At 32.9% G+C, this 144,179-nt stretch overlaps 3 protein-coding genes and 1 non-coding gene across 4 annotated transcripts; 3 read left to right on the forward strand and 1 right to left on the reverse strand.

The window, feature by feature from the left end:
• Positions 1 to 5,952: 5,952 nt before the first annotated feature.
• LOC108912205 (trans-1,2-dihydrobenzene-1,2-diol dehydrogenase-like) lies at positions 5,953 to 10,219 on the forward strand. The gene is made up of 4 exons (XM_018717385.1): positions 5,953 to 6,208; positions 8,352 to 8,643; positions 9,052 to 9,449; positions 9,957 to 10,219. The coding sequence occupies exons 1-4, from the start codon at positions 6,007 to 6,009 to the stop codon at positions 10,070 to 10,072; spliced, it is 1,008 nt and encodes a 335-aa protein (XP_018572901.1). The 5' UTR covers positions 5,953 to 6,006; the 3' UTR covers positions 10,073 to 10,219.
• A 4,321-nt stretch (positions 10,220 to 14,540) lies between these two features.
• Positions 14,541 to 109,924, forward strand: LOC108912195 (midkine-A-like). The gene is made up of 6 exons (XM_018717375.1): positions 14,541 to 14,777; positions 45,081 to 45,166; positions 56,329 to 56,455; positions 87,488 to 87,625; positions 103,606 to 103,767; positions 109,682 to 109,924. The coding sequence occupies exons 3-6, from the start codon at positions 56,329 to 56,331 to the stop codon at positions 109,702 to 109,704; spliced, it is 450 nt and encodes a 149-aa protein (XP_018572891.1). The 5' UTR covers positions 14,541 to 14,777; positions 45,081 to 45,166; the 3' UTR covers positions 109,705 to 109,924.
• Positions 109,925 to 110,828: 904 nt separating this feature from the next.
• On the forward strand, positions 110,829 to 111,817 carry LOC108912202 (mitochondrial inner membrane protease ATP23 homolog). Its single transcript, XM_018717381.1, has 2 exons — positions 110,829 to 111,235; positions 111,294 to 111,817. Exons 1-2 carry the CDS (start codon positions 110,867 to 110,869, stop codon positions 111,717 to 111,719), a joined length of 795 nt encoding a protein of 264 aa, XP_018572897.1. The 5' UTR covers positions 110,829 to 110,866; the 3' UTR covers positions 111,720 to 111,817.
• Positions 111,818 to 143,815: 31,998 nt separating this feature from the next.
• On the reverse strand, positions 143,816 to 143,887 carry Trnac-gca. The gene has a single exon. It is a non-coding gene; the product is annotated as a tRNA-Cys (tRNA).
• Between the last annotated feature and the right edge of the window lie 292 nt (positions 143,888 to 144,179).

The following is a 144,179-nucleotide window of genomic DNA, read 5'->3' on the forward strand; positions in this document are numbered from 1 at the left end:
GATCACTTGCCAAATATTTGCCAATGTAAATAAATGCGTACATGCCGCATCGTGTAGATGGTGCATGTCGACACATTCAAAAGCAAGTCTTCACTTGCTAAATATTCGGGAAGTAAGCTTTAAGCAAATTCGATCTTGTATCTTCATCCGTTGACATGCAGAGAATTTGGGAAATATAATGGTCATGCGCTCCTATTTCATATTTGTATTCATTACCAATTTTATAGTCGTTATTTTCATAGTGTGCTTATGTATGCGCTTCCTATATTTCCCCTTCCTAATGATTTGCAAATATTTGACATGTTTACCTATGTTTGACGAATGTTTGGCGTGTGGCGGCTCCATCTGGAGTTGGCCTAAAACCGAACACTTATGCCACAGTCTTTTTTATATTTCTTACATCAAGCTGGTCTGCTATTTTTTACGAATACAAAAAGCACGATGGAACTTACTTGTGTGTAGATAGTGATGTTCATTGTTTCGAGCAGGTTTATTTATTTCGCTAACAGTTACTTGGTGTATACTTGGTAAGTTTAAGATTTTATCGATATGCACCATCCACACTATAAGGCATGTGTCTACTTTTACAAATATCTATGTATACTCTGGCAAATCTATGGTCATGTTCGTATTCAATCTTTATGAAATGTCTCATAAAGTTTGAGACAATATATTTTTTTATAAATTTGGGTTGTGAGAAGTACCTACTCCATATTATGATTTCGAGGTATGGGGAGTGACATTTGCAAAAAATTAAAAATTCAAGTACTTACTTGTGTATTAAGAACTGTCGTTGGTTCAGATTTATGGAAGTTTATTTTGGCCACGGTGTATTAAGATTTCCCCATCCACAAAAATGGATTAGTCGCTGAAAGTTGATATACAGTTGTTTTAAAAGACGAAGCAAAGTTTTTCACGTTTATTAAAATTAATCATTTTTGTCTTGTTTTGTAACGAGGGCAATTTGTGACTTGGCGCTTTTTCTGAAATTAATCATTATTTTCAGCTTCCGGGACAAAAAAAATTGCTTAGGGAGAATTCAAAACATATTTGGTGTTGTTAGATATTGGAATATGAAGTTTACTTCATACTGTGTGTGTGTAACAGCCAACTAACGAAAATGTTTATACAAATCGAAATACAGGGTATTAAAAATCTTGAAAAATATTCATATATTTTTTTATTAAAGAAAAACGACATTGAATTGAGCTATTTTATTCAAGTTTTGCCGGATTTTTTTGTCTTCTAGGTTCAAGTATATTAAACTTCAGATTCATTTAAGGAATTCGAACTCACTTGAATCAACTAAACATTTGTATACGTCATACGTAATTAAAAGTGAAATATGACATCTGTACGTGATTTCTATATTTTGAGTGCCGCTAAGCATTTTAAATTTACTTAGACTAACGAAAACGGCTTTCTAATTAATTTGTACAGAATGTTCTTAAGTTGAGTGCATGCTAAATCACTGCTTAAAATATATACATCCCGAGTACGCTCGAAGCAGTTTCGACCAGATTATTCTTAATGTACTAAAATTACTCCCAGAGGAAAAGCAGGAACTGTCTGAAATAAATTAAGGTGTTTTTGCTAGTTTTATAAAATTTAAACGCCGGTAAGAGGCGGTGTTTATCCAGGTGCACCGTAATTCGATCATGGCTGGGACCACATAGCTTGTTCTGCTCTATTTTTGAATTCCTATTATACAGGGGGTCCCTAAAAAGGATGGACAACGCTCGACCACAGTTTCATTGGATGAAAATACCACTATTTAGCCTAACTTATCTGTATCCATTACTAAAAAATAATTTATAACTGCAGCCTCAAAGCAGGGAACAATAATGAAAAAACTCACTTCATTTTAAAAAATAAAATAATAAAATTATCACAACGTTTTTAGTCTTAGTATCAATCAATAAAAAAAATTCAACAATAGTATTTTAAATAAACAATATCAACTAATAATGTAAGAAAGTCAACATTGATATTTTAAATAAACCTAAATTGATATTTGTAATCACAATAAAATAATATTACAGTAAATGCTCAAAGTGACTTCCTTGTTCTTTAATGCAAGCATTAATTCTTAGGAAATTAAAATGAATTTTATCCAATAAATATTGTGCATTACCTGTCATAACATTAATTTCATTTTGTGTTCTTTCCCATAATTCGTTTTCTGTATTTACTGAAAAGCTATAAACTGTGGCCCTCAACGCTCTCCTAAGGAAATAATTACATGGGTTTAGGTCCGGGGATCGAGGTGGCCATTTTAAGGGGGTATTATTTCCTCTACCTATCCACCTTTAATATTCATTTGTAGTGTTATCGGTAACTCTTCAGGCAGATAGGGTAATCTCGTTAGAAGAAATTCTAAATAATTTTCTGCGTTCAATGTAGCAGGTAAAATAACAGAACCAATTAGAATACTAATAATAATACCTGTCCAAACTTAATCTTAAATTCATGTTTAACCGACTTTTATTGATTCCATGTGGATTTTCATCACAATAAACATGTTTATTATGTGAATTAAAAATACCCCTTCTAGTAAAGGCGGTGTCGTCTGTAAACAGAACTTTCTTATGGATATTTTTGTCTCTATTTTTTAGTTCTTGAATACTTTGACTGAAAGCAAGACATGACGGAGGATCTACTGGTAGGTAAAAGTTCTTGAACTGATTGGAGGTGGAATGGATGAAATAACTGGTCTTTTAATACTCTATTAACGGAACTTTTTGAAAACCAACCTCTGCCGCTAAACGCCTTGTATTTACTTGAGGAATTTCTTCGACCCTTTCCAAAATTTGTTCCTCCAGCTGAATAGTTCTAGCCGTACGTTGTCACGATTTAATGTTACAGGTAAAAAACGTCCTGTTTCCCGAAGGCCTCTCTACATTAGCAAATGTTTTGTGATTTGGAATTCTTCGATTAGGAAATCTTTCAGTATATGTTCAAACATTAGCACAACAATTTCCTTCAAAATAACCCAAAACTAATATCAGTTTGTTCAGCGAAAGTATAAATTGCAATAAAAGACCAAGTAAGCTAAAATTAAATCACACCTAGCTTGACACTGAACCTTTTAATTATCGTTATGAATTTGTTTGTTGTTAATATGGCACCTCGTGCTAGACTGTTCTAATTATCTTAAACTGATTTTATATTATTTAATGTGTAAAAAATGCCAATTTTACTCGAAATCCATAAAAGGTATCAAAATGTTGTAAGGGACAAAAAATCTTCTAAAATAGTGCTTATTTTTAAAAATATAAATTCTGTCGTCACAGGCGTACACACAAAAAAAGTTACGGGATAGCCAGTGTCGCACAGGCACTAGAAAGAGAACATCCTGTATATGTATTGTCACCAAATTCTACATTTACATTGCCCTTATATAAAAAAATATGTGTACCAAATTTGAAGATTCTAAGAAAAGCAGTTTTCAAATTATTTGAAAACAACTAGGTTATCTCTTCAATATTTAGAAGGCTATATCTCAGTAGGCGTGTACTTTTGTATATAGGTAAGTTAGGTTAAATTGTCTTATTTTCATCCAAGGAACCTGTGGTCAAGCGTTGTCCATTCTTTTTAGAGACACCCTGTATAGGGATGTGAGGATGTTGCTATTACATGCATGTGTATGTGTATATTTTGTTAGAAAGGCTTCAAAGCATGGGTTTAAAAAATCTTTCACATAAAATTGCTTCTCTAAATTTATTTAATTATGTATTTTTTACTGTCAGGTTTCGTACGTACTTTTCCTTTACTTTCTTGGACAAGCGTTGAATAATAATCCGTAATCTTTTAGTGAATTATTGTCATGAATGATTGCATTTTACGGCCGTCGGATATGAATCCGACGGACTGTGTCAACAAGGAACAAGCTTGGTAGTAGCTATTAAAATAACTGCGGATGCGGTCTTTTATGTGAGTAAAAACCTTTGAATCACTCGTAAACATCTCACAGAACCTTCAAAATCAAATACGAGTGCCTATTGTAGTTTGCAAACTCCTTTTCCTGAAACCTAGAGTCTTATATTACCTAACCAAGCCTTCGTTGTTCAGGTAAGCGAGGTTTTAGAACCCCGCTTGTTCCTGTAAGACAAATAACCCCTACAAAAAATTGCGTGATGGAAAAATCTGTTATAATTTTCCTATATTTATGGAAGGAGAGTCGGGATTAAAAATAGACTGAACATATTTCTCAAACAAATCTCTCCTCTTTTTTATAGAGACTGATATAGATTGATGAATTGCTTTATAATGCTAAGCCGGTGGAGGTTTTCGTGTTGCAGCAGTGGCGGGCGAAGCTTCGTTTTAACGAACAAATTATTTGTCAGGTATTTTTAATGGAAATACTCCGATCTAGTTTACGTGCTTGTACAAGTGTTCATTTTGTTGCTCATGTTGCACAAGAGTTTAAGTAAAATTTAGTCCAAATTTGGCCTATCCTTCAAATAACGATTTACGTTGATGACAGTCCGAGATAGGATAAAAAGAGAACCGTATTGCTATTAAGCCAATATCTCGTTTATTTAACATGTACATCTTCAGGACACACAATGTGTACAAGTGAACACTCACTACCCAGACGGTAGGCAAAATTGTGGAGTGGGGAACGGAATTTATTTCGTTGAGAGCTTTCCAGCAAGAAAGACCGCCAAGTGTCTGAAGTATCTACTTAGAAAACAAATAATTAAGTTTAATAGTAAATAATGATTATACTAATTATATATTAATCAAATTAACGCCAATAATTTTATTTTTTTGGTTTCGAAATAGTCCCTGCGGAATTGGTACGCCGCTGCCTAACACCGGGCAATACAGCGCGAGCCCTGCAAGACAAACGGGTCGATAGATTCGACAAATGCGAAACATTTTTTAGCAGTTTACTACTGGAATTTCCGAAACGATTGTCTGGGCCACGAGGAATATTTACGAGGGGATGGGGGTTGATGCCTTTGCATCGATATACGTTATTGCTTCGATTATGGAAGGCATACATTATATCGGTAAAAATATGGGGCAGTCGTCTATCTCGATCCAGGTGAGATAAGCACCTAATACTAATGTTTTGTTGAAAGTGACGTGAAACCTTTATTTTTGGCTGATATGCGGCTGAAATAATTGTTTGAAAAAATGTAGTTTTATAGTTCGTTATAAAGGTAGAATAAAAAAGTGTAATAAATGGATTGAATAATAGGGACCAAGAATGGAACCTCGAGGAGCATTTGAAGTTGCTTTTGCTTGGAAATATTAATTAAATGACTGATATTTAACACACTTTCTAATTTAATTAAATATATCAAAACAGTGCAAAGTAGAAACATTTCCCATTTAACATCTTTTATTATTTTTCCATCAGCAACAACAACGATATGAATCTTATGCATAACTTTTGGTGCTCCCTGTGTATCCTACAATACAATTATTTATTGAACATCCAGGATATTCTGTGCTTGAGACGTTTAACAATAACTATGCACATTAATAACCTGACGTCAGATAAAAGACCTCTATAGCTCTCAAAAGCGGATAGCGATTAATCTCTGGGCCATTTTTTGCCTTTGTTCAGAATCAAAGGGATTTCTTAATCATTTATTTCATTAATTATATAGATTAAGTTACGTATTTATCTCTGCTGGCTTCGTGGTAATTTTGTTGTAGGGTGGTTTCTTTGAATCGGGAATTTCATTTCCCATTAAAAGAAAAAGATGTCGGTATTAGGACTGAGTTTGTTGGCTTTATCTGAGCGGGAGTTTCACCCGTCTTTCAGCCTCATTCATGTATTTGTATTTGCTCTTCATTAATATTTTTGCATGTCAGTTTAAATAAATTTATCAATTACGCAATAGATAGCGCTTAATTGTCAATAAAAATACATTCAAAAGGTTATCGCTCATTGTTTATTAAGTGGAATTAAACTCTGTTCACAAGCTAGGATATATTTCTAATTGTGCCTGGTAGATCGCCACAGTTACTCAAAAATAATCGTTAGAAATGATCCTCAAATGGGGAATTGTCGGCGCCGGTAGGATATCTCACGACTTCGTCGCCTCCCTGACGGTGTTTCCGATTTCGGATCATCAGGTTGTCGCGGTGGCGGGAGGTTCCAAGGATAGGGCCGATAAATTCGCTGCGGATCATGGAATTCCTAAGTCCTACGAAGGATACGAAGGCCTGGCTAAGGACGAGGATGTAGGTAAGTACAAATTCTGTCACTTTTCTTCTTTGAACTATGTTTATGCCTATGGACATTGAAACATTTATAATTTCCCTTTTAATATAATGAATTCCAAAAACGGGAAATTTTATTATATAACGAGCGTTCAAATAAAAATGTGGTCAAGTTGGTTCTGAAAATTTGGACGTAGGGCGTAGCGTATAGCAAATGAACTTAAACGTCATCTGTCAAAGCGCTGTATCGCCGCTTTGTTATTGAAACTGACAGCTGCTATACAGCTCGTTGAGAAATGAGGTTAAGTTGGTCGCTATAAGCTACGCCCTACGTCCAATGTGTCAGAGCCAACTTCGACCACGTTTTTATTTGAAAGCTCGTTATTTTACAACCACACACAGTGGACCGACATATGACGCGGCAATCCACCAAAATATGGATCAATAAATGTATAATGTCGGATACCAACGGTTGAACTGCAATTTCTTAAGAAAATTTTTACAAAATCAATTAATATCCTACATAGTGTATGAGTTAGTTATGTTCATTGATCATAATTCAATATTGCCTATTGCTTTGTCAGCTTATCGCCAGCTATTTTGTCTGTGGTTTACGTACTATTTTGTTATAGTTACTGACAATGTAAAATGGACAAAAAGGTAACAACAGTTGTACCTGAATAGAACTAGTTAAGTCAAACATGTATGTTATTATAAAATTAATGAAACAAGACCGAAAAGATGAAGGAAAAACACCTGAAAAAATGGGACATTCTGTACAAAGAAATACTATTTATGTTATGGAGAAATGGAACATATTATACATATTTATTTATTTATTTCACTACATATTCAACAGACAAATGCCCAGTTATATAATACAAAGTCAATGTAGTAATACAACACACAATGCATTCGAAAATGTATGTCAATGCATAGAATTAATAATAATAAATGAACATGGCAATATACCAGCACAAAATATAGTAGACATAATATAATATACATACATATACACAGAGAAAAATATATATTAGAGCAGCAAAACTATGGTAGATATAGAATATATAAAATCATTACACATAAATAAATACCTAAAAATATCGATACATATGCACGCACATTCACTTATACATATAGATAAACACGAATCAATAAAAAAGTAAAAACAAAAATGAAGTATTAAAACTATAAATTAACAGTAAAGAATCCGCTTTTTAATTTCATTAATAGAGCAAGAAAATATATCTAACCTGTCCTCAACATTGCAAATAACATATAAAAATTAAATCCGACAAATGTGAATGCTTTACACATATGGACTTTGATGCAGCTGTGGACAAGAAAAAAAGGTTTCCATTTAAAAAAATTGAAATGGATTTAGACAACGAAACTAATAAAACCTTGTTTTATAAAGGACCATAAGCAGTTTACGTCTGAAACTTTTTATTACCCATAGTTGTATAACATTTAACAGCGAAAAACCAGGATGTTTTTAAAGTTCATGTCATAACTTCAGGGAAGTGTTCCTTTGGGCTGAAGTATAAAGCCACTGGTTGACAGAAAGACACAGGGTGTTAAAATAATTTAAAAAATATTACACCCTTTTTTAGAAATTTCATCAGATCGTTTTATTCATAGGCAGTTAACACATCTTTTAGAAAATGAACTTCACCTGTTTTTACACCAAACTCTTCAGTTACTCTCTAGCTAATACCAGACGTTTTTAATTTAATGTAACGCCGCGATGCAAGGGTTAGCTGTCATCATTCAAAACAACGGGCATCGCTGGAGAGTGATTAGAGTTGTTGATACATCACCAGCTGACGTGTAAAGTCTGGCTAAATTCTCACCGAACTAATTATACCTTGCTGCTGGCTACATGTGATGCATTCGGGCGGGATCTGTGTCACACAAGTAATACTGCGAGAATTCTGTACTAACGGCGATTTTACAGCCATCCTCTACAGAGGGTTTGGAAGATAACGCAAAAAAATCGTATTAGCGGTGTGAGTTTTGAAAAATGAATATTTCACTAAAAACTTCTCAATGTAGTAGAAAGTAGGCAACATTTAATTTGTTATCGAAATGTGTTCTGAAAATTTCTTCATAGTCACCTAAAATTTACAGTTATTACAGTTAATTATACATTAATATTATTTTTGCAGACATCGTCTACGTCGGCAACCTCAACACTCAGCACTTCGATACAACCAAGCTGATGCTCGAACATGGAAAACACGTTTTGTGCGAGAAACCATTTACTCTGAATGAAAAACAAACGCGAAGACTAGTCCAAATAGCGAGGGAAAGGAAACTATTCCTAATGGAGGCGATCTGGTCCCGTTGCTTCCCGGCTTATAAGGAAATGAAAAGACTTATTGATAGCGGAGCTATTGGAGATGTGCTCTTCGCCTCTTTGCACTTTGGTCTCGCTCTGCAGCACGTTGATAGACTGACGTACGTGTAATTTGAAATACTGCGAAAATCTAGTTACTTTTCTTTCCTTTCATCTTTTGTTAGGACTAGAATCCAATCGTTTCTTGTGGGGTACATACGGTAGACACAGTGTTGTACCTTTCAAACTTGCTTTTGATTTATATAAACTAATGCAAAAAATTAAAGGGTCAAAAGAATTTCCGTGAAAAAATTTTTCCGTGATTGAAAGTTAATTTATAGTTTTTATATACCTATCACGTGTGTGTCTACCATAACTCATATATTCTATTTCTTCGCTGCTTTTCACCACCTTATCAGTTTAGTTTGAATGGTCTTTTATACTAAATACTTTTTCAATTGCCAGCTGAATCATAGCTGAAACTTAGTGGATAAAGATACACAACGAATTACCAAAAATTTTGATTTTAGCGAATTGAATATGGGAGGAGGCGCAATCCTCGATCTAGGAGTCTACATCCTCCAGTTCCAGCAGTACATCTTCAGAGGCTTGACCCCCGTCAAAATCGCCGTCAACGGCCATTTAAACAAAAGCGGCACCGACGAATCCTGCGGCGCCATCATCACATACCCTGGCGGAAAGATGGCGATGGTAAGCACTTCGGCTAGGGTTAGTTTGCCCAACGAGGGTATAGTTGTTGGAACTAAGGGCACTTTGAGACTGCCCGATTTTTGGTGTCCGGATAGACTTATTACGCCCGATGGGGTGTTGGAGTTTCCATTTCCGAAGACTACACAAAGTTTCCTGCACAAGAATAGCGTGGGGTTGTCTTACGAGGGGGAAGAGGCGAGGCAGTGCATTAAGGCGGGTTAGTATCCTTATCTGAAGGGTAAAATTCACTATGTTTGACTCTCAAAATGCAAGGTACTAAAAAATATTATTACATAAATTTTACACGGGCCAAAATAAAATAAATAAGATATAGTGCATCATTTTCCCGCGGCCGGTAGACCGTAGATTAGCTATGCTTGTACGGAGGATTGGCACCCTCTGTGCATGTATGGTAGGGTGGAAGAATGTTGGCTTGGGTCAATGTGAGAGATTGACACCGGTTGGCATTTGACCACCCCCCTAATTAATGAGGTTTTCCAGGTTTCCCTCATTCCTGCACTGAATGGTGGTTAGGGCTAGCATAAGTCGTTCCTGGGCGCAAATGCGGCCTGCTTTCGTGGTTAGGATGAGGAGTAGAGATATTATTATTATTTTCTATTTATTTGTTCAGAAACGATCAAAAGTTTATTTTACAACTCAAAAGTTCGTGATATCTTTTCTGAATTGACTGAATAGTTTGATTGTCTTTCATTAATTTTTTTAGGCAAACTAGAAAGCCCGTGTATTACTCATGAAGAATCTATTGAACTAGCCAGGCTAATGGACTATTTGAGAAAGGAAATGGGTGTAGCTTATCCTGAGGATTTCCAGGACATTTAAATGGCCTCGAGAACAAGCGTTAAGGGTTTGGCGAATCTGATGTTAGCATTTCCTTTTCCTTCACTTTAGTTGGCATAATTATGTATATATCTTGAAAATGTATATTACAATTTAGTGACTGGAAATAAATATAATGTTTCTGTTAAATTATTTGTTTGTAACTTAAGATGGATATTTATTGAAAACCCTTTACCTGGTGAATTACATTTAGAATTGAAAATCGATAGTCCTAGTAGTGATTTCTTTATCATATTTATTATAAGATTCTTTGGTTAATTATATACATGAATGCAAACAAAGGGTCAAAAGAATTTCCGAAATTTTTCCGTGACTTTTGACAGACTGTATTTAGGTGAAAAAATGCAGTGGCGTAGGTTTTTTTTATAAAAAATAGGGTGACCCTGTCCAGTTGTACACCACTGGTTGAACCTTTAGAGCTCATATTTTAGGAAATACAAGGCCTACTATCATACATTATCTGTACTAAATTTTATTAAAATCGATGAATCTATTCCGGAGATATATTACAAAAAATCAATTTTTTTTTAACAACTGCAACACCCTGTATCTCTAAAACGAGGCCATTCCAGACCTATGTTTATAAAGCAAACACCTCTACTATTTTAAAGAGATCTATGTGCCCTCGAAATTTACTGCATAAAATTCGGACCACCGTGTATACTTTTTCGCATATACGTGGAATGCTGTATGTCTTGGAGAAGACCGTTTTTAAGGTCCCTATCTTCCTTGAGGTCTTGTAGAAGCAAAATTAGCTCATAGAAGTTTTGTCATGTAAAATTCAAAATTTCACCCATGTTCCGAATCCGCAGCAAGAAGTCGCCTGTAGAGCCTGAACCAGAAAATAATAACGGACTATGCAAACAATATAAATTCAAAAATTTTCACTTTCGACAACGGTTTAAGACAACACCAGAGATGACCGACATCTAGAGAGATCAATGGCAAGAACGCCTTTAATATAAAACCATTTCCGCCACTGGTGCCCTCTAGCGGCGCTCATGTTCCCAACTAACTTAATTCTTTTCATACGACTCTTATGAAGTGGCCCAGCACATCTGGGAGATTTATGTCAATCGACAGCCTGCCGCCCCTAATACGCCCCAGCAGTTCCGCACCCATAAATCTTCAAGGTCATGCCGATGTCGATTATCGCAGCATAAATCTGCTGTGATTAGCCTAGGCGGGCGCTATTAGCGCCCATCAGCCGGCCGAGTCAGCACGACAGGGCGCCACTTCATCATGGAGAACCCCCTGCTGATGCTTAACAGGCCTACTTTCGGGATGCGGGCGGCGAGATTCAAAGATAACGTATTAAAAAGTCGCCTAAGGGTTGCTGCATCTTGAACCCCCGGTGAAGGGGCTTGGCCAGGCGCATAGTAAGCGGAATGGGGGGCAGGTTCCTCCAATATATCCTTCGAACCTTTTCCTAGAATGAAATTGAATGCATTTATTTAAAAATAATCGTTAGATGGTAGTATTAAGTTGATTCAAACAAATTCGAAACATTTTTCCAGAAAATCTTATCAAGCCAAGTCAGTTGTAGTCAAAACTTTGAAGATGTAATGTAATACTTTATAAACAGCAAATAAAAATGTTTTTACTTCATGTAATCTCTGCTGATGCGTTTGTGCCTATCCGGACAGGCAGCCTCTTAACTTAAGTTCCAGTGTAAAAAAGGGGTGTTGTCATGTGTGCCCTCGCCCGCATGCAGATGTTGCTTTCCAGGTTTTCCGCCCATTACACTAGTGACTGATTAGAGCGTTTCGTATTACACCCCACAGAGTGTGGGGTGGTTAGTGGGTGTCGATTTGGGCAAGGCAAATTAGGCGAGACGCTGTTCTATAAATATAAGGCAATGCTGTCTGCGGCAGTATTACGTGTCACATTTTGATTGGCGCTAATTAATTGGTGTTATATATACTATCCCAAATAATGCTATTAAAATTATGTTTGGCATTTGATGACTATATTCGACAATTCCTAGTAATTCCGTCATTGATGAGCTACTACTACTAAAATGGTGAGTCATTTGTGATATCAAGATCACCATAATTGATTTGAATATTACAAGATATCGCCTTTATAAATATATCTATTTATACAAGGAAGGAGAACAAAAAACAGGACGGTGCCGGTGGGTGGTTAGGTCCCTTGGATTTTTTCTCGATTAATTATTCCCCCTTCTATTCGACAAACCCTTACATCGATTGTTTCGGCAGGGGTGAGCGTCATTGTATTATTTTTCTTTTATTGATGGTATAATTACGTGCAATCGAATTTGAATTTTGATGTTTTAGATTCTGAAATGTGAGAGTCCTATATTTGCCAATACGGGGCTGAAAAATAGGCATTTTCACAAACAAGAGATACATTATAAAAAATATGTCGATCAAACCGTTAAAGAGATGTATCGTTTTTCCTTCTTTACGCAAGGAACCATCTGTTGTAGCTGGAAAACTGAATTCACTACTTGAGGCCGTTTTCAGTTAAAATATAATCTCACAAAACTGTTGTACGCGAATTCTTATTTTAGACAAAAAAACTGCAGCGTTAACTTTAACCGCACTTTAACCAACATCATGTGCTTCTGTTGGTAAGATACAAATGATTTTTACACTTACTGCCATTCTTTCAAACACCACATTTCTACTATTAGCCTTTTTGTGTGTTATCACGAGGATGGATTGAAATAAAGTGTAAACAGAATCGGTTTAATACATTTTTCAGGTTTGTTGAGAAAAGCTAGTGATGGAAAATTAAGTTCGTTGAATTTTTAGTTCAGCATCTCTAGTATTTAGTATATCTCATAAGGGAATGAGATCAAAACATGTTTTTACTCGTTTTTGTTATGTTTATTCTAAAATGTATACGCCAGTTTGGTATTAAGAGCATTTAAAAATCATTGGTTATTGTCAATTTAATTAAATTAATGTAATAATTAACGATACAGTATCTTGATTAAACTTTATAATGGAAAAAAAATATATATTTGGGAGGAAGTGAAAGTCGAGTCTTTAAAAAATTGTTAATCTTCTCTAATGATGGCTAATCTTAATTCTCATTAACAAAAAACTCTCATAAATTTCAAAGCTGTTCCTAACGAAACTCATTAAAAATATTTTCACTCCCCTGTTATTAATCTGTATAGGAGCTTATCTGGTTAAAACAAACGAGTAATCTGCCCTCTGACAGAACAAAAATATAGATCTTAAGAGCTTTTAGTTATTAATGTTTTTACACTAAAACAAATATTCGATCAGACATTCATATATTTGTCGGAGATGTCTTTCTCAAAGACTTTGAAAATTCAAGAATTCTTTACTCAGGGATTACCCTTTTATAAATTGTACCTAAACCATAAAACATAGAAATAGTTATTTATGAATTAAGCCGGTTATGTTATTCCCGAGTTTTATGATAGCAAGCTAGGGTTTGGAGGGACTTACGGGTCACTCAACGTAGCCGCGGTCAAAGTATAGATAGCATTTACCTTATAATTACTTTATATTTGATTGGTTCATTGGAGAATAATTTTGACCTGACGAGTGAAGAGAAGTACAGAGATATGTACTGAGGGCAGTTCTACTTGAGCATTGAAGACGTCAGTACACTGCTATTCTGTTGACCGTGGATTCGTTATCGAGCCTCTGGTTGTTGTCATAAAACACCTCGAGCACTTTATTTGTAACGTTTTATTTTAAATCATTTTCATTTACAGTATTACTTATTATTTCGTGAAGATGAGTGACACGAGTAGTGATATTAACGCCCAAGTTAGCCCTACGACTCCGACATATTTAATATAATACGTTGACTTTGTACGTGTAAATCTTTGTTTTTAACTCTGAGTTTGTTTCGATATCCTCAGCTTCAAAGAGTCTCCAGAGAGAACATTATTTTAATAACTATTACCCTTTACTGGTTACGATATGAACAAATAATAACATCAATTAATAAATAATTATACCAACAACATACCCCGCCAAGCAATGTTCTGCACTGCACTGGTGAAGCTAAGTGAACCCGTGTACCATACAATTATTTACGACCTAGTAGACCAATACAGGTTTACCAGTACCGGACTGCTATTCGAGTATAAATTACGAGATACGTCATGGTCAAAGCATAGGAAGAAATTTCAGGAGAAGTGCATACGGTCCTGTGCTTTAAGATTTACAGGTTCCAATTGACAACGTAACAACTACATAAAGGCGTATTGGGTTTCTGCTACGTATTCGAAAGTGTGGTAAAATTTTAATTTTGTTGTTCAGGATCGACCGACTCGAAAAATAGGTGACATTTTCGAGCTTACAGCTCCCTTACAAAAGTTCCTCAGTGCAGCCCTTATCAGCGCCGCCCCCAAGCTCCCGAAGCCGACCCTGGACGGACGTAGAAGGCGAAGAGGAACAGAATATCCATCCCGCCGTGTACCCCGTCGCCCGTCGCCGGCTCGCTTCAGCAGTGATCAATAGACGGCTGTCGTGCGTTCTGTTCGCCTCTCTACCGTGCTCGCGCGATTCTGCCACACTCCGGTCCAGCGCTGCACAGCATCTCTTCTGGTCTTTCTGCTGCTCCGTTGACAGAGTCGAGTTTAGGAGGTATAGTGCAAGTGTGGACGGTCGGGCACCCGGTCGAAATTTCTGCTGTTTCTTTGGGATCTACGAGTGCCGGGAGCGACTGCGAGGTGAGTTGTTTTATGGGTGTTTTTCTATATCGCTTTTTTCGCCTGCGAGGTGCTTTTCCTTCTCCCTGCACGCAAAAAAGGCAAAATTCACGATCCGAGTGTGCTTGTTGGTAAGAACTGATGCAGCGATGACCAGTGATCTTCCAAAACCGCCTTTCTTTATAAAAAATGCCTTCATGAAAATTTCCTTTGAGCCAAAGGACTATTGTTAAGATCAATCCCAGGAGCTTATTTGTCAATAATTATAATTTCTTGTATATCGGATATTAAGAACAAACAACCAACTACTTAGACGTATTAGCTTCTGGAATTGATGGAATTATAAATCAAGTAAGAATCAATGGAACGATTTTTCTGTTGAAGATTGCCAATTCCATGAAATTTATACAAAAACCTGGATCGTCATTGTGGTTAAGATTTCAATTTGCCCATAAACTGATGGAAAGAACGAAGATAAGTGCAATGAGTGTTATTAATTGCCATTTAATTACCTTTGGTCATTGATTTTTATTCAATGAACTGACCCTTAAAAACATTTTCAATTTATTGAAATAGTCGTTCGAATAAATTAATTTTCATCAGTTTTATTGATGGCATTTCAAATTCTTTGAGCGAGGCATTGAAAAGTGATTTTTTTTGTTTGGGTAACCTTTGTTGCACCACAATTAACAACTCTTTGAATATTCAAAGTTGGCGTTGATCTGTAAATTATGAGATTTCAAAAATCTTCAGAATGCATATACTCAGACTGAAAATTTTATCAGTTATCTACTACTAATTTATGTTTTTTGTGTTATTGAAACTGTAGTTCCAATGAATTAGTTTTCATGAGTTTTTATTGATAGCAGTCCAATGCTCTTTGTTTTAACCAAATACTGGGAAATCTGCCAAGACTGGGAATATAACAGTGCAAAGTTCATGTTTTTATTTGGATAACATTTGTTGCACCAGAATTTTCTGAATATCGATAGTTGGTTTATATGTATACATTTTTATAGTTTCAATTTTTTTCTACAAGAGAAAAGTATTAAGCTAAATCAAACAAATTCAATTTTTTTTTAATTTCATCAAATGAAGTCTAACAAGGGTCCTAGGTATTCAAAATATATCTACAGCTAGTCATAAATAATAATTATCCAAAATAAAAACTAAAAATTATATGTCTAGATATACAATGTTCAAAGAATCCTGTATTGTTGCTGTCCTATTATTACCCTTGTCAAAGACTAATCACATAAAAAACAGTTACTACAAAGAGATCCTTTTGTTCCCATATTTCACTCGGGATTGTTTCATCAGGTAGCTTCTCTTCTCGTAAGCAAACCATAAATATTATAGACTGAGCCGGATAGGAAAATTTTCCTAATCATTTTAGGCTATGGCTTAAATACTACAACTTAAAAGAAAACATTTGAGCACTATGCCGTCATTTCTCCGTGGCATATGGGTTATCAGCGGAAAATTAAACTTTCCAATTTTGGGCGGGGTAAATTAATTAAATAGAAATTGACGGCATTTCGACCCAAGACAGATATTTGAAAAATAAGACATAAAAACTTTATGCCGTACAAAAATAACGGTTCTTGAAAGAATAAAAAAAATTTCATTTTCCAAATATTTTCACTAATGTAAAAATTATAGAAAACTACAGCGTGCCTGATTTTAAATAAAGATATTTATTTCAAAGTTATATTTTACTATGCCGTACGAATGCACTGNTACTACAACTTAAAAGAAAACATTTGAGCACTATGCCGTCAATTCTCCGTGGTATATGGGTTATCAGAAAATTAAACTTTCCAATTTTGGGCCGGGTAAATTAATTAAATAGAAATTGACGGCATTTCGACCCAAGACAGATATTAGAAAAATAAGACATAAAAACCTTATGCCGTACAAAAATAACGGTTCTGGAAAGAATAAAAAAATTTCATTTTCCAAATATTTTCACTAATGTAAAAATTATAGAAAACTGTACAGCGTGCCTGATTTTAAATAAAGATATTTATTTCAAAGTTATATTTTACTATGCCGGACGAAAGCACTGGATCTAAGAGCTTTTACCCTGACTCAAATTTTCTCATTTCCAACGCCTATTCCAAAAAAATATTGAGAAGTGTATGGCACCGATTTCAGAGTTTTACTTATGCTCTAAAATAATGAAAAATATAAGTGTTGTACAAAATATTTGGCTAAAAAACTATTATTACATAATTATGGGTGCTCTGAAGTTAACGTCATTTTCCTTTGGGTAAAAATCATTATTTCCTGAACGGCATAAATTTCGGAAGCAAGTTTTTCCACTTTATAGTCTTTATACAAAAGTGCCCTACACAACTATTGGCACCAAAAAAAAACAATTGATGAATAAAAAAAATTCATTTTTGCAATTTGGAAAATCCATTTGACAGCTACTATAGTAATATATATTTTCAATTTCATTACTGTTTTAAATTATTCATGGGTTAATATTAACAAAATTGTGGATGCCGTCTATTTTTAATTTCAGGGTTTTCCATAATTAGTAGGATTTTTCAAGACATTTTCACTACTTTATGAAATTATATAGGAATATATACGGCATTTACCCCATAACATTAACACCATCAAATGATAATAAATAATTATATCGCAGTATATTTTTGATGAAACATTCATGGAATGCTATAAAAAATATATAATAATTTAAAATCTCAATTTTACTATACTCAATAATTAACAATTCCTGTACGGCATTCATTGCAGATTATGAAGGGAGTTTAGTAATGATGAAAAATTATATTGCCGTTACATTTGCATGGAATATGCAAAAAAAGAAAAAACAAACAAATTGAATTGTAGATGTGCATACACATATTAAAAACTTTCGCATTGAAAAAAAAATTGCAGTTATATGCAAACGTTTTTTTGGAACTTTTCCCCTTTAGTGCCATGATATTTATACGGCAATATTTTTTTAATAATTAATTTTTAATGAATTTGAAAAGGGCACAAAAGCCGTACATTCATTTCCCTACTGTGACCTCATGGCCATAAAAAATGTACGGCATAATGACTTGAGGTATGCTGTCAATTTCTATTTAATTAATTTACCCGGCCCAAAATTGGAAACTTTGATTTTCCGCTGACAACCCATATGCCATGAAGAATTGACGGCATAGTGCTCAAATGTTTTCTTTTAGGTTGTATAGTATTTAAGTCATAGACTCTTACGGTGCCTAAAATGATTAGGAAAATTTTCCTATCCGGCTCTTAGTCTATTAAGAGGAAAAAACGACTGTGTCAAAGGCTTCGAACATGACTTAGACAAATAATTACTTACAATAGTTCTTGTAAACTGTATCTAATTTGAAATACGATCATTTATTGAATAATTTGCTGTGTCATTCGTTAAACGTAAAAATATAAGAATACTTTTCATATTTCGTAACATTTATTTTACGTTGTTGTCCATTTCGCACTAAACGGCGAAGGCGTATAAAAAGCTTACATAATTCAACTGTGAACACAAAGAAAAACTTCAAGTCACTGCCAAACTGTTTGGTGTAGTGTAATTTATTCTCATTGGTACAAATTGGTGCAATAAACTAATAATAAGCAGATGCTGAATTTCAGCTGACGACATTCCCGTAACATGCAATTGATTTAATGGGTTAAATCATTCCACTTTATATATTTGGTTAGCGATGGTGTTGGTGCGGAAACCGCGTTTGTTTTTGGGTTTGAGTTCCTAAAAATACAGATAATGCTGAAAAGGATTACCATTAGTTTTTCATTACTTTTTGACAATACCAGTTAATCCAGACTAAATTCAAGGATTATATAAAACTGTATAAGCGATCATATTTCCGCGTAAAAAAATAATCTAGATGTGTTAAATCTTACAGTAAATCCAAAATTTATAAGCGGGCCATAAGTCCTGCTGAACCTTTGTTAAATTTCCAAAAAAAGATGTTTACAAATTTTCTACAGATATAAATATTTTCATAGCCTTTTGCACTACCGTGATGCATACTCGCCATGTTTAAAATCATTATTGGGAAACAATATTTTATCAAAGTGCGATAAGAGGTTATTTTGACACTCTATTTTTCAATATATCGCATTCATGGTCACTGAACCTTTGCCTTTACATGTGAACAGATCAACGCTATCTAATTAGACGAACATTGGCACTAGTAGTTGTTATTGCACCACTATATTTTAACCATATCGGTGACCCTTCATGTAAATGCGTTGTAGACTGGACACGAGATTGCCACTGGAGCAAAATAAGAACCGATGAAAATTGAGATGAAGTTGTGGTTTCCATTTGTTAGATGTTGGTTTGGTCAAGATTAAATTGCAGAGATTTCATGATGATAGCTTTCTATCATTTTCTATGTTTTGGATATCTTTTCACATATACTGACTTTTTTACAACGTTTACTAATTTCTCCTTAGACTTCTAAAGACGAACGAAATAATAACAACGTTTCCCATAAGTACTTTAACCTATCACTATAAGAAAATTTTGTAAGGCATTTTGATAACGCCCTGTAGATTATGAAGCATTTTTGAACCCATGTTTGTACTTGTTTGGTCATTTGGACAGTGCATGAGGTAATTGTCGAGGTCTGTTACATTATTTTTAAGATATTTTATGAGTTTTTTACTTTATCTGAAAAAAAAAAAAAAAATAGAAACTGCTCGATTATCCCATGAAATAGCAAACACATGTGCATGTTGTAAATGTGACTAATAATATAATAGTCCCCTGTTTATTTATTTTAAACGCAAACATTCTTATCTACTTGTATAAATAGAAAAAAATATAATTTCTTTGTAAACCTAAACAAGACTTGATGAATAGATAAATATTTGGTTAAATTAATAGTTTTGGATGAAACATAAGTAGCTGCTAAAAGATTTATATCATTACATCAACTGTTGGGAAACTTATATAAAAATGATTTGGTATTTACAAGATAAAATAGGTATTTTAAAACAATTTACGTATTTTTTGATGATGGCGGTGTAAAAAAACAATTAAGCTGAAGGGATGATCCTGATACAATTTAATTTAGACAAAATTTTCAAAAAAAAAACAATAAGTTTCAGTTTTCTTTATTTTTCACTCCCAATTATTTTACATATACATTTTTTTCTAAAATTTCAGGACCTGCAGAGGGTTTGGCGTTATTACGTTTTGTGATAAAGAGTTCATAAGAGAACGGTTCTATTATTCACGTTTTGTTATTTTTAAATTCTTTCCGAGAGCGAGGGAAAACAATTTGGTAGCAAAGAAAGCAAACATAATACTCGGGGCTATTCCTGGGACATATATATCCGAAGTCGAAGGGATATGTGAAAATCTAAAACGTAATTTATGTTTTTGTTTATTTGTTATAAATATCCCGTAAAAAAATGGATTATCCAGAGACGAACAACAAAACTGATGCAGTTCTAAAATAATCTAAAGCAAATGAGTATTGTGCGTATAATCAATTTGTGACCGAGATGAGTTTAATTAATTTAATAAAGAAATGGTAATTGTATGGTTTCAGTTGTTGGTTTTTGTAACGATGAAATTAAATTTAATCCAAATAGTCCATCCTGTTTTCTTATTTAAATTGCTTCAAATTAAATGGACATTACGAGAAAAATATTGTAATAAACGCAGTGGCGTAGTTTTCCTGAGAGAAGTGAGAAATGAAACATATTTGGCATGAAACTAAGACATATTTATTTGTTCAATCAATGCAAAACCTTATTACAGGGCATATAAGTATAAAAACACACAATGTAACAATTGATTTAACAATATTTTCATATAATTTGCACTAATATTAGATGTTTTAACGTTAAACTAATTTCAGCAATATTTAGGTTATGCAATGCTCTATTATTTCCTCTTGTTCTTCGCATAGACGCCATTGAAATACATTATACGTGGCGTTTGATGTTTTAAAAGGTTTTTTCTTTTCGAATCAAAGTGGCAAAGTTGTAATTTGTTTTTCTATTGCTTCTGCTTTTTTGTTACCCCTGGCGTACGAGTCGAAAATTCCAAGGGAGCGAAGTTAAAAAATAAGTTACCGAAGTTATCCCGAATTTCGTTTCGGTGTAATACATACGGGGGTAATATTTAAATTTATTTTTAGGCCGGCTCAAGTTATACACCTGCATGTCTCGCCTTTATCGCGTATCCCATTATATTATTAGGGGCGCGAGCGTTATGAAATTTGCTGCAATTTAATATAAAATGTTACAGTTTTAGCTTATACAGAGCTGTTAACATCCAATCCAGACGTAACATAAACGTAATTTAGATATACAACCGAAGCGGAATTTTAATTAATACTTATATTTAGTATATGATGTCACGTCCTGCAAACTGAATATTAATTAAAAAAATAAGGAATATTAATTTCAGTCGACAATTTTTACAAACTCTGAATTTGAACAATACCGCGAGAAAACAGGCATGTCAAAGTATATTTAATTTTCAACCTTTCAAATATCTGCTGTTCAAGTAGTCAGTAGAAGCAAAGTTAAAACAAGGAAGCTCCGAATACGACAAGCTCATTCAAAGATTGCCTTTAGCTTTGTACATTTTTACCTTGTCAGGACCATCTACGTTCGAGTCGTTCCAATGTTACAGGATATCTTGTAGTCTTTCAAATTGATATTTTCGTTTTATTTTGTTTTCTCCACAGAAACAATTCTACACTTTGCACATCAATACATTTTAACTGTTATGAATATAACTACAGTGCAACTATAAGTATAATTACATTTGTTTATATTTTATTTCTTTATTTCTTTTTTGCAGAACGCAACAAATTATTTTCTTAGATAAACGTAAATTATGAAGTAAATTCATTTATACAGGGTGATTCACAACTTATCCAAAAAATTTTGGGAATAGATGCAGCATGAGAAATAGAATCAATATCGTAAAAAAAATTTTGTAAAATCCTTATAGTTTCCGAGAAAAAAAATATTGAAGTTATAGTACATTCAACCACTACATAGCTGGACAACTGTGGTCTCTAGCGTCATTCGCCACGTGGCCTCAGCGACTCCGAATACTAATTCGGATTTTGCAATCGTCGTTGCGATATTTACCTGTTATCTGTGGCGTTTACAATAGGTTTTTAGTAGTTAGTGTCAAAAATGGTTTGCATGTACTCAGAGTTGATGGATATCGTTTTAATTTATAGTGAAGCATTTGTGTTATGGTGAAACAAGACAACATTTGTGTTAGTTCGTAGAAACTGAGTACAACGGACCAAAATGTGTTTACAGTGTTTACACATTGGTGGATAAAATAATGAACAATTGTTGTAACATCGGGTATGTCAAATGATTTTATTATTTAAAAACACAAATTAATTTTATTAATTAATAAAGGCGAAAGCAGTTGAATTTGCCGATATAAAATAGGTGCGATAAAACTCTATTTACATATTTCTTTCCTTGCGAAAGTTTTTGTCCGTTTTTATCACACCGCCATGCCGGTCGCATTGTGCGAGGTCAGGTTTTACAGTGGACCAGTTTCCAGTGCCGTGCAGAAGTGTTTTTGATTTTTTCTTTACAAAATTGTATTTGTAAGGGTCCCCTGTACATCCAGATTTTTTTTTGTATAAGTTCTGAATCACCCTGTATACAATCAGGATATATAATTTTTAATGAAAAGAATCAGCATACACTTTCTGCGGAAACTACTAATCAACTTATTTTATTCGACAGTCATCATCTTCATTTCCACCGGTCACAATATTCAACGCGTTTTGACCGGGCCAATTTTTTATTTAACCGGACGACTTATGGCCTTTTGAGATAATTTAATCAGCGGTACCGGAACGAATATAAATCCTCCCATTTCAGGGTAGTGGCACATTCGGGTATAATCGTATGGACGTGCATTATCACCGCTATAATCTCTATTGATAGCGGGGTGCCGGGTTAGGTACTTAATTTTATTAACTGTCTGTAGAGGAATTGATGTCACGTTTTAATCTCCCTGCCCAGTGCTGGGCTTGGCCGCACGTCTCTTCCCTTTAGAGACAATTACAGTGTTTGTCTTCTCGATGAAAAATAAGAGAATAAAATAAGAGCATAGCATAGTTTTTGAGGTGTAGCAGACGATTCAACAAGATCTGTTCGCGTGTGGGTGTTATTGGTACTTAAATACTAGTTAACTTTTTCATTAATATATTTACTGTAAAACTTCTTAGGGAGCGTTGATTATTATTAAAAATTAATCTCTTATAAAATCCGAATTATAAAAATCTGTAACTATAACGATATATTTTGTGGCTATGAAAGTAGTGACAAAGTGTCATACGGCACTTGGCGCTATGATCTTGGCAAAAAAAAAGTCGCTATGATCTTGGCAAAAAAAGTGTAATACGGATTTATGTTGCTACAAGTTTAGTATCTCTTGAAAAGCTTTTGTCCTCTTAAAAAGTTTCTGCTCCTAAGCCTTCTCGAGATGAAAATGAAACAGGTGTCATTCTCGTAATTGGTACACAAGTAGAAGCATTTAGGAATAAATGTAATTGTAGCTTAGCTGACGCCCATAAGCAATTATAATCCAATTGTCGCACTCAGTGCTTCCGATATTTATTTAATGTTTCACGTTAATAACTAGTACATAGTATTGTATAAAATTAGTTAATTTAAGTCACTGTTGCGAGAAATTCATGGAAATTTAGAAAATCTGATCTTAGTAAAGCGACATTTCTGAATAATATACCATAGTGTTAATAACAAAATTACCTCGGAATGAAAAGCTCAATATTTGTTTAAAATTCTAAAGTCGTAAATCTATTTTGAATTTTTTATTGTATCTCATATAAAAAGAGCATTTAACTATTAAAAAATAAACTTCAGAAAAAAGAGAATACCACAAAACACTTTGACGAGGCACCAAATACCTGGAAGGTATTTGGTGCAGCAGGTCAATTTTTAACACCAATAATAATATGTCTTAAAAAAGTCGTTTAATAAAAAAATACTAGAACATCGCCATCAGAATTTCTCAATGTTTTATAAAATCAGCAGCTTTTCATATTGCTGGGAAAAGTTTTATATATTCCTAACTTGAACTTCCAAATTTTATTTCTCATCGTAAAACTCTGATTTTGAATATGCCGACGGGCAAGCATGGAGTTAAATCGCCGTATTGTAATTTATGCCCGATATTAAATTATATTTCCTAACCTATATAAGCCCCAGTTGTTAGGAGTCGGCATTTTATTGAATTCAAATTATTCCGAGAGGAACATTTATATTGCCATAAATTTAATTTATCTGCATGGCGCCTACAATTGATCTGTCTGATTTTATTTTTAGTGAATTATTAAAGTTCGTGTCTTATCCGCTTTTATTAATTTTGAAATCGCGAACCAAGGGAAAAATAATATATTATATTAAATGAATTGCTGTTGACAATAAAAGTATTTAAGAAAGTTTTTATAAATAAAAGCAATAGATTTTTTTCGGCATAATGAACACGGGTACTGATTTGAAATTTCCTTTTAGCCCGTAAGCCTTTATCTCATCCATCTCGTGCTTTATGACCGACCAAAGGTTGTATATCGTGCGTAGCTCTCCTCAAAAGATATTATATTTCCTCTCCATCAATTCCTTTTATTAAATCGAAATAGCAGAAGGATCATTATAGTTTCCCTTTATGACGAACCTCTTCCACAGAATTGCAGAAATTTGATATCTTAACGTCTCGCAGCCATGAAATAAATACGTCGGGAGTGCCCTTTGTATTCAAATCGAGGAATTAGTTTTATTGATCTAGTTGTTAAATTGGCGTTAAGGAAAAATAAACAGCCGTCAAATGCAGGGGTCGTACTTTGTGTAAATAACTGCAGAGATGACGCGCTGGAAAATTTTGGAGGATAACTTGCTCTAAATTAAGATTCAACTTCTTTCAGATTTATCAACGCCAGCTTTTAGAAGTGGAGGCACGCTAAAGTGAAAGATATTAATTATGCTTCATTTATGATACGGAAAGGAATAAGGTTAAAAAACTATTCGGAGGAAATGTATATTTAAGTTTCAAGAGAATTTGTAGGATATCTTTTTGTTTTTACTGTCATTTAGGTACGTTTTTCTTGTTTCCCTTGGAATAATTAGGTTCATAGAGTAGGGCAAACAAAGGAGTTTATATTAAGTAACAATGCAGTAACTGAAAGCACAGGTAAAATTGATTAAAGAAATGTATATTTTTTGTTTTAATTTAAAAATGGGAAATTGAATTCATTTATATCGATGTCTTTTAATGCGGTTTTCAATATACAGGTAATCTTGTATGTTGGGACTAAAAATATTGAGGATACGTTTACAGTACATTTAAAATCACTAGTTCTTTCAGAAAAGATCTTTCAAGGAATTTTTAATTTATATGCATATATTAAAAATATGTAATATCGGCACACAAGGTCTCTACCTTGTGTCTTTCAGGAATTATCCTGCTTAAATTAAATTTTGTACCTAAATATGAGGCAACAGCAGCCTTCCGGTGTAATCTTTCTAGGTTGCTGTTTCCTGTTTCGGTCTGTTCTAATATCTGACTGTTTATTGCGTATTTAAAAGTAATTCCATGACAATAACTGCGAACGAAACAGGAACGCTCAAGATTTGAACCGAAATAATCGCCCTCGTAAATTATGGCAATATCCAAAATTAAACTAGAAACCTGGTACGGTGCAGTATGTTTATAATTATCGGTGTTGTTGTTAACCTGCTGAAAAGGATGGATTCTAACGATCAAGAGATTTAGAGGATACTTTACTTTTCAAAAAAAAAAAAAAATAAAACCTAAGATAGATGTAAAATTGTAAAATTGGAGTCGAATGTAACTACCGAGGTATAAATACTAATATTGGTGTTTGTAATACAAGTGACAATTCTAGTGAATTGGAATACCTTCCAAATTTTCTAATAAATTAAATTCGTGAATGTAAGTCGTACATTTCTTCGCAGAAAAATGAGATTAAATATTCTTTTCCGAGAAGTACGTACTGCTATTATGATATGACTGTAATTGTAATGAACATTAGTGCCATTATTACCCTTCCAATGGCATATTAATTTCAATTCGACTGTGGAATATTATCCTGCGTGTTTACAGGAGTTATATTAGTTGCGACGGCGCCATACCCTATAAATTACCATAGGTAACTAAGTTACGACTTAAATGGCTTAAATCGGGATCTTCAAGCATCGCAGGAACTAATATTAACCAGGAGATATATCTCTATGTGGGAGGTGAAATTAGTGCGATTATTTTTCACCATCTGAAATGAATGAGCGTTTTTAATAAAAAAGTATACATTATGGTACCAGGGACATAGCAGTATCATATATCATATTTTTTAAGTTTGTTATTGGACACAATCGGAATGCAGTTTCTAAACTCTGCTACGTTGATCAGTTAGGGAGATAGCGGTAAACAAGTTTGGGTTTAGCACACGTTTTTGCAGGACCTATTTGGCGAAATTGTAACGGGACGTGGTAATTGAGGGAATTTAGAGCCGGCACTGTTTGAATATAAATCGGATATTTGTCCATTTAGAGGCGCACAGCAACAATGCAAAAGTGCCAAACAAATTTCGTCTAAAGTTGAGTCTTGGGAAACGAACTGCAAGAACAGGTTAAAAGACGATTATTTGATTGACTTATAAATGTTCAGTTTTTTGGTAATATCCAACAGTAAAGAGAACTACAATTAATTTAAAGATAGTACCAAAGAAGCCTTGAAATGAATAGCCGATCATTGACTGTACTTTTTAGTAAATTAAAATTACTAATAGATCTACATTTATTGTTAAAGTTGGAGCGACACGTCAGATCTGTAATTTCTTTAATACTCATTTCCTGAGCTCAACTTTATCCTTCGCAATCCTTCCGTCCAGACTCGTAAACTTTGAACAAATTTTGTACGGCCGGAAATTCCTTAAGGGTTGTGGTAAATCTACCATTTCCTGATTAACTTATCAACTACACAAGGAGAATAAATTCTAGCTACATCCTCAATGAATTTTCTTTCCCTTTCAAACTTTCGTCTATTAGAGAACAAAACTTCAGATTAGAAGATGAGATTAGAATTTGCATTGTACGTTAAGTAATTGCATTGAACAATATAAGACGAAAATTAAAATGTGTTGTTCAAAAATCTTCAAAAACTTCCAGTGATAAAGAAAGAGAAAAGACATACACGGGAATTATTTCAAATATGGTTTGACAGTGACTCCAAAAGTTACAGTTTTGTAACTTTTGTTCTTGTTACAAAACTAAAGTGAGACTGTATTTTTCTATGAACTTACAGACGCCTTTCTTTCTAGCAATATTCCATTAAACAAACTAGAGAACCCAAAGTTCTGTATGTTCTATAGTTTTCAATACGAAATAAGCAACCAGGAAGACACGCTTTGCTCCCCTTAGTGGTGTAAAAAGGATCCTCTATATAGTTTATTATTTTACCTGTATGCAGTTTGAAATACGCAGGTTGTCATAGAGAAGAACGCTCATCATAATCGTTAATTAGTCATTAATTATATTTCCGAGAGCAAATAGTAGTAACACAGTATAAATTCGTGTTTCCTTTGATTAATTTTGACGCAAAACTGCCGCAGTTTCAGACTTGAATTGTTAGTGAAACGTAAACTGTCAAACGTATTAAATAGAAGCTAGATATGAAACGTTTGCACGGAGGTTTTGTTTTCTCTCTCGCCTCTCCTACCCTTGGGGGTGTAAAAGTATAAAACAGATTGAATGACGAATATCTAGGAACGTGCCATTTTTGATCGAAACTTACAGGGCTTTGCCCACATCGCCGCAAAAACTTCTACATAAAGTTTGTCGTCCGGAAAAGGAAATTGTGTATTCCGGAGAGGACTATTTCACCACTGAACACTGAAATGGTACAAATATTGGAAATATGCTGTACCAAAACGGCCAAAAAGGATAGAACACCGCCCTGTAGTGCGCTGGATTGCATTTCGAGGTCGATCCGTCGTATCCGTGGAAAATATATGAATGTAAATATATTTTAGCGATTTTTTGGTAAATAAACAGTTTTTTTTTAATATTTCAGTACTAAATATGAGATTAGAATTAACCATCCTTTTCCCATCCCTATTATGTTTTGCCCTGGAAATATTGCTCCTTACTTGCCATAAACTTTTCCTGATAATTTTGTGCCTCAAAAAGTTCGTGATTTTCTACATTGAAGCCGATAAGAGCTTTGAAATCGATATATTTACTTTAAGTTCTACTTCATCTCGTACTTTGATCATTAAGTTAAAAGGAACAATAGCAGATATCTCTCGGACACAAACAGATACTCATTGCGGTTTTCGAGGAAGTCTGAAACTTCCTCTCTCTTTTCAGCAACTTTCACCTAGCTTTCCGCAGTTAGAAGTTCAATTAGTGAAATATACTGGGATTTGGGCGATTGCTTTTCCCAAGTTCGTTATGTGGAGCAAAGCTAAAAAGTTAGAGCGCTACAAAAGTTAATTTATTAAATAAAATTTAATATATAGAAAAAAAATGAATTTTACGCTGAATTGACACTCAAAGTGTTTAGTCACATGTGAGTACAAACGTTTTACCTAAAAATGGTTAAAAGTCAAATGACTTTTGCCTCTATTCGAGATTAAAATCGTCTGTCGTGTACAAGTATATAAATTTTACACGAAACAATGATAAAATGAATGTTCTTTCACACTAGTGTTACTAATCTACTAATTACAATACACAAAAAAGATTCTTTTCTCTCAAAAATGACATTTAAAGACGACTATCTCTCGTGTATTAATTTTATTCATTCATTATTACGTGTAAAATTTCGAGTTGACTTATTGTATCACAGTATTTTACATGGGTTAATTTTTAAATTTAAATTAATTGTAAAGTCTCTTTTTCTTTTCATGAAAACAGTTAGAAGAAGAAAATTATGGGAATTATTAACGTCGGAAGATTTCCTGAAGCGGTGCTCGAGTCTAGTACAATAGACCTTAATTTCGTTTTGTTTTCTGACAATGCAATTTAGCGGTACAAAACAGTCGGGCTATTGATTGTTCGAGAGCTGACTTGCAATTGCGTTTTGTAAAATGTTCATTTCCTTTGGACTGTTTACAGAAACATAACAAAGACTTTGTGGTTTAGACGTTTCTAGTCAAAAGGAATGAGTTTTCCTGAGAAGATTATATGTAGGTATTATAAATTTGTTTTCATGATTTTTATTAAATATTATATTAAAGGTAAAACGTATTTGCATATACGTTTATATAGTATTATCTACCCGTTGTCGATTTGTGTAATTATAACGCGCATCAGCCAGAACTGCAGCGATTTTGATATTCAGCTTCATTCATTACGAAATGTATAACTAAAATGCACCGAACTGGTCTGCGCAACTAATACGACCTGATAACTTGCTATCTCTGCCCTAGAATTGTAAATTTTCGCTCAAATTGAATTTTGCGATTTCCGCAAACAATCCGAATCGGTGCTTAATGTTTAATGATGCGAAATCCGCAGTTTTGTTCGTAAGATGATATTTGAGGTTAAATGGCATGCAAACCTTTGAATTGGTAGGGTTTTAACCAATAAATATACACTTTATTATTCTGGGACTGAAGTAAACCATCTCCATTGTGTTAATTTCATCGACAGAATAAATATTCTGCTTTGTCACATGTTCTACATGCCCTTGCCACTATAAAAATAACTAGATCGGCCGAGATTTGCCCTTGCCTGCACTACATAGAGTCCTAAATAGCCTTTGAAGTGCCGTCAGGGTAGTAACGGCACCGTAATATGAATGTTTTCCAGCCCAATGGGAAAGCGAGTGCAAGAAACGTCGACAAAAAACTGCCAACCTTAAAAGTAGGGAGGGCAAATTTCCATAAAGGCACTCTAAAATTATGCAGGGTTTTCATTTAATTTTCTAGCTGGAAATACATACTAATTTCGAGATTTTTTTGAGATCTGGCACCCCGTCCGCTTTTACACTCTAATAAAATTGATAGGAGATGAATTTGACTCGGTGATTTACTGGAACTCTAGGATTTTGGTATTAAAATTTTCTTTCCTGTCGCCCTTTTAACCACTAATACAACTAAAGCTGTTGCTGTCATTAATTGCAGTGTATCAATTACCAACCTTTGTCTCTCATACAGCACCTTTTCAACTTTGTGGATGTCAATGCACAAGTTGATATCACGTACACCGGTCTATCAAAGAGGTTTGATAGGCTAGCAGTAGATTTCGTCTTCCCAACTTGTGTACTTATTGAAAATTAATAATTACGATGAAAATTGTCTTGAGTCTTCCCCATTATTTACTTCACGTAAATTACTTGCATTTTGCACTTATTTGAAAAGAGAGTAATGAAATGACACCCATCAGAACGTTAAATAAACTAGTTTTCCTCGATTTGAATCTATAATCTAACAAGACAAGAGTCTCCTTTAATCCCGACCGACGTATATTTCCCATAGTCAGTTTTGCTTTTTTGTGGGAAATCTAATCTACTTGGCTCTTCAAAGCTGAATAGGAAACATTCGTTCAGTTTGAACTCCTAACTAGATCTGTCTAAATCACCCGTCTGATTATTTCGATAGATAAAATTTTTATACCGAAAGTATTTGCCCCGGCTTAAATTTGATCGATTCCGCCGGCTTTTCACACGTAAATTGAATCCGTTGTCGAGGCAATGGTTAATATTTCAGTTACTGAGAGGAATTGTTTACTAATGTCCAATTCGATGATTCCTCGGGATTCCATATTAAAGAATAACCTATACATACAAATTTAATATGGCTGATAAAATAAATGGGGCTGTACTAGTAGTTAACTACTTCGATTGATTGAAAAAATCTGTCAGTTCAATATAGGCTTGTTCGGTTGCTTACTGTCAGTGAGCTATAAATTACGACATCTAGCGTTGATACTATGAAACTGACAACTGTAACATGTTAAAATATGTTCTAATAAGATCAGAGAGAGTAGAGAGTATAGACTGCTGGTGTAAATAAAAAAATTAATTTTACGATTATTTTTCTAAATTACCATATGCCTACGTAGCCAAAGTTAACGTAAACAGTTTTTAATTGATTCCAATCTTTAGTCTGCAATAATGAGGAAACTGATCGCGAAGAAAGCGATTTTTGTTAAACAGTAACGTTTCTGCTGTGCTCCCGGTAGTTTATTTTCGTGGGCGAGGCCCTTACTCAACGCACTTTACCGCGAAAGCTCCTTAATTAGAGGAAAAACGTATTTATTATATTCAAACACGGTATATCGCGCGAAGAAAATCCATTAAAACAGAACGAGATTAAATATAATTGCTATAATTAAGAACCACTTGAAACATCGTAATTGATGACATAAATTTTAAATTTAATCGCTGAATTCTATTAAATTACATCATTGAGTGGGATGGAGGCTCTCTATTCATGTCGCAGGGGATAATTGAAAGGCAGGGAAAGGTTTAGAGAAACGTGTTGTGAGTAGAAGAAAACACTATTATTTTGAACACTGAAAATTTCCAAATGCAATGAAATTTTAAAATTATTTCAGTATAAATTAATTTCCATAATTATTATACATGAATTATGGATGAAGAATTTTATTATTTCCTAAGACCTTCTGTCGGCAATAAGTAACTGTGATCATTGATAGATGTAGTATTTACATCTCACTTTTTTTGCTGAAAATTTTGCAAGGAAAAATGTGAATATGAAAAAAAGGGCAACTAATATTAATTTCCATGAGAAGAATTGCTAATCAATGTTTTTATTTTATCTCACATGCTATATTCTTTATTTATTATTTCTGTTCTATAGTTCTATTGGCAAAAATTGCTAAATAATTTAAATAATTTGAGTATTTCGCATTACTCCTTAAATCGGGTCATAGAAAATTAGTCCCAGTAAATTTCTCGTTAACATTCAACGGATCTGAACTGTGCCTACCATTACCATTAAAATAGTTGTCGATTAACAGCAAGTTCAGCACCTTCGTATAGTTCTGCCATTACGATACAATGTGTGAAATTTGCAGAGTAAATGGACTGTACCCTACTGAACGTTATTAGGTCGTTTCCAGAGGTTATTAATGCAGCTAATAGTCAAATATAAGCGACGCTTACGTCTTATCGTCTGGCCTGTTCTGGGTCGGAAATAAAATTTCGTCGAACTGACAGGGATACATTTTAGATTTATCGTTTCTGAGGAGTAATCCTCAGCAGTCATAAGACTGCTGTTTCCTGTCTATTTTTTCATGGGGGCAATATATCTTTTTTTATATCACTTGGGGACGCTCGAGGAAGGTCCTTCATTCCATCGAATGGTGAATCTGGAGTAAATTACATGATAGATATGTAGAAATGAGTAAACAAACACTATGAAGTAACTTAAAAGTAAATTAAGTCCTATACTGTGAACATATAGGGAGTTTTAAGCATTCTGCAAATCTTTGGGGAATTTCCGCAAAACTGTTAAGCCAACTGGTTGTATTGTGCACTTACGGTGATTATAGTAAATGGAAAAATACCAGCCGGTATACCGAGCAAGGGTTTCTTTGACGAAGAGTACTTTTCTCCTGCAAATGAATTTCTGCGGTCCTTTTAGTCCCGTGCTTTCTCAGTAGGAACCAAATATGTCCAACTCTAGATTACTAGACCGTTAATAATCCATCCACGGTGGTCGCCATGTTAGATTAATCAACGGACACAAAGACAATCACGATATACCGATAAAATTTCTCAATTTATCTAAAAGCGCAGCCACCTCATAGCCCTGACGTTTAATTTATTTCCATTACAAGTTACGATTCGCCGCATTTTGTTTTTGTGACAAGGTTGTTTATGTGGCTGCTGGGGATTTTAAAAGCTTTCTGGAATTGTGTTTGCACGTTGGCGTATTCATTACGGGAAAGAAAAACCTTCTCATTAAATTTGTTTACGAATTAATGGACTGTACAAATTAATATACCTTCAGCGTTAGCAGAAATAAAAAAATTACTTTTTCTGGTTTGTGTGATGGAATTCCCGGAAACTCAGATAAATGTACAGGGTACATGAAACAATTGAAGAAAATTAATTAATTAATTTATTTTTTTTTAAATATATTCCTTTTTTGACGCCACTGGAAAGATCTTCTAGTTGTAAAACATTTTTTTGTTTAAAGACTTTATACTTTCAACTGATTTCAAGACATTAATCAAATTTAAGTGAGAATTTACAAACACCACTTTATGCAAATTTGGGCTAATATAATTATACGCAACACTTTAATCATAATTTTAAAATGAAAAGGTGCAAGCAAACTACAAGGACCAGTAACAACGCTTTATATTTTGAATAATCTTGTTCGTTTGAGCGTCGTAAATCAAAATCTAGGTACGATAAAAAGAACTCGCCTTACAGAAATATATTCCAAAGAAAAGTTCCACCCGTCCGCATATAAACTACCTTTCAGATGTAGATACCAGCGTGTTATCGAGAAACGATAAAGCAATTTAAGTGTATGGAAAGCTATATTTTCTCATTTCCGGGTTTCTTTGCTTTTGCTGAAAGCATTACATTTTTCGGGTGTAATAATGGCACTCGGCTACAATATCCGCTGAGATATATGAGCCCCTCAACATGTTAGGAGATGTAAAGCCCCCTGCGCCTCTCCCTTGTCGCTTGTTTTCCGTGGAAAATAAAAACAAAGAAAATGCTGTTCGCGAAGATAGCTTTAAGCGAGGGAAATAATGAAGGAAAGCTAGGTTACACGTCTGTGAGTATGTTTCGTAAATGGGATATTTTTATAATACTTTACAATACCTGATACTTTATTAATAACGCATTAAATTAAGGAAAAGGCTCTATTAAATAAAGGTATGTAGCCCGATCGAAATAACTCATTTAGAGGAAAAAAAAAAAGAAAATTGTTACCAGGTGAAATAAAAAAACCTGTAATAACAGTTCAAAAACATACTGAAAAATGCAAAAAAATAAAAAGTGACTTGCAACAATGAATTTTTCAGTAATTGTTGATAATTTGTTTAAATTTAAAAAAAAAAATAAAAACTGATTACACCATTCAATTGTACGGAAAAACTACAAAAAAAAATTTCTCATTGTTTGACCCAAATTCATAGATATAGAGTGTGTCTAAGATAAGGATGGGATAACATTAGGATCTAGGAAACGGTAAGAGATACGGGGTGGCTCAGATTAGAAAATAGTTGTGTTTTTTATACCTAATAATATGTCGTTTAGAAAGTTTTAAAACATCCGAAATTTTTAAAATTGTTTAATTTTTTTTCTGGCTTTATTTTAAAATAAATTGCATATTTACAATGCCACTTTTTTCGCTCTATACAATAGCAATATTTTTGCATCAGGTTAATTTTTTTTAATACGTCGTTGCTATTTTTATGACAGAGTCTAAAGTCATTTTTAATTCCGAATTAGATGATATTACTATTGTAATCGCTTAAACGGTGTTTAGCTCGTTTTAGCTATCATTTAAAATTTTTTCTGAGTCCGGCTCTGAACGCTTTCAAAATATTGGAGTCATAACAGTATAAAAGTCAATACCGCACAAAATATCCAACAATTTTTTTTACTACTATTAGCAATACTAATTAGAAATAATAAAACATTTCATAAATCCGTATTATTTTTGTATTAGGTACAACTTTTTAAATTATTGATTAAAAAAAATAGTTGGATATTTTGTGCTGTGTTGACTTTTATAGTGTTATGACTTCCTCCAATAGATATTTTGAAAGCGTTCAGAGCCGTACTCAGGAAAAATTTTAAATTATGGCTAAAACGAGATAAAAACTTTTTTACAATAGTAATATCATCTAATTCAGAATTAAAATGATTTTAGATTTTATCATAAAAATAGCAGAGACGTATTTAAAAAAATTAATCTGATGATGGCCCCTTGAAGACGAAACGTCGGATTGAAAAAATGTTGACACCATTGGATAGAAAGATAAAAATCATTTTCAAATAATGCCAGAAAAAAAAAACGATTTTATAAAATTTCGGGTCTTCGGGTTTCTCGTCAACAGTAGAGTACAGTTTTGAGTCAAACAATGCGACACAGTTTTTTTTGTATTTTTTTTCCGTAGAATCGAATGGTGTAATCAGTTTTTGAATTTTATAAAATTTAAACAAATTATCAACAATTACTGAAAAATTTATTGTTGCAAGTAATTTTTTATGTTTTTTGCATTTTTGAGCATGTTTTTGAACTGTGATTACAGATTTTTTTATTTCACCAAAAAGTATATGTAAAAACGATAAAAATGATCACCAGCAGAACTCTGTACGATGATTTTTCTAAGTAGAATTTTTCTTTGAAAAAAAATGTGTTTCAGACCAGAAAAAAGTATATCTCGGAAACTTCTTGATTTTATCTAAAAAAATTTGTGGTATAGTTTCACCAAGTTTCGTCAAAATTAAATAATTTTTGCGGAAATGAGAAATAAAAAACAAAAAATTTAAAAAAAAAACGTTTTTCGCATTTTTCTCGTAAATTTTGAGGTTATCTTAAAAAGTGGCCTCTTAAAAGTTGTAGATTTTTGCATGATCTACAACTTTTGTATTAGATACTTTTTTGTTTGACGTCAACTTTCGCCAGAAATGACAATGATACAATTTTTCACAACTTTTCAACCCCCTGCTCACGCATTTATTTTTTCTAGGGTTATTATAAGCCCTTTTACCATTTCCACTTATAAAAGTCCAGGTAACATTTATTTTTCCAATTTTAATTTGATTGGTTAATTACGTCGACAAATTTAAGGGGCGATTCTTTGAGCCTCTCATAAAAATCCCAGAATCCGAAAAATAGGCAAGTTCTGGATATATCCAATGTCCAAATCTAAGGCGGAAGCCGCTGTAGAGTCTTTGCGGGGGCATCATAGGTGGTGTTCGATCGTCAGCCCGGACACCTCACAATTAATTAATTGTGGACAATGGACAATTTATTGTGCCTTATTAAAGTTAATCATCCTGTATATGCATTTCCGGAAACTTTCAAAATCCAATCAACTTCAGGCGAAAGAAATCCAGAAAATGGTTAAGTTAAGGAAATTAATAATGGATTACACGCTTTTATTCGTTTCCTTTGGGACATTTACAAACGGCCAATTTCTATCGCCACCAAACACAGTTGATTAGCTGTGCTTTCCTAAGCGAGCTAATCATTAATTTTTCAAGACAAACTTAGCTGCGACCTGGTCTATCTCGGTTGGAATTAAGTGATACTTAACCTGGGCTCAACAAACATATTTATAATGAAAGAAGGCTCAGGCTCCTTTTGTCGAGCTTTTAATTAAAGCCCATATCGACTGCAGGCAGCCTTCATTAATAATTTTCAGGCTAAGCAATAAATCAAAATAAAGCTCGTTCTGTGGAACGCGTAATTGAAATATATATACAAGAACGCACCGGGAAGCAATTTGAACCTCCTGCGGGGCGGCGGGAGGTTGATTTTTTGCCCTGTCAATTATCCCCAAGATACCCAATTACGGCCTTTCCGTGTTATTTTGGGACGACGTGAAAAATTCGTATATATTCCTCCCTACGCGCCCACTGTATCGCTATCGGAAAGTTTTGATTACGCTTTATTATGACACTGAAATTTCGAAAAGTTAAATTTCCTTTTTATGTAGACACTCCGCAGCACGAAAAAAACTGAATTTAAAAATTACTTATGAAAACCGATAAAATAGGCGAGTGGTTCACCCCTAAAAAGATGCTTCTAAATGAAGGTAACCGACTAAATTTTTAAAACAAAAACCTACAGCATGAAACTTTTTTTTTATAAAGTGTATTTTTCTGATAATTTACATATTTTTTTATATTTTTTGGCGGGGTCAGTCAATTGTTATAAACAAAAAAGAATATTAAACGCTCGAACTCTCGCGTTTAAACATTCTTGCCTGAATAAAATGCTACTTAAAACACTTATACAGTAAATAACTATTATTCTTAACTCAGTTCTGAAAGTTGCTGTTGCACACTTATTTAAAATTTCCGTCTAAATTTATTTTGCGGTACGGAAAGGATTTGGTGAGAAATTTATGCGAAGTTTGAATATTAAGACAGTTCATCACTTACCCCCTCAGATTCGGATGAATTCCTCCACAATCGATTAGGAGGTTGAATTGTCAGATGGGAGAGACAAATGCCTGTTACGCCTTTAATCTGAGTAATTATGCTAATTTTAAGTGCCCAATTTGAACTGCTTCAAGTAATTCCTTTTGTTAAACAAGTTTAACTCCTGTATAGGAATTAACAAACTGTATTAGCTTGAATTGGGCTACTAATCAGCAACCTGATAACATCGTTCACACAAATCATGAAGTAAAAGTTAAGAGTTAACATAAATATTTTACTTGTTTTCTATATCCATCCGCATTCAGCGATTTTAAGAGTATTTTAATTTGGAATATCAGCAGATCAAAGGAAAAGCCTGTGCAAACTGCAGCTTCCAATTGATCAAGTTTGAGACCATTTGTTACCTATTTTATTGACCTTACACTGTCGGTAAGATATAAATAGAGACACCTAGTGGTGGTAGCGCAATACTAAGTGCAATAGAAGAACACTATAACTACTTTTACCGACCGTCTTTCTCAGCACAGTTTGTTCAAAACGATGGTTTATTCACAGGCTTAACGAAATGGTCAGTTAATCTTCTTAAACTAACATCCACTTTAATGCCAAATGCCCGAAACGAAGTGCTCTATAATCGGGATGAAATACGACAGCCTTCGACTACACGGACAGCATCTGGCTAAATATAAACTGAATTAGGGCAAGCACCTCGTAAACAGCGGGCTCATATCACTTAGTAAAACTTACCTTTCTCATGGAGCATAATTACTGGCGCTCAGTAAAATAGAAGCAGGCTATAACGTGACCGAAAATAGACCGTTACATTCCCCTGGAAAGTGCGCGCTAGCTCCGATTTAAATAAGAGCCTGTAGATTTCAAGGCATTGATTATTTATGGAGTTAATAAACACGTAGCGAGAAGCGGGAGGCGTATGAATTTTTTAACGCTTCCATCCGCTGCGAGTAACAAAAACGGGAGATGTATCGACGAAATTTACAAAAGCCGTACGGTTTTAGATGAACTACCTACTTAGTTGTGACGCACTTGAGCCATAAAATATTACTCAGCCTCTTCGAAATACATGTTTTACCCTTCGTGACTAATTTTGCAGAAAGGAGAGGGTAAATTACCAATAATTCATCGCCAAAACCAAATCGAGAACGGTGAAGGTCTATTCTTGTAGTATTATAAATAACATAATTTGGATGAAATGACACTAATTTCGTTCCAAGAAAGACAAATCTGCTTCACCTTCATCACAACGTTCTATTTTAGAAATATGTAGGTAGTCTAGCAGTAATTACTTAATTTTGCTCAACCCTGCAGTATTAGAACTCTTGAATATAAAGAACGTATTAGCGAATCCATCAAAGATCAGGCATCATCATTTACCAACAAGTAAAATACTTGATATTATATACTATCTCACATATTTGGATATAACACCTATGTTATCTTACTCTCCTTAATTCTTCGTCAGCAATCGGGTGAAAGAGAGAAGAAGAGAAAGTGTATTTTCATTATTCTCAGTTGGCATCATCATCTGCACAGCACCATCTACATTACCACCATCTAAGTCACAATCATCTACATCACCATCATCTACATCACGATCATTTACTTCATCATATGGGAAAGCATAAGGAAAGGTTTGTTCGTAATTTTGATCTGGATCAATTTCGTGGAACATTTGGTTAGTAAATAATCGTTTAAGGAGCTTTATTTTATGGTGATCTTTGCATTTCGCTTTCTACTTTGCCTGATAGATCCCGATGACTTAATAACCCTGATGATGATAACTTTGATGAATAATGAATAAAATATACCATCCGTATGTAATTACCTTCGTTAACTAAACACATTGGCTTACCTGACATTTTTTATAAATGCCTCTCGTACAGCTTAATTTAAAAAATCTCGTCATTTCATACGTGTCAATACAATGCGAATCCGAATTCCATCTCTTTTGCATATTCGTCAGATGAGGATTGGGAATGTCGAATCGAGATAGAAGCGTGATTTATAGCGGGTCGCCTATAAATTACTTAGCGTCCACGGTAGGCATCACGTTTCTGTTTCCGGTTACAAGAGTATCGAATTTGATGGCGGTTTTGGCATGACCGCGATACTAACAAGATTGCGGCAAAGCAGGTCATACTCAGCTTCGCGATTATTGCAGTAATGACCGTTGTTGTTAAAAGAGTCTTAGCCACTGAAACGTTTATCCAGGAAAATGTGGTACCCTTCTGTTATTAGAAAAATTATAAGTCTAGCTCCTCAACAAAAAGCTGAGTCACCCTAGCATTCCATTTGAACTCTAGCTATCCAAACCGCAATCAATTATCTTAATATGTCTGTTTTCAGCTACGAAAATTGAATAATTTCCAATATTTCGAATTTTCACCATCAAGAACGGCGGTGACAACATTTTTAATAGTAAAGGCGATGTTTCGCATTGTATTAGCTATATCCTGTCCAAATTTGGTTATTTCAACTTTCTCGGTTTTGAAAATATATTTTCAGTCACGAAAATTGAACAATTTCAAATATTTTGAATTCTCACCACCCAAAACGGCGGTGGTAACATTTTTAACATTAAGGCGATGTTTCGCATTTTATTAGCTATGTCCTGTCTAAATTAGATTAGTGCAACTCTCTCGGTTTCGAAAATACAATACCTATGTAATCCTAATAGTAAAGCAATAAATCACAAAAAAAGAAAATTACCGTTGACTTTAAAAATAGACCTGTCATATATTGTTAAGGGTTAAATAAGAAAGCTTTTACTAAACTCATATCTGTCCAAAGTTCTTCTTCTTCTCTCTTCTTCTTTTAATTTTTAGTTCTTGCAAAATGTATTTTGTTAATACAGTAATTACACAACCAAATGAACTACAAGAAAAAAAAATGTAATTGTTAGTACTAGGTATTGCACTTTGATAATTCATTTACCATAACATCAAAACGTAGTCCCGTTTTGTTATTCTCTGTAAAGATTAAATGACTGTTGACATATTAATGTGCTACTTGATATCTTAGCTATGTTAACATTGTTTTGTTGGTGCCAAAATGTAGGGTTAAATATAAGTTATTGCAAGTCAAGTAACTGTAATTTTCATCTAATTATTTCGCTGTTAGTTACTTAATACCTAATACTGAGAAGATAAAATAGGTCCCAATTTGTGTTTGCTTTTAACAAGAAACATGATTTGAGGACTTGGAAGATACTGGATGTTATATATTGTAATGTGGTGTTCCATTGTAACAAAATGAATTTTGATTCGATAATTCTAGATGGCGAAAAACTAACGTGTTTTGAAACATTTTTTATGTTGACACTTTTTTTATAATTCTGGTTATACTCTGTTTAATTATCGTTATAGATTTTCAAATAAAGTGAAAAAGGAAAGGGTCCAAATTATGTAGCGACTGTCTTTTATTATTGGAACACTCTGGAACATTTACGATATATATCATAAAACGGTTACCTACATATCCAAGATCCAAGAAATAAAATATCGTACTTCTGCTTGTAGCCCCCTTTTTATTTATTGCATTATATAAAAACCCTATAAACAAATATATTCCACCACTTAAGGGCTAGCCCCTAGTGTAATATTTCCGGTGAATTTACTTCATTTCCAATTTTCGTTTTACATATTTTCTGGACCGCTTGTAGAGAGACGATCTGTTTCAATTTATAGTCCTTTGCAAGGGGTGTTCTCACGAAAAGTTCAGTTGGGTTAAAATCTTATTCTTATATTTTTTGCGCACGCAACCAGTTTGCCAGTCTTTGTACGTATGAATGATCAATATCCAAAAATTTGCATCACTCTTGTTTTCGAGCTCCATCAACGATTTGCAGCCTTTTCTGGTGCACCAGGAAAATTTAGTCCCCATTCCCCGAGCCTGTAAAATTTAATTGGCTCAGATTTTTCCGGCCGGCCTGGCTTGATGTGCGTCCTACTGGGAAATTAATTTCATCTGCTTTTGGCCGCATTATTCAGATGTCGTGTGAAGATGACATTGCGCGCAAGAACTGAAGCACCATTTGTTACACACGAACAATGATAGTGCCGGTTGGAACACACTGGCGAAACAGAAACGGCCGAGATATATGAATTCGCTGCTCATTTTGCGCTGCAAAAATTGCGAGTGTGCATTTTAATTCCTTTGCGAGGGAATATCATCAGGGACATTGCTTCCCGGGTAATTACTCATGAAATATGACACTGAGGCTGCGTTTATGGAAATATATTGTCGGTTTGTGTAAATAAACTAGATTTTTCGCGGAATGATATTACCACCAGCAATATTTATAAGTGCTGCTGGGTTAGAGTTAGTTACGAAGATTATAATTATAGACCAGGGCGGATCTGTTTTGAGGTGGATGTGAGCAAGCAAATTTGTTCTATATTACCTTCAGTACAACTCACATAATAAAAGTGTAGATCCTAGATCTGGGCGAGGTCCGGAACATTTTCAAAATTGCAAAAATGTAAAAAATTTTAAAAAATACCTATTTTAACTGAGTTTTTTACTTATATCTCGGAACCTATGCATTTGGGAAAAATATTGAAGAGGAAAAAAAGTTTTAGAATTGAATTTTGCACAATATACTGTAAGTTAAAAATATTTAAATTTATTACCAATGTTGCAAAAATAGCAATAATTGATGAAAAAAAGGGGCATAATAATCAAGTTTTTTTGGAACATTTTTTAAAAATATTTTAATTGCTCTGAGGGCATTCTAATTTTGGTAAAAAAAACTTTAAAGTATAATAAAACAACACACCAAAATTCATGTTGTTTTATTATACTCTAAAGTTCTTTTTACCAAAATTAGAATGCCCTCGGAGCAATTAAAATATTTTTAAAAATTATCCAAAAACTTGATTATTTTGCCTTTATCGGGCTTCAACTTATATCTACGATATTGCAAGATAACAAAAAGCTTAGAAATTAGATGATGTAACAAAAAATTAATTAAATTTGATCATATCATATTCTGATACACCTCTTTCGTGGTTTTTACTGTTAACTTCTCTGTCCTTCTCCTATATTGCTTTTCTTTCACTCTTGCCAGTAGCGTGAATTAAGGTTGGTGGTACGGTAAGAGTGAACTTAGGATAATTCCCTGAGGTTTCCTTTATGTTTTTTTCCAACTTAATATCAGGGTCAAACTGCTGTGTTGCCATCAGACTCCCAAGGGAGTCGTATAAGCAAAGATACGAGGGGGAAGGAGTAGAGAGAAACCTAAAAAACGGGAATTATCCTTGAAGTGCCCAGAAGATATACAGCGCGTTCCTTACCGGCTCATTTTTTTTAAAATTCAGTTTGTATTTTACAGAGAATATTCTTTCTTAAAGGGATTACTAAAGGTGCAATTATATGGTACACGGCTTGCCAAATGGCGAACCTCAAACCACAAGCCGTTTGATATAAAGGGTTCTATGGGTTGTGGCTCTTGTATTGTTCCCCATGTTGTATTGGTGCTGATGATCGTTGAAAAGTGGGATGTGACACATTGCAAAATACATTTATATATTTACTATACTAAATACAAATATATACATAGGCTATAAAATATATATTTTAGTTTATAGAATATTAAAAAATTCGGAAATCATTTGCTATGAAATGGGAGATTTAAGAATTGTATTGATTTTAACATTCTGACAATAGAACATACTGCCAGCACGAGTTGTATTTCTACGAACCCGCATATCGAAGGATCCCGGTAGAGACGTTCAGTCAACATTGTCCTGAGAGTTTGAATAGGAAAGATAAACTATTAAATATTCTTCTAGTCTACAAAGACTACATTTTACATCGGTCTAACAGCGGCCCATTTTCGTAACTAGTATTTGGATAATAACCATCGATTCGAAAGCTTAAAAACTTAAGAAAACAACGTTGAATTCTTTCAAGTTTGTTAGTATATCTCTGGTAGTACAGGCATTTTAACGTAGCAACTTTGTTAAATAATCTTGAATTCCTGTTTATAAAACTCAAAACTCCATAGATCACACCAAAATCCTTAATATTATGATAACGTTAAAACTATAATAAAATATTAGCGGTTCTTTATTGGAAGTAGACAATCGAAGACACTTATCTGTATCAGTGGGTAATTGAATCACACAGATGATGATGGTCTACATGAGCTCTCAGTTCTAGTAGTATTAAACAATTGTCCAAACTAGTTACTAGTTACGTAAATATATATCGTTAATAAATGAAATAGAAAGAAGTGGCCCTAAATTGGGTCTTTGTGGCACTCCTGATGTCGCTATGAAATTGTCAAATGTAAATCCGATGATGAAATGTCTAATTCACGTTGTGAAAGACAGGATTTAATAAGGAGAATGAGATTGCCCCTTTTATATAATTATCTTTGTGAGAAATTTGTTCACACCATAACAACTTGTTCTTTGTTGATGTATACTGAATAAATTGAGCTAAATTCTAAGTTCCTATTGAGCTAAGTTCTAAACTAAATAATATTCTAGTAAAATCAGTTCAGGTGGACTGATGAAATGTGAAGCATATTATGCCATTGAGTACCGCAAATAAGTTGGACTAATGCGTGTACAGTTTAAGGCAGACTCTTTGCCAACATATCTGGCGTATTCCAAAAAGCTTAATTAGAACTCTGGGATACATTTGTATCACTCCATGAATATGCATGGATAACCGTTAGAGTTTATGCTTAAAATATTGCGTAGTGCCGCAGTGTCCCGCGTTTTTGTTGTTTTTGCCGAGCGCGTTACACACGCTGGAAATGAATGCATCCTGAGAAAAGACATGTTTCATTCGCGGAGTTTATTTTTGCCCCGCTCGAAAATGTGCCGGCAGGAGGTATTTCTTTGTTTGGCTGCGCCGGATGACCGACTGGAAATTTGCAGTGCATTTCGGCCTCGCGTTCGGGGCGATTTAAATATTCCGAGTTAGCAGTTCCGCGCAATTTGGGTCGAAGTAGATCTGTATAAATTTGCTCAGCACCGCGCATGGTTTTTTTTGTTGCGCCGGAAGCAATTTTGAACCAGTCGGAAGGTTTTGCATGCATTGGAATTAATATCAAGTTCTCAGCCCAATATTTATTCATAGACGGGATATTTTAGTTGCCGAGGAAGTTCCAGCGTTTCATAAAAAAAAAATAGATTGAAAATGGTTTCCGGAAGTTGAACTTATAAATGAGTAATACGGAACGTATTCTCCAAACTTGTAGAGATGTTTTAGTTGGGGTATAGGATTTTTTATTACAAAAAACAATCCGGGATGAGGGATAGGAAACATTTACTCTGATTTCGGTAGAAGAAGAACTAAATATGAACTTTTTTAGAGTATCTTTATAATTGCTGTTATCTTCGAGTGCACTTAATCATTTTTCATTCAAATATTGTCATAAACACCAGTTATTTAGCGTAGTTCAAGAAGAAATACCTAAAGCAGTATTTTGTTTAGTATTTTGAATACTGAAAGAACAGAATTCACGAAATTTGACTTTCTGGATTTCTATTTTAAGGCGGCACCAAAACGAACCCAGTTCCTCGGATTCCTCTAGTTCCTTGCACTGGCTTCTTGCAACTCCAAAAAACCTAACGGCCTGAGCAGCGCGGGAATTTTAATTACCCCCCATAATTCAGCGCGTAATACTGGTGTGCTGTTACGACCTATCGGTGGAAGGTAGGCATGATTGCCAATTATAGCAACAGGAGTTACGGCCCTTCAAATGAGGTTATTTATTGGTACGTGCGTGAGATTTATAATAGCGCTGGTCTTTGCTCTTTAATACCACCGTAATGAGGCCCGTGGAACCTGATCGACATTGAAACAACCGCGATTGCTCTCTAATGGATGTAGATTTTACCCCTTAGTGCGGGAGCTTTTTTTGGGGGGCGCTCAGGGCGGAGCGGAAGGCTGATATGCACTGAAAATTAAATTCATTGAATTAAAGAAGGGCGTCTCAAATTTCTAGACAAAGTCTGTAAAATTAAGTTTGATTAATCGATTTTATTCTACAATTCTTTTGTAAACTTATACTACTAACTTAGTTGCATTGGTTACATCAGACGAAAGTAACGCTTTATGTAGAATTAATTAGAGTCGTGCAAGTTCTATCCTCGGTTCACAGTTACTTGACGCTGTTTTTGTTTCAGGTGGAACTTCCCCAGTACCAGCAACAGTAAACCGAAATTTAACATCAGTGACTTCCTCAAAGCAGGGAAACATTTCCGAGAACAAGGTAAGGGCCAAAGGAAAATCAGGACCGTGTAGGTATACTACCCCAGCTGATGCTGTAACCGGAACAAACTTAAATTTTGCATTCCCGCGAGTTGCAAATATCCCCAGGGGATATCGTTTCCTGAGACACCAGCAACAAAATTTGTAGGCTTGTTTGAAGTACCTGAGAGAGTAGAAGGGAACATTGACACGTGTATAACGTTTCAATACGAGCTATTAAATATACTAGAGTGAATAGAGCTTAAATACAATCAATAAAGATAATTACAGTTTCCTGTTTACTTCAAAAAAATTTGCAGCCACAACCATTCATCCCTTTTTATGAAGTATGTAACTAAGTTCCCAACAAGTTGTCACAGTTTTGGTTATCATTGATTTGAAGATTTGTTTATATTGCAAAATAATATAATTTTAACAGTTTATAAAAGTTGTTTCAATAAAAGTAATTACGTAATATTTAAAGTGAGGGGTTGCAATACCTTGTTAAGTATTTAAGTGCAAATTAAAAAAGTTTAAAAACTTTAGAAAAGCAGTTCTATATTATCAGAAGGCAGACAACTTCTACAGCAACTTTCATTTGATATAAAAAACTGGCAAAAATAAAATCAGAAAGAAAAGTATCGATCTCAAATAAAGTGCTGTTAGCTCAAACGTTCGTATAAGTACTCACGATTCACATACCAACAGTGGAATTGAATTTAAAAGCTGATTTACGGAATTTAAAACTTACAAGGCCAAAGCGCACTCGGATCTAAGAATTGCATTAAGCAAGGCAAGTGCAAGCTCGTTTTTGTTTCGCCATTGTTAAATATCCCATCTAAGGCGCATCTGCTACGTTTTATGCGATGGATCGTGGGGTATTGTCGAAAGGAATTGCTCATAAAACGAGAAATTGTCTGATGAATGAATATCTTTCGTATCTCCACAGCACGATAAACATCCGATGCTATTTCAGCATGCCCTTGATACACCATAATGTATCGGATTATTCGCCTGAAATTGTTAAAATTTTATTTTGCGTCACAGGGGGAACGCTTTTGCCTTGAACTTTATTACATACTGACCCATATCAGTTTTATTGGCTTGTATGTAACAGTTCGATTTGAGAATGATCCTTGGAAGAATTATGTTGTGAGCGAATCATTCAAAGTGAATTCATTGGGAATTCAATAAATGTTTACACATTGTACTAAAAATGAAATATTTCTTCATTTTTAGAAACTGGAATGCTGGAATTGAACCTGTTTTACTTTTTGTTCATCCAGGATAAGTGTTAATGAATGAAAAACAAAATGAACAATGTAAACAGTACGTTTACTAGAAGGATTCGATGAATTATGACATTCAATCAGCATTCATGTATGAAAAGTATTCTGTGTTTATGTAATTCGCAGTTGGTCAGTTGATTAAGTGGGACAATGCGGGGTCGGACTACGTTTCGCGTAATAATAAATCGTTTATTTTCACGTCCTCTTGAAAGCAACGCATTTATTTCACAACCAGCATTTTTGAAATATTGAAATATTAACGCGGATGCCTCTTACAATAAAGTTATAAGCAGAATGCAATATAGACGAAAGTTATTACCCCCCCGTACCAACATAAAATAATAAAAAGCGACTCTAAAATCCGCTGAATAATTCATCAGAGTTACGAGCTTCCTTAGTATGTATTTATGTTAAGGAATACATAAATGTGATTTAAAGTAGCGTCATTCTCGCGAACTCCACTTTTTCAAATAAGTTTTATTTTGTTATACGTACATGTCACATAAAACTTTATGCCGTGCAGTAAAGAATTCAGTTACACCCCCCTTTCCATTATATGTGGAATATAAAATTATTTCCTCCTCCGCCTGCGGACCTAAATTTGTTACGACCAAGTGACAAAAAGCGCCACTAAATAACGATAAAACCATTATTATTTTATTAGTTTTAGTAATACTGCTATTCTGCGTATTCTAGTAGATCTTTATACCTTATCTATCATGTAGTACAATATGTTGTTGATTTTTAAGTAAAATTATACAGAACCCCTTTCAGTCATTGATAAAAAACGCAGTTAATTTCATATTTTCCTTGCAGATAACCTAGCTTTGGGCTTTGTTTCAGATATTTGGCTAAATAGTAACAGTTGGCAACACTTGACGCCGCTCATTATTTTTTTCTGCTATTTCTATGCAACTTTTTCTAAGATAATTTTATAGGCTTCTTTCGTCTCATTACCAATAAATCTCCAGATTGGTAAGCGCCCTGCATATTTGAGAACCTTAACAATACCAACTGTTTTCATTTTCCTTTCCTTTAAATTCGTCTGGCATTTGTTGCGTCTACCAACGCAAACTACCTTGTACTGGATACAGTCAGCTACAGAGACAGCACTTTTACTTGAACCCCTGTCGTTCCACACCCCTCCCGTAGGCTTTTTTCTTTGTGCTATGTGCTCGGGACACTGAGAATAGTATTACAGCCCTAATAGATTCGCCGCTCGGTTCTTTATTTGATTATCGCGGAACGAGTAGCGTACATGGATGCACCGAGTCGGAACCAATAAACGGGCTTCGTGGGGTCCTTGCCTGTTACTTTTGTTTACTGGGTTTCGAGACGGGATCGGTATCTGGAGAGTATAAGGAATGGGGATGCGAATGGAGCAGTTCGGTATAGGAAACTTATTATCCGGAATGTGGCTTCTGCCGCCGCATGCAATCGTCGAGTGCAAGATACAAAGTTGCGGAACTTACAATTAGAGCGCTCTGGAAGGTTAAGGTAGTGGTGGACATGATGTTCTAAGATTTGTAGGTAAGAAAGATTGATGAAAGATTCTGTCTTTAAAAAATTCTTAATAAGCTTCCTAAATTGAAGGAAATAGTTGCCATAAGAAAAAAAAAGCAAAATCAAGATGTTATACGATGTGATGTCTGACCAAATTTTAGTAGATGACAGAATTAAAAAAATTATATATATTAACTAAAATACGTCGTAAAAAATAAAAAGAAATTAGTAATGCAGCGCATTCTTGAATTACAAAAAAGAATATCTTTTATAGAGCTGAATTTATTAAAATATTTTTAAATACTATCAGCAACTCACACTCTCCTTCTTAGGAGTTTACACATAACTCTGGTCTATTGAGAACAATAATACAATATTTTTAAGCTCGAATCATTTTACCCTGCAAATAAGCTTCCGCTCTGGGGAATTTAATGGATTGGAAGGCGGCAACGGGGGGATATTTTCTCAATAGCACGCTATCTAGAGGGAATTAAAGAGATATCGCAAACCACGATAGGCATTTACATTCCAAATCTGTATACGTTACGGATATTTTCGGTATATCCGATTTGGTTTCCTGGAGAACGGATTCTTCCTAAAATATAGTAAAGAAAATTCCTATGACATTACAAATGTTTATTTTACTGCAAACATAGAACTGACGTAGAGCAGAAAATTTAGATTTTATGCATTGAACTGGGTATTTCTTGTAGTTCATTTTGTAATGTGTTCCTCGACAATCGTTACCGAGACGCTATTGTCTGTTTTCTTATTTCGCAAGCGTTTAGAACAAATTTTCTACTGGAGTATGTTGACTGCCAATGTAATAAAACTCAAGGGAGGAGCAAACTACATTCCGATAAAAGGGTTGTACCTTAAACTTATCTACATTGAAAAAGGTCAGTAAATAAACCCAAAATATTGTTCAAACAGTCAAAAAATATAATAAAAGCGACAAAAAAACAAAACTTTGGTTTATCTCTTCGAAAAGCAACAGTCGATTGTTTTTTTTATATATATATTTCTTTGAACTCTAAAATTGTGGTCTTTACCGTGATTTCCTGGCTTTTGTGAATAACCTGTTTTGACAAATGTATCGCTAACAAATTGGAAATAGTTTTCCTCCTGCAAATAACTTAATTTCTCAGTAAATTCTAGCAACTAACTCTGATTGGATGCTTCCAGATTGTGTACAATTTGCTCAACTGGAATGTTTACATGCAAACACTGAAATTTACTATCTAACTGTTATTTCCAGTTGCTGAGCTAACCCAAAGGTAGTGTGTAAATTGTTTTTCAGGTAATATGTTGCTCACTATAACATCTCTGCATTCAGACTTTGTTAGCTTAATATTAGAGCAAGTTATTTTCTTATTAATAATACAATTAAATTTATAAAACAAAAATAAATTAACTTAATATATTCATTCTGGCAAATTCCTTTAGCATTTTAATAAAAGATAAATATCTGTAATCTCGGAGAAATCAGTGAAATATTTCATCATCTCTAAGCTCAACAGGAAACCATACCGAGACATTAAATTGCACCCCTTTTTGTTGTAATCTGGCCGTCGGGAATTAATTTGTAATACCATCTTAACTACACAATTTAAATGACTGAGAATTATCACTTAATATTTAAATAAGTCGTAAAATATGATACCGTAATATTATACAATTAATTATATAGTGTACAGCCTTTAGCTGACTGGTTTTATGTTTTCATTTAATCTGGCTCCAGGCCATTTACAGCAAACGGCCGACATTTTAAGCTAAATAGATAATATTGGATGACAAATTACATAAAGCACCTACATAAAATGTAGTAGTGTTAGATTTTTACGTATATATATCTCTGATATTGACTACCCTCGAATATGCAGAACTGTAAAATGTAATAATTTAGTTTATATATGAACAAGCTACGAGTCAGTCATGCTATGAGAAATACTTTATACCTATCTGTTTCATTTTCCTACATTATATTTTCAGTTCAATGCACATCCTTTAAGATTTTTTAAAATGAAATAGTTCATATTATTTTTTGTTTAACAAAAACCGTCTGTATTTCTATTTGTATTTGCACTCCTTGTGAGGAAGAACATTTTTCTTGTTTCTAGGCAACACAATTGACAGAGGCACACGGCTTTTATAATGTCTTGTACGTGGTATTCATTTGAATCAACAAATGGAAGTCATAACTTTTAACAATCGTACAAAGGTAATTTGTTGGAAAGGTCACCATGCGAATTTATATTTCTTTACATGCACATATAGAAATAAAATATAATTTTCGATTCTTTCAATAAAACTTTTCTAGTGGTTATTTTCTCTGATTTCATTCTTTAATAAAATAACAAAAGAAAATGTTAAATAAAATTAATAGCGCCAACTGAAACAGACGAAAAAGAACGCACATAATGTTTTCTACTTCAACCCTTTTCCTTTCTTTTGTCTGATAGAACCACTTAACTAATTTAATTAATTTTATCCCTGAAAATACAAGGGAAAGAAATTTCAGCCGAGTAAACATATTCCCGTGCTTTGTTTTGTTAAATTGTATCTAATTTGGCTGTAATAACATCATTTTTCACCGTTGTAACATCTTAATTCGTGGAAAACGTTAGACAAATATCTTTTTACTGGAATTTATTTAACCCATTTAATTTGGGAATATAAGTTTCAAAAAACAACTTTTTGATGCGATTTCTCTTAAATAAATCAAAATTAAAAATAAATCAGATACATGTAGTGGATACATAAACGATTCTTGGTATTATTTGGATTTATTCTTTATCTTTGCTAAACTGTTCCATTTTCCAATTATTTTTCCACAACCTTACTCTCGAATAGTTAGTTTTAAAATTAAATCAACAATTTAGTTATAAAGCTGTTAGGTGCTGGCTTCGAAATCGTATTTTAAGAGTTTTATGAAACAATTGTTGGACTTTTAAGAGTCGTGGACTTAGTATTAACCTGTTTGCAGACTTTTATCAGTTATATGAAATAATCAAGTCACCGAGTGCCAAGACAAAGGAAATCTGAGAACGAATTAAAAAATATGGTAATCTCATACTCTACATTATCATTTCTTTTAAACTCTAGACAGACTTAATTAAAACCGCCTTATCTGAGTATTATAATTACTAAGATTGTTTTACAGCATGCATAATTTATATTCTACGTAAAAGTATTGCTGTGAAGGGTTTGCCTAAAAAGTGTATATACAAAATGTGTACCGACCGAAAGGACGGTTTTATATTCTGAATAACAAAAAATTGAAAATCATCTTCTTTATAACAAATACCAAGAAATAAAGGTGAAGTTTCTAAAATATTGAATAGCTTATACGTGGGACTTCAGACGACGGTAAAGTTCTGATATTTTTTACAAATCCCACACGTGAATAAGAAACCCTACCAGATATATCTTCATATATCACATTGTAAATATATAAACGAGTAAGATATACTTCCATCATTTTCTTTTCTGATAAAGCGTGGGTAAAAGATGATGCTTTTCAAATTTTTCTATCACATATATGTATCTTGGAAATGTTGGAATATTGAAGTGATGGACCAACGTCTGTTAAATCGCAACACTCACAATTCTGACGTCATCTAGCTCATTATGTGTATACTATTGTACCAAATTTTAAGTTTCCGTCACAGATATTATCACAAATTATAACGTCCCATACCATCAAGGCGTTTAAATAAACTTTTTAGCAGAAATTTCCGTCAGTGCCATTTTATGTTGTTACAGTTTAACATTTGATTACACATTTGTACGATCAAAGTGTTACAAAATGCCAAGAACTTATTCAAATTTAGAGTATCCGAATATGGTTTGCATGTTTGTTTATGATTTTTGTAATGGGAATGCTAATGCTGCTGTTGAAGAAACCGGAAAGATTCCCAGTGCTAGTACAACCTCTGAACGAGCGCATCTACAAGGTTTAAAAGAAGTAGAAAATAATCTGGGTCTAGTAGAAGATAATGCAACCACTATCCCACGAAGAATTGCTACTCAACTGGGCATTTCACAAAGAAGAGCACGGCTTACATTCGCACCATGTAAATAGGTCAATTTTTTATTATGCAGTATAATGAGGTAAGGTTTTTATAATGGTTTATTTTTCTTAAAACCAATTGCACTCGATGCAAGCTTAAAATTGAATGGTGTGAAGGAGTGATGCTATTACACAGGGTGTCCAGAAATAAGTGCCACCAATTTTGACGACGGGTTTAACCACCAAAAGCAAAGTGACAAAACTTGCAATTATTTTTTTACGTTTTTAAAATCGTGCTTTAATAAGGGTGTAAAAAATACTCCCTTACATTTTGGATTGGAATCTTTGAGAAGCTGTACTTGCCGACCCCAGGGTTTGAGCAATTTGCTCCGTTTCGAACAATTTCAATTAAATCCGACTTGAAGCGCAAAGTTCTCGCTAGGTAACTCCTCGTAACCATTTTTAAACGATTCCCCGTGCGAGACGGAAGATTTACCAACCGGCGACGTTAATTTGTATCGCGGATGGTTGCAGGCTGTCTCTCAAAGTCAGATTAACGGTTGGTCCCGGCCTTTAATTAAGGAATTACGGAAGCGGAGCGTAGTAAACCAGGTGTATCGATCCCATCCACGTCGATCTGAAGGCGTCGCCGTCGGGTGCCTCCTCCGCATTTACCATAGGACGTACACACACTTGATACGGTTATTAGTGAATTACTGACGCAAAGCTGGAACTGGCGGATTGCATAACAATTGCTCCGTGGTTCGGCGAAATTAAATTATGGTCCCGCGAGCATTCTGCCGTGTTTGCGGACTTGGTTTATTTCAGGTGCGCTGCCCGGTTGCCGGAATTTAATCATTTCGAGACGCCATAATTACTTCGGGGGCTTCCGGAAGCTTTAATCAGAGGTCAGATGGACCATTAACTTATTTTTGGACTTTGGGGAAGTGCCTGATTGCTGGCGAGGTTTCCAGACATAATTATTGTACAAACAACCGATCGCCAAGCGTAGAATAAAAAAATATCTACGTTCATCTATTTAGCCATAGTAGTGAGTCAAATTTGAAAAGCTCGGAAGAGAAAGGAAGGACCGAGAATTATTCCATCTACCTCCGAAGTACCCCTTGTATGCAAACAACATCAGTATGATTTTTCCTTATATTTTACAACCTACCCACAGCTGTTATTTTTAGAGATCTAAAATATGTTCAAATCTTCCTGAATCGTCATCATTTTAAATCAGATCATACGAAGCGATAAAGTGGCAAATTAAGCAGCAAACTTGTTTTTAATGAAACACTTTGTATATTTACATATTTAGATCTTACATCAATAAAATCGCATATGGTAAGGGAGATATGCCCAAAAGAGTCAAATACCACAGCGCCACCACTTGATAATATGGTCATTCTATGTCACATAGACCAGTGGTCTCCATAAAAATAGTGTACTGCCCACAAAACAGTACAAGAATCACAGTTTAACCTCAAAGTGGCTTCAAAACCACACCGCGTGAAATTTAAACCATACTTTTGACATTAAATAACTCAAAACCTCTTGGTAGCTGGTCTTTTCTGCAGTAGACTAACCAATTGACTAGCGTATTTGTAGAGAGACTTACCCATTAATATGGAATCAAATGATTTGAAACCAAATCTAACATATTTTAAAGTCCCAAACGAGTGGTCCTTCAATTCCATTTATTTTGGTACCATTGGAACCTGTATTTTTTTCTATCACAATTATTTTGTTTCTTGTTGGCGTTTTAAAATGTTATTAAACATGATGCTCTTTCGAGCGACAAACAATCATTTTGTTAATTCAACCCTCAGAGGAGATACCCCAATGGACGTTAAGACTGCGGAAACATCTTCATCCTTATAACGAGCGTTCAAATAAAAACGTGGTCGAAGTTGGCTCTGACACATTGGACGTAGGGAGTAGCTTATAGCGACCAACTTAACCTCATTTCTCAACGAGCTGTATAGCAGCTGTCAGTTTCAATAACGTTAATGACTATATAACTTTATTTTAAAGAATAATCGTGATAACAATAACAAACAATTAAAGGAGAACAAACGCAAATCTTTTTTTAACACTGTGTGGCAGGTACCGACTGATACTCCCACAATTTGTGATAAAACACGTACAGAAGTTCTTGGCGCATTTTCCATTATTTTTTGGACATTTTCTTTTAATTCTTCAGTCCGCTTTTTAGGTCGGCCGCTTCCTTCTTTTCTTGTTACACTGCCCGTTTCACGAAAAACATTAACACAACGCTGAACTGCACTTTGAAAAATTTTGTACTCAACAACGCCGGGAAATTGATTTTGAAATTCTATGAAACATTCCTCAATAGAATATTTCCATATTCCATCAATCTTGCGTCCATTTCTAAAGTAGGACTCTATGATAAACACTTTTTGTTCTTGAGAAAACACCATTTTAAACGCTTTTTAAAACGAAAATATTCAAATTGATAGCGGCGATATAGCGCTTTGACAGATGACGTTTAAGTTCATTTGCTATACGCTACGCCCTACGTCCAAATTTTCAGAACCAACTTGACCACGTTTTTATTTGAACGCTCGTTATGATGCTGAGGAAGTAGAAGCAGCTAATTTCTTCCTTCCGGAATGTTATACACATGCTTTACATCAATCATTGCTAGCTTGTACAATTGTTCAGTAGCTAATAAATTAATCCGTCGCAAACCCTTCTTCGTATTATCGTTTCTTCCTTCCAAATGGATTACAACACAATGTTATCCGAGAGCTGCATTTTCATGCCAATATTGCCATGAATTCGTGAGTCTTGTTCCTTAGACATTCGTCTAGATATCATCATTATAGTCACACCAGGATGTTGCTATGTTACTCCAGGATGTTGCTGTTACTCGTTATAATGGCCTCATTAACAGCACAAATGAACTGCTCACGATGTTATATCTTTATCCTATATCCATCTGCCTTATCAGAAGTTTTAGGACAAGATCATATTACTTACTAGTCCGATTAGTCTCAATTCTAAATCCAAATTGTAATAACATTTGTTGTCTCGATATCTGTGCGCAATCATCATGATTTTCTCGTCGTAACTACTCAGCGCATGTAGACAATTATTTGATAGTTCCACAATGACTGAACTCGACATAAAACTATGCAACTTGTAACCAAACAGCAGCATCTGAAGCCGTAGGTTATTACGGTAAACTGGTAGAGCATGCAAGACGTAGTATCAGATCGGCTATCATAAAGATAATGCTGTCGGGCGTCCTTGGGGGACCGACTCCCATCTATAATATCTGACGGACCCGGTTGATCCCTCCAGCAGAGTTGGTGGAGTTGGTGTAGTTTATCTCTATTTGGATTATTTTTATTCGAGTGAGTTTCAAGCAGTACGCGAGATAACTGTCGCTTATTTGTCTGGAGATATCCAGCTCGGGGTGACATACGTGTACGTTTATTTGTAATTCGCTGTTGGTGGTTTGTGTAACTTTAAACTCCAGATATCCTGCACGGAAATTCTTTCGTAAGAAGTTGTTTAGATGAGAAAGATAGCATTTTTTTGTCCTGTAGGTAAATATTTAAAGTGGAATTGATAAACTGCTAGACCAATTTGAGGTGAAAACTCGAAGTGGCGTATCAATTTTCTTAAAACACCTGCTACTAATGCACTCTACTAAATTGTCCATCAGCGCGGTTTACTTGATGGTGTCTGGCACTTGCTGAAATAAATAAAAATTATTTCCACTTCCTTCTTAATTAAATACGCCAACGAAACTTCTGTACTTGGTGTAATATGTTTCTTCAAATGATTCCTAAGAGTTATATGACATGTCAAAGGCTGGAAGTAAAATTATTCAACCATTGAAGATATTTTATTTATTCTAGACGGTTTCTATCCTATTCTATCCACATAATATATTTTACAAACATTTCGAGTTAAACAGTCTTATCTCCAGACGTAAAAAGCTTTCCATATTAATGGTCTATAAAATAATTCACTATGTTGCTCGTTTAAATTTTGTGCCAAGATCTAATAGCTAATTATTTGCTTATTTGCCGTACCTCTACTCGTACTAATATATTAGTTAAATCGCCTTTACATCAGGTGTTAAATAACTATCGTGAAATTGAAAATTACGTTGATATCTTATCTTGGGAGCAACTGCTTATATTTCTCAACTTACAGACATGCCATTATAAGCATTAAATGAACTTAATTACACAAATGGTGCCACAAATCAAGTTACTTACACACTTCCGTGATAACATTACTTATTGTTAGATAGATCTAATGTTAACAGGGTTGTATTTCCCTCACTCACACTAACGATTATTTATGGAACGAAATAAGAACTTAAGACTTTTGTTTCAGATGAAGTGGTTAGCGCTATGTGTGTTGGCCATCGTAGTGATTAGTTTGGCAGTGGCTGATGGAGAAGTTTGGGAGGAGGACGATCACGAGGTGCTTATTAGAAGCGAGAGGGGCGCTAAGAATCGCGGTAAGCGTAAGTTAATTTTGTTTTTGTTTTATTGTGGAATGTCTTTTGTTAGTCATCAGTATGATTCAGAAATATGTAGCCAAATTGGAAAATAATATCGAAAATATCATTATAATTAAAAAGTTTTCTACGAATACATGCCCGAATGCTTACCAAAACATATACAGGGTGATAAAATGTGTGTAGCCGAAAACATGTATATTTTTAAATAAGTGTGAGATGCTTTTAACATTACTATGCAACTTTATGGTAATAAAATTCTAGCAGAAATTTTCTTATGTGAATAAATCATATGTTTCATGTAATTTTGCGTCTAGAGTCTAGAAAACCACTATCCGCGTTGGGATAATAAAAGGGGTAATTAATTAAACAACCTTTATCATAAACGTAAAAATAAACGTTGAAGTAAAGCATAAAGACCTTAAACGGAACGGCCCACAGGAATAATTATTATGTGCATAATAATAAATTTCATTATGCGGCAAAGCCGTATCTGCTTTAGTTCATTTAACCTCGTTTAGCATTAATAACTGAAATTCTGTAGGCGAATCTTAACAAACCTTCAAATAAGAAAAGTTCCTACAATATTTTACATCCGCCATTCCCTTAATGCTCTACTCTTGCGTAATATCTACATAATTAAATTGAATCGCAAAAACTCGAAGTTGGTAATTTCTAAGCTGTGAGAAGGAGCAGAATTTAACGCTAAGTACTCCTTTCCTAAAACGAGTTTAAAACTTCTCGAAATTAATATAAAAGTGTTATATTAGCTGTTTTATTAACGCTTTTATTAAGTTTCGTAATTATTATTATAAGTTAATAAGTATCCGTAAAATTACATAGCACTCACGAGTTCTAAAGTAAATTTAATACGCTATATTCTCCACGACGTCCTGTTGCTTTATTTTTGCTTTTAATACACATATATTTGCCACATCTAGGGAGCCCAGATAAAATTTACTTTTTCATAACCGAACATAATTTCGACTTTTGATAGGTATACATTGTTTCGTGTAGAATAAAATTCTCTACCTACTTCTGATAGTTGCCTGTAAAAATTTAAACGTACAAAAAAGTTACAGAAAAATATTCACAAACGGTTGTAGTAAAATGAACGCTCTTGACCTAATAGGACCATAATCACTGCATACTTCATGAAGAGAAACTAAGAAACAGCAAATTTTGCTAACTGGGTTCTGAGCCAAGAAGAAAAGAAATAAAAAGAGAAACTTTAACACCCTGTAACATTTTTTTGCGACATTTTTGTTTTTTGTATGAGTGAAACACTTTGAGACAAAAGGGTATTATATCTTTAAGTTTCAATGCATCATCAGCTACGCTCAAATTTTGTTGCTATTCAAGGAAACCTCTCAATTCTGAATTATCGGATGCAAAATGTTCGCTGAGCTCCTCTGCGTCCTTTTCTTTTTTTACCATCACTCCCTGCCAAGACATGTCGCTGACCCCGCCATATATTCACCACCTCTAGCGATGCAAAACTAAATGGGGTTATTTATAGTGTAGACTTGGTACAGCCCATGTCAGATGGGAAAGGTGATTAAAACGTTACATTACACGTCTGCGGAATAGATAGCAGGAGCAACAGTTGATTTTGGTATGATTTATTATTTAGCATAACGTATGAGGACGTGTATAGCCCACAGTGGATTTATTACACTCGTATATAGAAATGTGTGGATTTAGTGGTTGCACTGTGTCCAATTTCCGTCATGGTTTGTACGGAAACACAAGATTGCAGTTAGAAAAATAGAATAACGTAATAAAAGAACAACGATGTTATGTTGAAATTCAATTCTTGTAACTGTTTAGGGTTTTTTGGTATCAGAAACAATTTTAAAATTTTCTTAGCTTAAATTCTTTGAGTACAAGATTTTCTTTAGATTTCATTTGGATTATATCGCCCTTTTCTTCAGGAGAAACTCTGAAATTAATACAGCAATGGATTTTTTGGTATTTATCGATGTGAATGTTCATCAGAAATGCAGAATCTAAAGCGTTCTATTCCGTCCTGTTTTGTTTAACCTGCTGCATTCTGATCTGACCTAATGACAATTCCAGAATTCTGATTTTAAGTAATTGACTGAAACATTAACGATTTCGGATAAACCGTCTACCCTTAATACCTTTTACCGCAATGTTTCAAAACGAACTACATGTCGGTCAGTTCTGATTTGGATTTGCTTCACAATTATCGCGAGTGCATCACGTGAACATTACCATGTTACCACACCCAAAGTAATTATCTAAATAGACAGTTGATAGTTGAGATTAAATTTAGTGTTAGTAAAGTCTGAGCAGTTTCAAAATAGATAACATTAGTTAATGTATTATTTAATTATTACAGGAAGGTATTGGCAGGTGTATACATTTTAAAGAAGACTTTTGCTAATCTTACTTTACTATTAAAATAATTGTATTTAATAGAATAGAAAAACGATATCGCTAAATGGTACAACTGATGTAGTAGTGTAGTATTTAGTGCATCGAAAAGCAGCTCCTAGAGCTGCAAATAGTGTTAAGTTTATCGGCATCCCGGACTAAGTCTTTTAGCAGAATTTTACTTTTTAGTGGCGCTGTGCCTCGGCAATATTCAAAGTAACTCCTAAACAAATAACAACATATGTTATAATCTCCGCAATCGTAAAAATATACAGATTTATAGACGCAGTTTAAAATCCCAACAGGGGGAGATTAAATTTAAAAATAAAATATCCTGCCCGTAGGTATAGGCGGAGTCCCTATAAATTCTAGCATTAAAATTTAAGCCCTGTAGCGCCATTACAATGTTAGTAGTAAAAGGCAGTTTCGATAAAATACAATCATTCCGATTTAACCACTTTTAATCCACAATGGCATTCGGAATTGGAAATCCTTTATAATTCGAAAATGCTGAAATTCAGTGGACGAAGTATGATTTAAAACTATTTTTACAAAAGAAAAATACGTTGCAAAGGTGATATTTGGTAATAACAAACGCATGTGGGTTGACTGCTATAAAAGCCAGAATATTGATTCATTTTAGACAAAAATGGAAGAGGAAAAAAATTTTGTAATTAAATTTTGATCAAGATAGAGTTAGTTGCAATTCGAAAAAATAATTATTGTTGTTGCAAAAATCGGAAAAATCATTTAAAAAATTGCAAAAAATGCTAGTTTATTTGTCTTTTTTTTTCAGACGCTTGAATAATACCTAGTATCTTCATACTTTTCCCAATTAAACTTCTCAGTGTATAAAATCAACACACCAAATTTTATCCAATTAGGTTCGATAGTTTTTGCATAAATTATTTATTTTTTTTAAATTAAAAAATTTTCAAAATCAAATTTCTAAAAATCTAAAGCCTTTGAACACTTGAAAATTTCACCACAAAAAGAAGAGCTCTGAGGCTTTAAAATGCTTTTTGAAAAATTCAAATCGGACGATTAGGTGAGCCGTGGTGATTGTTTAAACATTTTCGCAATATTCACGCTTATAAACAATTGTAATAATTTAATGTATTTTTCAATTTTTTTATTTTAAAATTTTGTTTGAAAGTACTCGGAAAGTCGAGTATTTAAAAAAAAAAACCTGATGATCAACCCATTATTTTCTGACTTATAGCCCGTTAAAGTTAACCCTTATTTACAGCAAAACTATAAGGGTATAAGGGCTGTTTTTGAACCAATAGGTTTGTCATTCCGAGTACTTTCATGATATAAATTTTCAAAATTTGCAATCACGGGCGTCCCATTTAAAATGTCACTCAAAGATATTCAAGACCGCGTAAAATCAATGAGGTATCATTGGTGGGGGGAGCAAACTACTCCGATCTGAATTCTCGAGTACAAAACTGCGACGCTCGGAAAAATTTCACTTATCTCAGCTTCTAATGGACCAATTTCAATGATTTTTTTTAAGGCGATGTCTCGCACCATCAAAAATTCAATTATCATATTTTCAACTACCTTTTATTATTAATTATTGGACTTTTGACATGCCGATAAACAAAATGGGTTAGAGCCAAGTAAAGAGCAGTTGCTTTCAGAGAACTTATTGAAGAGCATGGAAAAGGTCTGAATCAAGGTTAAACTGTTCATATATCGTAAACGGTTAATGATAGGTATAGAACATGGTCAATCAAATATGTTCAGAAATAAAAGGAGAATCCAAGAACTTAAAAATATACAGTGTTCCATTTAAAAAATTGAAGTTCCGCAATATACCATCTTTTTGGGGCACCCTGTATATTTGAAAATAAAACCATGAAACGCATCTTTTTAAGCAGAACACCTTTTCTATATAACATTTCTTTCGATCTCGACTAGTTTCCGAGATAATGCCTGTCAAGATAGCTCTGGGACACCCTGTATATATGATTTTGTCTCCGTCTACATGATAACTCTTCGTTCAGATTTTTTTTTTTCCATTTTCATGAAATAAAATAACTGAAATATATGAAATTTTACTCTTTTATCATTTAAAGCATGTTCTCTCAGTGATACGAAAAACTTGAAGCTACAGATTCTATTACTTTTAAAATATCAAACCGTGGCAGTTGCGGTTAAATTTTGTCTACGAGTACTTACTCCGTAGTTGATTAATTACGAAAATTTAAAGCAGCGGAATATATCGATTAACTATCAAGCAAGGGCGCCAGAGTTTGGATTAACTTCGTTAAAAGTTAAACAGACTGTTCGTAATTATTTTAGTATAGTTTGTGATGTATTACGGTTATTAATTTCTGCAAAAATTACTTGCTAATCGTACTTCTGAAGTGTCTGCGACGAGCTTCGTTTGAAAAGTATATTTTTGAGAGCTTCTATTTATTTTATCAAAAGTTCCTGTGATAATCCAACGAAAAATGTGGAAGGATAACTAAATATTTTCAGACACAAAAATCTATACATTTAGTCGCATTATTTTTCACAATAAACAAGAATTACTATTGCGTTAATTTTTGTTTTGACTTTGCTTATAGAAACACCACATTTCAATTAATAATCAATTTGTAAACTATTATTACTTGCTTTGGTCGGAGTGTACTGATTTGGAAAATGTCTTTGATAGACAAAATCCAAAGGCAGCTTTGTGAATATGTTGCGTCTAGTATCATTGTTGAAAGAGCTACCCTTGACAGAAAATATATTTTGTTTATTTCGAAATAAATCACAAATTAATAGCAGCGCTTTGTATTAGGTACATTTTTCGGACAATTCCACAGCGAAAACTTCAAGTCTGTTTCAAATATGTAGTAAATATTTCATGTTTAATACTATAGAATCATATGTCACAACCAAATTGATATTAATTTCTGTACAATGAGAATTTATAATTATTTTTCACTGCAAAATGGGTTTCAACAAAATTGTAATTTAATTATACGTCAATATCCATTATATCATTTCCGATTGTGACTGAAAGTTTAACAACTTCAATTGCACCAGCAGCATGTTTATGAAAACTAATATCAACATTTAGTATAGAAAATTTTAATACGAACTATTATGAACTAGGTAAAATATACCTGTTAGAAAAAAAAACAATACATACATAGTTTACTTTAATTCATTGTAGATCTCAAATAACTTACGATACAGTTTCATTAGCAGGCATTCAAAATTTTAATTTTACGTTTGGAGGAAGATTGATGGACGACGAAACCGTAACATTTTCATAATGAGGAAACTTTAGCGAAACTTGAAAGCTATCTTTCAAATGAAGTAGTTTACCTGTTTACTTTAAAAAAGTTTAATGAAAAGTACCCAAATTTGTTTCTAAGTTACTGAAAATACTGTTGTTGTTCCACAATATCGTCTGTCTTTTTTATTTTCTGTATTAACTAAAACAAAAACGATACATTTTGGTTTCAGAGATTTATATATCGTCGGGGATGCTGTTAAAATAAAACGAGCATGTAGAACCGTGTAACTTTTTTAGTTATTTGTATTTTTGTAACGCAATTTTACAGACCATTATCCTCTCTGCGATTTAAAGATTAATCTGAGCTGTCTGGCAGCATTTAAAAAGGGATACGCAACGGCTTTTATTTGTGGTGGGTGTGGCACGGCTATTAATCTTCGCCATTTGTAACAGTAGTGGGTCAATATTTAGTCACCAAAGGATATATACGCTTTTAGAAAAAAAGTAAAGATTCCTCCCTGGCTGGCAGGAATGAATTAGTGTAGTATATCGCGCCGGGGTTGCCAGATGTTTCGTCTAATGTGATTAGTTGTTATAGTTGTCGTTAGACTTCTTCACGTCACTTAAAATTGGGGTTTTAATTTTTGTAAATGTGTAAAATGTACATTATATAGATAAATTTAGACTGTTGACTTCTTTTCCACGAAATCATTATTGTTTCAAAGATAATATAGAAATTACACAACAAAAAAAATACAATAATCATTGTGAATGTATGTACAGCAATAAGAGCAATATCAAATTTGCCTTTACTGCGACGGAATTATTTCCTCAGTATACTTTAAAACGTCATTTTGCTTTTAAATTAAAGTAACTTGAAAGACGTATTAATAAAAGTTTATCCTCTATTGTTTGTGATCAAATATTGAACACCAGTGCTGCTACTAAATTAAACGTCACTAACATACGAATATTTTAGATAATCGGTTCCATCTGTGGAGCTTGAAGACCTCATTCGCCCTAAACCAGAAAAGACTAATTGCTGGATGATTAAAATGCAGTTGGCTTTGTTCTTTCCCATCTGGCTTGTCTGGAAATAGCGTTTTCGACATGTCTAAGGGTCTTGCCAGGCGATCGGTTACGTTTCAGGTCGGAATAATCTGAAAATGCCGTTTAAGTGGCGAAGCGGAACATTAGGGGCTTTTCGTAAAATATTAGAAATCGTAATCCGCTTAGTTACCCTTGACATGGATTAATGCGAACGAAAGGTCGTGGCTAATAGGAAAATCATTTGTTGCGAGATTTGCCTGTTCTTTTTGGAAAGAAAATCGACAGTCTTACGCATGAGCTAGTGAAAAATATGGACTGTTCAGGCAAAAAGTAGTTTGTGCATGAGAACCTTTAAATGATCAGAAGTGGGATATTCCACAAAGAAGTAAGTTTGAACTTGGAGAGTAGGTGAATGTCAGTTACGAGGGGCATATATAAAACAGTAAATGATAAAATATATGAATAGTGACCAGAAAAAAATGCCAGATGCAATGAAAAAACAGACGCGATGAATGCGTGTGTTAGGTTGAGAATAAATTTACAAATAAATATGAAAGAGACAGTAGCACCTTTGGCGGAACTTTATTTTCCTCAGAGACGTACTAAAACTTAAGGAGGTTAAGTCTCCGACATTACAGTGACATCAGAAGTGGGATAAAGAGTACACGTTCCGAGAATCGGTGCTCTTGGTTAAAACATGTGGTCCCTCGTCGCCCGGGTATTAATATGTGTTAATTTGATAACTGATTGGGTTTCAGTCCCAGGGATTTTGTTATCGAATTAACTCAAAGGGAGCATGTTACCGGATAACGGCTGTCAAGTTGCTGTGTTTGGCTTCTCGTGTATCCGATGAACCGCTCAGTACCAGATAAACCCTTGCAAATGCTAAGTGCAGTGGAGGCCCCGACCGAGCTGTTCGTGTTGCCGTAATGAAATTGCCGCTGAATGATTCATAAGCGCGATACCAATGTCATCTGCCCTCTGGCAGCAGTAAAATTGCGAACGTTCGATTTTAGGCGTGATTTGTAAAATAAAACTTGTTAATCGCTCAACAAATCCATTACGATGTAATTTTGTTACAGCGTATTTTCTATTCCTATGTTTAGTCTTGTAGTAACACCGCTAGATGTCACCACGTACATATCGCTTACATCAGTTCAGATCGCTGGACCAAGAGTCTAAAAATTGATAAGCCAGAAACATTAAACATTTTCTTTTACTTTCCAAGTCCCTAGATTGATAAAGTAGCACAATCACCCATCGCTTAGTGTAGTGTTTTTGGTCCATGACTTTTTTCTTGGTTTGTCTTTCAAAAAATAAATAAATAAATAAATAATTGATAGTCTCCTCGCTAGGCTCTTTTCTATGAAGCTATGAAGAAAAATAATGTCGGTATACTTCCAGGTGTATATTCATCAAATAGACTGGCAATTTTTTCGTGCTTAGCTTCTGTGAAATACCAGAACATTATTTTCTTTTCTCGGGAATAACCTGGAGTTGTCTTCTTGAAATTCCTGATGTTTTGATAACTTTTGTGATCGAAATGCATCTGAAAGGATGCAAATTAAACTAAACTAGACGCTGCTATTTTCAAAACCACCTGGACTTTGTTTACTGACGTAGAATGAAAGAAATATTAACAAAATGGTATATTTTTTGGGCTTCAAGATGATTATTGACACCTGTCCATAATACTTCTTTATTTACCTAACTGAAGAATTAAAAAAAAATGTGTCTGTCTACGTCATCTGTAATTACGCGCAGAACTCTGCTATCCGCCAAATTATACTGATCTGAATGAAATAAGGTAAACCAGAAATAATATAGTGTCCCATTGAATCCCGAGCGACTAAAGCTACCCTACTCGCCTTTTCCCAAATCATTTCGGACAATATTCATGTTTTCCAGTCCAAATTAAGGGCCTGCCACCCCCTTCTATCGAAGAGGGTTGGATGTTACAATTGTCGCACATTAATCATTTATTTATTTGAGTTGTCTGCTTCGCCGGATATGTACGTGTTTAAATGTTTGTGGAGGCTGCGAACTTAAGAGAATGGTAATGGATGTTGGCCGGCCTCCACATTTCATTTGTGCAATTTAGGGAGATTCTCTCGAGCTGTACCCATTTACGGAAAGGGATTCTGTAGGTAGCGACAATAATTTGTGAGGGAACGGGCAGATTTTTCTCACTTTTTGTCCAATAAATAGATTTTTTCCAGCGGGGTTTTTCCAATTTTAACTCGTATGCGGACAACGCAATTTAAAGCTTGGATAATTTTATAGTTTCGTGTCGACTGACCTGTACATATCTGGGTTACTGGATTTGATCAATGTAAATATTAGAGGAACCATTTTTCCCAAATAAGACAACATCGCTTTTGTTAAATTGAGCAAAAACTGTAAAGGTAAAGATAGTCTTTATTGTTGATACGATCATTATGTGAATCTTAAGTCCTCTAATTAGATATCAAAGCTTTAACGTCAACTCCTTCGCATAGCTTCCAGCTCCCAATTTTTTCCTACCAGCAGGTGCACACCCTTGTTAGACATTGTCACTTGCATAATACATGGATTGTGGTCTTCTCTTCTTCTTCAGATCAATGTTATTCAAAGGTTTCCTGAGTCTGCAATGTCCATCTAGCCATCCCATCACTATTGATCTACTTCTGGATTTTCAGGGATACTTGGCACCATTTCTGAGTCTATCTTCAACTCTTCCTGTATAAATGTCTTAACAACTCAGCTGGTGATGCTGCAAGGATTCAAACTCCTGTAAGGCTGTATATGAACCTACTCTGGGTAATTTGTCCTTCTTAGTGTTCAATGGCCATTGATTCTACCTCCTAGAAGACATAATTCCTAGACCAAGGCAAACTTCAACACGTTCCTTAACCCTATATGTCACAGTTCCAGTTATAGTGTCTTTGAGAGATAAGAAGTTTGTTGTAAATTGATCAAAATGATGCAGTTTTAATTCACAGGATAGGTACGGAAAATTTTAGTAATATTCCCATTTATTTGCTTTTATCAGTTCTCCTGCGGACCCAACTACAATTTACTCCCATTCCTTACGTTATTCATTTATGCCCCATAAAATTATGCGTCCCAATCATGAATTATTTATTTCAAAAGTGCACCACGGACCGAAATTCGAGCAGAGCGACGCGGGGAAATAATTACGATTTGCATCCCGTGTTGTGTCGTTGATATTCCCAGTATACGAACTCCGAAGTGTAAAACGATACTGTGTAACTTGTCCCCGTTAATGAATTGCTTTTCGCGAGAATTGCCACCACCTCTTGTGCCCTTCAATTAGCGAGTTACGTGTTTGCCGCTAATGCAGTTCCAGGGGATGAAAATTACTTCAAAACGGCGGGAACTAAAATAGGAAATTCGTTTTTGAAGGCAGTAAATCATCAGACAGTGAATGTTTATTGTACGACGAACTAGACTTGAAATAACCTTTTCTTTTATTAATTCGTGTGTTGTGACAACATTTTTGGTCCTTCGAGCCGGAATAAAGTGATTTGAGGAGTAATATCAAAGATTAACTTCTTGTAATAATATTAGACTCTCTTTCTTTTAAGTGTCCGACTTATTTATCTCGTTATATTAACCTATTTTTTGTACTAAAGCTGGATGGAGAAATAATTTTGCAGGAAATCCATTGGTATTATCCTTTTGTAAAGAGGCGATTGTCTGAGTGCAGGGATGGGACAATTATTGGAATTCGATTAATAAAGGTGTCACTTTTGTCAAACAAAACAAGATTCCTACTATCAAAATGAATGGTATACGATTCGATGCACACGCCGTGCTCTGGCTAGGGAATTTATGGAGAACAATGCGGATTGAGAACAAAATGAAAGTTGTTGTGTCGAACGTTGGTTTGTAGGCGTTATTTTGAGTCAATATGTGCATCGAAATAATTAATCTTTAACTTATAGAGTTCATTTTATTTTAAAAATGTCAATATGATCTATGTTATGCCGATATTTTAGTTTTTCTTACTAGAAATTGCGTTAATTTTTAGCTTCAAGTTTTTTGAATTCACAAGGGAAGCTTATTAAATCTTGAAAGTATTTTACGTCCATCCTCAAGTAGTTTTCGTTGAAATTAATAGCGATATATTTCCAACTAAAATTAGTTGTAAATAATCGCTTCCAAGGGGTTACGAAGAGGTTTAAGGGCAAACATAAATGCTAAGTAATAAAACGTGTCTTGTAGACTTTGTATTTGAAGCAATTTAACACATTTTTTGTGATTATGAAGCCATCCATCAATCCGGCTCCACTTTAAAAAGAAAACTGATTGATGACTGATATGTAGGTCTTTCATCAACCAGATATGTTACACATCAATCATGAAATGTATATAAAATAAACATTTTTATATCGATAATAACCTGCCTGCCGTGTTGCTAATAATATGTACATTTACACGGAGCGAATTTTGAAGCTCAGGAATTCGTGTTATCGCCGAACAAATAAATAAATTTATCGCTATATGCAGTCGTATTCTTTTTGAAAGTATGTTTGTAAAAACTTATAGGTGCCAAGTAATAATATTTGAGATTATAAACGTTTTGGTACAGACACGGAGAACTATCTAACTTTATATGCGCAATGTGTCATAAAGTAAGCTATAACAATTAACAGTAAATCACTTACTAATCTAATCAGGTTCACGTACGTAGTTTAGTTTAAGAAGTTCTACATTTTCGAAACAGATGAACACTAACTGGTTAGACAAAACAGTTGTTGTGAAAGGTACATCAGTGGCGTGTTTTTGAGAAAATTAACATACAAAAATTATTTAGACGAAATATAGTTATCGCAACGCAACATATTAATTAAAAAAAAGGATTTTCCGGGTATGCAATTACGGAAAAGTATTTTTTTATAGTTTTAGAACAGGCTGTATAATTTTAAACAATAGTTACATTGGAAGATGTGATGACAAGAAGAAATTTAAGAAATAAAATTGTAACCAACATAAGCATGCAAAATTCAGGACACATAAGATAAACATAAGAGGTAAAAACATGCGTTTTCCCTTATTTTGAACGTATTGTCAGTTGTCTTATACCCTGAAGAAAAATTCTACAACTGATATAGTGAAGAGATATTGTTTCTAACTTCTTTAGATCTTACAAAATGCTAGACAAAAAATTGCGGCATTCAAACGCCCCATGAAAGAATTAGAAAGAATTAGAATCTGAAATCTTTTTCCGTGTAACAAATTTCATGCACCTACAGTCTAATTTAGAAATATTTCATATTTAATGTAACTTTATCGCACCAGTTTAAGCGATGTTTCTAATTTTTAGCCATTTTCTTCAGCAAATTTACCTACACGTTTTAGTGTATTTCAAAAATCCACTTTTCTGTCATTCCAAAACGATTTACCGCGCAGTAAACATCCCCAGGGATAAAATACGTACCATTAAACCAAAACTAAGAGAATAACATCCCCCGTAACCGTACACCGGACATAAATCCGGTGCTCGGCTCGCGATCAGACCCAACGCAATCCCGAGTGCAGAATTCCACCTGAGCAATTTTCATTTTTACTCGCGGGGAGCGGCGGTCCCTCTAATTCCGTCGAATTCGGGGAGCGAGGTGTTAACTCGGCGGGCAATTTAGTGTCATATCCGCGCCCGAATCCCATTACGGAATTTATAAATATTCAATTTGTGTAGTGACGGGGTAAAGCTCACCGACGTGATTTATACGGATAACGTACCGATGCGGAATCTTATCCCTCGGAGGTTCGCCTCCGGCGGCGATCTTAACGGTTTGCCCTTAAAACGTTTCGATGGAGGGTCCCTTGATGGAGGAAACGCTCGGATTTCGAATTTATGCTCGCGGCGTGTTTATCTGGGCCCCTGTTTGGGGATAAACATCTATAGGGTGTCCCGGTGGCGGAATGTCGAACAGAAACAAAGAATGAGAGAGGATTTTTTATTGACCGAAGAACATAATCGATTCTACATGAAAATACTAACTAATTTTTTTTAAATAATAAAAACGTTGCTCTGAAAAAATAGTATTTAAGACATATACAAAAAACTGTTAGAGCAAGACCTCATTGTTTTATGATGTAATCTAATAAATATATTTTTTCATTTCAATTATACATACAATTATACAGGGTGATTCACAACTTATCCAAAAATATTTGGGAATAGACACATTATGAAAAATTGAGTCAATATTGTAAAAAAAATTGTAAAATTCCGAGAAAAATTATTGAAGTTGTAGTATATACAACCCTTATATCGCTGAATACTGAAAAATGATTTTAGTATTAACGTTTTTACGATAGTGTTTACATTAGTTTTTCAAGTGTCAAAAATGGTGTATAGCAACTAGGAGTTGATGGATATCGTTTTAATATATAGCGAGGTAAGACGACAACATTTGTGTTATGATGAAGCAGTTAAAAATGTTTTTATTTATTACCGATGTTGCAAAATAGCTAATTGATGAAAAAAAGGCAAAATAATCTAGTTTTTTGGATATTTTTTTTTTAAATATTCTAATTTTGGTAAAAAAAACTTTAGTGCAATAAAACGACACACCATTTGGAAAAATTTTTTCGAATTTTCAAAATGTTGCACAGCCTCAAATAAAGCATCTGGATACTTGAAAATTTTTTCACATAGAAAAGACCGCTCAGCCTTTCAAATGGTTTTAAAAAAATTGAAATCGGTTGATTAGGATGGTCATAGTAAATTTTTAAAGTTCACTCTTTTTTTTTATTTTTAAACAATTAGATTACATTTATCAATTTGCAATTTAGTTTATTTCAAAAAATATAATTTTAAAGTACTATTGTTTCTTCTGTATCTGTATTTAACAAAATTAATTTTCAAATATTTTATTTTTAATTTGTTTACACAAAAATTATTTAAATAATTGTAATAATTATAACTAAATACATTCATATTCAGAGTATTGAAGTATATACGTAAACAAATTTTTTCATTGAAAAAAAGCAATAGCATAGGGTAAAATATACAGTATATTTAATGCATAAATAATAAACTTTGTTTATAACAAAATACATGCAAATTAGACAGCAAAAAGATCGAAATTGGTCCATTAGAGGCCAAGATAATACATTTTTTTTCGTATCTTCCCATTTTGAACCTCCGAATTCAGTCTCGGAGAGAAAACCCCCTCCCCCACTTTTCGTGTTTTGAGTCACTTGCCGATGTCAAATGCCGATAAACTTTGACCGATTATATCTCGAGAACCAATAAACGGAATTTATTTTTTTTTAAAGAACCGTCCTTCCGAATACTTTAAAAATTTAAAAAAAAAATATTTTGCGAAAACCATAGTACCGATTTTAATGAAATTTGGGGTGTTGTTTTATAACACTCTAAAGTTTTTTGTTACCAAAATTAGAACGCCCTCGGAGCAATTAAAATATTTTAAAAAAATTATCCAAAAAACTTGATTATTTTTCCTTTTTTTCATCAATTATTGCTATTTTGCAACATCGGTAATAAATTTTACAATTTTTAACTTATAGTATATTGTGCAAAATTTAATTCTAAAACTGTTTTTCCTCTTCAATATTCTTCCAAAATGCATAGGTTCCAAGATATAAGTAAAAAACTGAGATAAAATAAGTATTTTTTAAATTTTTTAAACATGTTTCCAATTTTGAAAATGTTTCGAACCTCGCCTAAATCTAGGGATTTCTTATGTGAGATGTACTGAAGGTATTTCTGCAAAAATTAACTTGTCCCTTCTTACATCCAAAAAGTGGGACATTTCGACAGATACTCCCTGGTCTATTTGGCCACATTGAAAGCCTGGATATTGAGCAGCAGCGTCTCGTTATAGTCTCACCCTAGGTTAAAATTTTCTAACAACTATGAGATTACAGCACATACTTCTCTAATAGGAATGATGAGCACAGATCAGCAAGTGCGTGTTTTTACAGTTATATTCTGATAACCTGTTTTATTTATAGTTGTTGTGTATTGTATTAATATAGTAATGGGGTATTACAAAAATTGAATATATATTAATTGGAACAATAATATAAACAGCTCAGCAATAATGTTTATTAATATGTTTAATTAATTGATTATAAAACGGAGCAAAAAATGTGGAATTGCTGCAATGAACTGTTCCTATATGTAATGAGCCATATCATTGATAAACTCCGTGATATTTATTAATATTTCATGAACAATTTTAGAAGTTGTTTATTGAATCAAATTTATTTATATATCTAAGTAACAGAGATAACATGTGTAGTATTAGCTGTATCAATTATATATCATTAAATAATTAAATGACATGTATCATTAGTAAACATGTAAATAATATATTTCATAATTAATTCACTGTATATTTACTTTATTTTAATGTTATTAAATTAATTCAAATAAATTCAACTTCTCTTTAAATCTGCTAAATGAATATGAAAAAAATTGTAATAATTGGCTTACTAAATCCATGCTACTTTATTCAAAACTAACTCAAAATCGATATTCACCGTCTTAGTGAAAGATGAAGCATCTGAAACTTGTTATGAACATAAAATATAAGAGAATAAAATGACTGACGATATAGTTAGACCTGGGCGGTTCCGATAAAAATAAAATAGACTAACGTTATATCTGCAGATTCTCCCTATTAGTAATCCAATTCCCGTTTCACATGGCTCCTTTGATATTTGGTTGCTGCGCTCAGCCTTAGATAACGAGCAAAATATCTGATGCAGTACAATACCTGTCGTATGTAAGCTCCATTGTATTTTTACACATTCATCGCACCAATGGTAATTGTGCATACTTATAGGGGATTATATTATGTGGTTGGTGTATTGTACACATCCACAAGCCTTTAGACTATAATAAAATGAAAAAAATATTACCTTTATGTTCGCAAATATGTCTGATGTAGACGAACGAAGCTTAGTTATAATTTACATAACTACAATTTGACTTACAAACCTGATTTTTTTACGAAAACTTTTGCGCCTGTGTACTTTACAATCCAATGCTACCCTTTAAACTCATCCAAAAAATATACTCCTAAAATCAGGGTATGAATTTAGAAAGCCTGTATGAGTTAAACCAAAATATAATTAAAATATATGAAGTAAGCAATTTTTCCACCTAACGAGTTACTTCTTTGGCATACATTTGCTATCAATATATGACTGCAATACCAGTAACTTTAAAGTAGCAAAAATACAGATATTACTACTTCTTTTGTACGAGGATTGCAATAAATTCCATCATTCCCGTTTCAGTTTAAAACGAATTGCACTACTCTTGCGCTCAGATCGAAACTATAAAATGGGACGCGCACAGAATACAGAAGCAATTAAAAACGAACACGGTATAGGACGATAATGGAAACAATAAAAAAAACGGGAGATAATTATTGGGTGACCAGAAAAACTCAACTAGTATTAAATTCATTATGGGAGCAGGAAACATTGACATTCTATTTGTGGTCTGCCAAATTTACACATGTAGTTTCTAGTCTCATTTTGATGAGGTGAGGTGTTATGGGTCTACTTTGTGATTGTTGGCATTGCTTTGTGATGGTGAATAGCAAAACAATACATGCATATCTGGTGGTTTTACTGGAAACATAAATTGTTTACGTATTTGGTAATTAATTTTAATTTCTAAACTATCATGTTACATTAAATCTAAAAAAAGGTTCCCATACGTTCACTGGTTCCTTGTAAACATATTTGAAGCTGTTTTTTTTTGTTAATTTTTTGCTGACGACTTCAGGTACTTGAAGAACTGTTCATCAGTATTGATAGAAGCTCAACGAAAATGCTATTCATTTGTGTTAGAGCAGATGATTTGTTTCAAAATTACCACTTTCTTCAATGCTAGCGCAAAACTTGTAAATTTTGTAAACTTCCATTTCTTAAATCTCAAAATTCTTAATCAAATCATGGATCAGAGAAGATCTCCTCGAGAGACGCTTTCCAATGAGTTATCCGGAGCCATTTTTCGATTCGATGACAAAACATCTGCCCTCTGCCAGGTTCGCAGGGCACCCGTGCAGAAAATAGAAAGAATTTCGGTTTATCAAGACGACCGTGGGTATAAAAGATAAAAGAGGAGAGGAAAGTGGCTGACGCACAATTTCTCCTTATCGCGGAATTAAAAATAAATACAGACGATAAAGCTCTGCTTATGTTGTTTGTTTTCTTTCTTGCCGCGGATATTGATATATAAAAAAATAAAAGCAAGGACAATGTTTTATTGCGCTGTGTTTATTTAAAAAGGAACGTTGAAAACCGTAATAATTTTTAGGTTTTGGAATGATGAACTTGTTTTTATTGAAATCCAACACAATATTGTTTATAAATATTGGCGCCCTACGGTTACAGCGTTTTATTTTTCGTTGATAAAGTTACTCAACTTTAAATAAATGATTTATTGTTTTACCAATAAATACATTATAGTATGTTACAATAGTAGCAACTGTTTGAAACTCTTGATGTTTATAGTCCTCGAAGTACTCGTAACTGATTCGAGTAAGTTGAAGTCGGCTGTATTTATCAATTTTGAATGATATGTAATGGTGGAAGCTCCTTTTCTCCCTTTGGTTGTTTTTATTGTCAATCTAGTTGATTTTGCCTAGAGCATTAACGCAATCGGTTCAGTAATTACATTCAGAATTGTGTTGGATCAAATAGTTACCGAAAATTCAATTATTGATTTAGCTATATACATTCGACCGCGACACAATCTACCATAATTTTAGGGCACCCATTTGGTTTGTAAATTAGCCTCATAAGCGGAATATATATGCTGATTAAATCAGTTCATCCATATTCGAAGTGTTTTTCCACAAACTACTAATACTATGATTTGTATGTATTTTAGGCAGAGTTGGTTAAAAAATAATTAAATACCAATTACTGGCTACACTAAATCACTGAAGATTAAATATTTTGTATTGAATGAATACGAACATCATAAATTGAGTGAATGAATTGAGTGTATTGAGTGTATTCGTATTCAGCTTATAGTGTAGGTTGATTTGTTAGAAAACCGCACAGCTCTGTAAAATACCATAAAACACAGCTTTATACAATACATCATGTCCTTGCAAATCATATAATCGATTAAACAAAGGAAAGCGAATCCTGATAGGCCCAAATCCGCAAGACGTACGGCTCAGCGTGTTTTGATATTTCAAGCCGCCGTGTTTGGTTTGCGAGGGTATCGATTCGGAAATGTTGTATTACCGCTTGTAACCCCTGGTTAATCTTTTCCAACATTTACCCAGGCTGCAGTTCAAAGTCCTTCACTAACCTGGAATTAATATTCAGTACATGTGGATGTCAGGAAAGCAGTCCACTGTTATCACGTCCAAGTTGTTATTTCACTGCATTTATAATGCACAGGCGGGCCGGTGTAGAGCTGACCGAGAGATTTGCATTATTAAATAGGTCATACGAGTGAATAGTAGATGTCTCTTCCAATGCGACCCTCTTGTTATTTGCGGTTTTATTTTATACGGGATATACGTTTGAAGGGGCGCCACATTTATAAGGAGACACACAAGTTTATTTTCGATCTTGGAAACAGCGATCAACACATGCTGCACAGCAAACTATTGGTCCAAACAGAATCGGACTCACTTTGATAAAAAATTGTACTTAGTCCTTTTGATCTTTCAATGGTTCATTTGTTTATTTCGTTGCAGTATGTAAAGTGATTCTAGTATAGTTCATCTACATTAGGCCAATATCAGAGGTGCTACTGAAATTCAGAAACTAAACACAGTGCTTGAGGTAAATGGCAACAAATAGTTTTTATTAAAAACTTGATATTTGTTTAATTTAAAAAAATACCCCCATGTAAAGTTACACCCCGTATGAATCATGTATTAACGCGAATGCCTCCATATTTCAATATCCCTTTATTAATATCGTCAGCTTTCCGAATGTTGCGATTTCCTTATCTCGTAATAAAATGCGAAATTGTTAGAGTTGAATAAACTTTGGAACTAGAGCTGGAAGTTTGTTCAGTACCGGTGGGCATAAAAGCCTCTCTTAATCCTTTGTCAACTCTTTCGGAACTCAAAATTTTTCTAGGGAAGTTAATTTAAAAATACGACGCTTCGTCATATCTCTCGAAGCTGTTCACTTGCGACAAAGTTTATTTTCGCATGAAAAATTACGTCGGTGTAATGGTATATTCTGTTCAATATAGGGAAATGTGAGTCTAAAAGTTATGCAATATTGTCAGGTTTTAATCACAATAAAAGTCTTTTTCAGCAGCACAAGTTTAAAAAAAAACAAAAATAATAGATAACAATAATAGAATTTAAATAAGTGTACAGATTTGTAATTCAATTGACATTATATGTCTAAGTGAGATTATTTCACATTATTTTTTTTGTCAAAACGAAAGCAGCTTTTGTCATAGATCTTGCAGTAAGTTTGAAATCTAAAATAGATAACAGATTTTGAACGTTCAATATTAGTACAGTTATTGAAGCTTTTAACTCCGAATTCTTTGAAACTGAACCGATCGACTTGAAATTTGGCAGATAGTTAGAGAAAAGGTCAATGAACATTAGTGACAGCCCCGATTGATGCTTCCACCCTGTTGAGGGTTGACACCCCTTCTCGGGGGCGGAATTTTTTTTCAAAAATAACGCTGGAAATTGGTAGAGAATCAAATTTTGAGCAAATAATATTTGAAGAATTTTTTCGAGAAATCAATAGTTTTTTTAGTTATTCACGATTGAAAACTTGGAATTTTGAGAGAAAAAAAAACACATTTTTAAAGTATTTTTCGCGAATAACTCAAAAACTACGCATTTTATTAAAAAAAGTGTAATGAACAAAAATGCAGCTTATAAATAAGCAAAGAAAATCGTTTTTTAAAAAGTGTTGTACGTCCTATACAAAGCGAAATATGGTTAGTGGAAGGGGACTTGTTTTGGGGGGAATACTCGAATCGATGTATTCAACGTCAAATAACGGAAAACGGATTAATTTTACGTGTATAACGCTCCAGGAGTTTGTTTTTTGTAGTACTCAAAAAGACCTTCAAAATGAGCACTTATAAAAGTTAATTAGAGCAAAATTATCGTCAAAAACAGATGGGTTGCTCATATTTTTTAAGGAAAAATGAGCAGTAAACGCTGTACCATTTCCATCAAATTAAAATTAATCGTAGATCCTTTACAATTAGTTTTGTTTTAGTGTTTTTCATACGATTCTGAAGTTAGACTGGTTTAGAATGCATACTTTTTGAATAATGTACGGAAAAAGTTTTTATCATTATTTTTTGCATGGGAGCTTTGCATTTTAAGGGTTAAATAAAGGGTCGAAAAGATCAAATATATCATAAAACATGTTCGAGAACATGAAACATTATTTAATCTTTGTGCTTGAACAAGATTTTTATCAATAAAAAGCTTAAAACTTAATTTTTTCAATTTTTTTCACTTAGGGGTGGTTTCTACCCCTAAAAAACAAAAAGCGTCAATCGGGCTTATGCAAATCCATGCAGTGTCAAAGAATTCGGAGGTTACAGCTGATTTTCAGCCTCGATGACTGTACTATATTTGATGCATTTGTAGAGCCCTTTAGGACAGTTTGGGGAAATTTTTTTTTTTTTTGCTGATTTCATGAAAGAACGTCCTGAAAGTTTGTCATTGTTACATCCTGTGCATTTCACATTTTACGTTTTACAAAACACAAGATTTAATTTTTGTAAATCACCACCTTTTGTCCGAAGTTCGAAACGCACGCATCCATTTTTTGTGACCTTACCAATATCTGTAATACTCGCATAAATCCCATGACAATGAGTGAGACACTTCCCCAGAAAGAACGGAGTTGTACCGCCCCATTTCCGTTGGAGATATTTCAATCCAAACCACCCCAACTTTGTTCCATTACAGCGGATTTCGCGAAACAAATACACAAAGGGGTTAAGTATTTTCAGCGGCGCAATTGTTCCAGGGTGATATATTTAGAGTGAGAGAATGACACGTCATTTTGGCGTACGGGCCGTAGAAAATAGTGGGCGGAAAATGAATTATTAACCAGCGGGTTTCTATAACAAATAGGTGGAAAGGCAGCGTACATCGAAATTCCCTCTCTCGCAAAGCGCCACACGAAATTGCTGATACCCTACAAAACAGGCATCTGCGCCCTGACGCCCTTGTCGATGACTTTCTCGTCAGCTTTGTATTAGGGGTATAAATCTGGAAAGTTTTTGGAAAAATCTTGTTCTGCATACATTTGCCTCTGCTTGCTGTGTACCCGTATATTTCAACGTCGGGTCATGAGGAATTTATGGCAAATTCAAATTACCCCGGCTTCATACGCCAGCGTTTAGTTTCTGCTTTGTCAGATTTTTTATAGTGGGAGGATAGATGTCGGCTTTATTTAAATTTTAAGTTCACTCCACTTAAAATCATTTCAATCGAATGGGTAGTTGTTCCAGTAGAAATTAGATTCCTTTTTATAGCGATACATCTGAAATTTGTAGAAAAAATTATATGGTTTAAAGGTGCAGTTACAAGGCTTGCAGTTCGGGAAGTCACGAGCCCTTTTTAATAGAAGAACTCTCATAATTCTTGGTCCTGTAGCTAAATCAAAGAGCTGAACACTAGAGTGTTAGTAAGTTTTAAAAAAAAACATGCTAGATATATTTTTATTGTCAGTGGCAAAATCCTGTTTTTGTCTTAATATTTTTATTAGAAAATAATTTTATAGCGTCTTCATAAAAAATTTATTGTAACTAAATACAACATTATATTCAGGATGTTCAGTTACTAATCGCTTTAATGATGCAAATAGATTCTACTGTTAATATTAAGACCAGTAGTTCCAATAAAATGCCTATTACCTATAAATGCATTAAAATATAATTATTACATAAAGATGTGTTTATTTATTCATTATTTTATTACTTATTGGTTCTTTGCTTTGCTCATTGATTGTAAATATTCATTTTTCTCAGTATCCATGACTTAGGCTTGATACGGGAGTATGTATCATCAGCCCTTAATAACAAAGAATTACTTTTCCGCATACTTTCGCCGGATCCCGAATCATTTTATTCCACCATTTGAAAACAATTCAATTACCCCGGGAACATAAAAGCCCTCTGCAGAATCGTTAAAATTATATGAATAATTTTCCATAATAAGGAGGGTTGGTAATGCCGTGAGATTTCTGTTTATAACCGAAGAATCCAGTAACTGAAAGCCTAATGATTCTAATCGACTTTTTATGGGAGCCGATATCGACAAGGGGTCGTAGAAGCTTAGAAAAGTCGAAATCTTTCTATCCACGCACTATTTGGGTAAGTTGTTACGGGCTCGGCGGCCCCATTACATATTTCCGATTCATTCTTATGGGGGATGACAGAACTCGTAAAAAATTATGCCGTTTCCCCTGAAAATGGAAGATGTGAGGATTGAAATCTACACCTAAATGGAAAAATACAATCAGAAATAAAGGACTCGAATAAAATTTAATTTTTATGTCAGTCTTGAAAGAGATATTTGAAAAGGTTGAGAGGAGAAAATCAATTTATTTTATTATGCAGTATTGCGACATCTCTAATGCAAATTCCACAGAAAAATGTTACGAAAATAGAGAGGAACTTTACCCTGGTTAAAGAACTGAACTTAATCAGAGCTGACGTTCGATCACACCTACTGATGAATTTTTGAATTTGTTGGAATCACTTGATTTCAGCTATTTCAGATACCTTGCATTATTCACTGGCGTCTTTTGTGGTCACGAAACTCTCTTGCATTTCAGGCTATTTTCCAGAAAATCTGAAACAGACGTAAAACTTTGAGCGATACGCGACATTTCGAGCTGTCACTTTGGTAACATCATCGTTCATAGACGTCGTCAACACTAAATTGGTATGTTTGGAGTGGTTTTTGGCTATGCATACGCTGCGGCGATTCAATGTGAAACATAGGTGAAAATTTCCATCCTCGAGGCTTATTACTAGTTTGAGGCTTTCAGACATCGATCAAAGTATTACTAACAAGTTAATTAATTAAGGAAAGAGTTACTACTACATACTTTGTTTTTCTACGCAAACAGACCACATCTGTAGTTTTTCACATATTTTGTATCTAAAGCCCAAAGCCACACCTTGCATTTGCTATGGACACAAATTTGTAATGTGAATCTATTATCGATCTGCTGCGGAAATTTGATTACACCATTTCTTTAATTGAAATACCTGGGTAGGGCTGCTGTACATAAGTGAATATAAGGTTTCAGTGGTCTCATAAAACAACGGATCCCTGGAACAGGGGGCGAGTTTTTACATTGTTTTTGTCGCCGCCATCTTTGTTTACTTTTAATCGAATAAATTCAAGGAGAAATCCAATGGCATATTGACAAATATTATCGAGGGTATAATAGGGTAAAATCTGTGTCAAGATCAGAAAAAGAAGTAGATTTAACTAAAGTATCTAACAGATACTCAATAGAAGAGAATGGTGTCGGCTAGCTTACCAAATATAAATTTAATGTTGAGTGAGTTAAAAGAAAAATTACCGAAAAAAAAATGATTATAATAATTCCTATCATTTGTTACAAATAAAAATAGATCGGAGTTAATTGTAACACATCATGGTGTATTTGTAATAACAAGCAATTATACTTAATTTTAAAATAATGTTTCTATTAATATAGCAGCACTAACTTTGCAGTATTTCCTTTTTCCTCTGCGATCACTTGTACGAGACAATGTTGTTGTAATATCCGTTTTCCGCTTTCCAATCTTTCCCAGTTTCTTAGTCGTGCGGAATGGAACAGTTCAAGAAAACGAACATTCATTCAAAACATGCATAATTATTCTACATAAACCCAGAAATATTTTTACTCAACAATGCAGCGCCTTCAGAATAGAATAGAATAATTTTACGGACCGGGTTCTATTCCGACTAGTTTTCAGTAATAAAGAGGTGAAATTCTTACATTGCAATTCAGGGTTTCCGTGCTAAATACATCTCCTGGGGAACCTTTTGCGATACTTCCAGTGCGAATTCGGCTTTAAGCTGCGGCTGAATTTCCCCTTCATGAAACCGCTCTGAAGTTGCACTTTTGTGTGTTATTAACGCTGTTATGCAGCGCGTATTTGTCTCCATAAAACTTTCAGAAGTAATTTCGAGCGACGTTACGGTGGATACTCGGTTGGTGGTGTTTAAATTATGCCCCGCAGAAATTGTTTCGTCTATTTTTGCACGCTGCAAGTACACTGTAACTTTTTAAATTAATAGGGTTAATTTTTCAGACCCGAAGCTGCGGAGTGACGAAAAGTGTCAGGAAGCCCAGTTTTGCTCCTAAATAAAATTATTTGTTTGTTGATAAAGTTTTCAAGTAAAAGCATCTTTTTTGATTTAATCTTGTCGAATTGCGTATTTATTATTTCTACTGGTAACAGTAATTTATAAAAATGAATTAAAAATTATCTGTTTCAGAAGTGATGTAAAATCTTGCCGCTTTCCTTACGCCCCATTGCATTCTTATCTCCTAAAACTTGCTTATTGCAGCAGTTTAGATAATAAGGTTCATTTTCCTGACGCGCAGAAAACTGAAGAAAAATTTCATTCTTTTGCTGTTTAATGTTAACTGGTAAAACTTAATTTAGCGCGTTTTGTTTATGGGCAAGAAATTCACGACGATTTATAGTTTTCTGCTTCAAGATGTTTCACTTTAATGCAACGCATACGTGTTCTTTCATATCTGCGTTTGAAAATTCAAAAGTGAGGTGAAAAGCCCGTCGAGGAAAAGCGTTCATTTAATGCACCCAGTTGTACCCAGCTCAAGCACGACCTTAATGTTCGCCTAAATACGTTCTTGATAAGATAATTCCGGTGAAGCGGGGGTTATATATTACTTTGGCCGAATTTTATTAAGACATCTGCAAACACAGATTGTAGTGCAGTCGATCCGCGGGAGATTTATTACCGTTAGGCTCTCACGTTCCCGGGAAATAGATTACAATCTAAAACGGTGCATAAAGACGAATTATTATAGGAACGAGCAGAAAGATAAAGTGCCCCGCGAATAATTAATTATTTCGGGCGTATATATCCATTAAGTTTTAAAGCGAAATTTTATTTATCGCCGGGATATCCATCATCATTTTTTATAAATTGTAGTTGCTTAATCAGCAACTGAACACGGCGGCGAGGGTTGCGGCCGACAAACAGTGATTATTTGCAGTTATTTAGACCGAGATTAAACGCCATGGCTTATCTGAGGATAATTATGTTAAACTAATTCTCAAGTTTGTTTAGTCCCCTGCAAAGGATGCAGATAAAGCCTCTGATTCTACAGTTTACATTATATTAAAAAGTATATGATTATATGACGCACTAATTTTCTAATACAAGTAAAGGAAACTAACGAGCGTTCAAATAAAAACGTGGTCGAAGTTGGCTCTGACACATTGGACGTAGGGAGTAGCTTATAGCGACCAACTTAACCTCATTTCTCAACGAGCTGTATAGCAGCTGTCAGATTCAATAAGAAAGCGGCGATACAGCGCTTTGACAGATGACGTTTAAGTTCATTTGCTATACGCTACGCCCTACGTCCAAATTTTCAGAACCAACTTGACCACGTTTTTATTTGAAGGCTCGTTATATAGTCGCAATTACCCCTTTAGTGAACCATGAGACATCTAATTTTTTTACTAGAAAACTATCGGTTTTATCGAAAAATTACAAGAGGTAAAAAAGTTGCGCAATAAACCAGTCTTCTCAAAAAATATTTTTAAATAAATAATTTGCCTTATATAAAAAAATTCTAATAAAATATTGCAATGGGCTTGACTGTTTCACTCCTTTATAAAATCCGCCAATGATCGAATAAATATTGAAAAGTTGTCTCTTTATTAGTAGGATGCTCATACCAAGTTTCGTGTCTCTAGCATTCCCCATGTTAAAGAAAAAAATTAAAATGTGAATTTCAATCCCCTCCTTTAAGAGGGTATATCGCCTCAGGGGTGCAACTTTCATATAAGGTATTTTTACTGCAATCCTCTTATTTTTGGCTCTACATTCACTGGTACCATTTTTGCTACTTCATTTAAACACCCTGTATTTTATGAAACTAAACTGTAGAAAATGGCGAATGCGCCAATGTCATTATTTATTTATTTATGGTGTCTTCCAGTCAGTTTTAACCAACGACTAATTTACTGGGGGGGTTATCGCATCAGTAAGTCAGTTTTTTTTAATTAAATTACAATTTTATATTATTCTTTGTTATCAGTGATATTTACTTAGAAGCTGTGGTAAATTTTTTACCATAAATTTGAGGTACCTCAAAAACTTCACGAGAATGGAAGTCGATGAAGTTGTAAGGCCCAATTTATTTGGGGAACATCCTTTTATTTTCTGCCGAAGAGGGAATATAACTCATAAAAAGTTAGGGAAAGTATTTCTTTTGTTCTTTGTTTATCGAATACACTTTCTCCTTCAGCATCGATAAGAGGGCGATGTTTCGTTATAAATTCGCTATTGATTTTATGCCAACAGATTAAGGTGCTCCCCCTAATTCATTTAGTTTTTAGTAGTTGTTTTTTATCAGTGGGAAAATTTATGAATCCCAAATTGGGCTAGATTAAACAGGATTTATATAAAAAAATAAAGTTACCTTTTTGTTTATAATCTTTCTGTTGACATTCCTTAATGTTATGACATCTTTACCGAAAGCTTTATTGCAATTCTTGCAAGTCTTATTATCTGGTTCTTACAAATGAATAAAAATAAGCAAAATATATTTGTTTCGTAGGTACTCGTCATTTTTGATGATAACAAATATATATACACAATTTGCGTTCTACTAAGGCCATATAAAGCATTATTTGGCACTATGCTACAGTCCGATATGTTTGATAATGTCAAATCAACAAAAAAACAAACAACCCTTACCGGAGTACCGGTCTTTGTAAAGCAAAAATAACGCATAAACAAAGCTTTGTTTGCGAAATATTTCCTCTGTTCTCTGGCAAAATTGTTTCGTAATCATGCGAATAATTTGATTGTTGATGTGTACAACATGCTTTGTTTGTATTTTACGCTTAATGACCATTAAGAACGAATGACGGCTTACGTACAAAGCGAACGGGTTTAGTCGGACTTTATGAAATTGTATATTTTATTTAATTTCGTGAAAATCGGGTAGTTGATAAATTTTCATGGCCCGTATTTGTTTGGTAACATGAAATTTTGTATATAAAACGGTACATCAAAAGTAACAGCATTTTGAAACGCATAGTATTAGTAATTATATTGTCAAAAAATAACAATTTTTTCCTCAAGATGATTACTGAAAATATCGGTTTTTAAAGAGACAATTACTCGAAACGAATTAAAGTGTGTAATTTATTGACTTGCATTTTTATTTCCCTGCCTTTCTCAGCGTAAGCTTTTTGATTAGTGAACGCAATTTTATAAAAACTTGTAATTGATCCTTTGCCGTAGGAGTTTATTTAATTATTTTTTATTTCCTGCTATAGTTATTAGAAAATGAGACGTTCTCTTATTTGTTTTTGCTGTTAGAGTCACATCCAATTAGTAATCTGTCACTGAGATTGCAATGCTCCCTGTGGGAATACCTGTGTTCACCGCTAGACGTATATTTTACCCTTTGCTTGGGGTGCATATCTAATATCACCGGTATTACCATAATTATGAACCACAAATCGACGCCTCAAGTCCCGCTCCAACGTTCATTCAAAGTATTGAGTTCGGGCCAATTATTAATGGGAAGTTTAATAAGAAAACATAGTCCTTGGTGGAATTTGAATGGAATTTCGTGGTCGTCATAAAATGCCCGAAGGAAGGGTGGTGTGGTCTATGGAGGAGGTACGCCTGGCAGCATTACTCGGCATTAAACATACTTTACTGGGCATTAGGTGATGTAAAAGCAAACCAGTAATTTATGAAATCGGTTTAGAGGGAAATTATGAAACATTTTGGGGGTTTAGTGGTGTTTTCACCTAATTGTTTTTACTCCAGATAAGTATTTTGGTATTTAAGTATTTACTCCAAACGAATAAATTCTGTACATTAGAGGTACCTATATGGTTGTATTGTAACTCTATTTTTTTATAATTTAGCCCGGATTGAGTTGGGAGATTAAACTTTTCATTAACATTCGTTGTAATGCTCTGATACAAAGCAAAACACAATCTCCCATTCGAACTCGATTTCTATATTGTTCTTTTCCCTATTATTCACTGGATTATCGATTTTGCTTTGCACTTTAATATAAATACTACAACAGAACCCTAAGGAGTAAACGTTATTTTAGATGATTGAAAAATTCGCAGGGCGTGAGTATTGAAATATCAAACTAGGCGAGTTTTCCTTTAATATGATTCAACTTCAATTTCACTGATATTATTTGGTAAGGGCGAAAGGGCCCTGCCGTTATAAAATTTCCTCAAATCAGATCCCAAGCGGCAGCCCTGTCATTCAATTGTAATATGTATTTAGCTCTAAGCGTTAGTGTAATGTTGTATTGTAAAATAATGTATATAACGCAGATATTAATGATCCTAGCTGCAAAAATAATAATGTTAGAATTTATTTAGAAGTAAGTTGAAATTAAAAAAATTATTCTTACGAAGTTTTACAAACATTTGTTTTCTTTTTCAATTACTCAAACTACAAATTATTGTACTTCTCCATTCTCAATTCGACAAAAAAAATTTGTTTGATAGGCCAGTGCCATGCATTATAATTTTTTTGAAAAAACTTAATGTTAGGTATTTATTATTATTGTTTTTAGTAATAGAAAGGTGCCTGCTACTATGTGTTAATTATAAATTAGTTGTTTTTGTAAGCGCGAAAATAACAGAGGGAGCCCTTTTAATTAAAACGCACCTAATTTAATTAAGATTAATATGCAATAAATTTTATTTAACTCGCACAAATAATGTATATGGGGCTTGGAATAGAATTTTTGATGTAACGACTCGTTTAAATGTGTTCGTTACGGCAAACGTAAATATTAAAGTTAATGGTTTCCGAGCCCAGTGCAAACATGCAGTTTACAGAGACAATATTTGACGCAAAAATTGTTGATCCTGAAAAAATACTGTATCAAAATATCACCAATTCCGAACGGATTTTTAAATAATTAACTCTGATTTTGCCAGGCTGGATTAACAGTTATATTTAAATTGTTGTGTGTCAGCGATATAGCTGTATTTAAAATCATGACAGGGTTCATGTCTATGTTTGTCGAAAAATGCAAATAAAAAAATTGTAATTTGTCAAGAAAACGTTTTGTTTTCTTCTAAAAATATAAAATTCATACTTTTTTAAAGTAGAAATTTGTTATACGTGTTTTAAATTAGAAGTAAAGCATTTTTATCAACATAATTTTAAACCCTATGCTATTGAGTTGCAATACTTTAAAAAATAATTATATAACGTTGAAGCGAAACAGCTAATTTCCCCAGTCGTCTTGAATTTTGCAATTGGTTTCAAAATGAAAGTGCAGCACATCCCAACTTCATTAACAAAGCGAATGAGTGTTATTTTAGCCGTGTTTTATACGTACTATAAACTGAATAGTTAATTGAACATAATTCTAAAAACAATAATCAATTATAAGACATAGTGAAAATATTAAAATTACTAAATTGTAATAATCTAATATTTATTCGTCCATTGCTTTTTTAGCGCGTAATACTGGATGTCATTATCACCTTCACAACAGAGTCACTCAAAATAAACAAAACAGGCGTGAATCGCGGTTTCTAAATTAGCTTTTCTGAATCACCAACGGATCATAGTGTACTAATTTCATTAAATTAACGACGGTTGAATGCAAAAAGTGTAATAAATATTAATAAATGGCTCTGGAACTGCGTTGAATGTTCTTTTATCAGGGTAATCATAAAAATAAATTGCCGAGAGTTCATTTGGGTCGGGTCATCATATAAATTATCGGAAAGAGGCTTCGAGACTGGAATATTGCAGACTAAATTAGCACGCCAGAAAAAAAATGCTTAAGAAGCTCTTCTAGAGAATTTATACAGCGCCTTATAGATAAATTTATAAAATACTAATTAGTAAATTAATAAATCGTGAATTTCATTTTACTTATGACGAAATTATTGTAGGTTGGTTTGATTTAAACTTAAAATATGTCTGGTTTGCATACTTGTTTAAAAAAGTCAATGAATATAAGTAGGAAGTCCAGTCTTTCTTCAGACGAATTGTAACGCTTATGATCTCGACCGAGAAGAGGACTTAAAAGATCCGTTGAAAGTTACAATGGGCAACTTATTAGTAAATACTATGTACAAAAATTATCGTCAATGGCGCAAAATAAATAAAATAAAATCAATTTTCAGTAAATTCGACGTTAACCGTATGAGTGATTAACCACAAATAGCTATTATTTTGATATTATGCGTAAGTAGAACGCATTTACGGATTTAATATGTTGTTATGGAAATTTACCTCATCCATTACCGTTATTTATTAGTTTAATGGAACTCATTTAAATTTAATAACACATTTTGTAATAGTGGCGTTGATAAAATACAATGAAAGCTCATGGGAAATGAATTGTTTATGAAACTCACAAAATATTCTGCATACGTTGAAAACTGGTAATTAATATACTCTGTTATCAAATTAGCACGAATATTTCGGTAAAAAAAATTATTGGTTGCCAAAATTACGGTCTAGGCTAGGATATAGTTTGTGAACTAATTACATGTGTTACATGCAGAAAGTATCTTCCAGCTCCAACCTCATTACCCACGTAAATTCGGAACCGAGTCCCTAATTGCAAACAAAATTCGGTAATTCAAATCGTGTAAGTTTCCAGGGAGAAGCGGACCAATGTGCAAAATAATTTCGGTGGTGCCAGCAAAACTTTGTGTGTATAAACATCAAAAACGTCGATGAAAGGAAAATAATTATTAGAACAGCCCGTCGTGCAAGGAAATTTGTTGAAAGTATAAAGGCTCCTTCTACCATTACCCCTTTAAATTCTAGCATCGACTTTGAAGTGGTTCTAATATATTACAATGACCGTCAATCTTTGCTTTTCTTTTACCATTTTCTTTGATCTAGGAAAAACTGTTTACAGTTGCCTAGTGCAAGGTTTACTATAAGGTTCTCTTGCAAGAAAAGAGCTTTGAGAAAATGAGTAAAACCCTTATTTTTTCTTTGGAATAAGCTTTGTAATGTCGATTATATTGTTTTACTAACGACAAAAGATTAAAGATTGGATGCTTTGTATAATAACAGAGCTTGAATTCACGTTTCTCTATTTTATTTATTATTTTACAGAGGAATGCAGATACAGCAAAGGCGCATGGTCAGAGTGCGATCCGAAGACAAACCAGAGATCTCGAACGTTGACATTAAAGAAGGGCAACCAAACCAGCTGCGAGTCTACCAAAACGATTCAGAAGAAGTGCAAGAAAGGTAAATTATTTCTACATATTAGACCGATCGAAATAACTCATTTAGAAGGGAAAAAAATTGTACCTGGACTTTTATAAGTGGAAATGGTAGAGGGGCTTATAATAAACCTAAAAAAAATAAATGCGTGAGCAGAGGTGGCGGAGGATTGATTTGGGAGGTTGAAAATATGTGAAAAATTGTGATTTCTGGCAAAATTTGACGCCAAACAAAAAAGTATCATATACAAAAGTTGTAGATCATGCAAAAATCTATAACTTTTGTAGCGATAAATTTTTAAGATAACCTCATAATTTCCGAGAAAAATGCTAAAAATTTATTATTAGTTTTTTATTTCTCATTTCCACAAAAATAATTTAATTTTGACGATACTTGGTGAAAGTATACCTTTCTGTGTCTTAAATAACCACAAATTTTTTCATTCATTTCCGGTCTGATACACTTTTTTTTTTAAAGAAAAATTATCGTACAGAGTTCTGCCGATAATCATTTTTTTTCGTTTTGACATCAAAACTAAGAAGAAATAAGTACACTAATTGATCCTACGGAAAAAAAATATTATTTATTTTATTTATTCACTATTCAACTTATGTTTATGGCAATACTGTACAAAAATAAAGTTTTATGTCAAACAATGAGACACAGTTTTTTTATATTTTTTTCCGTACAATTGAACGATGTACCTAATCAGTTTTTCAATTTTTTAAAAATTATCTACAATTACTGAAAAATTCATTGTTGCAAGTCATTTTTTATTTTTTTAGATTTTATTTCACCAAAAAGTATATATCAAAACGAAAAAAATGATCACCAGCAGAACTATGTACGATGATATTCCTAAGTAGAATTTTTCTTTAAAAAAAAGTGTTTCAGACCGGAAAAATGAATATCTCCGAAAATTTGTGTATATTTAAGACAGAGAAAGGTATACTTTCACCAAGTTTCGTCAAAATTAAATTATTTTTGCGGAAATGAGAAATAAAAAACGAAAAATAAGAAGAGAACTTGTTTTTCGCATTTTTCTCGGAAATTTTGTGGTTATTTTAAAAAGTGACTCCTACAAAGGTTGTTGATTTTTGCATGATCTACAACTTTTGTAGTAGATACTTTTTTGTTTGACGTCAACTTTCCCCAGAAATCCCAATGATACAATTGCTTTTGCCATTTCCACTTATAAATATCCAAGTAACATTTTTTTATCTCCAAGTGTAATGTTGGACTAATATTTACAACTTTAATCAAGTTTTACTATTTAATCAACTGCAAGACAGGCTTTAACTAACAGCCAAGAACTAGCCACTTTCATGTCACTTTTAAATGAATTAGAGAAACAGCTTATAGCAGCGGTTGAAAATTAAGGTATGTTATTCAATATACCAATGCAATTTTATTTTTATTTTAGTTTATAATTCCAACAAAGGACTAAAAAAAAGGTTATTCTTATTAAAATTGAACCATTTTTGTTGAATGTACAACTAATTCAAATGAATCTGTAATCATCATCACCATCGTAATCATCATGAAAGTCACCATCACCACCACTGTCGCACTGACTTTAAGATTAACTGGCAGTTTAGATGTTTTGGCAGATAAAATGTGTAGACCAACTTTTATTATGTATTTTTGGATATTTTTTGGACACAACAAATTTAAAGAAACACTATGTAAACACCGAAGGTTTCCTAAGAATGCTGCATTATTCATTTTGGGAAATAGCTGAGCAGAATCATTTTACCTTTCCGTAACGCTAACATTATGGACTGGACAAAGGGCATTATTTTTCACAAACTACCTTAGATATTTCTAAAATTCACTTTACCAGCACTCAGTGACTTTCAAAAACCGCAGTCTGTTTCTAGCATGGAGAGCATAGGTACGCTACAACCGCATGAAGGCCATATACGTTTTTGGATTTGTCATGGTCGGACCCGGATCAACGTGTTCTGATAAAGCTGGATCAGTCCCAACTAACGAGGGTTTCGCTAGGGTCAGCTACTGCATTTTGAGCTTACTGCGGCGTAATTATCTCATAATCGGTGATGTCGTTGCAAAGTATGAATTTGACAGGCAAATTCAACTTCAGAACATAAATTTAAGAACTTTTTTATTAATTAGTAACGTAGAATGCACCAAAGTGTATCCAAATTTCTTAGTTACATCCTTTGTACAAATTTGGATGAGAATTTAGCAAAATCTTTGGAATTCATTTGAATTAGGACGCAGAAATACTGAATGAAATCTGCGAAAAATGCTGTTGATCGGGTTCTGTTGAAATTGCTCGCATTCGCAGAGGAAAGTAAAATATGTTTTAATTAAAACTCCTGGAATAACTGAATTCCGGGTTAAATTTTCCAAGTGTGACTTATTCGGGGGGGTCCCCTGCCGTTTACTTCCGTTTTACAGCATTTATTGTTCCAAGCAGATACCCCTATACTTCGAAAATGAAAGTTTCCTATCACCACCATTAGCAGACGGCAAATTAAATGAGTCGAAATGAGAACTTCTCCCAAACTTTGTTAAATATTTAAACTCGAATCGTCATTAATTTTCCTAATTAAGCGAATGTCGCAGGTGCTTAATTAGGTTCCTTGGAAATCGCGAATGTAAACGACAAAATGGCCTGGAGCCACGTTCCCAGCACTGTCCATACCTCAAATTTAATTCTTTTAATTGGAAACATAAAAGTAATCATTAATCTTGATTAATTTATTTTTCCAGTTTTTACGCAATCGGTTGCCATTGTCGCTTTTAAAATTCAAAAGAACGTTAATTAAAAGGCCCTGCGCGACAAACTTCTGAAGAAAAAACACCCTCGCGTTTGTCGAGCAAAATTCCCAGCGATTTTAATTTTAGGATTGTTCGTTGCCAGGCAAAATCTGAATGCGCAATTATTTCGGATTTCTGAACGCTGTTAATTTTAATAGCGAATTAATTTTCGCGTGTGGAATTATTTAGTTACAAACTCTAATTAGTAATTTAGGACCCAATTTGAGGTTTCCACTGACCGATCCGTTTTCCCAAACGTTAAAGCAAATTTTTGATTTCTCAAATACTCGTTATTTAATGTTTATTGCATATGCAAGGTATATTACAAACGCAATTTTTTGAATATTGAACATCATTATTTGGGTGTAATGGCCTGTACACATATACAGGGTGTCCCATTATGGTCGGCGAGGTACGATATTAGAGAAAGTACCTATAGCCCCTAGACCTTCGGGGAAAAAATTTTGATTAATAAATCGACCAAGAGAAATTTTTTACTCACTAATTTGCGAATAATTTGATAACAAAAAAATATATCTAACCCTTTTTGGCGTCAAAATGTAGCTATTTTTATGCTCTTCAAACTAACTAAGAAAACTGTAGCACTTTATTTACAATTTTTAAAAAAATCCATAAAACGGCATTCTTTTGAAATAACGCCATCTATAGGTTTCCATCTTGAGCTAAATGACGTTATGCATTCACCACGAGATAAAGCATGAAAATGCCTTTCCAACGAGATATAACACTATGAACTTTTGATGAGGCAATCCTTAAAAAAATGCATATTTCTGATCAGACATTAGGGGCTTCCCCAAAATGTCAATAACAACTATTTAATATACCTGAATAGGAAACATTTCTGAGAAAAATACAACTCTATGTTTCGGTATGTAGATTGCGCCCCCTAGTAGCTGAGCTACGAACTTGAAAACTATTCAGTAATTTCACTTGGTTGATCTATTGATTGATTTCCCGAAGTTCTAGAGCCTATATTTTCCTTAATATCGTACCTCGCCTTTAGTGGGACACCCTGTATGTCAGGACATACTGTAGGTATATGACTAACCTGAGATACATTTAGAAAACATCTACAAACTTTCATTACTGCCATTAACCGACTTGTAAAGCAAATAAACAAGAATTCACTTATAAAAGTCCAGTAAAGCAAATTAGATTTCGCTTAACGCGAATGAATTTTGTTCCATCATTTCATTTTTATCGAATTTGCTCTGACTGCGACGGAACTACATTTTAAATTATTCGACAGGGGTGAGAACATTATACATATTTAGGTTATCCCAGTAATTTACAACCTCCGGGCGCCTAGGGGATAATTTCCTCCCTGTTTGGGTACCGAGACTGCTGAAAAATATTTCGGGGTCTGAAACGAGATTAACGTCAGAGTTTCAACGTTAAATTTTCATTTTTATCGTCGAACGTCTCTTATTAAATATGAAACTGACATTAGCTGGGTGCGAGTGAATTTACAGTTGCAATCATTTTCGCAGCAATCATTAGAGACATATTAAATTTTCTGTAGGTTTTTAATCAGATAGACGGCAGTAAAGTAGGAATTTATAGCTCCAATCTGAGCTGGATGTCGCCTTCATTAATTTTTCATTTGACGATTCGGATTAGGGATGGAATTGGAATTGATTGTTCTTCTACCGGAGTGATTCGCATTTCGAATACGTACTTTTACCCTTTTACAGGGTTTAATGTGTTTTGAAGTTGTTAATCATGTCGCAAAGGAAACAAAAAATGCAAATTAATTATTTTACTTCTAATAAATTAATAAACTGCGATTGGATTGGAACTATCAAAATACTAAACCTCAGTAAAATGGTTGAAGAGGTTACTAGTTCTAATTCAGTTTTCATTAGAGAAATATGTGTATTTTATTGTGAAAATTATTCGTGAATAAATGTTTTAAATCATTTATTTTCGTAGATCTTTACTTAACTGGTGCGAATAAGCACACTAAAATTGTCCATAAAATCAAAGCTTCCAAAAATGTTTTCATCTTATCAGTGTGGTAAGTTATCAGGTGATCCAAAAAGTATCCTTTTTCCTAGAAATATTTGTGCCAAGTGAGTTTTCTCTTACTCTTAGTATCATTTATAAATTGGGATGCCATAAATTACGATATATGCGATTTCTGGTTTATTATTTCAATGATTATAACAATACAGAATTATTTCCCGGTTTTACAACAATATTGAAAATATATATTTATTGGGAGATTTACCCAAAGTTCAATAAAAGCCACATCTGCTTCATAAAAATTGATAATTTTTCGTACGTTTGCGGTTTATATGCTGTAAACCAGTTTTATGTACAATTTTGCATAAATTGTTTTAGTAACCACTACAAAATTTAATGACAGTGTTTTATTTCGCTAACAAATATCCAGTTCATATTGTACAATATAAAATTAAAATTTGAGAACATTGATGAAACATGAAAAATAACAATTTACAATGTTAAGAGGAAAATTAAAGTTACTCGTATATATTAAATGCTGCTGTGGACAAAATTTTTTCCTACCTATAATCTAAAAAGTTTAATGAACTAAACTAATGATTATGTTTTATAAACGACAGCATTGATAACTTTTCATTGTCTATAGCTGTGCATCATATGATTTTAACGCAAAGCTGCTCCAGATTGCAAATAATTTATTTAAAAAATTATTTTAGGACAATTTGCTATCTCTTAAATATTTTTTAATTTGTTTCTGTTAATTATCACGACCGCTTTTTGTTGGCGACACATTTTTCTTGGAAATGTAATAACTGAATCCTTTAGCCTGAATTTTACGTATTCGAATTTCTTGGGTTTCATAGAGAATAAATTCTTTTGTAAACTTCGTAATGAAGTTATTGAAATACGCTTCGAAGTTAAATCAAAATTTCTATTCGAGCCCAATTATACAGAAAAATCACGTATTCTGTTGGGACTTGTTCAAACTTGAGAAATCGTGCTTTTGTTATAAAGTACTCGCCTTCCAAATAACTCACAGTTCCTAAAGTTTGTATTTTTCATAAAATAATTTTCAACTTCTAACAAATATTGTGCTAACTGGCATGCCTTGACAATAACGATGAAGTATAAAGAGCTCTACATTTTGCCATACTAATTTATTTAAAAGTTTGACTATATAAATATTGCAACTAGTCAAAAGCAAAATTTACAAGGACCTTATTTATATCAATTTTAATTATTTAAATAATTATCATGAATAAAATTCAAAGAACAGATTCATTCTTCAATGTATTAAGAAACAATAAAAATGGCATCTTTATTATTATTTAGTTCAGTGGTAAAAGTTCCGAGTAGCTCCTCAAATCCCATTTGCAAATTTCAATGGTGTCACATTATCAAAGTTTTCCCATAAATTCGTTTCCATGAAAAGATTTTCCGTTGCATTAATTTAAGTTTCCTCCTTAAGTATAACAACTAGTTGTTTCAAACTAAAATTACCCACCGCGTTCACTTTAAAATATTCAAAAATTGAGGAGCTCCACCTCACTTCTTCCTTTATAATTTTTCTTCTTCACTGCGCCTAAGTTTAGTCATAAATTTGATGTTCGCCAAAGTTTACCTGTATTAAAACACAACTCAGTCGATAGGGATTTAATTAACAAACCGTTTCTGATATTAAATATATAACGGGAAAGTTTTTCCCTGCAGTAACTATGTTTTGAATAAATTGCTGTAGTAATAAGGTAAATAAAAACCACATGCTATAAATATAGAATTAAATAATCCCCCTGTTTTATTTTTTCTAAGACATAACTTTTATTTAATAAATTTCAACAGCTTATTTCTCAAATATACTTAGAAGCTTTGCAAACTTGGATATGATTTTTTAAAGGTGAACAAAACGCATTAATAATAGACATTTGCAATAACCAAAACAAAAACTTCAAACGGCGCTTAAATTAATATTAATCAAGTTGTTAAAACTTGTTGGGAACCTCTGGAACGTCTGCTACATAGAAAGAGGTTCCACAAATGTTTCATCCTATTATTGCGATAAGTAAGTGGATATTAAAAAAATTTACACCCTGTGTAGTTTTCAGTTTTGGTTTGGTTTAAATACTAAAATAAATAAAAAAATATTCCATCTTAGAAGATACTGTAGGGTACGAGTTATTCTTTGATTTTATCGGACCCAAACGAAGTTGAAATACAACGCTCGACTATAAATATATGTTATAGCTTATGTCCATGGCATTATAAACATTATTCTGAGCCATATTTTAGTATTATGTGAAATATGCCTTAATATATCCTGCGCTGGAGGGTTTCGTGTCCATGACCTATTTTGTAAGGATTTACAGGGTGAAACCTCAGCGTTATGATGTTATTGTGTGGGTTATATTATCTTCAGTAGCCAGTTAATAATAAAACGCATTATTATTTACTCTTAATGTAGTTACAGATTAATGTAATATTGCGCCTGGGGAAAAATGACGCGCAACCTCAATAACAATTTAGTAAATATCCTCTCTCCCTCAATTATTTAGACATGACCCTCGAGTATAATTTAGAAACCCTAAATCCGGTTTTTCGCTACCAGATCTCACGAGATCCTTTCCAGAATTTACACAGGGAACTCCGTAAATGTAGCTTATTTATCTTTAACGGCAATCTTTCCTGACGTTTCCAATCTGCAACAAACTACAGAGATCCTTTGATAAATACTCCCAACTTTAAAGTTTACGAACTGTTGCTTTTGAATAATAATTACTCACTCCTTCATATTAATGGGCCCTGAGCTGAGATACCTACGTCTTATGCTCATAATTTAACATCAAAAGAGGCGTCTCCATAATAAGAAGAAATCAATTAGTTTGGGATGAGTTTCCCTACTTCAAATACCCCCCCAATTATTATCTTTTGAAATATTGGTGAAAATACATACGCTGAGACAAATACTTTTTATAAAGCTGAACTTTCAACTGAATATATATATTTTTTATTGCAATATTTGTTTTCTCTTTTGAGCTGTTCATAATTACACCTAACAATTGCTTTTCCAGGATTTCCCAGGCTGCCAACTTAATTGATGGTAACGATCCAAGTTTATACATTTTTACGTTTGCAAAATAAATTTTATGATAAATCGCTAGTTATTAAATTTCCTATCGTCTTGAAAATGGCTCGCATTAATTTATATCCAAACTCGACTAATTAAAGAACTTTCCGGAAACCCCCTTCAATTATCGAAAAACAATCAAATACAACAGTACATAAATCAGTGCTTCAAAATCTAGCGATCTGATTAATTGCGGCAATATATAAGCTTACTTAAACGAATCAGCTTAGATCGTTCCAACTATAATTACTGTCGAAAACTAATTGAATTTGCTACGAATGGCCTTATAAAGGTTAAACTGTTAATTTTCTGCCATTGATTAAACTTAATGGTAAACAAAGACGTCGCTCGGATGTCTAACGATCAGCAATAAACCGCCGTCATTTGAGAAGGCAATTTTTCCGGATTTAACAAGTCTAATTTGATTCAGACTTCATTTTTTTTCTTCTCATTAAAACACTATAAAATTTACGACAATACTTCATTAATACTGCCTTTTATTTCGTGTCATTTGCATGTGTTAAAAATACAAGGTTGTAATAGCTACATTTACGTTAAATAATATACAAGCTGTTACAAATTCGTTTCTCTCCACAGAGATCTACATTGAAGATGAATTTTTCGAGACAAAACGTTAGAATTTGTTACGGACTGAAGCAGTACAATATTGGGGGTCATGAAGGCTTGCAAGAAATGTAACAAAATTATCAGGGTCGTATTTAAAAAAATGAAGTTGATGATGACCCTGGAGAGACGAAACGTTACATATAAAAAATAATGTTGGTCCCCTGATTATGCAACTCTGCTCCCATTTAAGCTACTTCGTATCTCTTACCGTTTCCGAGATCTTTGTAGTGAGAAGCGAATTTGTAACAGCCAGTATGTAATATTTCTAATTTATATGTTATGCAATATGCGGTGCAAAATGTTAACAACAAATCGATGAGGCCTCAAATTATGATAATATTTAGTTACAGTTCAGTTATTCTTGATTTATTTTTCCATATAATGAATAATTTAATATGCTGGTACAATAATAACATTACTAATTTCGTTAAAATTGAAATAGACATATATATTTTGTTCTCTATTGCGTAAATATGTTGTTACGTTTTTATTTGTTTCTTACAGTTACAGACTTACATTGCGTTTCTTTAGCCTTAGCTGGGACGTGAAAATAACAAATCGTCAATTTTATGTGTTTGTGTGAACATTTTTTAATCGCAAATTGCTTCTGAATTATTGCAATGACAATAAAAGGGAACGATTTATTTTTTTTTTGGCAATCATATTTAAATTTGCCGTTAGTAAGACGATAAAATAAAGGATAAAAATGGAATTATATAACATATTGTACCTCTGGGATGAATCCAAGTCGCGAGTTGAATATGTAATTAATTGGCTTTTGCCGAGGTTTGATATCGTTTTCGGGTAGAAAATACTGGAAATTCATATTTTACAGTCAAGTATAAGCTGCTACAACCAGCTCCTTTAAGCATAATCTCATTGTTCTCTCACTGAGTGCAAATGGAAACACGGGCTCGCACTTACGCGATAGTTGTTTGTATGTGACAAAAAAATTTTACTCTGTTAGTTCAAAAACTGTTAATAGGAATGCGTTTTTAGCTAAAATACAAACAATATCTATTATTGTTTGTTTTAAAATATAGTTTTCTTAATTGATACTTTATAAAGGTTACCAAAAAAAATGTATTTAATAATATATCATATATACATATTTGATTCTATTTTCTGGCGAAGGCGCAGGTCATAAAATAAAGACTGCCGTACATTGACATACCATACATCATAAACCAACGACAATTTTTTTCTTTGTTTTTAAGATACAGACCATAAAAAATTATTTTTCAAATCAAATTTTGGCCATATCAATAGTACCTACTATTTCATAAACTGTATTGAAGTATTGAATAAATTAGAGCAAAATTAAACAAATATTTAGTAATTTTTCGAGGAGTAAAATAAGTTAGTTGAGATTTTTATAAAAATGTATGATTTTCAGATTTCTATTTTATCGTTTTTTTGAAATTAACAGGCTATATGGAACCGTAGTTTTATTGATTTAGTCCATCATCAATTTCAATTTTTGTTAGGTATTATTTGCGTAATATTGTATTTTTTATTTTTTTTTGGGTCCAATTATGCACATCCAATATGTTATTGTTTAGTGACGTTTCGGACTAGAAAACTCATCATCAGCATTGTGTGTGAATAAAATTGTCTGATGCTTTACTTTTTCGCAATTTTTTTAAATTTTTTAAATTGTTAAAAAATAAACAAATCTTGACGAAACTAAGTCTTTTTTAATTTGAGTTAGAATAAAAGCTACAAAAGTTATGGAAAAATACCAAGTAGTTTCGACACTTCTTGGAACTTTTATTATAACTTTTCTTCAAAACTAGAGAAAAGTAGGTAATTTTGCATACAGGTTTTCAACATATAGAATTTAAAAAAGTATGGTAATGATTTCAACTTTTAGTAAAGTTGGTGGTAAAATCCCAAGAAGAAAGTTACTGATGTTTATGATGTAAACATCGTTAGTGGCAAAGCTCTATCCATAATCCTGTTCTGCGACAGCAAAACTAGTTTTCTAAATGATTTCCCCTTTACAAACTTCGAGCGTATTCATTTAAGCCCGTATAAAACAAGATCTACAAATCGACATATTGAGATAAACATTGAAAGTTAGATTGGAAGATTTATTTCTCTTTTAGTCAATTTTTATTAAGATTTTGTAAAGTTTTTAAGCCAAGTACGTTTTACTAATTCTTATGTAAGTATTTGATACTTTATTTAGTAATTCTCGTTAATATACATTTTTACCAAATATGTCGTACGTAATGTTGTTTGAATATTAAATTTTCAACAAACAATTAGGTGTAAGTACCCCTAATTAATTCCGCTTCTGTCTGTTGAATATTATTTTGTACTCCCAAATCATAATTGTGTTTTAATAATTCAGCACGATAATATTTCCCGCGTTGGAACAAAATTAGTAACAATATCTACAGGGTTCAATACCGGAATGAACGATTCAATGAATAAAACATAACCTAACTCATTGTTATAGCATTAGAAGCCAGGTCTTGCGGGACCAATCATTAATAATACATTTCTAAGAAATAAAGACACCAACGGTTCTTCTCATTGTGTGTTTATATGCTGGTACGAACATATAGTTTATATTTCGGTGCAATAGACTTTCCATATTGGTGTGGAGTAAAATATAAAGAAGACGTAGTAGATGAGTATAACTACACAATATCAGGCTTGCAAAAAATACTAACGTATAAGAGAATTATTCATTTGTGACGCCATTAAAGTATGACTAAATATTTTAGTTGCCACTAATGACTGAATTGGAAACGGAAAAATTAAATTCATATTTTTATACTTACACAATTTTTTTAACAAGATATTACATAACGTTCGGGTTGTTGAAAAAAATCGATACGTGGTAATCAGGAAGCTAAAGCTGCTTTTGTAACGAAGCTGCCTTTTAAATTAGGTAATTTAATAATCCTCGGCAGCGTTGTTTAATTCGGTCATATTTTAAAATGTAGTTGGTGCGCATGTATAATTTAACCAAACAATTACCGTATTTCATAGTAAGGCCATGCAAATTTAGAATTTATCTCTTAAAATTCATCAAGCAGTATGAAACGGCGTCGGGAGTGGGAAATTTATTACCTCCCCGGGTGAGGCGGAATGGACGTTATAATCACAAAAACGGGGGCTGATTTATATTCCCAATATTGCACGGGATCGATATGGGAATAGTGGTTTAGTTAGAAACTGCTACAGCGCCCCCCGCAAGAGATCAAACTGACGTTTGGCGGAAATTTATAATTTTCGACGGCTGGCGCGGTCTGCGACTAACTTTTAGCATCATTAAATCCGTGTTAGGCCTCTGCGGTTTTCGAATTTCGTGCCCGTGCCGGGATTTCGTATCAATAACATGTAAAATGCATCGCGTCGGTCTGACGCCTTGCCGGAACGTATTCGGGGAGCCGGGACGGAAAAGTTTGGGCTGGTTCTGGTGTGACAGGTAAAAAGCGGGAATTTGCCGTTGGTTCCATTAATACAGTTTCTTGTTGTTTGGAACTTTTACCGAAATATGAAAGGACACTAAAATTTATGCAAAACTGTATCGAATACATTATTCCTTACCTAAAACTTTGAAAATCGGAATTAAACAAATGTAAAAACAAATAATTGATTAGGTATATTATTTCGTAAGATATAAATTAATGCAAAAAAATAATTAAAGGGTCAAAATAATTTCCGAAATTTTTCGGTGATTTTTGACACTGTATTTAGATGAAAAAATCGGGAATTAAAAAAAGGCATTTTGAAGCTCTAAAATTGTAGTTTTTAGATCATTCGGTCGATATTTTTTAGGAGCTACGGTTATCATGCAGTTCTAAGAAATAAAAAAAAATTGCAAATTTTCTTTTTTTTTCTTACCCAAAAAATTTTTTTCGGCTAAGTCATCGCATGGACCAGATGGTTTGTTTATTCAGCTTCAATTTCCTTTTTTTTAATTTCGATACGACCATTTTTCATCAAAATATCGGACTTTTAATAGAAAAGTATCCTTTTGTCTTCAATGATCGATATCTGGGAGACAAACGGTCGTACAGAGAATTGAAGGGCAGTTTCGAAAACTGGAATAAATTTCCTATAACATACTGCCGCAACTTTTCGGGAAATTTTTTTTTCACCATTTACACGAATTTTAAAAAACAAGAAACAAAGGGTAATTTATGTTTTTTTGGAAAATTGATGGCTAAATTAGAAATATTCACAAAATGACTAATGTTAAGTATGACTTTCACAGTTCGGTATACCCCGAAGAACCCTGTGAAGTTTCATCTCGATCTAGCGAATCGTTTCTTTGTTTCAAACAGGCAAACTTTTGAAAAAAATTAAGAGCTCACGTTTTTTTGAGCTTAAATACTTCATAATCATGATTATTAAATTAAATTTGTGTTTAAGTTTATTCTAAAGTGACTAGCCAATACTATTGACCATTTGAGGAAGTAATTAAGGAACAAAGTTTAAACGTTGTTTAACTATTAATGTACTTAGAAGAAGAAAAAGATCGAAATCAGATATTTAATGCGTATTCTAAAACCCGGGTGCTCAAATTCAAAATTCACCTATCTTTCGAATTTTTGCAAATAATCAGTTCAGTTAACAGAAATACTGATCCATCGCATTGCGAGATGAAATATGACATTCAGATGACTGAGAAATGAAAAATCGAGTTCTTTCACCGCAAAAACTCAGGACGATAGTCAGAACAATCCGAATGAGAACGACAGACGTTCAATTTTACTCCTATCTTTCGAATCAAGTCAGTAATGTTCAATGTTGAAAATACTGCGGTGTGTGCGAGAACTGCGTACGAACGTCGACCCTTACAATTCGCGTTTTATTAACGTGGACACGAGTGCTTGTCCAGTAGCGTGAATCAACTCTTTAGCTTATTGTCAGTCAAAAATCGTCTTAGTTATATATCTATGTTTGCTTTAAACGAATTAAATATTTGTTTCTAAATTTACAAGCTCTTATTTATCCCCAAGCTTCCGTTCTCGGAACTAGCTCCAGCTGAGTGTGTTAGCCCAGAATATGCCACAGTTCTGACAGAATATTTTTGATAGACACCTTATAACGTCAATTACAGTCTTTTGTACACTGTTACGTTTTTCCTTTTTGCAGTGTACACCGTCGCAATACGTGTTTTATGTTTTACGTTAACGTTTATTAAAAATATCACAAAATCCCGAAATACGTGGCAGAGTAGTCGGAGGGCCCGATATTAAAATCATAAACCAAGTTGGCGGGGTAATAAGGCCGGATTAAAAAAAATTGGTTAATGTAGCATATCCCGTGAAATGTGTATTTATGCCGACGGCGTAATCCTAAATTGAACCTTATTAAGCTTGTAAGTCATGTCAAGTTTTCCATTTGCGTAATGCATAATCCCGGCTTTGAAGTCATTTTAATTGCGAGGTTTACATTTGCAGCGTTTTTACCAGAGACAAGTGTTTGTCTGGCTTTGATATAACGGGAAATTATTTCCCTCAGTACGGTTTTTGTGGCGAAACATGGATTTACAGATGCACAAATGCCGTGTGCAGCTGTTTACGAATGGAAGCAGCTTACAGATGAATAATTGATACCTTTTTTGTAAACACGAACTACATATAATCAAATTTTTACGTGTGATTAGGTGAACTCGTAGAAACTGTATAGAAAAATTGATTACCAGTAACACAATTGAATATGGAGTCGTTCTAACAAAAATTGTGTTGATTTTGAGTGAAAATTTACTCAATTTTTTACGGTATATTTATTTATACGATTTTAACGAACTTTTTTGTCAGATAGTTCATTCGAAAATTGAAAAACATATGCTTTGTTGGCTCACGGTGAAAAGGACATATTCCTTTCTAGCTGCGAATTATACTATTTTTAGAATGCTTGTATATTTCGTTTTCAACGAACGTATAGGGTAAACAAATAAGTTACAACAGCAACGACCAATTTATTTCATATTTTCTTTCACCGATAAAGGCGAAATAGCTGACGCTACGTTTCTTTTCCGTCCCTGCAAGCAGGCAAAAATATATACCTCCCTCCATGATAGTATTCGAAAATTTTGTTATCAAAATAAAAGTTCAGCGAAAAACTCAAACTCGGCTCGCCAGACGATATTTTCACAAGCTCTTTCTATATACATAAACGTTATCCTTTTTATCCGTACATAAATTTGCCACCAGAAACCCTTCCTTCAGAGCGAAGCAACAGCGAGCGTCGCAAAAAACGGAATTGGATCCACTGCTAAATTATTTGGACAATAAAACACGGAATTGTTAAAGATTTCGGTTCTAAGTTTGAAATTTAAATAAACGCCTAAAATGGAAGCCATAAAATAAACATTTATTACGGTTATAGTAGCAGGCCAATATTGAAACATTGGCAATTTTGGTGTTAGTGCCAAGGACATTATTATAGAGACTTTAACTTTGGTGAAATGTATATAAATGTAAAATATTTAATCGTGTGAGTTATAATTTTTTTAATACATCTCTTAAGTTTAGTGAAGTTTACGCTTCTACCCAGAAGTGACAAATGTATCTAATGGATAGTAAAACATCGGTTTTACATCAATCAACTTGCACTTAATGAAGTAAAGGCATATTTATTTTATAAACCTCATCAATCAAGTGTTAAGTTCTAAGTTACTGCCAAGTCAGTCATCGGTAGCTGGAAATGGCAGCTTAAATAAAACTTCCGTGGGAGGGGGAGAAGGAGAAGTGTATTATATTCAAATTCGATAACTTGAAATATACTTTTTTCGCATTTTGACTGATAATATGCTATTTTACTGAATTCAAAATCGTTTACTAAGTGGTACTTTACCACATGAAACTTTACTTTACTTTATAGTAATGTACTGTTAATAAAAAGCAGTTTGACAGAAAATAAAAAAACTATTACTAGTTATTACTATTACTACTACTACCACTACTACTACTATTACTACTACTACTACTACTACTACTACTACTACTACTACTACTACTACTACTATTCTCTATCTGAAATCATGACTGATCTTGGAGTGCCACTAGTTCTTGTTGATGAAATGTCTTTTTGAAATTTTCAACTTATTGACGAAGCTTTCCTCGTGTGGCTTCGGCCACACTAGTTGACTGTCATCCTCCATGTCTTTTAAGCGTTTGAATATCAGCTCCAGTGTCAGCGAGGAAGGGGGCAGACGTCCTCCTCAAGCAATGGTTAGTGTAACTGGATGAATCAGGGAGTTTTAAGTATTCTACTACCCTTTGGGGAATATTTGCAAAACTGTTGATGCCAACTGATTATATTGTGCACTTACCTGTACCTTATCTGCACCTATCTGTAAATACGTAATTAATTGGTGCAAATGTGATATTTGTCGTAAACTGTGAACGTTTGACCTGAAATTATAAGTCAGTTTTTATGAAACGTTGTTTAATTTGGATTTTCATCTTGTGACGGCCTTTTTAACTCTATTCTGTGTTTATCTTGGTTTCAGCGTGCCGGTACGAGAAGGGTACATGGAGCGAGTGCAACGCCCAGAGCCAAATGACAAGAAATGACAAGCTGAAAGTGAACAGCGACGCGTCCTGCGAGCAGAACAGGCAAATCACGAAGAAGTGCAAGGCAAAAGGTGCCAAGCCAACGAAAGGTAAGAAAGGTAACTGTATCGATCATCCGTTCCACTTACGTTTTATCTTATTTTCTACTTTGATTTATATCACGCCCGCTATCTCACTTAGCTCGTCTCATGAATTATTTATAGATTTTCCTCCCTCTATACAGAATTTTTGCACACGGGGTGGTGCAGACGGCAAATTGAGCCGTCTATGAAAATCGATAATAATTTCGGTTCGCAGCTGTTTTAATAAAGTCAACTGGCTCGGTTGTTTCATTTCGTGGGATTAAAATGATTGATAACGTTTACTGGCGTTGATAATTTCATCTACAACAAATATTTCCGTGTATAACTGACGTTGACGAAGGCTGGCATGTTTCATTCATTTTGTTAATATCAGGACCCTGCGAGATACCTCCTCTTTGGTCTTATAAGTCAGGCGATGGATGCATTCTGTATTATACAGATAAATATGTAAAAAATAATTAATATACAGGGCGATTCAGTCATAATGGCATTGATTTTAAGGGACGATAGGGAAAAATGAGTAGAATACGCGATTAAAAACATTTTAAAATGCATATTTACTCTGAATAAAAATATTTTCAAATCATTTTCACCCCTTCTCCTCCGCTCCTGACAGCTAATCCACAAAGGTTTATCGAGAGTGAATCTTGACAAACCATAACATTCGGTCATTAATCTAGCTTTTAATACGTTTTTAATCTGTAATGAGCTGCATGAATAAATAAAGCTTTTTAGCCAGACATACGAATGAATAAGACAATTCCTTACATTTCAAAAATTAACAAGTATTATTTATTTTTGGATTTTTTGTCTTTACTAAGCCTTCCAAATACGTGGTTAAAAATTAATGACATTAAGACCCCGTATAATAAATAATATTTGTTGTTTTTTCGGAACGTTTTTGAAATGTTCGTTTCATTTAGCATAAAAATCAATATGCCGCAGCCGCAGTGTTGCCATAAGAACGAATTTCAAAAATTCTTACCCACCTGGTGTAATTCCTCTGTTATATGATAGAAATTCCTTTTTAATCAAGCAAAATTCACAGATTCCCAAAACGTCAAATTTCGAAAGAGACAGTCCGGGGACATCCTATAGATTTTCCAGTAAATTGCATTTTTCTACGAGCGCATAAATTCAATCAAGAGTCGAAAGTATCTTCACCCACGAGTATAATCTCGGAAATAAAGTGTTCAGGAAATCCGAAATACATAATTTATTGCCGAGGTCGGTCGTAGGCTCAGGAATAATCGGTAATCACACGAATCCGATCTGATCGAGGTAATTTTTTGTTTCCAATAAGTGTAACATCAATAACACCAATTGGATTGCGTTTGCGTGACGTTTCAGATAAAATTGAGCGAAACGAAATTTTTTATAAGTATAGAACAAATTTATTACTGAGAGCATTGTTAAAAATCACAATTAACTACAATATCGCACTGATTGTTCCAGACCAAATTCCTTATTATTTAATTTAATCGAATCATGTTACATAAATAATACCTAATTGAAGTACCTGATTTCACATATGGGTTACGAATATACCTAAATTTTATTTGCAATTTTGCGGTTTTGTACAATTTTATTGACAGTTACATAGTTTATTTCTGAGGCAATGTCACAGTTTTAAGTCTGGTCTGTTTCTGGCTTCATCTGGTGTGCCTCAAGGGTCAGTACTGGGGCGACTGTTATTTATTTTATTTACAAAAGTTGACTTTGATGTTTACCAATTGCTTTCATCAACTGTTATGACAGTCAACTACTCATTTATCTGCAAACTACGACTTTGTTATTCAAAATTTAGTGAGTTTTGATATGATAGAATCAATGAATGAGTGAATTAATGAATTAACGAATAAATGGATGAGTGAATGAATGAATTCATGGATGAATGAATGAATGAATGAATGAATGAATGAATGAATTAATGAGTAAATAATAAAAAAAAAAATAAATCAAATTTTGCTGTAATGCAATTCTCTGTAAATTTACACTTATGATCCATTTTCAGGGATATTTTTTTTAATTTAAGGTTACATTAAGTTTATATAAATTTTACAGATACCTACTTTAGGAACTTTAGGATATTATAAATCGCGTTTCAGTATAACTATTGCTTCTACGATATTTAATAGTGTATGAATGACGTGCCATAACTAATCCCCTATTACTCGCGGCAACAGGCAGCAGGTCTAGATATAGATTTAGTTAAATCTAACGATTCGCCTGGAACAACACTAATCTACGTCTGGCTTATTTAGATAGGATGTATCAGAAAGGGCTGAAAAGAGAGAATTAGCCTAAAGCATCAGCAAAGCCAGTCACATTAATTTGAATTTGTATACATAAGTAGCGTTACCAAACCAGACGAAATTTATAATTCAGTGTTGCTTTGCACCAGTCTTAATCCCCCGTTGTAAACGTTGGAGAAACGTGTGTTTTCGGGGGGGATCATTTAAAAACAATATTCGGGCAAAAATGTACAGCGCGAAAATTAAGCAAAAGAGTTTTTTTTTTATCAGAAAAAGGAAAAAGGCAAATAAATCACCAGCCGGTGAACAGAATCAGCCTCGCGTATTAAAGTTATTTTACTCTCATCTGCTCGGTTTCGGTATCTGCCCGTGTGTGTTTATTTAATTTGAAAATTAAAACGTATTTATTAAAATAATTCGAGGCCGAACATTGTTCTGTATGAAATTTTAATAACAGTAGGTATTGCGCGCAAATATAGCACTAACATTCATCAGTTAATTCGCACATGGAATATATGCTACGCGATCCATTACAAAAGCAGGCAATTACTATATATTTTAAAAAAATTAATTAAAGCCATTGTTATATCAGCGGGGAATGTGCAATATGCAAATTTTGCTTCGTTGTTTCGTTAAATGAATTATTCCGAAAATATTCCACGCGTTAAATTAATATTATTTTTGGCGTGGTTTTATAAAAAGAATTTTCGATTATAAATATTTTACGGTACATTCATTTTATTTTCTCATACTATCTTTTAAATGTGTGTAATGTGTAAAAAAATCACCTGTTTTGTTACAAATTGATAAGACGTGTATTATCTTTCATGTTCTACAATGTCTATGACAAACTTTGAAAGTTGGTTAATTTCAAACATTTTTTCTTATATGAACATAGGTCCTATTCGTTTTTGTTTACGAGTTACAAACATTTTAAAATATATAATTTCATATTCATAAGAAAAAATGTTTGATATTAACCCTTGGTAGTTGTTGTATGTAAATATCTTAAGTTATAATTATTTGAATGAGACACCTCAAAATTATTTACGTTTTTGTAAATGTACATTTTTTTAATATAACAATTCTGGAATGACCAAAACAGGTATATTAAATAAATAAATTTTGGCAAAGGAATAGTTAGATTACGTTAAATCGGATGTTGAAAATTTTAGTGCAAAAATTCCGTTTTCATTAACATGGTTTGCTTGTCCAAATATTAATAGTAGATTCCACGTCACAACTGTTTTATTTTCCAAATACGGGATGTTCCTTATTAATGAAAATACGTAGTTTATTATCCTGTATAATGTATATAAAAAACGGAGGTTTCTTTATGGGTGCATGATCAGAAACTGAAGCTACACACCAAATTGAATTAAAGCTCTTTAATCATATACTTTTTATGTAATTAAAAAGTACGATTTATTTAGATACTTAACACTCGAAAATTAAGGTTTTCCAGGTACATCTTTATACGAAATTCTTTCGCAAATTAGTGATAGAATTTGCCATTAAAATTTGGCCAAATAGTTTCATTACAATTTGTATGTATTGTTACCAATTTTGATTCTTTTAGGAGATTTAGATGTAAATTAAATAATGAAAACCGCATCTTGATACATTGATTCGTTTGAGAGATACTTAAAGGGCGTTCTTAGATTTTGCCAGTTTTTTATGATGAACTATAACTTTTTTTTTTCACCCATAATTGTGTTTTTTTTTACGAAAATGATAACAAATCGCCAAAAACCAATGTAACGCAAAAAATACTAAATTTATACCATTAGCGTACTTAACTCGAATGACTGACATTTTTACCGGTTGTTTCAACTTTAAAATCAAAATTCTTAATAAGTATTGGGCGGAATTATAAAATTTAAAGTCTGTTGTAAAGAGAATTGTAAGAGCTTTCAAAAGAAATATTACTCAACCCCCAATGCCATTTAAATATTTTGGGGTGATGCTTACTCTTGCTTGGGGGTGAAAGTGGCTGAGTCAAAAATACCAGCAAAGAATGTCCCCCTTTAATCTAAAATCGACGGGTCTGAGCGTTTTTCTACAATCTTGACGCAGTTCCAGAAAATGGCTCTGTTTCGTTTTCATTTGGCCACCATGTATATCTATTTTTTTTTAATAGAAGGATCCACCTAAAATTTCTTTTCAAATTCGTGTCATATTATGATATTTACTAAAATGTTTTTAACTGAAAACCTCTAAAATTTAACAAACATACGTAAATTTTAAGTCGTCACAAAAAAATAATGAAATTAAATGAATCGATATATCCAGATGCGTTTTTAACATTTAATTTTTATTACTACTTTTTTATACTTAATCGGGAAATAGAAATCCCTTTGAAAGTACCAACGTTGATCTTAATACTTATCTCAATAATTTCTAATTATTAGTTATATTTTTCATTGTGAATGATAATTTTTCTTAATTTGGTTGTAAATTTTCACTTATAATACCACTAGAGCTTCAATTATTACTGGAAATTTTTTCGAGCACACGAATTTTCTAAAAAATATTTGTGTGCAAGGAAAAATTTCCAGTTTTTAATTGAAGCTAGAGTGGTATTCGGTAAGAAAATTTCACAATATAATCAAAGTAACTTACATACATATAACATTAGGTTAAATAAAATACAACTAACCGACTTTAGTTAAGCAAAATAATAAAAAATAAGTCGATAGTAGATCAATCCCTCAGTTTTCCACATACTCATTTTACTAAAGTTGGTAGAAATATATTTTCTTACAAAGAACCTTAAGCACTATGTAATATCAATAAAATTCATATGTATATATTATTAAGAAGGCCATGGAATCCATGTCAAACAAGGTAATCGTGACTTTTGACGTTATTTGACCATTTTCTTTAAAATCGTTGTGTTGTACAATTGAAAAATGGAGCGGTTTGAGAAATACGTTTTATGCAAGTTTTGCAAAAAAGTTAGTGAAATTAAAATGTATCATCGGAACCTAAAATTTTTAATGTATTTATTACAAGAATGCGGGCCAGAAATTTATTCGCCAAACTTGTTTGGGATTATTAAAAATCATTTGCTTCTTGTGTGTAAGAAATATGGAGCTCTTCGTGGATCACAGCAGAATAAGATTGTTTCAAAGTACTACATTTATTTTTTGAAACATAGACATTTTATAAATTTTAGTGAATGTGTGCTTGTTTATTCCCCATTAAGAAAAGAAGACGTGGCTGAGGAATTTCAGCAACATTTGGACGCTTTAATTAAAACTACTAAAAGTACATACTTGGTAAATAATTATTTATAAATGATTTGTACTTATTAAATTATGATAGAATAAATTTGAAGTTAAATATAAATGTCATTTTATTTATAAATGTCAAAAAATTTCCAGTGTAATTTCATGCTCCTTACCCCAAGGAAGAGAAAAATTTCCGGAAATTTTCTTAGTTGCTATAGTAACGCTACAAAATACAGGCCTTTAATTGGCTGAAAAATACTATTGTGAAATTTTCTGCAAAATATAGCACGAAAATTAAAATATTCACCCTTTGTTATGAAAAAAATAATTGATATCACATAAAGAGTATCGACACTGGTGTGATTAAAGAAAGTCTTATATAATTAAAAAAAAATCAAATAACATTTTTTCTTTTTTTTTAATTAACTATTTTTGTTTCAGCTCCCCGTCGCAACAGGCAGTAGAGAAGAAACCAATTTTAGGCTACAATCGTTTTGAATATTATTCCATCTAAATAGTTCTTCATCAATTATATATGAACTCATGACCTCCATTTTCTACATTTCACACTAAAGTCGCCGCTAACAAAGGTTAACGCGGAATTAAAAGCCAGGCCAGGAATTGTCGTGTTATAAAATTATAACCAAGCGATCGTTAAAGGGACGATAAACAGCCGTAATGTCTAACAATTTGCTGAAGTTTCTAACCTTTGTTTGCAGGAGAATTTAAACATCCCCTGTAAGGCCGAAGGCCCACTGCCATTTGCATTGTAGTAGACCCTTTTCATCCCCAACCTGACCACCCCTCATTAAAGTAATTCATGAAAATTCCACCGAGGGCTAATAAAAGGGTAACCGAAAGGAGCTAGGTGGGATTTTCGTCGATCCAAAATGTATAGATGTTTGTTGTAGACTGTATAGGATTAATCATTAATATTATTAATGTGTGTAATAACAGGTTTTACTTTGTATGATTTGTAATTCTCGTTTTAAATTTTATCGATATTTTTTACTTAACTAAGTATAATCAATGTGGACGTGGAACTTAATCATGTATCATTGTATTTGACACATTCAAATAAAAAATAATAAAATGTTTAATAAACCACTCTTTGTTTCAATTAATCCATAATCTCGATCTTATGTATATTATGATTACTATTTTAAAGTAAGAATTTGCTCTGGTAGACATTGAGGCAGCATACTTACTTACTGACTTTGTGTTACAAAAGAAAATACGCATATAGGTACTTATTTTATAAATGCAATAGGTAATATACATAATATAATAATAGGTATTAATCTTAACTATTCACAATATTTTACATTATATTACATTTGTACATTTGTACATATACACACATTAATATCTCGTAATTAGTTATTCCCATAGTATTAATAACGATTTTAACGTCTTTTATTTGTATCTTTTAAATTCTATTTACTAATTGATTCGATTCCGTTTACTTTAAATTTGTTTAATAGTTGTTCTAACTACCGACTCACAGTGTCAGAGCGATAATAAGGAATTGTGTCAGTACAAGAAGAAGAAGAAGAAAACAGACGAAATAACATAACCTTAAATTTGAGAAGAATGTAACATGTAACCTTGTTTTTGTTCATAATAATGACTCTTATAGACTATACAGAAGGAAATAATAATGCTGGCGATAAAACATCGGCAAATAGTACAGATCAAAATAAATCACCTATAGAAAATGAAGGTAGTCAGTGGGGCTACGATTTATACCCAGAGCGAAGACAATCATCAAAAAATGCGTCAATTACGGATTATTTGAAAGGCAAAGGCAAGGAAAATATAGAAAAAATAAAGTGCGAAAGAAACGTATACAAATGCATCAAAGAAAGTCCTCTCGTGAAGCTTATGATGGGAGCGTTGAAAGCCTCAGGCTGTGCCGTCGATATCCGTAGACACATTTCATGCGAAGAATGTGCTCCTCATGTAAGTGGAGGGTACGATCCTATTCTCAACCAAGTAAGTATCAAATAATAAATCACGTAGGCAATTTACTGATACGTTTCTTTGGTTTTAGGTAATAATCTGCCAAAACGTGGCGAGAAAAGAGGGTATCATACAAGGGGTATTAACACACGAAATGATCCACATGTTCGATTACTGTCGAAACGATCTAGACTTCAAAAACATCGACCATTTGGCATGTACCGAGATCCGTGCTGCGAACTTAGCTCACTGTAGTTTTCTATCGGCTTGGATGAACGGAGATGCATCGCCGCTGAACATAAAGGAAGCTCATAAGGATTGCGTTAAGAGTAAAGCCTTAAGTTCTGTGGTGGCAGCTAGGAATATCTCAAAGTTGGAAGCGATAGACGCGATAGAGAGGGTGTTTCCCAAATGTTACCCAGACTTGGAACCCATTGGTAGACGATTAAGGAGGAATTCCAATGATATGTATAAGGCTTACGAGGAAGGGTTTTATTATGGTTACGAAAACACATAAAATTTGTAGAAAGCAGGGTTTAAAAATAGGAACCAGTTGTAGATAATAATCTTTGTACCTATACATCTTGTTATATGATTAAAGTATACATATTGAAACAGAGTTTTGATGAACTAGGTATATGAACTACTTTTTTAGAATTATTTTGTTAATATTCCAGAATTGTACTTTTTGCAACTACAGAATGGGATCTGTTCAGTATTTACATAAATATTCTTTGATTTAAAATTGTTATAACGGTTGGTCTGACTAAAAATTGGTCTTTATTAGATATTTTGTGTATAAAATAGTGAATATAACAAATTATTTTTGGAATTAAGCACGTCTTCAATTTGTCCTATAGGCAACACAGCATACACTCACTCCGTAAAGTGAGTTACAGCGTTTTAAGTACATCGCTCGCGTTCGTGTAAATGTTGGATACAATATATAAAACACAATCTTCCAAATAAAACTTTTGCTCCTGTTCAGTTTATTTTTTAAAAGATAAAAATCTAACAATTAACTAAGTTAGGTGTTTTATTAGTAGTACAGCTAGTGAGAATCAGAATGATTAAAAATTTTGTATAAGTCTGCACTTATTTGAATGAAAAGTGAGATGAATAGATCGTTCTTTTGTTATAACTTCTACTTCTGGGATACCTACCCCAAGGGTTGAATTTAGGTACACATAAATGACATTCTGCATTTGGTATGTTTCAAGTTATTACATGCAGATGATCTAAAAATTTATTGTAATATTCTTAACATTGATGACTGTTTGTTATAAAAATATTTTAATGTTGTATGTACTTGATGTAAGTCAAAATTAAATTCCTTATAAATGTTCTATTATATCTAATAATAATTTAACTGTTTCGATATAATATTGATAATGTTGCTGCGATCAGACAATTTCTTTTTTGCTCATATCGAAAATATAAATTCTTTAGCTAAAAAAATGTTAGGATTTATTTTAGAGAATTCTCCAATGTTTCTGTATTTAAGAAGTGTTTTGTTGGTAGTAATTTAGAAAACAGTGTTCTTGTGTGGTATTTTATTATGCAACACATATAAGTCGAGTTGTGAATATATATTTTTGTTTCCTGAATAATGCACTGATTATTCTGTATTACTTTGTGAGGATGATTCGTGTTTTTTTTTTAAGTACAAGACGTTATTAATTTTTCCCTGTGGAAAATGAATAATTAGGTAATTTTATGATATCGACAGCATATATATCCATAAAAATGCAGTATTTGAAAAAAAAAAAATATTACTTTACCAAAGTTTCCTGTGCTGAAGAAAGAACTGCACTTTAAAATATATATTTACTCGTGTTCCAAAAATATTTATCTGAAAATAACTGCAACTGTCATCAGAAAATATATTCACTTTTTTTTTAACGAATGCAACTTGAATTTACCACGTTTAAAGCTATTTGAAATAAATTATGCACTTACCTATTTCCGATATGTATCTTCTAAATCTAAACTGTAAGTGCCCCTACATACTTTGTTGTTTTGTTTTCCATAAATAATATCAAGCCTATTATGAGAGGTGTTTAAATATCGCTTGGATGAGCACAAAGATTTAATATATCTTCGCTAGTTATAAACCTATCGTGCCAAAACAAATGAAAACCCTAGTCATTAAGCTTGGTCCGTGAGCCAACTTTATATATTACATTAATTTATCTGCATTTGTCTCTTCATTAAAATGTTCCATTGTGAATCGGGCGAACTGGATGGAATACTGAATGTACCTACTACATTTACAATGAAAGTTTTCTATAAATATACCGTTGTATAAGCATTAGTCGCAGACGGATAGTTTTTCAAATACATTATTGTTCCTGCTTTATTATTTCATTCCAAACTGAAGTCAGTAAATTAAAAAAAAGTTGACCTGTCCAAATGAATCCAAACTAACTATTAATTTTCCAGTTGTTGCACTTCCTGCTAGTGGTAGTTTTTGAATCAATTTATTGAACTGTATATTAAGAATATCCGCTTTTGACTTGAACTAAACCTAAAAAATTCTATTTCAAAAACTTTATAAGGAACCGCACAACATATTTTTTACATTAAATGCATCAGCATCTCAAATATGTTAATTTGATATCAAAATATGGATTTCTATTAAAAAAATACGGATTTGCATTTAACAAGTCATCGGTGCATAAATATATTACCTAACCATGTCGATACGTCTTACGATTATTGCAAGTAAAATGTTTATTACCAAGCAATTCAGGTTTTTCTCCGTAAACGAATCCTTTGCTACTATAGGCTATCGAATATATCGAAGGTTAAATTTTAATATGATTTATAATACGGCTCTGATTTGTGATTTCAATGGTATAGAAAAATAAAGAAACTGTTATAGTTAGTTAATTTGGTACATATTTATTTTTAAGCTGGGGAGTGTTTCAAAATCGATGCTAGCAACTTAAACTGTATCTTTCATCCATATATACTTTTATTTATAAGACTAGATACCTACTTAAAATTTACATATTTACTAAACGACTGAAGTTGCAGTTTCGTTGCTTCAATTTTTGTGACACTTATCCACGAATAATTAATAATTTGAATAATTAATGTAGAAAATTAAGGTAAGACGAAGGAAAAATAAGTGCTCAAAAAGTAGAAAACGCCTCTGTTTTATATTCGTCTGCTTTTTCCAGTGTGGGATTTTTATTAGTCAAAACTATTTTAATAAAATTAACCCTTGAGTGATTCTTATTCATTTGTTTTGAAAATTTTGTCCGCAGGTGGCAAAATACCAAATAAATAAAATTTAAAGAAATAAAAACTATGCCACAAAAAATAGTAGCTTCAGACAATATAGTATCTATAGTTTTTCTCTGTGTGCGATATTTCTAGTCAAAAATAAGAAAGAGTTTATAAGAATGCTTACCATTGGTCCATTTTCTGGCGGGTCACAAGACTTGAAATAATTATTATGATACTGAACGGACTAACTAATGCAAAAAATTATAGGGTCAAAAGAATTTCCGAAATCTTTCCGTGAGTTTCCGTGTGAATTTTTTTTTTAAATTTTTTAATTAAATTTATATTAAAGTTCAATACCCAAACCAGGTTTCGACCAAAATTTATACCGTTTTTTGAAACAAATTTCTAATTAATTTTTGTGCAGTCTGTAAACACTTAAAAAACAGTTCTTTTTTCAAAATTACCCATTTTCTTCTCTGAATGAAAAGTTCAAAAAAGTTTTTTTTTAATCAATTTAAATTTTATTTGCGGTAAAAATGGAAGTAAACCTCAAAAAAAAATTATTTCCATTTTAATCACGATTATGAAGTGTTTAAGCTCAAAAAAACGTGATGCTTTAATTTTTTTAAAAAGTTTGACTGTTTCAAACAAAGAAATGGTTCACTAGATCGAGATGAAATTTCACAGGGTTCTTCTGGGTATATCGAACTGTAAAAGTCATGCTTAACATTAATCATTTCGTGAATATTTCTAATTTAGCTGTCAATTTTCTAAAAAAACATGAATTACCTTTTTTCCTGTTTTTTTAAATTCTTGTAAAAGATGAAAAAAAAATTTTTCCGAATAGTTGTAACAGCATGATATAGGAAATTTATTCCAGTTTTCGAAACTGCCCTTCAATTCTCTGTACGACCATTTGTCGCCGAGATATCGATGATTGAAAACAAAAGGATACTTTTCCATTAAAAGTCGGATATTCCGATGAAAAATGGTCGTATCAAAATTAAAAAAAAAAGGAAATTAAACCTGAATAAACAAGCTATCTGGTCCTTGCAATGGCTTAGCTGAAAAAAAAATTTCCAAGCCCGTGAACTTAGAGCTTTAAAATGCTTTTTTTAATTCCCGATACGACCATTTTTTACCTAAATACAGTCTGTCAAAAATTACGGAAAAAATTCGGAAATTCTTTGGATCCTTTAATTTTTTGCATTAGTTTATCTCAAAGGAGTTTAAAGCAAATGTCTATATCTAGAAACATAAACCTTTGTCGCTCTGTTTCTCAAACAAGAAATATTTGCTGATCTACTTCAAAATCCTGGAATACTACAATACCCTGTATATTATATTATATATATGATTTGATAATTACCACAATTAATTATAATAATTACAGTGAATGAGCAGGGAGTGACAGCATCAAGTAATGTATTCTTGCATTGTAAAATATGTTCAAATGCATAAAAATTTCTATGTAATTGCATTTGTGGAACGATTCCACCGCCCCCCTCTCTCTTACCCAATGGCGCTATCGGGAGATGTGAGCAAAGTCCAACTATCCTGGCGTTCTGATTAATAATCAATATAGGTGTAATTAATGAAATGTTAATACATCTGTCGTTAGAAAACACGTTATGTTTACAACAATTCAACATTTCTGTTGTCGGAAGAAAAACGTACTTATACCGGCAACTCCTCCAGGTTCTAGAGGTTATGAGTAGATCTAGGTCGATAAATCAAACGTATCAGCTACAATTACGTTGCTTAACATAATTACATTGTTTTAATAAATTACTGTGCAACATTTACGCAGTTTTCATGTACGTACCTATGGGTTGTCCAAAATTAAGTAGCGTTGTTTTTTTCACAAGAACAAGTTGAAGAAATCTGTACAGGAATCTACAGATGATTTCCAGTGTAACTAAGAAAAAGCCTACATTTATGAAAAATCTGACTCAAAGTTTCCTTTAAATCAACGAAAATGCATAAATAAAGTTCTCAAGCGTGGCCAATTAAAAATATCATCAGAGGCAGGCACTTTCTACTTAAAATAATGTTGATATTAAAGATGCTTGATAAATTTACGTTTATTTTAGTGTCGGTGAAAATAGAACCCGCCGCCCTTTCTCTTCCGCCGCCGTAACTTCAGCACAACTCTTAAAAATATCCAGGAAATTGGTTGTAATATAGTGCGTCGGGTATCGGAGTTATTTTTGAAATTATTTTGTTTGTATTATGGCAGCTTGTTGAGCTTTCATATCGAAAAGAGATGAAAAGTTTCAATAACAAGCTGATATTTTTGTGCTACTTCTTTTTTTGTATAAATATGAGCCTCCACATGGCAGTTTCACACAGAATTTACTACACTTTCGATTCGTTCTGAAGGTGTAAAAATTTATCAAACTGTTGGAATTATAAAAGAAATCGGATCGTGCCTTTTTTAAATAAATCCTTCCTTAATTTTGTTTGTTCCCTCGCAGGCTTGAAAGAGAGTGAACTGCAATTAGCAACTCAATTCAGAGGATTCTTGATATCATAGTAGTTAATTAAAAATACATGTATTTACAGGCTCTATTTATGTTTCTCGTGGAGTCTTTAACCTCCCAAATCGACAGTAACATGTACATAACACCTGATTATTTTTGAAATATAACTTGAAAATATGCTTACGGGACAATATTTATTTATACATTCTGAAGGCTAAGTTTAGCCTGATTACGTCAAACCAATAAAAACATTTTATTTTGAGTATTGAGGATTTATTTATATTCGCGGAATTTTGGTATATAAAATATAGAAAGACGTTACTCAAATAGAAAAGATTTTATTTAGAGGTTTGTCGGCGAAGCAAGTTGGTTGCTAAGTGAATTAGATGCTTGCACATGCACGTTGTTTTTAAAGGTACTGCATCGATGCATATAAATCCTTGGCGTAACCTTGGTGTTACTCGTAGGAAGACTCGCTCGACGCTTCCGTTATTGAAATAGTTGTGACATTATAATTATTACCGTGGTTTTCTTCATAAATGATGATTTACATTTCACTCTGAGATTTTATGAGATTAATGTTAACACACAATTTTTCTGACACCAAAATGCTCTTGGAATTGAACATTGTGAAAATGGATCATGAGAAAAGCCATGCAGGTTGACATTGTTGCGAACCTTTTTTACATTTTTATTATTATTTAGATATATGTAAACACGAATCTTGGCTTTAGCTTCCAGGACACTTTATTATCATAGATTTGTATGGGAGGTTCATTTACCAAATGACTCTATATAGAAACTACCACTGCAAGATAGTTTCAGTGAGGGCATAAGTCCATCGAAGACGACCCAACCAGTAGGAGGTCTTTAGACACAAACAGTCGCGATGTCTGCAGCAAAGAAAAAGCAATGGTTTATGAAGATCGTAGTTTGAAAGCATCTACTATTGCAAAAGCATTAAAAATATAACAAAACATTTAGACGGTTCCACAAAATTATTTGAAATCTTTGAATGCAGATCGTATATGTTTTAGAATCCATAATGAGACCATAATGATCCTTTAAACAAGACTGATAAGCTTATTGCTACCATCTCTTGAGAAACAGAAATATTCCTGTTGATCTTAGTTGGCACTACAAAAACGCAAGACCCATTCTTTTTCGAGCTTGACCATTGTGCAGTCTAGATTTGAACCGTATAACTTTTTTGATTCACAAATTTGAAAGAAAATGCCTCAGAGAATGTCATTTTGATAACGTTAACCCACTCAAAGAGAATACTGATGCTTATTTTGAAGGTATGTAAATAGGAATAATTTTTTTACGATAAAATAAAGATCTTTTGTTTCGTTGTTAGGGAGTCAATTTTGGAAAGAGTACATATTTCCTTGAGATTTATCATGACCCAGCGTGCAAAACATATTTCTTTATCTCCTTCCATAAATGAAATACCACGATTTATTTTTTTAATTATCACTTTAGCGCCAGTGCATTTGTGGTATACTCCATGATTGTCAATTTGGACAACTTCTACGAAGGAACTGCAGACTCTAGAGTTGTTTTGAATAATTTTGCCACGTATCTAATAATTTTTAAGCCCACTATAAGTGAATCTACTAAGAGTTATTTGTAGATATGAAAAATTGAAAAATAGGTGCCCACACTTCACGGCTAAAAAATATTTTTGGAAGTAGGTACATGTTTACTACTATTTGCACCTATAGCAACATGGTGGATGATAAATGTTTAAAAAAATTCGTGGAAAAACATAAAATTTGAACGGTACAAAAGCTTAAGACTCACAATCAAGCAAGAACGATTAATAATATAAGAATCTTCTTATTTAATATGATTAGATGAGGTGTAGGTACAGTAGATAAAAATTATCTTGGACGTAACTTGAATTTCAAGAAAAAATAATCGTTCCAAGTAATTTAGTCAGAAATAAAGAAAGAAGAAAACAAAGAATTGTATATTGTGATGTAACCACATAGCACAAGAATGAGGTAAGCATTTCTTTCAAAATTATTTTTATGTTAAGTCAACTCTATGCTATTTATTTTTAAACTTTTTCCGTCTAAAAATAAATATTTCGTGCATTCATATGTAATCGATCTGGGAACTATAAGAGTGGAATCACATTTTACTTATACGTAGACGAATATGAGTTCAAGAAAATAAAAACATGACATAGTAACACATGTTTTTAATTCACTAATATCGTTATTGTTATTAATAATCATAATTTTCTTTGTGAGGAGCGTTTGTGACAGCTTCCTTAATGATCAGTTTTAATGAGAGATCTTCCTGAATATATTACACATAAATTCACCTCCAATAATTCAAAACTCTTACGAATTTCAACGGACATCTAATAAATTAGAATCTAAACTAGTAGTAGGCGTGATGAAATTTATCGCGTTATTTTGTTTTCACAACATAACGTATAAAAGTTTAATTAAGCAAGATTGGTGTCCTGGACTATGAAAAAATGATCAGAAATTATGTAGCGACGCCAGGTCGGCGTCGTCGATTACACAGAAGAAAGTTAAAAGATGCAGTGGCGTAATGTGAACGATGTGGGTGGGGCAAATTTTCAGCGGACTCTCTGCAGTCGGTTGTATCACAAAGAACTGGATATGTATCTCTAATATTAGTCTGTTACAGGAACATTGTATTTCTTAGAAGGCAACCCATCGTTTTTTTTTTCGTAAAATGATAGTTTTACGAACATAATAAACAAATGAATATACATGTGATAACAATTTGCATTTAGCCGCAATTTTAATAGAAAACGGTAGTTGGAATTGAAACCAACTTCCTTTCCGCTTACACTGAAAACCACTATCGTCATTATTTAGATATTACTAACGTTATTTATGAAGTCAGTATGGATCAACAGATGTAATTTCGCGTTATATTAATATGTCTAGGATTTCAACTACGCCACTGGATAAGTCTAAGCAACTATTCAAAACAGATTCATAAATAATTTAAAAATGAACAAACAGAACGAGATTGTGTTCGTAACGAAATGAAAAATTAATATTTTAAACGAAAACGACTTTGGAGCTTGATAAATTTTCACAAACGATTTAATGTACAGAATAAACTGAATCTGGAGTATGAAAAAAAATAGTGTCAACGATAAATCTTCTATTTTGAAGGAAGCTTTTATCCAATGCTTTCAGAGACAATTTTAATTATATGATTTCTTTTGTATATCGGAAGTTTTTCTAATAAAGCTTTGCTCAAATTTAAAGAAAGCAAAACAATTTCATGGATATGTAAAATTAAAGAATTGATGCAAAAAATTTGTATTCCATATTTGTTAAACTTTTTAAAATTATTTAAACAAAAATTAAATAAACATGTTTTTGAAGATCCGTCAAATTGTCTTTCTTTCACTCAAAGAAACTACCTTTGAAGTATAACCCATTACTTTTCGGACACTGTATATAATTCATAATTTTTCTATTTACAAAATAAATATTTGACAATTTTTTCGTCAGTCTGTTTAAAAATGGATTCGGATTCTAATGGGTACTTCGTTTTTGTATTACATATATCTTTATACTTTTGGAAACGACTCTTATTTTTGTAAATTAAGAGACTTTAACGACACTTGAACTTAAAATTTTGCTGGTTCATACGCATACGCGTATATTTATGGGGGCTTTCGAATTTTTTGTGCCTACTTCTTGCGATGAAAAATAGGTAATTAAAAATGGGTGGGTTTTGGCAGGGAATAAAAGCCTCCGCATCTGCCTATATGAAAATACATTCTTTTCATTTACCGCTCGACGACAGGTTGATGTTTGGGTGGTATATTTTAGGAAGCTTACCTGTTCCGTTTTCCAGACAAAACATAAAGTTCCCTTGACGCAGCATAATTTTCGATATTGTTTATATTCAACACAATTCTTCGTAGCGTTCTTATAAACACATCTCGCTAGGAAGACAAACATCCGATGAGATTATAACGTCCTTCGAAAATGTTTAACCTTCACCGAAAAATGGAAAAGATATTGAGATTTTTACGCTTTTGCTAAGTAAAATAAAGAAAAGTTACTCTGAAAATAATTAGGTACCTAAATCCCAGGGAAACGCACATACGCAGGGATGGCCAGAAGTACGGAATAAAATTCATATCTTTTGAATGAGTTAATTTTTTTAAAACACCGAAACACGTTAACTGATTTTGATTTTTTCCCATCTTTCGGTTATATCATAATTAATTTTTCTTCAACCCCCTAACCCCCAGCTACCCCTACTTTTTTTTTCAAATGGAAACATAAGGCATTAGGGGGTTCGTTGAAAAGCTTATAGAAAATCGAATCCAGCCATACCAAATTCATTCATACCACTCATTCAAAAGATATGAATTTTATTCCGTACTTTTGGTCATCCCTGTATGTTAGAAAGACCAATAATGTCCAAACAACATTTGAAAGACGTGCAATTTTTAGGTACATTCAGCTTAATAATGTAGCAGTTTTACACGTTTCAGATAACGAAAGTATAAACGTTTAATATCAGTAAATGTGAAATAATCATTTTTAGTGTTAATATGTTAAACACAATTTAAATCTGGAAATGAAGGTTTAAATAATGCGGAAGAGAAGAAGAAGAAGATACATAATTAAGGTTACTCGACAAAAAACGACTGTTTTGAAACATAAAATGAATTAACTAATAACACGTTGAAAATATATTCTAAAAACCATTGAAACCATATACACAATATAGTTTCATTCATTTAGAAGCTACTTGTTACTAGTCATATGTAGAACCTATCTGCAATGAATGAAATGAAATGAAGGGCAAGTGGCAAGTATGTTTACTCACAACAAAATTAAACGTACTTCCCTGTGATCTCTAGTGAGATGATGCAACGTTATTTTCATGCAACTGCACTTCAAGGGCCAGCCCACTTGTGACAAGTACCATCTTGAAAAAATACAAGTGAAAATTAAATAAAGAGTGATGTCTACAGGATGTCATAGCTTAACGAGTGCCGCTTTGTTTTATTGCGAGTTGTTCAACGATCTGTGTATTTTACTTATGATGCACTTTCTCAGTGACAGATATCTCTTAAATTTATAAACTCAACCCCTTCACTAATTATTCTGAGTTAATTTAAAATTTGTATTTCATTTCAGTGTGGCAAAAGTTATATAATTAAAGTAATAACTGCCACAAATAAGGAATTCCATGTACAATTTTTTAACATGGTGTGGTTCTCTAATGACCGATGATCATATGTGCTTCTACAAACATTTCGGTATTCAAAATCTGAAACAAAATGAATGCTATTGGTATTGCTAAATAAAGAAAACAGTTCTGTTATTTCGTTCAATACCTGTTACATACCTTTTCTAAAAATACAACTTTCTTAATCATGTTCCATTGATAATAATAAAGATAATAAAACTGTAATTTATTAGTACATTCCGCTGCTATGCCACAAATGCAGAAGTTGCTTATTGCTACAGATATAGAACTAATTTTTATTTCTGTAGTAGGTAGGTTATAAAAATCTAAATAACTTATAATAAGGGTATGTATAATGATATATTTCAATAAAATTTCTTCCTAGTAAACAAAATATTCATATATAATTAACATATTAGATTTGTTTTCTTATTAACAGATGATGAAAATCGATTTATTCTAAAGTATCAAACACATTTTCACTTCCAACAAAAATAGGAATTAATCTAATATAGTAGATAATAGATGTAGACTACTACGACATTTTATTAATCTTTTGTTTTTTTGGTCTTCTATTTACCTCAAGAGAGGTAGAATTTATTAAGAAAATGAAGTATCAATTTTATAATTTCTTAGCCTACATGTAAGAAAATTTAATTTCTAGCTTAGAAAAAACTGGATCGTTGGAAGTTAAGAAGTTATCTAAAATGTTAATTTTCTTTATTACAGTTGGATGATTGTAATAAGTTATTTAATTGATTAAAATATTACAGCAGTAGTTAAGCAAGTGTTTTTTTTTCGCGTTTTAATGCAGCTACATCGAGATAATAATAATGAGAAAATTATTTATGGGTGTTTTGCATGTAAATATGGAGAATGAAAGTACTATAAAAGAATATGAAATGATCATTAGCGACATGCAATATTTTAATATCTAGGTGTTACATAACTATTTATAACCGCATGTTCAATAATATCAATTCTTTTTTTTAACTAACGTAAATAAATGACAAACGTTGTCTACTTAATTGCGTATTTCTGCCGCTCTGAAATGAAGAAAGAAAGAAAAGACCTCGAAAACTATAGTCAAGGGGTTGATTTTCAAACTTAATTTTAGCCTAACCAGAAGTACCTGTGTACTGTTTTTATTATAAATACTTTTTCATTTATTTCATTTCATTTATTTCACTACATATCCAGTTACAGGATACAAAGTCAATGTAATAATACAATACAACGTATTCGAAAATATATGTCAATAAATAGAATTAATAGATAATAATAATTGAACATGGCAATATATAAAATCATCACATAAATAAATACAAAAAAATATCGATACATATGCACATACATACACTTATACATATAGATAAACACGAATCAATAAAATAGTAAAAACAAAAATAAAGTATTAAAACTATAAATTAACAGTAAATAATCCGCTTTTTAATTTCATTAATAGTGCAAAAAATATATCTAACCTGTCCTCAACATTGCAATAGTTGACAATCATCTGATATAAAGGAGGTGCTTTCATAATGTTAGTTCTTATAGTGGGTAACTTAAATAAGCAGATGATGCAACCATGTCAATGTGTTTTATAAAATTTAATTTCGCATCGAAAACAACACCAAGATCTTTTATGTACTTTATGCCTTTGCAACATAGAACTATCAATGTTATAGTTGTATTTGATGCAGTTAATTTTACGTGTAAAAGACATTACATTTATCTGCATTTAGAGGTAATTTAGGTAACAGCTAAACAGCATTTATTGCTTTTTGAAGCAGATCACAATCAGATTCAATTTAATTTTAACACAGACACACAGACACAAAGAAACAAAAATTGGTTTGTTCCAGCCGAATCCGAGGGAATTTCGGCGAATGTTTGGCAATAAGTTTTCAGCTGTATCGATATACACCATCCACACAATACGGCATTCATTTATATTTGACAAACTCTTGGCAAATGACCGCATCATCTGGCAAGTGAGGATATGCCATCGAATATATCGATATGCAGCACACACATGATACGATATTTGTTTACGTTTGATAAATGTCTGGCAAGCGATAAACATCATAAATAAAAATGGCATTATCTCTAACCAATAGGAGCCGTTAGGGCTTTATAAACAACTTGTTTAAGTTTAGGTGCTATTTCCTGACGAAATATACCAAATGTGTCCGATTAAAGCGCCCCCTCAGACAAATAAAAATTCCTGGATGCAGGGAAGGGCTATTAATCCCGTGAAAAAAATGTCGCTGCATAGCACCTACACGTGGTGGAACGTATTCAAGGACCCACGTTGCGCTTTACGCTTGCGCCCATCTTTGACCGTCGGAGCGTACTTTGGAGCGACGTCTCAGAAACGCGACTCCCACACGGCAGCGTCGTCAGCGGGCCCCAAACACACCGGCTCAGTCCGACCTCGGCTTTTCCTGTTCGTTGTGGGTTTTCCTCACGGTGTCGGCTAGATGCACCCGATGTTCGCGATTTCAGTTCATGTGGGTTTTTAGTTTGGTTTGTGTTTTTTTTTGTGTTGGTTATTCACTGCTCTTTTGTAAGTATGCGTCTTCTGTTTTCCTTACCTTCTTAGTTGTTATTGCAAAAATAAATACTATTTGAAAAGAAAATTTAAAAATCTATATTTGACATACAAACTTTAATAATTTCAATCTATTTGCGTTAAAGAATATTATTTTTGGGTACTGAAGGTGCCCCAATAACGTGACGAAACGTTGACTACCGCTAAAGCAAGCTTTACTGTATTTGTTTATGGTACATTATCATTATCATTATCGTTTTTTAATTAAAATACATACCTGGATTAGGCAATAGTTAATTTACATCCACCAGGATGTCCCGAAATGATGCCAATGAATATTCAAAGAAAAAATTGGACAAAAATATATTTGCTACCAATCGACTGTTTTGATAGTAAGAATAACAGAAGAATTTGAAATAATAATAAAATAAGTAACAGTATTTTAAAAACAACAACTTACAAAAATGAAAATAAAGAAAAATTGAACGAGAAAACAATGTTTAATCGATATATTCACCCCAAATCAGTGCAGTTCTGATAATATAGGAGTATTTTTTCATTATTATATCTGGTTAACGTTTCTAACTTTTGGTTGAAACAGATGAAGGTTCGTATACTAAATAGTTGGAGATTTATCCACAATCTCCCTCCTTGTGTGAGACGCCCCTGACTTTCATATCGAAACGTTTTGATATTTTAGTACGAAATAGTTACCTGTAATGTGATTATTCTGGTATAACCAAACTTGATTTTAGTCATAGGCAGTCAGCTCTAAAACAAAAAAAAAATGACAAACTTTAAGAAAAACATATATTTTATCGACATTTTTAACGAAAAGTTAGTAATATATTATAATTTATCATCACTAGAAACCCCTCTGTACCAAATTTGAACAAAATATCTTTAAACGTGCTCAAAATATAGTCACCCAAACATTTAGTTTCTTTACTTTGGCATAACCGTTAATTCAAAAACAATCAATTGATAATATTAAAAATCAAGTAATACGCGACAAAAGAAGAACAAACTTTATGAAAAACAAGAATTAAAAGGAAACACTAACGTTAACAGTTTCGAAGTTAACAGTAAAGGCAAAGGTAAAAAAAATCTAAATCTAAAATTTGGTCTGGGGACGCTAAATTAGAATACAGTATTAATTTTTATATAAAAAATCGATAATATATATTATTTGAAAATCCACTCCTTTGTTAATTTTAGAACCGGACGCCTATGACTAAAATCAGATTTAACGGTATCAGAATAATCGCTTTGGAGTTAATTATTTCGTAGCAAAACGATAAAAAAGTTTTCCTGTTTATCGAAATAAACAGTTGACTTATTTAAAATCTTTAACGTGTTTAAACAATACTTACCTTTTCTATTTACAAAATACAAAGCCGCTACATGTTCTTTTTTCTATAAATAGGAGAAAGCAGCATAAATGTACCACTTTCCAGGTCTTTTGTTTACTTATTGTAAGTTAATTAAACAATGGGAAAATGTTTTTTAGAACCTCTTTTTAGATTTCTATAATATTTAAGGTTTTTAAGAAATATTGATGCAAAATTCTTATTCCATTGTTTTTATTATAAATATTTAGGACTTTAGCAGGATTCTGAGCCTGTATTCTTGACAGGGCGTAAAAAATATTGAAAATGTTCGTATGGGTTTTCACATTTGCTGAAGAAGAAGATAAAAATTATTGAAGGCGAAATTGATGCTTCTACATTTCTACTCATTTGAGACATTTTTGTTTTCTATTTAACAGTTTCATAAAATAATCAAATGCTTATGAACTTGAAAAGATTATGGAGAACAAAATATGTAATAGCCTCGCTTTTCAGCTATGTAAAGGTTGTACTAAATTGGACACCTCGATCATAGGAAGAAGCAGGATATAGAAGCAGAGTTATTGCGTCTGCAGTGACAATAAGTTTGTGTCATCGATACAAAAATGAGCATCGAACAAAGAGCTGATATTCAATTTTATTTTAAATTTGGTAAAACTTTTGTCAAAACGTTTTGACAAAAAATTTCGTTTCCACAAAAGTTCGTTCCACCGAGCCAAACAGATAATGCACAATTATATTTTGGCGTTTTGAAGTGTTTGAAGTTAGTGTTTGTTGCACGATAATTCGTCATTTCATCGATCAACACTTTAGACCGATTTTTTGGCTAAAAATCACATGCATTGCATTTGTTGATGAAAGGAAAGCGTTTTGTGGACGCCTAGAATGTTTGTACCGATATGCGAAATTGGTTTATACTTAGACAGACATACAAGCGCACATACTTATTTTGCAATACAAAGGGCAAAGAGAAAAAAGAAATAAAGTTCTAGCTAAATAAAAAATCCGGAATTATATCCTGAGTGAATTCCTAGCATACAGCATATATTTAATTTTCAATATTGCAAGAATTTCAAAGTTATAAAGCCTGGTATGTCATTCCATCGGTTAGCCGCTAATTAAATAAAGCAAATTACTTATTATTTAAGAAAATATTCGCTATAGGAAAAGAAAGCTATAACAACTCAAAGTTTGTAAACTGTTCAATTCTCTTTAATTTTTAATATAAAACCAGGCGATCAATTTATCCTTTCGACACACAAACATTAGTTGCAAGAAAATATCACGAACTAGTACATAGTTTCCCTCGGTTTGCTTCATTGCTTATTTTTAGTTCTATTGGACCATCAAAAACTTTTTTTCTATAAAACTACTGTTTGAAATGAAATAGTATTAATTGAACAAATTATATTCCTATTTCCTTGCATATTCTTACAATTAAATTATTTTTTCCTTCTTACGATGCAATGAAGTCAGACTTCGCTGTCTGCCTAAAAATATTCCTTACTCTCAAGAGAAATTCTCTGGTCACTTGAGAAAAAAAACAACACGCGGCGCAAAAAGGATCCTACTGATGTCATGTATAATAATAAACCTTTGTATCACCACACTAGGAACATCAAAGGACAATTTTTATTAGATGTGACGTTACTCAAAGTGGCAAAAGCTTATTAAGACTTGTACAGAGCTTTCCTAACTACAATGCACAACACATATACTACAAATACTACAACCTTGTCACAAATAAGAAGTGCTAAAATTATTTTATTAGACTAGATAGACTTTTAAAAATATATGAAGAAAAAGGGTATTTACGATAATGCTAGTTAGTTTTCTTGTTTTAATTTTTATGAAACAATCGATCATTAAAATTTTGTTTGAGACTTAGCAAACTTAAAAATAAAATCTATACGCGATGTGACCAATCGAAGGTCAGAGTACGTCTCTAACTTCAATTATTGTTGTGATTTTAAAACATCATTCGTGTGCCTTTTCAGAGAACATTGGGATAAGTATATGAATCAGCCAGAAATAATTCCTTAGGTAAATCTGCTTAGACATAGATCCAACGTTTGGTACAAAAAACAAAGAAAGACAAAGAAGCTACAAGTATTATTTGTAAAATAAAGCGACTATACAGTTACAGTTGTTCTATGTGGTTGTGAGAAGGCGTATTTTTAATTAAATATTTTGAGTTTTGCCTTTGTACTTTTACTTTAGATTGGAAGGTGTGAAAGTTAATTCAAATTTAGTAAAAAATGTTTCCTAACGTTTTCAAGTCATATTCATTTAACCTTTGAACCATTGAAATGTACCTCTAAGCTATTAGCTGATAACTGATGAAACTAGTAAAAATGTATGAGGATTTAAGGTTTGCTCATTTTGCTTAATATCCCTTATACTTGATTTACGTATTTATACATGTACACTCATTTATTAAAAGTCAGGTGATACGCTGCCACGTACTGTAAGCTGTTATGATATTCCGAGAATGTGTTACATAGGAACAAGCATTCCAGGTTGCGCGAAGCTTATCGTTTCGGAAAATAAAAGGTTACAATCAAGTCAAGTCGCCATAAACCGCACGTACCTAGCACAGATGACGAAATCCAATACGTTTTCATATACCTACACTTACATTTTCTAAACATTAAATTATTTACGTTTGAGGAACTGCAGCCAGCAGTGGCGGTCCTCAATAAATTAATTCTAGAACCAGTTGAAATATGAAATGTATGCCCGCCCCCCATGTTGGGCCCTTGTATCCATTAATAAGCCTTGAGTCATTACAGTTGCTGGTAAATTTAACAAACATTTATTTATTTATTTTCCAAGCAGGTGTGAGCTTTTTGTGGAAATAGTTATTATGTCTACGCCACTAAATAAAACACGTCACAAAAAAAACAAAACAAAATGGCGTAAAGGACCTATTTATATTAAATTTTATACACAGATCATTTCACAGAATTTTAATCAGGGGACCTATTATACTTTTTAACATACAAAAACTTGTGGACTGTTTCCGAACTTTTTTTACACCTTCACTGTGGAAGTGTAGAAGGTGTAAAACAATGGCATTCCCCGTTATAGAGCCATATTCCAATTTTGGTATCACTAATGATTTGTACTGCACATCGAATGAATCAATTTGCGAATATGCCTCATTGAATACAAAAGCCAATGTTTTATAAGCTGATGAAATAAGTTTTTTGGTGTGTAGATTATACGACAGCTTATTGTCATTAATGACCCTTAAATATTTTGATATTACCGACGTTAATAGTTTATTCTTATTTGTTCTATAAAGGAAACTTATCGTACATCATATTTGTATCTTCAAATTTACATTGTTAGTTTGATTTCACTCGTAAGAAGCCTCAATTATAGATTACTTCAGGCAAATCATTGATAAAAAGAAGAAACAAGAGCCTTGAGGTACTTCTGAATTAGATTTGTTCTGAGCACTATAGATAATATGACACAATTGTATTGTGAGCAACGTCTGTTAATGAATAATTGTGTTTGAGTAAAAAAAAAGATGATTAATTATATTAATTGGCATTTGGAAATCTTTAAACTGTACTCTTAAGTTAAAATTTAAGACAACTGAAAATTTAAAGACAATGTGCCAGCAAAAGTTATTAGTAAATTTGAAGTCAAAAGGTATTGCGAATTTTTACACTTTTAATAAACACATTTGTTCTTTTGACAATATATTTCGAGAGAAAACTTAAAACAACAACAAATTTCAAAACAGTATATCACAAAGAAATAATCCGCAAATCAAGCGTGTTTCATTTTCACATTCACAACAAACACGTTGTAAGCCATCTTTCTTCAGTTAAACACATTGTTGGCATTTGCTTTTGATAGGTTTTTGATCATTGTCTGTTAGAAGAATTATTTGGGTGCAAAATTTTAAACATGACAAACCTTTTGCGTCAATATTTTTAATAATACAAATAACTTCCATTAAAGATATCAAAAACTAAAACCAAAACGAGTGTTTTTAAACATACTGCGATGGCTTATCTCCTTCATGAACAAAACTGTGGTCAAAAAATTTTTCAACCTAAAACAAATTAAGGGGTTTAAAAAATGAAAATTTCTAAAAAGATTAAGAAGCAGTTTAGGTGTTAGTTTTTTTTGTCCGTAGCTATCTATATGTAAAAATGCCCTTGATATTAAAAATAAACCCGTTATAAATAATATCGAAATGTTCATTAATAAAATCCAGCTAACTCTAAGTGATATACAACATATTCACGTTACAACTAGATATGAGATGATAAAAGTATATAAAAAACTTTTATACCGTACTATAAATAAAACGGGAATAACTTCAAATTGTTAGACATGATATTGATTACTCAGCCAATGAGTTGTACAAGAGTAAAAAAGAGCTTCATCAATTTCATTGCAATTTGGAAGTTTGAATCTTAATAAAATTGTCAAACTTTAGGCAATTTTAAGCAAAAAATAAGGCAACTATTCTATTAAAACTCTATTAAAACAATTTAAGCTCTATTACAGGCAGTTAAGAAGGAAAATTGCATAGTTAGACAAGCATTTACACAAGTATGTACTATTTCCGTGTGACAGAACTGTGCATGTGTTGATTTTTGTTTATTTTCATTCTTAAAACATAAGCTTCTACAAAGTGACTCGGACTTATTTATTTGTATCATTATAGCATCGTTAGTAAGTTGAGATATTTAGTTACAGAATAAATACGTATAAACCTTACACAGATCTTGGAAAACAAAGAACTGTGATATACATTTCATACTGGAATAAAAAATATCATGAATTAAACTAAGGTATATGTATAATATTTGACCAATATGAAAAATATTTCACATTTCAATATTACAACTTACGTAATTAGGATTAGTAACACAAATAGAAAAAATGTGTTGGTATGGAAAACAAAAAAATTGGTTGCCATTACATTTTGTCATGTACTTTTTCAGTTTCATCGTCTCCATCATAGAATTGTAAGCCACTATCAAAGTAAGCAAGATTTAATAATTCCTATAAATCCAGAATTGACTTGCATAATCCTCTTGCATGTTTATACATTTATTATACTTACGTGTATGTTATATAACAATGCTCATATTTTACATACCTTTGAGAGCGCAAATTAGGAATTATCAATATTAGCAATTAAAGACAGGTGATAATTACCTCCACCTCTATTTGTATAACCATTTTAAAAATATTTAACACCTTTTCGTTTTAAACTTGGTGACCCTGACCCTGTTTAAACGAGACGATTGGCACGTTTTTTATGTTTTTTTTAATCAATAACGCTAAATGTGAGTGGTTTTGGATTCAGAAGAATTGATCGAATAGCAAAAAATATTGCTTCAGGGTCTTTTACCTGTTTATCAATATGTCTAACCTCGTAAACATTTCCTATTAGATCAATATTCCTTAATCACTATAGCACATTTTTGTAGCGGAAACTTGTAATTTGTAAACAATTGGTGGCATTACCATAATTCCATTAGTAACAGTTTAAAGAAATTTCCTATGTAAATATGAGTAAAGAAAAAAACATAAGCGTCACTTATTAAAAAAGAGTAGTAGGTACCATCTATTTTCAAAATAACTAAGGTTTGATTTATTTATATACAATTATTTTATATTACTATTCCATATTTCTTTAACAAAACTACTGATGATTTTAGTTTTAACCTAATAATTTAAGGTATTTGATCATTCCATATTTCGTATGAAAATTAAGGCGATTTAATTTCTTAGATGTTCAATGAAGATACTGCCGATGTGTTTGACGATAATCGAGTTAAAAATGAAGTTTCTAGTTTTTCCATTTACAGCAATTGACTCCTCAAAAATGGACAACATCTGAAAAACTCTTTTAATTTTCTGGCAAAAGTCTTCTTTCCCAAAATATAAAAACAAATATCGATATAAAAAGTACCTAAAATATTAATATTTGATAACGATTTGATTACCGCATAAAGTAGAAGGAAATTGAACAAACCACGGACGTCAGTAAATGCAGTAGGTTGATAATAAACGTGTTTTGCATGTTGGCAGATTAGAATAATAAATTTACAGTATAAACGCAATTATTTTATATGAGTTCTAAAATTATTTGGAACAACACGAACTGTATGCCGTACTGGACAATGTCTTCTTGCGTTCCCCAGCAACGTTGTGGATCACGTTGGTTAGAAATATCGGAATTCGAATTAGAATTGCTGGTTCTATCGTTAATTGTAATGAAAATCATAAAAACTTTAATTGTCACATAAACCATAAAAATTTAGAATGCTTAAATCTGATGACACGTATCCAAGACTATAATTCTAGCTGAAAGTCGTAAATTCACGCCTTGCGAAGTGCACATAATTACATCACTGTGCATTTTAACATTCTCGTAATTGCACACATATTCAATGCTTTTCTGTTTCGCGTAATCGTTAAGGTATTTAAAATGTTGTTAATTTGAATGATTATCAATCGATGAGCACGCATCATACATAAAAATACGTGTTTTATATAGCCATGGGATATTATATTTGCCTATGATATAACCGAACTGTGTTTTACTTCACTTGGATTTAGAAGAGGCCATTTCTTTCAGATTATTCCATTGTTCTAGTAGCTAATACTTGAGACATACAACTTCAAAGTTAAATTTATTTTATTAATTAATATAATAACTACTTTGAACAGTAATAATTTAAGTAATAGGGAAAAGATAGCCTTTCTCCTTTTGGAAGTCCTTGCTTGAGTGAGATATACACAAAATAGGGGATAGACATCGACGAGAATGATGAATTCATATTGTTTCGGAAACTGTAGAAGAATCCAAGATTAAACTGGACCAAAAAACCTATCAGGAATTTGTCTTACGATGTAGAAGTAAAAGCATCGTAAGTCAATTCTAGTCAATATTTTGTTAACGTATTTCTGTGAAAAGTGTGAAATGTACATGTAGATTTTGAGAAATTGCTGCTAATGAGTGTTAAAAATTAAATTTGGGAAAGTTCATAGAGTGCGTAATTCATCATCTATTGAGCAAAACTCATTTGATCAAGTGTGACCTCCTCCTAAAATAATTTAACCATCCGACACCATGAAAACTTTTTTGTATGTCTTGTATCTCTTTATTTGCTCCTTCCATATTTGGCTTATTTTATTTTACCATGTTATATTGGTTTTTATTATTAAAAACTCGATAATCTCCCTTTTATAAAACACGTTTTTATGTACCCATATTATTACAACACTTGTTTTTTTTCAACATAAATAAACTTGTCAACAGGTATTATCAACAGTCTACGTTTTCCTTGTGTAAAGTTGCTCGGATATCGGATGAAATATTACCGATCGCTGTGAACTATTACATCACGTTAATCAATTTATCGAAGTCATAAAACAATTAAAACTGCTAATCCGGCTGATAAGTTAAATAGCAAATACTGGGTATTGGCATCCTATGGTTCCGACGTATTTTGGTATCGGTGTGGTTAGTTTTTAGTTCGCAGCGTTCGGGAATTGTGGCGATAACTGCATTTGCAGTAACCACCGCGGTGTACTTCACAAGATGAGCTGGTAACAATGTTAAATGGTGTGTCGTGTTCGTCAGGTAATTGACATTACTTTATTTTTAATAGCTGTAAATGTTCATTGTTATCATCAAACTATTAACCGTTGTATCCCTCGAAAAAAAATTTAGGGGCTCAAATCTGGATTGTGAGGCGGACAAATGTGAGGCTATGTTTAATACCTTTTTAAGATGTGGTATATAACTACAAATTTTGTTACTAATTATACTTAAAATGCCAGGAAAATACTGGTGGTACGTTTTAAACTTAAAGTTGATAACTTGTGATAAGGCGATGTTTGCAATAAGTGCATGCATAATGTTAATTTAGTAATTACTAAATATATCCACAAATTAGCTATGATTCACGGGTACATTACTCATCATAATTAATTCCTACACTGACAATAGACCGAGAATAAAAACTAAGCGAGTGATGATGTATAAATATTTGCTAGAGATAAAGAATTTGTTAGAAAAATAAGTAATTATACCCACCGGTGAATCATGTTTAAACATATAGGTAAAACACAGATGAGATATATTACATTCCTGCAGTATTATGAGAAGATCCATATTTTCCTGTGTTCAGTTTATCTAAAGCGGAAAAGGAGTGTACTTACACTGATAAAAGTTGTAGAAATTCACATAGGCTTTGTACATATTTGTAATGGATTTTATACACAATGAAATGTATTATTACATTTAGTGTAAATGTACGAATAAAAGTGTGAATTTACTTGACCTGATTGTGCAGAGAAGTGTGCTAGTTGTTCAGTAGTCATGTTTAGATTCATTTGTGGCGTAACAATATAGCAGTGTTTTAACTACCTAATGTTATAAATAAATACATACTGACGTAAGTAAATAATATGACTTTGTGTAAATTATATAAATCTCTCGGTAAATCTTCATTTACATAATATACATTATAATACATAATTTTATATTTGAGTCTAGATAATATATGTCATTTATTACATTAATAAATCTTCTTAAACTTATTTAATGTTATTTTCTCTTTACTTCTATCTTTTTTTTTCTTAAAAATACTATTTAGTTTTGTGTGAAATTTTACATAACATTTTTTTCAGTGTACAAAGTTAGATAAATATAAACATTTTGATATCAATGACAATTTATAGAAACCTTTAGAAAGTAGGAATAGCACTGGCAGCATTGGTGGTCAAACTATTGTATATTTAATCACACTTATTAAATTAAACCAGCCCCAATTCCAGATAAATGCAGTTTGCTTTTTAATTTTCCTCTTCTAGTAAATTACGAGTATATTTATTGTAGTAACGTGTATATTTTCCAACTACGAACAAATATTATCGTTTTATTAATACATACGTTTCATAATTATGTTTAATATCTCAATTCTAGGAATATTTGAATGGGAATATAAAGCTGTACATGATTTTTCTATTAATCCAACATACAAGATAAGGCTATTTCTAGATGTTTATTGATTATGTTGAAAAGTAAAATAGTAAATAATCGGAAATTCCTAGTAAAGATCCGTACGTAAATAACAACATTTATCGTGCATAGTTCGCTATCGTACGTATTTAAATATTTATATTGTGGTGTGACACATTTAAAAATTAAATCTACAAAAACGTAAACGAATATGCTATGCTGGGTGACTCAAACTATACAGGCGCACCTATGAGCTTATTTTAGTGTTAGCGACATGAAATGAGATAATATCGTAGCCAAATATTTTTTTTATTTACACGTAATCAAGAAAATATTATAATGCTTTGTTTTCCCTTGAATATCTTAACTTTTCTACTACGATTCAATATTTTTCATTGAAAAAAGAAAATAGCGAAGGAATATCGATTAGTCTGATTCATTTCAACTCAAGGTACTTGTTTAACTAAAAAATATTCGTCAACAACAGTAGGTATATGATAGTTAGTTGAAGTTACTCAGTGGACTATCAAAATTCTAAAAAATAATTAAATAATTTCACACTTCATAAACAATTGAATTACATTTCTCTGATAGTTTACCTTTTAGAAATTATTCCTACTATGCGTTTTCAAACACTAGTTCAAGTTGCAAAAATATAGCCCGACAATTTGTTCTCTTCTTTTAACAATTTAGTATATCTGAATAATTTTCGAAAAACAAACAATTTAGGTGTCGATTATAAATTTTATTAGAATTTATGTGGCTTGCCCCAATTTATTGGCCATTAATATAAGAAGTAAAAAAATAAATGAGATTCACATTTTTTTGGTGTAATTTATTTGCCCTGAGATTCATACAGGAAAGTTAAATGGCCGAAAATAAAATAATAGAACTACTGAAATGAAATCGATAAGGAACTGTTTGTTAAATTTGCGATGATATTATAAATTAGACTTTTGTACTAATAGGTATATTTTTTAATGTTAACCTTTACGTTTTCTAAAAGTATCAAGCTAAATCTAAAGATTTTACTAAAAATCTTTTATATTTTAGTTTTATTCCAAATTATAGGTAAAGGTTTAGGAAAATTAAGCAAAAAATATTAGCAAAATTTCATATAACTGTTACGGTGTACAGCTGCAAACATCATTTTTGTCTCCCTACCAACAACTTTAATATTATGCTCAAAATGCACGCACTCAAAGCAAGCACGGTTTTCGTCTAAAATTATACTTCACCAAATTAAAAATTTGAAAATACATATAATTATAGTCTATTTACACCATTCCGTATATAATCTTATCCAATTATCTACTGGAGTAGAATAAAGTAAGCCTCTAAGGTGATTTCAAAGGCAACAATCACAAAGATTAAGATCAGGAAAACGCGGTGGCCAAGCAATTGCTTTTTGGCCACAACCTATCCCATTTTTTCGGAAAATTACGGCAATAATAATGAGAAACAGTGACAGCAAAAAATATTCTTATATTTTAAGTTCAATTTCAGTTTGTCCCTGCCTGCCCTTAAATTCAAAGGCCTGTACAGATGAGAAGATACAGAAAAATATAGGATGTATAAACACGTACTTCAGTTTACGCTAGTGTTTATTTTGATACGACTATTTATTAATGACGAAATACGATCAAAACGGAGCAACTTTGTTATTTTTATAGATGATCATAAATTGGGTGTTTATTTAAACTTCAGCGTCTTACAGGATTATTTATGAAAAATGCGTGTATCTTATGATCTAAAAATAGGAGACGGTCTGAAAAGTATCTGGCTTAATGAGTTGCTGAATGAAACATAGGGTGCTTGGAAAACAAACACATGCGCCCAAATCCCGATGTTTCTGTTTTGCCTCCGCGAACCAACAAGTTGTAGTACAATGGTATTAAGTTTACAAATAAAAGGATAGTTTAACTACAAACAGATTTTTCAATGAGTTTAATTAAGTAAAAGGTTCAATGGGCAATGGGACTAATACCAAAAATGTGTAGTTATTGTTTTTTAATGGGACGTTTTTTCATTATTATTCCCTGTTTTGAGGGTGAAGTTATAAATTATTTTTTATAAATCGGAATTTTTGCCTATATTTAATGTATAAAAATTTTGAATGAATTTGAGTGAATTTTATTCGAAATCCATAAACGATATCAAAATTTTGTAAGAGGCAAAAAATCTTCTAAAATAGTGCTTACTTTTTAAAATATAAATTCTGTCGTCATTGGCGTACATACAAAAAAGTTACGGGATAGCCAGAGGCGCACAGGCACTAGAAAGAGAACATCATGTATATGTATTCTCACCAAATTCTATATTTACATTGGCCCTTATATAAAAAAATGTTTGTACCAAATTTGAAGTTTCTAAGAAAAACAGTTTTCAAATTATTTGAAAAAAATTAGCTTATCTGTTCTATATTTAGAAAGCTATATCTCAGTAGGCGTGCACTTGTGTATATAGGTAAGTTAGGCTAAATAGTCTTGTTTTCACCCAAGGAACGTGTGGTCAAGCGTTGTCCATCTTTTTCAGGGACACCCTGTAGAAAGTGGAAGCAGTGATAATATTTCTAAGACTTCAAATATACCAACCACTTGGCAAAACATAAACAAGGCATGGGGAAAGTTTCAGTAAGACGAGCTCCAAAATTGTTGCTTTCCGGACAAAAATTTGTTATACAGCGAATTTGTTGGATAATGACTCAGATTTCTCTATAAAACAGAGCAAAATCAGTCAGTATTAAAAGAAAATGCCAGTAAATAATTAAAATTAAATTACCAACCATAATTGATACTTGTGTTTACCTTTCCATTTTCATACATTAAAGCATTTTATATTTTTTCAACATTATTTGTCGAAAACTTTGCGTCTTATAATAATTAATTGAATCTTTGTCTTCTATATCACCGATCGTTATCTTTCTCGAAGCTCCACAAACACCAATAATTTATTAAAATAACCCGAAAAGTTGTCTAAAATTAGTTAAATCAATGGATTTATATTAATTTACTACATAGTAAGTTGGTATCTTAATTCAATGATTTAATAGGAAAATTTAATAGGAAAGAAGACTGCATTTGATATCTTCATCAAAAACCCAGACGTCTTTAAAAATTTAGACATGCTAAGCACTGTTTCTACAATGGTGGCTATTAGAATCTCCACTAAATTTGTTGTTGCCCTTTTTAAAAATAAAAGTGCATCTATTAAATCATTAAATGAATTAAGATACCAACTTACTATGAACACCAATAAAGAACTACCACCGACTGATGATGCATTTCAACAACATGTACTAAAGATCCTATTTCTAATGATATTAGGAAGTTATTAACTATATTTTGTACTGACAAATCCTGTCAAAAAGTAAATGTATATGTTTAAAAGAAGGCTTAGAATGTTGTCTAAATTGCACTTGTTACAATTGTAATAAGCCTTCTTCAACGTTCAAATGAAAATACAGACCAAGATATCTAAAGATTTTTTTTCTTATGAATGAAAATAATCACCTTTAATGTAATAATAAGTGGTCGTCAATAATCTGAAAGAATTATTTTCTCCTTTTAACTGGTTTCAAAAACCTAAGTATTCTTCAGCAGAAATCGATATTTTCTTCGCTAAACCCGGCAAAATAACTTCCATTCTTGAACGCAGAAGTACTATTTCGCGTTCTAGATACAAAAATAACTATTTATAGCTCTTGCTTTTGTTCCAGGTTTGACAAGGATGAAAGGCATCTCTTGAAGATATTTGATAAATAAAAATAAATACGATTTTACGGACAGTGTAATCGTCAAATAAAATAAAATGTTTTAAGTTCTTTCTGTGTCAAACACATTGAAATTTCTGTAAAATTTCTGAAATTACATTTCGTACTCTTTGTCCCATATCATAAACTTTCTTATCTTTACCGAATGGTACTTTTCCTAAGAACCTAAAAACGTTATATTTCGCACGTTCTATGTGTTTGCCTTTTTCAGTGTTCAGAAAAAAAACTAAAACTATGCCACAAGCGAATAACTTCGACGATAAGTTATCCAGATTTGAAAAATCCCCGCAATATATCGCGCCTACTAATTGCCGGCCGCTTAAAAACCTCGTAAGGCTGTCACTGCAAGTCGCGTCTACGAAAATTGGCTCCCGAACGACACTAAACCTGTCACATATTGTGCGGCCATTATTTGTTGAAACTGCATAAAACGGAAGGCCTTTTCTTGGCGCGCACGTTACTGCACATCACGACGCTATTACTAGCTATTTCTGAGAAATTTCTTTAGCACAAAAGTTAAATTCAAGTATGAAGTATGTTCCGTCATGGCATTAGGCCAATCCACAAATCGCTCAGAATCTTTATGCCTCCCGCCGAATTTACTGCCAATTAAAACGGACATCATCTGCAATATAGATGCGATCTTCAACTAATTTATAGATAGTAACACGTGCAACGTATTAGAATTTTTTTGGTTAAGGGTAATTGAGTTGTGGTCTCTTTTGCTAAGTAGTAAAACTCGACAAACAACCACTGATATATACCTAAGAATATACCTGAAATTTACTCTTCTTTCGAATAATTATACCTAACTTTATTATGACTTTTGATCATTGAATGATCATTCTACAAAATATTCCGAACACTGAAATCTTACTTAGTTTTAATATTTTTTGCGATAGTGTTTACATTAGTTTTTCATCTGTCAAAATGGCGTACGTGTATAGCAACTCGGAGTTGATGGATATAGTTTTAATTTATGATGCAGCAAGACAACATTTGTGTTATAGTGAAGCAAGACAATATTTGTGTTAGTTCATAGAAACTGGGTAAGACGGGCCCAAATGTGTTTACACGTCGGTTGGTGGACAAAATTTTTAACAGTAAAAATTTTATTAATTAGTAATAACAATAGAGGTAAAAGCACTAAACTTTTTGCTTCTATCGCTAATTATATAATACGATATTTATTATATTATAGACAGACAATATGAAATTACGTTTCTAAGAATACTTATCGTAAAGATAAAGACTTGCCTTCAAATAACTAAAATATTTCTTCATGTCACAAAAACATAGATAAGGAGGATAATTGAAAAGAATTTAAGAAAATACCGCCATAATCCTTACATAAACTTTACTTAGAAAAGGCATGTTTCATGCTGGTTATAAAGTATAACGAAACTTGATAATCGGTTTGTTAATTATAAATTTATTTACTTTCAGTTATTTGTAATCGAAGTGTTCCCGGAAAGATTGCATCAATCAGTTCGGTTGCATTAGAATTTACTTAGTGAGCGTTTACCTATAAATCATATCCAATCTAAACACGCCTGGTGTGTGTTGACGGATGAAGAACAAAATTTCCGTAACGCACGTTTTGAAATACCTCTACACACGAGTTGGCACTGAAAGATACGACAATAATAAATAAATCCAAGCACATGCCCACAGAGTATCGAGAATTTTGTAGCTCAAACCTTAATATTTCCTTTTGGATGTAAAAGCTGTAAAATGAAACCTTAGTAAATAACTTTATTATTCAGTGATGAAAAGCCAGTTACCTTTTCCTCAATCAGAATATTTTGTTTTTAAATGCAGTTTTTTAAATTCCACTGGTATTATGTGTATTAGAAAGACGTTTATAATGTCCAAAGACCATTTGAAAGACGAAACAGAACCTACGCCCCCGCCCTCTCCCTAGAACCTAGCCCGAGAACAACAAGAGCAGGTCAAATATTCATATCTAGTAATAAGAAAGTGTAATGTATGTCTATATCTGGCGACGACACAACAAATGAAGTATTAGTTTTACTGAAATGATAATAGTAGAGAACTTACAACTGATAAACATGTGTACAATTTATGACTAAATAAAACTGCTTTTTAGATAACAATTTGTCATTATCCTTGGCATTATAATTATCATATAACGTTAATGTTACCCTTTGAGGAACACAGAATGAACAAAAATGACTCACTTTAAACAACTGCATTTAAGTTTTGAAAGCTTAGGGCTACATTGTTTTGTTTTGTTGCGTTAAAAGTTATTGCTTCGACATATTTTCAAAGTTATTAATTAAATTCGAATGATGTTCATTGCCAAACCGAGGTAAGGTTTCAATGAATTGGACGAGTTGTAACCCATAATTTGTATAATTCCACCTGCTTCGGCAAGAAAGACCGCAGTTGATCATGGGGAATTGTTCGTGATTTTAATTTTTATAATAACCAGTTCTACCATCTCTGTAGTTTCCTTCACCCACTTCGACATTACGTTTACCTCAATCGACATATTTTTGTGTCAACCTGAGGAATGCGATTTATTCCAAGCAACTTTAACTATTAGAAAAAGAATGTCAGATTTAATGTTGTAGTACGCTTAGTTAATAGTTTTAATAGGACAAATATCAGGGTTTTGGACTGTTTTTGAGTATATCGTGTTGTACTTCATTGTCCCATGGCCAAACCCGAATAATTGTTCATCTCTTCTTTAAAATAATGCACTAAACATTTGGAAAACTTACCATCACGCTATGTTTACCGTGCGTAAAGGGTCTATTTTAGACACAATTGTACAGTAAGCTCGGACCTCCACACGCGTTGGTAATGTTTCAATTAGCGAACATATGCGAGACCCCAATAAGTGACTAAAGACTCTTCAGTGGTCTTGAGACCAATATGCCAATGTGTGTTTTGTTTTTCCTGTTACCCGGCAATTTATCGCCCGTTGTTATACGGGTAATTTAGCTGCATTGCATTGTGTTGCAAAACGAGCAATTTCAGCGGATGGTGAAGGCTGTTGGTCTATAAATTCGCTGTGAAGTCCCCTGCGTTTTATCCACACGCTCAAAGAATCGCCTTCCGTCACAATGATTGATATTCCGTTTGTAGGTTTGTTGACTCCTTATATACTTTAAGAGTACTAACGTGTACCGTTTCATTACTTCTTGGATTCGTATTTTACCTTCGTACTTATCGTCATTATCATGGACGTTTCTGCAACTTATTGTAGGCAAAGGTTTCAATGAAATTCCCGTGGAAAATGTAACATTTTCCAAGGGAATTTCATAGAATGTCCCTCAGGGGGGACGGCATATTATTATTCAACAGGCCATAGTTGCGTCCAGAAACGACGGCATCATCAGTCCACATAACAAGCGAAAGAATCTATCATTTTGTGCATGTTGAAATACACTGTTTATTTTTCTTCCAAACTAAATTAATTATATAACTAGCTACATGTCAGCATGAATAACATATCTAGTCCATTATACCGAGCCCTGCTGCCTTTTTCATGTAACATGTTAAGTATTTTATTAAAACGGAGCCTGCATGAATGTTCCAAAACACTTTGCTACTGCTGTTCAGTAATACTGTTATCACATAGCGGGAGGGCGAAGCTTTTAGTGCTTCTAAAAGCTGCTTGCAGTTCGTGTGATTTTATTTTGATATTATTGGTGTGTTTTTCCAGCTTTCCTTTATTTCTCGATAAAAAAAATACCTTTACATCTTTTATGAAGTATTGTAGTGGTATTTTGTGCAAATATATCAAGACCTTTCCAAAGTGGTTTTAAAATTGTCAGAGAAATAATCGATTAGAGTATTTTCATTAACGCTTAGTGCTTTTTTGCGTGAAACCATTGTATTCCTTTTCACACCATGTCCTAGATCTTTCCGGTAGTGAATCTTCTATTGCTTCTTTCACCATTTCCGAAATTTTCCCTTCAGAATTCTTTGAATACATTTATTTACAGTATATACCGACGGTGGCGCCGAGGTAGGAGCAATTTAATAACTTAATGATGTATCAGACACTTACTGGCAAATATTGTCTATAAATATGACTGGGGCGGACGACAAATTAGAAAATACGGTGCAGATAGAATATACGGCGAGATTAGATTTATGGGTGACAGATGTAGCGATGATTTACAGCTCGGGTAAGGTGTAGAGGTAGATATCTAAATATATAACGATAATTGCACTCTATTAAAATTGATACACTCCGCTGAACTCTGAAATGGGTTATTCGTTAGTAAATCATTCGGACTTCGTTGGACCGAAAACTGAAATCAAATCAAAGTTCTTTCCCATTGTCTTAAAATGATGCTAGGAAGGGACGCCATGAAGTCGGTGATCCGAGGTGGAATAGATTTACCTTTGTTTGTTGAGCGTCTCAGTGTTTTTAGGTTGGTGTCTAATTGCTTCGTACATGGAAGCTATACAGGGTGTGTAACGGAATAAAGAAAAATGAATCGTACAAATTTAAGTATTTCTTATAGAAGCATTTGCCATAAAGCCTTCGCTATTTAGATCCATGGTGTTGAAGAAGTTTTCGTCTTTCTTCCGAAGAAATGAAGACATTGAAACGAAACTTTGTTTACGTATTACATTAATACATTTTAATTCTCAGCTTGTATCAGTGGCCTAGATATTTGGTTGTAACGTCCCTTCCAACCATTATGTTTTTTTTTCGTCGATTTTGAATTGCAAATTTTATTTAGAACGAAACTTGCCTTAATAAATTTTTCCATTTTGGTACAAATTACAATTTGTAAAAATAATATGTTTAGACAAATTTAAAATAATACTTCGTGTCAAAATTCAAAGAGCATTTTCTAAGTATTTTAAGAGTATTTTCTTATGTAGACTTTTGCTCCAAAAACATCTCTATGAATGTTAATATATCGAAAAGTGTGTTGAGGTACAGAAACTCCGTTTTGAACACATTTTTAAAATAATTTGAATACATTTTACAAAACAAAAGAAATAGGGAACACCCGGATTTGATCCGGGGACCTCTCGATCTGCAGTCGAATGCTCTACCACTGAGCTATATCCCCGTCATATAACAAGCCCTATGTAAGGTGGATGTAGTTTGGTATTTCCATTATTTAGATTATTAAAAACGTTACTGTATTTACATTTTATTAATGGGAAACGCCTCCTCAAATATGCCATGAACATGTCCCACCTAGACTTTACTAATAATTGGTATCTAATTAATTATCTGACAATTCGTTAAATATACAGGGTGTTTATTAAACATACGGCAAGAATTCAAGTAGGTAGCTAATAACATTAAAAGAGTTCAGCAGTCAATGAGAAGACATGGCAGTAGCAAAATTTGAACAG

The sequence above is a fragment of the Anoplophora glabripennis genome, unplaced genomic scaffold, assembly GCF_000390285.2.
Source record: "Anoplophora glabripennis isolate ALB-LARVAE unplaced genomic scaffold, Agla_2.0 scaffold215, whole genome shotgun sequence".
NCBI lineage: Eukaryota > Metazoa > Arthropoda > Insecta > Coleoptera > Cerambycidae > Anoplophora > Anoplophora glabripennis.

Bases quoted from the DNA above. Each gene is read 5' to 3' on its own strand.
- LOC108912195 (XM_018717375.1), top strand. From the start codon at position 56,329: ATGAAGTGGTTAGCGCTATGTGTGTTGGCCATCGTAGTGATTAGTTTG. The intron at 56,456-87,487 runs GTAAGCGTAAGT...ATTATTTTACAG, and splicing joins GAGGGGCGCTAAGAATCGCG to AGGAATGCAGATACAGCAAA. The intron at 103,768-109,681 runs GTAACTGTATCG...TTTTTGTTTCAG, and splicing joins GCCAACGAAAGGTAAGAAAG to CTCCCCGTCGCAACAGGCAG.
- LOC108912202 (XM_018717381.1), top strand. From the start codon at position 110,867: ATGACTCTTATAGACTATACAGAAGGAAATAATAATGCTGGCGATAAA. The intron at 111,236-111,293 runs GTAAGTATCAAA...CTTTGGTTTTAG, and splicing joins ACGATCCTATTCTCAACCAA to GTAATAATCTGCCAAAACGT.
- LOC108912205 (XM_018717385.1), top strand. From the start codon at position 6,007: ATGATCCTCAAATGGGGAATTGTCGGCGCCGGTAGGATATCTCACGAC. The intron at 8,644-9,051 runs GTACGTGTAATT...TTTTGATTTTAG, and splicing joins CAGCACGTTGATAGACTGAC to CGAATTGAATATGGGAGGAG. The intron at 9,450-9,956 runs GTTAGTATCCTT...TAATTTTTTTAG, and splicing joins GAGGCAGTGCATTAAGGCGG to GCAAACTAGAAAGCCCGTGT.